Here is a 119,186-nt window from a genome sequence, read left to right as displayed (position 1 = left end):
AGTTCCAGGGTGGGACCCAAGTATTTGGGTTTCTAACAAGTTCCCAGATGAGGCTGCTGCTGCTCCGGGGACCACACTTTGAGAGCCACTGTGCTGAAGCTCTCTGCTCCTTACAACATTTGGTGATTAGCGGGGAACTGCCCCCCCCAGCCAATGAGATTCTCAGCTGGTCCTCAGCCATCAGTGGAACTCTTGCTATCTGGAGAGCAGGGTCAAGCCAGGCGTGAAAGACTCAAGGGTGGGAATGCCTCTCCTGGCCAGGCTGCCCTGACTGCCTGTCAGTCACACACATCCCGGCACCCTGACCAGAGGAGCATGGATTTATCAGGTGTATGGGTAGGTGCATACACCTTAGAGAACATCTTCATTTCTCTGTAGAGATGACATTATTGACCGCCTGTGTCAGGACAAATGGCAGTGGTTCTGCCAGTGACTATCAAACCTTACATTAATTCAGCTTCACAGTTGACACAGTGGGCCAGGAGCAAGTAGACAGGTCAGCACCCAACTCCAGGCTCTGCCAGTCAAGACCTGGGGGCCGTGGGCAAGTTTCCTAACTTCTCAGAACCTTGCTTTGCTGAGGGAGATTCATCTCAGGGGGTAAACCGAGGGAAGTTAATGTTTAGAAGCGTTTCATTGAGATATTTCATTCCTGCATCGTTTTCTCACTGCTCTTCTTCCCTCTAACTTTAAGCCAGAACATTCTTGCCTCAGGGTGAGGACTGAGATGCAAGAACAGTCCTACTCCAAGTACAGTTGGTGGACCGGCAGCCTCAGCACCAACTGGAAGTGATGCAAATTCTGGGGCCACACCAAGACCTACTGGGTCTGAGTCTCTGGGGGAGGCCCAGGATTCTGTGCTTTAACACATAACCTCTTCCGGTTGTCATGCATGGCTAAAGTTTGAGAAGCTCTGGTCCAGAACAAAGAAGTTTCAATGTAGAGGCTCTAAAATCTATAGCTGAGCCCGTAGCCTGAAAGCCAGACTGCACGCGTTTGCAGTATGTTGGGAGAGAAAGGGTTTTTCTTTGGAGGACAAAGCTTGGGAAACTGAGCACAGCGTTTCTGTTCTCAGCCGTGGAGGTGGGTAGAACCTGTGATGATGTAGTAGCCATCTCTACATCCAAAAGGAAAAACAGTTTGAGCAGCGGGAAGGAGAGAGTGATGAGGATTTTAGGCTGGTTAATTTTAAAACTGCAGATGAGAAACAGGCTCTGAGGAGTGGAATTTGCTTGCCCTTTGTTGAGAAACGTTTACATTTGTAAGGGAAACCTCCATCTGTAAAGATGCCTCCCTCTCTGCGCCAGGAAGAAGGCAGGATGGCCTTATCTCTGGAAACTCTTAATGGGGAAGGCAAGAACTTAAGTTGGTTACTGTCTGGCAACCTCAGGTAACTGATTTAGGGTGGTGGCTTCTGGCCTTTACTTAATCCGATTTGATTCTTCTCTAAAAGTTGTGGGACCACCCAATGGCCAGACCCCACCTGCACTGATACCATTTTAACTTTTTTACATGTTCTTTCCGTTGTCTTGTAAAGAGATGGCTCACATACCCATGCCTTAAATTTAGCCTTACTCTCCACCCATGTTGGCAGCAGTAGTGGGGGCAGCAGCACCTCCTCCTGCCCGTGGGTCCTGTCCCCACGCAGCAGCTCTGACTGCCCATGGGTCCTGTCCCCATGCTATTCCACACTATTCTCTAAATAAAAGAGCACTACTGCCACATCTTGAGAGTCCAAGAAATCTTTCTTTCGACTCCTCGGCTCACCGACCCCGCATCAGGAGGATCAGAAGGGGATGAGATTAGAGCGTAGAGGACCTGCAGTGTTGTCAGTCCCCTTCTCAACGACCCCACGAGGCCTCGGCTTGAAAAGGTTTATGAGGTCAGCCTGTCTCTCTCAGGAGCTGCAAGTGAGAGACAGACAAGAGTTAGAGTGAGAGGCACACGCCTGAGGAGAACAGTCAGGGCTGAGAGGCCATCTAGGGGCACTTGCACCCCAAGTTATTGAGAGAGTAGAGATGGAAAGAAGCCAGTCAGGAGAGAGAAAGGAGAACTGAGCAGAAAGCCAGACAGAAGCCGAGGGGAGGAGACAGCACGTGTCCAGAGCCGGGAGGATTATTGTTGTGAACTAAGAGCCCTGGAAACGGATGAGGGTGGCTCAGGGACAAAGCATCAGAAAGGACAGTCATCATCCACCCCCTGGTCGTTGATAGACACTTTGGTCTGTGTGCCTCATCTGGCTGGTCCAAGGGTCCCTCCTCTAGGCCTGCGCTTGACCTCGCCCTGATCTGACCCTGGAGAAGATTCCGTCTGGTGTCGTCTCCTGCAGACCTTGGGCTCCAGAGGAAATGGCAGTGGCGAGGACATCCCCTCGGGGCCCCATGGCCAACAACGAGGCCTAGGAGGTGGCTGGGCTGCAATGCCCTGCGGTGTTGGGCAATCTGGGTGTGTCCCCAGGGCTCCTGAAGAATTGGCTCATCCCCTCCCTCGCTCACCACTTCCTGGAAACAACCTCAGACACTCATGATGAGGTCAGTTTCAGTTTAAGCTGCTTTGCATAAAAAGGCAAAAATTCTCTTTCTTCTTGACTGGACAACCTGCACCTAAAAGCTCGGGTGTGGATTGAGGACTGGGCACTCAGGGGATGCAGGGTTTCCTCTTGCTCTGCAGGACCTCGGGGGAAAACCACTCAAGCAGCCACCATGTGCCAGGCTCCTTGCTGAGCAAACTCTGGCACATGGGCCGTCATGGATGGGTTGGTGGGTGGATTGACCTGCAAAGATTTTCCTCAAAGAAGACTTCCCTGCCCCCAGGCAGGCCCTCTGCCTACACTTCCATAGTCCAGTGGCCCTTTCTCTTAGCAACCTTATCACAGCTGTCATCTTATGTGCATTTGGGAAATTAGTTAATTCCTTCCCCCACTAAACTGGAGCTCCACAAGGAGCTATTTTTTGCTTGCCACTGGAGCACTAGCAGCGGGCATGTGCCTGGCAAATCGCAAGCACTCATCACATATATTTGTGAATCAATGGAATCCTTGAGATTCAGTATGCCAGAGATCAATTATGGCACAAGTCTTTGCAAAAAGATTCGTCACTGGGTTTAATCATTCAGAAAACATTTAAGTACATTAAGTACACGTGCCATGTACTGTGCTAGGTAATATGGGGAGGGGCTTATACAAAGATAACGAAACCAGGGTCTCTGCCCTGAAAAATATGTACAGGCTGGGGGTGAGCCCCACCCTCCACTGTGGCCGCTGTGGGGTCTTACCCATTGTCCTGCCTATGAAGAAAGCTGTTCCCCACATGGTCACTATGGGGTGAAGCCACAGGGCACGTCCTAGTCCCTAAGATTAGAAGAACAGACGTGGCCACCCTAAGTGATGGCCCTGCGTGGTCACACGGTCCGTGAATCATCTAGTCTTAGGACTTGAGAGGCAGGAAGTTTTGTCATTGGGAGATCCAGGGTGAACAAGTCCGTTTACCCTGCACCTGCAGACACGAACCCAGCTCTGCTGACTGAGGGACCGTGTGATCCGGGAGAAGCCCCAAGCTCTCTGCCTCTGGAAACCTGAGAAGGGATGGCACCTGCCTCAAGGGCTGTGGTAAGGATTCAATGAAATGATGCTCATAACACCGCTGTGAGGAACAGGGCGCTTGGGGCACCCAGCTCATGATGGCAGTATTCTGTGTACCCCGCATATGTATGTCATGCTGCCAACCTCTGTGCCACTGGACCATGGGCTCCCTGGGCTCCTGAGAGGGCTCTGGGGCAAGGTCATGCTCCCCAGTTTCAATATTTGTCCCTGAGTCACAGCCTGGGCGAAAGAGGGGGAAACCCAGCCTTGCTGGCTGCATCCACCCAACTGGGCTCCCCAGCTCTGGGGATTCTCGCCGATCCTCGGAGCCTGCAAGTGTGTGGCGTCCAGCGTCTGCCAAGGGCAGCAGTCAGCTGGTGGAGCCAGGACCCTCCTCCCGCTCTGCTGCCTCTGCCCGACAGAGCCTGCCTCCTGGGGTCTGAGGGGTGTGTGGTCTCTTCCCACCCGGCCGTGTCAGCCCACAAGCTGCCCACCCGGAGGCCTCTCATCCACTGTCTTCACTGCGACCCACAGATCTTGGCTCCTTCATACTGAAAGCTGGGTGGCATCCTGGAGAACCCACGCCTCCTTGCGTGGAAACCATGGAATTTCCCCAGGAAGATGTCTTTGGCAACTTTTAGGCCACAGGAAGCTCACAGCTGGTGAGACACTGAGAAAATGCGAGGGAGGAAGTGCCAGCCCTGCCCACACAATCTGAGGCCCCTCCCAAGGGGATAGGAAAGCTCCACATCTCCCCAGACAGGACCTTGAAACAACCAGGGAGTGTCCCGGCTGCAGGTGGGTCACACCTTACACACTTGACACTGGGCTCCCCCATTTAGAGCCGGGGGCCTCAGCCCTGGCTGCACACGAGAGCCCCCAGTGCCTAGGCTGCACCATGTGGATGTCTGGGGTGGGACCAGTGGGCATCAGCGCTTCTGGAAGCTCTCCAGGTGTTTGCAGTGTGCAGACAAGGTTGAGGGCCACTAACTAAGACAATAAAATACTTATGCCAGATCTTTCTGTCTGAGCATGTGGGGTGTGGGGGCAGCCTGGGTTCAAATCCTGCCTCCACTACTTACTAGTTGAGCCATCGCAAAGTCTCTCCACTTCCGAAAGGCTCAGTCTCCTCGTCTGTAAAATGGGAAGAATAATAAAGCGCCCACCTTGTAGGGCCGATTAGATATGATAATCTGCTCCTAACAGCCAGTCAGTGCTAGCCATTTCCTGATAACTCATACTCTCTCCGGCTTGTCTCTACCTCCCCCGCAGACTCCCGTGTCCACTCCAGCTTTGAGCTCCCAGTACTTCGTCTATACGGTGCTTTTCACACAGCGACCCTCCACAAGTATTTGTTGAATAAAGGCATTGGAAGGAATCCATGTGTAACAGTAAACCTTGCTTCCTGATTTAGCTCTGGGATAAATCCGGGGCCCACATATTGACATTGTTTAGCAATTTATTCCTTTATGGAGTGTCTACGACGTGCTGGGCTCTAAGAATGTGAAGATAAAGACACTGTTGCTGTCAGCTGAGGGTCTAGTGGGGACACAGATTCATGACCTTGTATTTTCTTGATTGTGGCACAGAGGCTGCGCACATGCCAGGGAGGAGCCGGGAGGGAAGGAAGCATCTGCACGGAGGATGGGAGATGACCTTTGAGCTGGGTCTTAACCAGAAGGGGCTCGCCGTGAGGAGAAGCAGGGACGGCATTTGAGACAGATCTCTCTAACTACGAAGCCAGAGAGGCACAGGGGTGTGGTGCCGTCTGAGGCCGGGGTGACAGGATGGGAAAGAGCGTGGGCTCTGGAGTGGCGGGAGATGACTCGGGACAGGCCGGTTGTGTGGATGCGAGAGGCTGGGGCTTTAAGCTGTCAGGCAGGGAGCGCCCAGTCCTGTTTGTGAGGCAGGAAGGTAAACAGCACACACCTGTGCATGGTTTCCTTCTCGAAGGCCTGCCTGGCAGCCACTCCTCACCCAGGTGGGTCCTGACGCGGAGGCAGTGTGCTGTCCCTTCGCCTGGTCCCTGCCTGGAAGAGGCCTGTCAGGTTGGGTCAAGCTTTGCCCCCACCTCTGGGTCAGAAGGGCAGATGAATGAGAGTGGGTGTGGAGGAGGGTGTAGGTGGGGGTGGTGTGATTCCTGGAGTTTCCTTTGTTGGGGGCGTGGCTTTGGGGTTCAAATCAGCTGGAAAAGTTGGGGCAGGCAACCCAAAACAGGCTTGGCAGACGGGGCTCCGGGCTGATGGAGACTCAGGAGACTGCCCTTTCTGTTTGTTTGAAAGCGCAGCTCTGCCCGTACCTACCGGCCAGGCTGTGCTACCTTGGGCACTTAATTCCCTCTCAGGACCTCGGTCTCATCAACTGTAAAATGAAGGGAGTGGACCAGGCGATCCTCCAACTCTCTGATTCCAAGGAAGGATGGAGCAGCGTGGGATTTTGTGGATAAGTTGCTGAGGGTGGGGACTCCCAGATAGAACAAAACCTCTTCCAGAGGGGACAGGAGGCTTTGCAGAGTGGGTGGGTGACAAGGCTGCCTCCCCACCCAGCTGCTGCTGCTGCTAGACCTGCTTCAGCCACAAGGCCCGGGCAGGTGCGTGGGCTTGGGGAGTTCGGGGAGCAGCGTCCCTCCCCAGACCCGGCAGAGAGGAGCCCAGATGCTCAGCAAAGCTGCCCTAAGATGCAGCTCGTGTCCGGCTGCTCCAGCCCCCTTGGGGGGTTCCCCTCTTTTCCCAGCTGCCCTCTCCCCAGCAAGGTGTAGCCCACAGGAGCTGAGTCCAGGGACAGGGTGGTGGGTGACAGCGGGAGGTCAGCCAGGGCTCTGGGCCAAGAGCTGGGAGGCAAGATGGCAGCCCCAGCAAAGAGGGCAGCGCAGCTTTGGGCTCCTCACCTCGGCAGCCACACCACACCCGCCCTGGGCCTCCCAGAGACCTCACACTCCTAGTCACAGTCACCAGAAAGGCCTTGGTTCACAAACATCCTGCTCTAGGGCTTTAGGAATATTTCCCTGTACCTTTATTAGCACTCAGCTCCAGACTTTTCTAAATATGTGAAATCGATGTCAATGATTTTATACCTATTTTATTTGAAATGCAAATACTCACACACGGATTAAGAGGACCCAGAAGTCCTTCACACAGTGAACACTTACTGAGGGTTTACGGTGCCAGTCCTGTGCCAGGCCTGGAGGACACAGGGCCTGTGCTCTGCACTCGCTCAGGGTGACAGCAGGATCCATGGGCCCTGGATGGAAGAGGTTCAGGGAGGGCCCCAGAGAAGGGAATCTTGACCGGCAGCGCTACAGAGTTCTGGCCACCTGAAGGAGAGGGCATCTCAGGAAAGGGAGCAGCCCAGACAGAGGAGAAGGCCGGCATGGCGAGGAGTTGATGGTGGTCAAAGCAGGGAGTTGACGAGGAAATGTTCCTTCTCCTGCAGTCTTCACACTTACAATCAATTACTTGTACAAGTGTCTGTTTACTGTCGGTGTCCCCTGCTAGATGACAAGCTCCGGGAGAGGGAAGGGTGTGCGCTATGTTCGCAGCAGGACAGCGGTCCCCAGCACAATACCTACCGCATAGTGAATGTTCAGTTAAATTGGCGCTAAGTGGACAAATACACAAGAAATATTTCTGGTGTGAATGTGGGTTCGACTAGAAAGGGCTGTGAAGCCATGCGAAGGAGTTTGGACGTTATCCTAAGGGCAACAGGGAGCCACTGAAGGGTTTAAAGAGGGGAATGACCTGGTCGGCTTTGTGCTCAAGGAATACCTTTTTGGCTTTGGTCTGGAGAATGAGTGGAGCAGAGTCCAGGTGGCAAAGGGTGGCGACCTAAACTCAAGATGTGGCTGTGGGACGAGGGGACGGCACAGATTGGAGAGTTTAAGGAGGTGCTGCTCCAGGGGTCCGGGGAGTGACTGGATGGAAGGAGTGAGGGAGAGCGAGGTGGCAGCGAGGGCACCCAGCCTTCTGGGTTTGGCAGGTTTACCACCAACGTCCCGTAGGACTGTGTGCACACCCCATCGTTGTCCTGACCTCAGGGCACTGTTACGGTTTATGCTCTCTTTGTGTGACTCTCTCCTAAGCAGGTGTGAGGCCTGGAGGCCCAGGGCCGGGCCCTATTTGCCTTTGCATCCCTCGTGCCCAGCACAGAGCCTGGCGCATAACTACTCAGTGGGCGTTTGGTGGATGAAGTTCTGATTCGAAGCTGTACGTACAACTTTATTTTCAAAAGGGCGGAAAGTATATTACTTTATAAGTGCAGTGTCATAGGCAACTTTCAAAACATGGGGAACATGAAAGAAAAAGTCATTTGAGTTTCAAAAGCAGTGGTCAGAGGCCTGGGAGGTGGCGGGGCGGTGGAGGAAGGATGTGGGGAGATTGGGGGGGGGGGAGGTTTCTTTGAGCTGTGAGGGTCAGTGGACAAAGGCAGCCTCCTAGGTTTGCAGCCGACACTCGATGCTGCCCCTCTGTGAGATGGGAGCCTGCGGGAGCAGCAGGTCTGGAGGATGAGGTGGCGAGTTTAGACATCCAGCTCGAGAAAGAAATTGGAGTGTCTCCAGTGATAGAAGGTTCTGGAAGCCTTAGGTGTGAGTGAGAAGATGTAGGGCAAGTGTGTGGCAGGGTGTGGAGAGGAGGGCTGGGATGCCCGGAGAAAAGAACTTTTAAGGATGAGGCAGCACCAGGAGCTCCTTCCTCAGGACAGGACTTCCTCTCTGTGCCCACCTTCCTCCTCATTACTATAGCCGGGACAGGCACCAGCACTGTAGAGGCTTCACTGAAACCCCAGCTCCACAGGCTCCAACTTCTGTGTGTTCTTGGCCCCCCTCTCTTTTGCGGTCACAACAGTGCAACATTCTGTGACTTCCCCTGTGACTCCACGAGGCCCGCCTCCTGGACTGCTGCACTGTCTGCTCACCTCAGTCACTTATTCCTTTCTGCTTATTACCCTCCACACCCCAGACTTTTCTTCCCTGAATCCCTCCAGACGGTTCTGCCCACCCGCCAGTGAGCCAGGCTCTCTGGCTGTGCCCTGGGGGAGCCAGGGGAGTTTCCAGTTTCCTTCCACTTCCTCCCTGCTTCCCCCTCCCTCTCCTCCCCCTGGGCTGGCTGAGAAGAAGGTCCAGAGCTGGCAGCAGCAGGTGGAAAACCCAGGGCTGGCCGTCCTCCCAGCCGCTGCACAACTAGCTTCTGTGAGCCGTGGGTGAGGTGCCTCGGTGTGCCAGCCAATGTGTGACAATAGGCGCTCAGGGCAAAAAGCCCTGATGGGTGGCATTTATTGATTTTGGTGGTGTGAATATTCCCACCATGACCAATTTCAAGCTACCAACGATGGTGGCACTGAATGCAGGATTGGGAAGAGATGTGCGATAGCTCACTATCGTATAATATTCCCACCACACAGACACGGTGGGCAGGGATAGCCTCAAGAGCATATATAACTATGAGTGTAGAAAAATAATTAGGAAGTAATAAATTTTGAGTATTTGTTGCTTTTTAAAAATATAACATTTTCTTGTAAGGTTTTATAATTTAATTTTGAAAATAATGGCTGTTTCACCACTGGTTTGCAAAATTCCTGAAAATTTAACAATTAGCTTTTGCAAGCAGTATGAGCTGGTTCCAGCAAACCACTGAGTGCCACTGGGGCCAGGAGAAAAGGGGGAGACTCCAAACGCCAAAGTTTAGGGTTTAGGAGGCAACATTTACACTGATGTGCACTCCGGCTGGGATCCTCTTCCTGCCCAGGCCTTGGGCACTGTCAGCTGGGGTGGCGGGTGTTGGGCAGCAGCCTCAGCATCCCCAGTAACAGTCAGACTCTCCTCCTAAGGAGGAGGAGCAGAGCCTGGCGCCGGGCACCCCCTCCCACCCGGCAGACATGAGCTTTCCTGACCTGGACCTGTGGGCCCTGCGCCTGCCCAGCTCCCAGCCTCTGGACACCTACGCTGGCGGCCCCCAGAACCAGGAAGTTTGAGTGGTGCAATGACCTTCGCCTTTGAAGATGTGAAATCCGGTAAGGGTGGGAACTTCCACATTGCTCAGAAAACGAGCTTGTCCAGTCATCCCCAGTGAAGAAAACAAAAGAGAACCAAGCCTCTTTCTGAGCCTTTCTTTATTTCCATGGGCTGCAAGGCAGGCTGTGCTGGGTCTGAACAGACATGGGTCAGAAGAGAATGAAAAGCACCCATGAGTTCATTTAACGCAATCTCAGTGTGCCAGTCTTTGCGCTAGGTCTTGGGGACATCAGAGGTGGTGATCCCCAGTGGGGAAAACCTTGTCTTGGCTACCCCAGGAAATGAGTTGAATCTCTGGCTTGATGTTCCTGTCTTCCTGCTGATGACCATTGTGAAGGCTGGAGGAAAGGGGTCACCTTCTCACCACACCCCAAATATGCTTTGGGCCCAGGTTTATGTCTTTCCCTCAACTAGGCATGCTTTCTCCTCTTGCTCATAATCACAGCTGATTACAAGCCAACCCATCACGCCAAGCCCCACACAGCTCCCTCTTGGAGTCGCTCCCTCTACTTGTAGGGCTTCCACGTTCTCTCCTGGGGTCTTGATTTGGGTGTGGAATTTGTATGCTCTGATTTCTAAGCTCAGAAAGGCTAGGACCTTGTCACTCACTCACTCATTCATTCATATATTCATTCATTGGGTAGGGGGTTGGGAAAGACCAAGGAGGATGGAAGGCCTGTCCAAGGCTGAGTGGGGGGCCAGCTCAGGGGAGCATCCACCCTGAGCAAGGCAGAAGGAGAGGAAGAGGGAGGCAGGCTGCTCCTCAGTTATGAGGTCTCAGGTTCAAACATCTTCACCTGTGAACACCATTTCCATCACAGTGAGTGGGTCTGGTTTCCCACCAGGTTTCTAAGGCCCACCAAGTCAGTTTTCAGCAATCACAAAATATAATTAATGAAAAAACTGTAAAGAGGAATAAGGGAAAGGAGGTGGAAAAATACTTATAACCCCCCAAAAAGACCCCTGCTCTGCTGTCCTCGCAGTCCCTGCCTTTTGTGAACAGTGAAACAGTGTCCCAATGCCATGCCTGGTAGTTATGGCCTTTTCTCATCTGCCTGCAGGTTGCTCTCAGAGGGTATTTCCAAGGAATCCACTTGGTGCTCCGACAGCCCCAGGGCAGCCTCACCCCAGCTTTCCTGCCTTTTGGTAAAGACATTTTTATTCTTTTATTCTGAGCAAAAACGATTAATGTGTTGTTCCTACCAAGAAACCCCATTCTAACTGTATTCTATCTAGTTGTACAATGGTTTAAGTTTGATTTCTCACTCTTTAAAGTTTGCTTACTTGTGAAATATTTTGGGAGATTTAGCTGAAATGCGGGGACAGCCCGTGGAAGGCTCAGGCGCGAGGCTTGGGCGCCACCTACTGGTCATTTCTGAGAATGACAAAATTGAACTTGCATTGAGCCTCCTGTTTGTATGGGTGAAAATGAGTTGATTTAAAACTTGGGCAACAACACTTGTAACTAACAAAGGGTTTGTGTCGGAATCTATAAAGAACTGTTACAAGTTAATATTAAAAAATATAAAATGAGCAAGAAACTTAAAGGGGCCCTTCGTAAAAGAGGATATCCAATGGACAATGAGTTTATGAAAGATGGTCCACTTTTTATTCTTAGAGACACTTTGGGGAAGAAGAGATGTGGAGGAAGGCCCAGGTATTGTAGAAATCTGAATACTCTAAAAAAAAAAAAATCTCCCTGGTAATTCAGATTTTAGCCACTAGGGGGAGGACTTTCACATCACTTTATTTGCATCAGGGAAATGCAAATTAGAACCACAGTGAGGTACCACGCCTACTCTCCAGAATGGTTAAAATTAAAAGACTGACAGTGCTTAAGTTGGCAAAAATGTAGGACAGCAGGGACTCTCATACACTACTGGTGGGAGTGCAAATTGATAAAGCTTCAAAAAATTGTTCAGCATTATCTAAAAATATTTGAACATAGGCATACCCTGTAACATGGGAGCCTGGCTGTTTGGTATGTACCCCACAAAAACGTATACACGTGTACTCTATGAGACATGCAGAATTGTTTACAACAGTGTTGCTGGTAATAACCAAGAAGTGCAAACAGTTTGAATGTCCATGAAAAACAGGCTGGATAAATAAATTGTAGTATGTTAGTACAACGGAATACCTGACATACAAAAACAAGCAAACAAAAGAAATTCAAGGCACAGAGCAACAATGTAGATAAATTTTACAAACCACGTTGAGCAAAAGAAATTAGGCATAGAATAATGCATTCTGTATGATAATAATTATATGAAGATCAAAAAGAGGCAAGACATTTTACAGTGTTAGATGTCAGATTAATAGTGATCTCAGGTGTGGAGGACGCAGGTGGAGATTGGGACCTGGCATGAGAAGACCCTCTGGGGTGGTACATTCCTTGACCTGGGTGGTTGGACCAGTGTGTTCACTTTGTGATAATTTATCTTTTCTTTGAGTACCTAAAAAAATACGTGTAAGACTTCAGTTATGAAGTTAAAAAATAAAAACGTTAAAGGCGGAAGGGTAGAGTGGGATTCCTAACCAAGAGAATATAGGCCAGAGTATGAATAGAAAATACGAGAAATTGGGGAATAGAGAAAAGCAGACACAGGCTGTCGGATATCTCCAGGTCCTTCAGATTCTCCCCTCTGGGGGGTCTGCCCCTCTCTCTTCGCCCTGAGAATTTTTGCCCTGTTGCAAACCTTTGTTTCAACATTTTTCCCCTTGAATTATTTCCGTAGGGAAAATTTCCACCAGTGGGATACTTTGGTCAAAGGGGACAGCTATTTTAATGCCCTGTTTTGTAAACTTTGCCAGATTGCCCTCCAGAAAGACTGCACCAATTTCCCAAGAACACCCCAAAATGCATGTTTCTTCAAAGCCTTCCAACTCTAGACTTTTAAAACAGGGTTTTAAGAGCTTGTTGGTTTAACGTTTGTGGAGAGTCCGCAAGTGGACTAATTTGCATTTCTTTAATTATTAGTGAAACTAAACATTTTCCTTGAAAAGGCTCGACAATAATTTCCTCTTGCACTCACTGCTGGGCGACACGTTCTTTGCCTATGACTGTCCAGCGAGGAGCCTTTGTTCTCTGTATGGGTCTGTGTAGGATCTTTATTCACAATTCACAGTTTCTCTTATTCTATTGGGTACTTTTTTGATCTTAATTTTTATTATTTTCTTTTGAAACGTACTTGAATGTTCCTGTGGTGACACTTTTCCATTTCTTATTCTACATTTTTTCCTATTACCCCAATTGTAAGTAATACATATATTCCTTCCTAAATTGGGATGAATATGTGTTTCTTCTAAGTGGTGTTTCCCACGCTGGTTTCCACTTATTTTCATTGGTTGTTGATACATTTTCTGAAGGGGTTCCATGGTTGAATAAATTTGGAAAACAATGAATTAGACAAAACTAAACAGCTTCCTCTATTACAGTACTTATCAGACCATAAATATGATAATTCATTCATTGGACAAAATATTCATTGAGCACCTGCGTGAGGCACTCTCGGGGCTGGGAAAACAGTGGTGAACCAAGAGACAAATGCATGCTGTGTGTTCCCAGCACAAGGACATAGTAGATAGATATTTTTCCCAATGTATTTGAGCAAAACTCTTTTTCATACATCACCTAGTAATCTTCTACACTGTTCCACAGAAGATCCTGATCTAGAATTTCCTGCAGCATGGTGTGAAAGCTGTGAATCAACTTTCATTTTTCCTAACCAATTCATCCATGTTTCTTAGCAGAATTTATTAATTATGAGTCCTCTTTGGCTTTGTTGTCCTATGTTCATTGAATATAATTTTTTCTATCATTAGGGGATTTCTGGCATAGTTGTTTCGTTTCATTGGTTTATATTTCTGAGCTATGTGTTTATAATGAGAGAACTGAATCCAAAAAGGGACAAGAAACTTCTTCACGTTCCCCACCTGTAATTGTTGCTAAGATGAAGTGGTGCCCTCGAGCCTCAGTTTCCCTAGGCACCTGTCAGCAAGAGGCAGAAACATGAGAGCGGAGGGTGCAAAGTCTCCAGAAATACGCAGCCTCTAGGACCCATCCAGCCCCCAGGAGGGCTGGCTGGAGGAGGAGTATCTGGGGCTTGGGAGGGTGAGGAGTGGAGGGAAACTGGCAGTTACTGAGTACTTACCGTGTGCATATTTACCTTGGGTCACACTCAGCAGCCCGCTGTGCAACCCTGAAAGCCAAGCTAGCTTGCCAAAGCGAGCCATGAGGCTGGTCCCGACTGAGCCCACTCAGGTGACTCCACAGCAGCTGTGCAGCCCGGCACACCCAGTGGGCCCAACACCCTCATTGTGGACTGTCTCTCTTTCCTCCTCTCCTGTGATTCTTTTGCTTATAAGTAGTGGCTTTCACAGCTCAGATTAGCAGGAAAGCAAAGGCTCTGCCTCCCAAACCTTGGGAGCCCCTGGGTATAGAAGCACACCCAGCAAAAACAAGGTGTGAGCTGGGCTCTAGGTTCTGCCTTCTCGGCTTCTCTGTCTGGTGGCTGTGAAGATGCCACAGCAGCAGCCTAGGAGGAGGATGGCTCCACCTCCATTCAACACAGCTCCTACATGATAGAAACCATCCCACTCCTGTTGCTGCTTCCCCAGGAACTTTGCCTGGGGGTAAAGCCAGGAAGGTGTGCGCTCTCCCCAGCTAAGCGTGGGGCATGGGAAGGAAGGACAGTGTTCTGGAGAACTCCTACATTTAAGGAGCAGGAGGAGGTGAAGAAGCTGGAGGAAGTGCAGACACATGAGAGGAGAACCAGGAGAGACTGGGCAAGCTTCTTTTTTTTTTTGAGGAAGATTAGCCCTGAGCTAACATCTGCTGCCAATCCTCCTCTTTTTTTTTTTTCTCCTGAGGAAGACTGGCCCTGAGCTAACATCCATGCCCATCTTCCTCGGCTTTCTATGTGGGACGCCTACCACAGCATGGTGTGCCAAGTGGTGCCATGTCCACATCCGGGATCTGAAGCAGCAAACCCTGGGCTGCTGGAAGTGGAACGTGTGTACTTAACCACTGCACCACCAGACCGACCCTGGGCAAGTTTCTTAACTGCTCTCTGCCTCAGTTTCTTCATCGGTAATACAGGGGTAATAATAACTCCAAGGACTGTTTGGTAGGATTCCCAAATACCTGAAAGCTTTTAGAACAGTTAATACCTGAAAATGAAAAATGAATATGTCTCTACCTGAAATGGATTAAGAAAAAAGAAATACGTGAAAAGTTTTTAGAACAGTGCCCAGCATATACAGTGCTAAGCATTCAATCCATGGTTATTTATTGTTATTGTTGTTATTACTATGCAGCCAGCCAGCAAAGCAGAGTAACTTGTCCAATGAGACGTGCCCAGCAAAGCTGGGACCAGAACCAGTTCTTCTGCCTCTTAATCCAGAGCACTTGTGTCTGCTTGGTTACATGCTTTAAAACAGTGAGATTACTGATTTAAAATCCATCATTACCTGGGAGCCGGCCAGTGGCCGAGTGATCAAAGTTCTGCACTCTCTGCTTCAGCCCCAGGGTTCACAGGTTCGGATCTCAGGCGTGGACCTACTCCACTCGCCAGTCATGCTGTGGAGGCATCCCACATGCAAAAAATAGAGGAAGATTGGTGCAGATGTTAGCTCAGGGCTAGTCTTCCTCAAGCAAAAAAGAAAAAAGAAAAAAACAAGAGGAGGATTGCCAAGGGATGTTAGCTCAGGGCGAATCTTCCTCACCAGAAAATAAGTAAGTAAGTAAAAAAAATCCATCAATACTTTGAAAGCATGAGCTCTTCCCCAATTTCAAGCTGAAAATAGTCACTTTATTAATCCATCTTTTAAAAAGAAAGTGTCTTGTATACAGACAGACAAGCTGTCATCAGCAAGCCTAGAATTGACAGGAACCAACTCAGTGCTACCACTGGGCTCTGGGAAAGATTGTCAGGTTCTGCAAGTGACAATAACTGCTGGCCGTCAACGCCAATTTAGTTGCGATTAATTGCATAATTGTCTCGGGTATTTGAGAAAAGTGTCTAAATTCTGTTGTAATCTTAAAACAAAGAGATAAAGAAAACAACCATAAATACTTGCATAGCTGTAGTATAATTACACAGACCCTAAGTATAAAAAACCAATTCTTTCTAACGGGGGGATGGCCAATCTGGCACGTTTATATAGAAGAGCAGTTTTATGACAGAGCTTCAGTTACTTTATAGGAAAGAGCTTAGAGCTTTGACAGTGGGGATTCCTAGGGCTCCATAAAAAACTTTTTCTGTGCATAAATAGATATTTAATGAGCATATAGTTTCCAGCTGTCGGAACGTTCACACAGTCCTCCTGTGTCTCCAACACTGGAGATTCAAAGAGAAGACCTAGGTCCCGCCCCAGGGGCTTGTGGGTAATCACACAGCGGTGGCTCTCCACAGTGACCGCATGAGGGAGGCGAGCACAGAGGAGGGCACCCGATTCACAGAGGGAGGGCAAGGAAGTCTTCTTGGAGGAGATGATGCCTGAGGAGAGTCTTTAAGGATGAGGTGGTTTTTGTGAGGTAAACAAGTTGGGGAAAAGATCTTCCAGATAAAGATGGGGACAAAGGAGCAGAGGATAAGAAAGTTTGTCTTGTTCTGGGAGCTGCAAGACTGGCAGTGCTCAATTAGTTGAAAAAATAATAATAGGTAGTGCATTTGTGAAGAAATTAACTTGTAATAATGATAGCTGAGATTCCAGTTTTGTATGTTCTCAGCACTTTCATTAGGTAGCTCATTTAATCCTCATAAAAGTCACATTAAGGAGGGACAATTGATGCGGGGTCGGTGAGCCCAGGAGTCGAAAGAAAGATTTCTTTAGACTCTTAAGATCTGGCAATAGTGCTCTTTTATTTAGAGAATAGTATAGAATAGCATGGGGACAGGACCCACGGGCAGTCAGAGCTCCTGCTGCTGCCCCGAGTTGAGGGTTAGGGCTAAATTTAAGGCATAGGTATGTGAGTCATCTCTTTACAAGACAAAGAATATGTAAAAAAGTTAAAATGGTATCAGTGCCCATACGGTCTGGCCATTTGGCGGTCCCACAACTTTTAGATAAGAATCAAACCGGATGGAGTAAATGGCAGAAGTCACCGCTTGAATTTTATCCTCGGCTAAAGACAAAGGAGGATTTGTAGGGGGGGGGGGGTTCAGTTACATGAGGTTGCCAGACAGTAACCAACTTAAGATCTTGCCTCTGGCATTGATTAAGAGCTTCTAGAGATAAGACCATCCCCCCCTTCTTCCTGGCACAGAGAGGGAGGCTTCTTCACAGACAGAGGTTTCCCTTAGAAATGTAAATATTTCCCAACAAAGGGGTAAACAAATTCCACTCCTTGGAGCCTGAATCTCATCTGTAGTTTTAAAACTAACCAGCCTAAAAATCCTCATCACAATCATCATCCACATTTTGCAGATGGAGAAACTGAGGCACAGAGAAAGTCGGTAACTTTCCCCCAGATGTCACTGTGAGTGAGGGAGAGCCGGGCCAGAAACCCGGGCAGCGTGCTCTGAGTGCCGGCCTCTGCGTGAGCTCACACTGAAAGCATCTATTTGGGTTGGAACGACCTAGCAACTAACCCAGATATCAGCTAGATCCTCCCCACTCCCAGCCGCGATGAGATCAGCTCTAACCCATAATTCCATGACTTGTGGGAAGTTCAATGCTTTCCTGGAAATTTCTATGAATTAGTGGAGGCTCGTGTTTTTGTTTTGTTTCCCATGAGTTCACATTCTCTATGCAGCATTTCTGAGCTGTTCTTTGTCTGCACCCTGGCTTGGTGATGGTGCAGTGGTGAGCACAGCCCCTTCTCCTGGCTTTAGCCTTCCCTCTGTTTCCCCAAACCATGCACACCTTGACTTAAGATTTGGGGGACTGCTGTGCCCAGTAGGTGCCGTGGTACATTGACTGTAACATGGAATGGCCCCTTCCCCTCACAAACAAGACTGGGGGTGGACAGGGAAGTGCTCTGTCCTGACTGCAAAGCAGTGGCTCACTACAGAGGGAAGGCCAGGAGGAGTCCAGCCCCTGCGGCTTGGATCTGACCCCTCCTAGGCATGGGTGTGAGGGCTGAGGAATGAAGAGATAAAGGGCGAGTGAGGGGAACATGCAGAGACCTGATTTAGTGCCATTCTGGTGCCTCAAAGAACAAGAACTCAGTTAAGAAACAGAGCAAACTTTTGGCTACATTTTACCAAGCTTGTGCGTAGTTACATAAAGTTGAGCTCCTAAACTATTACACTTACATTACTTTTCTACACCTATTATCTAAAGCTTGGCTGTGATTTTAACTACAGTAGCCTACATTGCATCCCTTTTGTATTATATATTTACTAGTCGTAACTATAGTTAAGAGTTGCCTGTGACCTTCTATTCCTGCAGTACGACTCTACGTCTAAGACTTTGGGCAAGTTGCTTAAACTTCCCTGGTCTCAGTTTCTTCATTTGCAAAATGAAGATTATAATCTTCCAGGTACCATCATGAGGATTAAATATATAAAGTGCACAGCACAGCGTGTGAGATGCAGTAAGGGCTCAATAAATGTTAGCAATTATTATTTCCTCTGTTAACCAAAAGTTGGCTGTAGCTTGGTATGGCTGATGCACGGGAGGTAGGACGGCGGAGGAGGAGAGGATGGAGAGGTGGGTGGAGGAGTAAAGTCACCCGATCAGAGGATTTTGTGTGTCAGCACCAAGAGCACGGACTTTATCCTGCAGTCCAGGTTCTCAAGCCATCCCTAATGGGATGGTGATTTTCTATCTGTGGGGGTGAGGGTGTGGCCCAAGATGCTCTCCAAAAACATAATATTGTTTCGTTTCCTATTTAATTTAAAAAATATATAGGAATTTTGTGTTCTATTCCATAATATGTTCAGTGGCAGGGAGGCGGTGTTCAAGGAGCAATTCTTGGCATCTGGAAGTAGTCTCAATCCACTTCAGAAAAAAACCATTTCCAACCAATTGAACCAACTTTTTGAGATGTCCCAATTTCAATAGCATGGTGTCATGGTATTTCAGTTATCAATATCATTGTTCTAAAACCAAATATATATGAATGGTTAAACCATTGTAAATTCTGTAATACTTTTTGAGGGGTTTTAAAAATATCCTGGACTTTGGAAAATATTCTTACACAAAAAGCAAAGAGAGGATGGAATAGGCTTGTGTTCTAATAATACTGAAACTCAGGCATGCTGTAACTAAGAGCCTGTGGGAACCAGGGTTTTCCCTGGAGCCTCCACGGGTGAATGTGACAGACTAATTAACAGAAGCCCAGGAAACTCATCTTCACCCCAGTTCTTCTTCCTGCCCTGAGGCCAAACATTTGCTGCAACCACTGTTCAGGGGCAAACATTCCTGTAACCATTTACCCTGTTAGCGGGTTTCCTCTGAAAAGAGAGTGAGGGAAAGATGATGGAGGAGGGTGACGTCAGATCTTCAGTACTAGGCAAGTCAGGAGGCGGTCTGTCTTGCTCTGGGGTTGGCCTTTTGCTTTCATGAGGTCTCTAAAAATTTCCTATGTAAGAAAAATCCTATTGTCTTACAAAGAAATTGCTCAATATACTTTGGAGAAAAACCAACCCATGCGCATTTTTTCCATAGTGTCAGCATTTTGTTAAAGCGAACAAAAGTGTTAAAAAAAAAAAATCACCCCACAAACCAATATGCAGACACTGGCAAGTGAAACACAGACAATAGGGATTTGAAAATCAAACCAGAACAAGTTTTTGAAAAATCCAGGACAGGAGACGTGGAAGCTATTTGGTAACTTGCAAAGTATAATCTTTGTGTCTGTTGGGTAATACCCATAGGCCAAACTTTACAGTTCCTGTTCTGTAAAGGTCACATGAGAGCCTTAAAGCAGAATGCTGCTTGACAGCGATGAGATCTTTAGTGATAGTTCACCGAGGCTGGATTTTTAAACCTCCTAATCTTAAACACATGATTCCGTAGAGATAATATTTAGTCATGAGGCTTCATACTTCCTCTCTGTGCTTAGTCTATTTTATAACTTATAATAATTATAATAGGGGCTGGCCCAGTGGTGCAGCGGTTAAGTTTGCAGGTTCCACTTCTCAGTGGCCTGGGGTTTGCTGGTTCAGATCCCGGATGCAGACATGGCACCGCTTGGCACGCCATGCTGTGGTAGGCGTCCCAAGTATAAAGTGGAGGAAGATGGGCATGGATGTTAGCTCAGGGCCAGGCTTCCTCAGCAAAAAAGAGGAGGATTGGCAGCAGTTAGCTCAGGGCTAATCTTCCTCAAAAAAAAAAAAAAATTATAATAGATCATAGTTGGAGTTGAATTATAATCAAAAAATGTTATTCTGCTAATATATTAAATAAAGCTGAAAGTTTAGCATAAGCTGGAGCTTGTAAGCTATTACCCCAAATTAGAATTTATTTTAGCATCTGATATGGACCAAAAAAGTGATATTTCAAAATAGAAATATAGCTAGGTAGACAAATAATATATAACATCTCTTTAATTACTGTATTACTTATCTATTACTGTATTAAAACTATTTTTCAAAAATAGTTGAGTCTTTTCCTAGGTAACTGGAAAACTTTAAAGAACATATTATTTTAAAAGCCTGATAACCAATTATCACCTTATTTAGCAAATAAAATGTGATTTCTTGTTTGTGAGCTGCCAGTTGGCACAAACTACATAAGGTACTCAACATACATACATTTTTATTTCCTTTATTTTTTGTCATAACTTAAGTGAAAAATTCAGAAGTCAAGTGAGTGAGCTTTACGTTGAAAAGCATTCTTGACTGATCCAGGGGACCCTGGTAGAAAACTGCCTCGCTAATGAACGTGAGATCATATGGCACATAGATGATGTTTGAAATCTTGCTCCCCAAGGGGGAGAAAGAAAAGGAAACACGTAGAGGGAGGAAAGGACCTCTGGAAAGGAGGAAAAGACTCAGGTAGCCCTCAGACTGACCCCACAGAAACTTCCAGGCGGCTCTTGAGGGGCTTGCTGCGTCCATATTTTCTGTTACAGCCTAAAGTGGTACAGCAGTGCACACCAGGGGTCGGCAAACTTTTCCTATGAAGGGACAGATAGTAAATATTTTATATTTGTTGCAAACACGCAGCTCTGCCACTGCCACGTGATAGCAGCCATGATGGAATGGGCGTGGCTGGGTTCAGGTAACTATTTATGGACACTGAAATTTAAAGTTCACATAATTTTCACATCATGAAATGTTATCATTATTCTGATTTTTTTTTAAACATTTAAAAATGTAAAAACCCTTCTCAGCTCTTTGGGTCACACAGAACAGGCTGCAGGCCGGATGCGGCCAGTGAGGTGAAGTTTGCTGACCCCTGGTCCACCCTATTGGAGACTGGTCAGGTCATTATTCTGACTTCACCACGGTCCCCACCAATCTTGCTCTCCCGGGGGCTGCTTTCTTTCCTTTCTGCCATTGTTGCTGGGGCTGTAGGGACATTAAAAGTACCTGGTTTAAAAAGATAAAGGTTCTTTTAATATCTCTTTTTATCCTATCTGGACGATTTTTTTCAGGTTTATTTCTTAAACACCTAAGAGGGCATTACAATCTGAGATTTTAAAACTAGATAGGTTATAATCTATTTTCCAATGCTTTTCTCTTTTTCATTTTTTTTTTTTTTTGAGGAAGATTAGCCCTGAGCTAACATTTGCCACCAATCCTCCTCTTTTTGCTGAGGAAGATTGGCCCTGAGCTAACATCTGTGCCCATCTGTCCCTACTTTATGTGTGGGGCACCTGCCACAACATGGCTTGACAAGCAGTGCAATAGGTCCGCACCTGGGATCTGAACTGGTGAACCCCAGGCTGCTGAAGCAGAACATTCAAACTTAACCGCAGTGCCACTGGGCCAGCCCCTCCAATGCTTTTCTTTTTGAGATGATTATGTTCTAAGGCCTACTACTATTACTTAGTCAATTTAAAAAAACCAGAAATTTAATTTAAGGGACTGTACATTTTCATTTAATAAACCACATGGCAAAACAATACTTTATTTAATAAATGTATAGGAAATTACAATTTGAAAATTGCAAATACAGTACATATACATATGCTATAATCTTAAATTACATGGACAAACCATAACTTCAAAATCTTTCTAAAATCAATCATATGCAAAATACCTGGTTTCTCAAGGGGCACATGGAAAAGTATATACAATTTCTTAAACTGTGATATGGCTTACTTATTAACATCTGTTTATTTAGAGAAGCATAAGCTTTCCAAATATACAGTATCTTCTGGGTGCAAAGCTGACATACTGGCACATTCCAATTCTGTGTTACAGTTATTTCAGAACATACTTAATTGCAATATTTAAATTGACACTGTCATAGATTTAACTGAGAAAGCCTTCATAAATGTTTTCCAATCTTACCAAAAATCAGAAAATGTTTGTTGGTCCTCACCACATGATTAGAAGAACAGATTAAACCCTTGGTAAGTGAGAATTCAATGACACGCTGACCTGAATGCACCCACACAATTCAATACAGCGGAACTCCCACAGCGATTTCTTCTCTCCAGTTTGCACGCTCCTACAACATCACAACCAATATCCCTGACTGGCAATCTGTAAAGGACATCTGAAGCCCTGTCTGGTGGGATGCACATAACAGATCTGTAGTTAGGGTTTGCAAATGGTATTTTGGTTAGAGAGATATTAAGCTTCATCAATTATTTGGAGATCAGACTTGCCTCCCCTCAACACAGCATATAGCAAGGTGTCACTATTCATTTGTGACTAATACCCAACTGGCTCATGAACTAAGCTTGGTTCAAAGACAAACTGAACCAAATGAACCAATCTTATATCTAGGAACACATTCTGTAACTTTAAATTTACTCTGTGTAAGGTATAGTCAACAGCAAAATTGCCTAAAACCATATTCCAAAGGGGCTCAAATTCTGTAAGAATGCCTTATTCGTTATGGGGAACCAATTAATATAAATGCATAAAAAGAAAATAAATTTAGCTAATTGTGCTTGTTTTGGAAATGAATGATTCTCTCTCCTGAAGTAGTGACAGTGGTGGTTTGAGGAAACACGACCCAGTCTTCTGAGCGAAGATCTTCTCTTGTGGGTGCGCAGGGCAGTCCATTTCGACCACACTTAAACTCTAAAGTTCAGTGAGTAGAGAACTCTGGAGCGGGAACCACCAGCTGTTAAAAAAAGGCTCTTCCCCACCTAGAAACACATTTATAAGTGGTGCTTTGTCTCTGAAAGATGGTTTTTCCTCACATTAAAATGACAGGGAAGCTCACATATCTGATCCTGCTTGTGTCTATTCTGGGAGAAGTCTACTAAAGGCAAACACTGTCAGTGAGGACACCTGGGTTCCAGAGACAGAGCCAGAACACTGAGACTCCTAACAGCAGGAAACTTGGTTTTAGAAAATGGAAATGAATCATCCAAAGTTGAAGAGGAAACAGTAAAATAAGAAATCCAGTGATTTGGCAAACAATACTGATGGGAGCTGCAGGTTGTGAAGATCTGGGCTCACGTTACACAAGGCACAGCTAATGGAACTGTATGCAGGAATCCAGTCGCTTCTAGTTCTGCATTTCAAAGCCCTCTAAAATATGCCTTATTGAACTACATCCCCCACATTATATTTCTAAGGCAGCATGGTCATTAATGAAACAATAGGTCTTTTCCTAAAATAAATCAGAAGGCTGCACCTGGCCAGAGTTGTGAAATATAGGTTTATGTACACAAGTAGCTCTTGATTATTTGCAAATGTTAATTAAAACACATTGCACTGAAGAACTGCCCAGTTTTTACGTTGTGATCTGTTTTCCCAGTGCAAAATTAACAATGCGAGGTGCCTATCCAAACTCAGCCACAGCTTTCCACAGGACGATGGAGAGCTCTTTCCCGGAGAGCTGGCTGAGGAGTGTAACTCGAGGGTGTAGCTCAGCGGGTGAAGCCGACCAAACGCTCTGTGTCAGAAGCTGTGCGGTCCCTGGTCGTATCTGCTACGTTCACGTCCTTCTCTGTGGGTATTGTCAAGTTCCAAAAAGTTAAATCTATCAGTTCTCAAATCTCACAGACCCAGTAAAATACAAATACAAAATCTGTAGTTCTTCCTACAAAAAAACCAAAGCACAGGAAACTTCATGTGTACCTCTCATTTTAAGCAGAACATGATAATTAAGATTTACAAAAATTTTCAGTGTTTCTGCATTTTACAAAAGGATCCTTTTCAATTCTTGAATGGATTTAATAAGAAAAGTCAGATACACCTGTTTAAGATAAAGGAAGGTTTACAAGAAACAAGCTCAGCAGATACAGGAAACTGCAAATATGGGAAAACCATTAGCATATAATGCACATTCTTTCTTTCGCTAGGTACCCAAAGTCCATAAATGCCCAGATGCCCACTGAAATCCCTCTCGTTTATTCTTACTTGCCTTCTCTATTCAAGAATATTTTGACTTAAACAGTTTATATGCTCCTAAAATTTTTGAAAAATTCAAATCATTATTGTAAGTAGATTCACAATAAGAATCCCATAAAGCAAAATTTTCAATTCAAAAAACACTTACTGGGTTTTATTAGGTACCGTTAACCCTTATCAACCCTTTACTGGATACCATCAACTCTTAACAATCTTTTAGGTAAATCCAGGTTTTATCTTAGGTTTATGTATAGTGAGGAACATGGCAGAAAGATGAAAATCTGTTTCCTATTCTTCATTTATAAGTCACCTGCATGCCTATCTAGGATTTCAATTTCACAACTTGTCTGGTACATTGCGCTGACGTCTGTTACTCTGCTCTAGAACTATATCCATTCTTGGTATAAGAAACTGTCTCTGTTGAAAACGGACTCCTAATGTGCATAAAGGTAATCTAACACCAACAGTTGCAAAATGAAACATGAATATTCACAGCTGCCTCTCTAACACAACTGTACCAACTAGGCTGCCTTTGGTTTGGAAACTTTTGCTTAGCCTCTCACCCACACAGATGTAATGACCATCCCTATTCCAGTGCTTTAAACACACACACACAAGGTCAAAACCCTTGAAAGTTTTGTTTTCTCAGAGGAGTCTCTTCCCTCAATCCCTTTGAGCATTTCTGCTATGGTATTATTGGAAAACCTCAAAATGATATCTTAAGAGTTTCTGGAATCCATGGAGCATCCCAAACCCATATCATCAAACAGAAATTCTCTCTGGAGGAACGTGGTTAATCTACACGTGAGAGGTGGGGATTGCAAACTGAACCTTGGCCCTCCAGAGTTTCACCCTGAAAAAGCCCACACAGATTAAGTGGCATGGAGGTGGGAAGCAACGTCCCTAGCGAACTTTCTGTACAAAATGTAAGGCAGTTCTTAGAAAGACAGAGGACCACTGTTTACATTTGCAGTCTCTTGCTGTTCTTAAGTGAAGATAATTCCATGAACAGTAAAAGCGATTTCAAGAAGACTTAAATTTGAAAGGCCACACCCCATCCTTGCTTCTATATTTTGTTTTAAATTATCATATAGTAATTTGCGTTTAAGATTAATTTCTGCCATTCAGAATAATACTTAAAATATTTCCTAAATAATGACAGTGACCACAATATGTAAAGATCTGGTTTGATAAGATTGCAAATAACCAAAAATGCTAACTTTGAGATTCAAAACCCTGTAACATCTGGAAAAAGTTGTTTATAAAGTATTAACTATAACAATAACATTAAGACTTATTTGTGAAATAAAACATCTCTGAAACACTTAGGAATACATGCTTATTCCACTCTCTGGATAATTACTAGTACTTTCTGAAATCTGTTGAGAAATAATTTCTGTAAAAACAGAGAGCTGGGTGTCAAATTCCAGAAGCTGGGTGGCTGGGTGTCAAGATTAGATAATAATAAAAAAAAAAATTCAGTTTTCCAGCACTGGCTTGATATAAAGTGGTCTTTAAAAAGGATTTTTAAATGCAAATACTGAATTCTTGATGCTTCCTCTAGGATAGGTACTCTGTCATAACTAATGACGTACGGTCTCGGATTGTCTTCTATGAGGTATCTGTAGAGTCACGTCTCATTCTGTAAACAGTGTTTTGGAAACGTCTTCATCTGAAAATCATGGTGAAGTCTCAGTTTACCATTAAAGAGAAACTAGCACTGTCAGGCTGGAGTGACCGTTTCGGCGAGCCTGGTGCTTGATATGGACACAGCTGTCAGGGATCCCATTTTCTCATTAGTTGTGCATTTATTGCTCTCAGGTCTGTGACTGCAGGAGAATAAGGCAGTAGTCCCCAAAACATATCAAATTAGGTGCTGGAACTCTGACAATTTGCACAAGTTCTGTCCCCTTCTTGCCTGTAACTCTGAAGCTGAATAGTACATTTATACATGCCGAACGTGTGCAATAATAAATGCTTTGCTTTGGACTGCACTTCCTCCCATTTAGATGAACTTCCAGGAACTGCAATGTCAAGAAAATATCGTTACTATTCATCGCATAGAGTTACACATTAGTGAGTAAGACACAGGGAAAAAACAACCTTAATATGACGTCAACATAGTTATGTTAGTTTGACTTCTATTCTCTTGAAGCTATTCTGTTAGAGAAGTATGTCAGTCTACAAAGCCAGAATGGCTTCTCATTATTCCAATCTCACTAGTCCACTGTCAGGTAGAGAAAGAATACAAGACATCAGTTACAAGTATTTCATCTTTTGCACTTTTAAAAAAAATCACATGCATGTATTATTTTGATTAAAAAAATAAAAAGCATCAGTCTGTGAAATGATTTAAAGAAATAAAAACGGAGTCTAGCTTTTCTTATGTAGGAAAAACATGGTAAATATATTAATGCCTTTAATCTGAAGGCAAAAATGAATCTGATCAAAAAATCAAAGAGATAAAAAATTACTGCTCTGCTAGCAATATTGACCAGCAATTCACCTTTTTAAGAGCCTCACCCCTCCCTTAAAACAAATCTTTCAGCAGAAAAGTCTTCCTACTTAATTATAAGCACAGATTCCAAAGATAGAAGTACACCAACCCCAGTATTTCCCATCAGCAACATACTTAGCTGTATATGTACTATGGCAGTAGGTTTTCCTGAAGTGAGAGACCAGATATTTAAATCTTCCACTGAATATACATCTTCTATTTTCATCAGGGATTCTTTGATATAGTCTACATTCAAATGGCTTGGTACACCTATTAGTTCAGAATATATCACTTATAAATAAAGTTTACTTTGGGAAAAAAGTTACACATTACTGATAGGACTTTTTTTCAAAGAAACCAAATGGCTTTACCAAATTCAGTTTAAACAAACACTTTAAAATATATTAATACTTTAAGATAAACCATGCACACACATATAGCAGGATATATACAAGAGGTTAATAAACACTTAAAAAAATGTTCATTCTTACTAAAAAGGAATGTCAAGCAAACCAGAATACTTCATTTAACAAATCAGCTAGGATAGACAAAAAAAAGAAAAAGAAGAAAAGAAAGGAACATCTACTGATGATAAACTACTATTGAGAACTTATATTTACACACTTATACATAATATCAGTAAGGCAGGGATGTTGAAAATACAATAAAGTAGCAAGTTAAAAGGAAATTAAGGAATTAATAAACGACTAAACACAACTGCATTAAGAATCAGAGTTGCATTCTTGTCCTAGCTCCACAGTTTATTAGCAGAGTGACCTTAATCAAGGTATGTTACCCCTCTCAACCTCAATTTTCTTCTTGGTAAATGGGGATAACGTCTGCCTTAACCTCCTTTTCTTAGCTATTATAAGGATCCCACAGGTAACAGGGAGAGTGCATTGATTCCTATATGTCAGATGCACGTAAGGTGGTGTTACCACAGCCTGATAAGTATCAGTAAAAAGAAAGGAAAAGACATGGCTCCTACCCTTGAGTGTCTCCCTAACCCCCAGTCTGATTTAGGGAAGTAATAAGCCCACAATGGGGATGTTAGTGAGATCTTACCTTCCAGTATTATAACTACTGTGTCCCATATGATGCGAAATGTTGTAAAAGCCACAAGTAATGAAAATACATATGTACAGATGGGATCGGCAATCTTGTATTCTGGCTGAAAGGTGACAGATCAAAATTGTGTGATTAAACATAGACAGACATAAAACAGACTGTAAAGGAAAGCACAGCATACTCTTTCTCCTGTTCTGTAGCTTTCTTTAGCAGGACTGGATCTTGGATATTGCAAGTGAGAAATGTCTTCACTCTTTGTTAGACTGTTTAAATGCCCTTCCTTGTAGGACCTATTTCTAGAAGTTTAATCATCTGTTCTCTTGTTTTCCTCTGTGCCGTCTCTAAATCTTCCACCCAGAACCACAGGCAATCAGAGCTGGAAGGAGTTTTAGCAGCCATCTATCTGGTCTAAGCCCCTCATATGAAAGAGGAGGAAACTCAAGTTTAGAACTGAGGGACTTGCTCAAGGTCAAGGCATTTTAATGGCAGAACCAAGGCTAGAACCCTATGTCTGGATTTCTAGTCAAGTGTGCATTCCAGTACCAAGCAGTTCAGTGACAAGGCTTAAAACTGAGTTCTCCAGTGAAGGCACCACCAAAGCCAAGTACAGAGAAGTTACCCCATGAGGTGATACTCTTTTCTTCTGTGCCCGTGAAAGAGATAGACTGATGGCTCAATTAAGCCTGCATCAATGCAAATGAATAGGACTGGCTTTGGTGTACAGGATACTGATAAAAGACAATCACCATTAGTTTTAATGTTGAAATTAAATGTATGTTAAAATAGAAAAATGAACAATCATATTACCTTGAATCGTATGATGTACGCAGCTATTAGCACACCAACGCTCTGTACCAAATCCCCCAAGGCATGCACAAAAGCAGCTCTCACCGCCAGGCTATCCTGCCCATTGTTGTGTCCACACCCAGGACCTATGGTAGGAGAATCTGAAGGCAGGGAGTGGGAATGGGCGTGATGGTGACCAGACTGGTTCAACAGAAATCCCATTCTGTTAAAAATAAAATAAAACATTATTATTCTTCCTAATATTATTGACAAAAATATCTGTTACTAATCAGACACTATTGAGGCAACATGGAACTCATTCATTTAATAAATATTTCAGCACCTATTATGTATCTGGTACTGTTCTAGACGCTGGAGTCAAAACAGTGAATAAGACAGACATGTCCCTACCCTCACAGAGCTTATGTTCTAGTAGGGAAGGCAGAGAAATAAACAAATCAATACATAATGTACTGCCAGGCAATGCAAATGCTTTGAAGAAAAGTAAAGCATTGCAAGGGGATGGAGAGTGATGGGGAAAGTGGTGAGAGAAAGTCTCTCTCGGATTCCACCTGAGCAGAGGCTTGAAAGAAGTCAGGAAACAAGTGGTGGTAGAAGAGTGTTCTAGGCAAAAAGGATACCAGGGCAAAGGCCCTGAGATGAAAATGTGCTCTATATGCTTAAAAAAAAAAGCAAGACAGCCATTGTGGCTAGAATAAAATGAGCGAGAGTGCTAGGAGATGAGTTGGAGAGGTCACAGGATCTTATTAAAAAGGCCATGGTAAGGATTTTTGATTTTATTCTAAGCATGAATGGAAGCCACTGGGCAGGGATTGGCAAACCACCATCTGTAGACTGTATTTGGCCCACTGCCTGATTTTGTAAATAAAGTTTTATTGGAACACAGCCATACTCATTTGTTTATACACTGAACATGGCTACTTTTGTTCTATAATAGCAGAATTGAGTAGCTGCAAAAGACACTGTGTGACTCTCAAAGTCTAAAATATTTACTATCTGGCCCTTTACAGAATAAGTTTGCTGACCCCTGATCCAAATGATTAAGTATATAACTTAAAAATTTGGTAGTTTTTAGGAAAAAACATTGGTAGTTAAAAAAAAATTTGGGGGGCCGCCCCATGGCTGAGTGTTTAAGTTTGTGCACTCTGCTTTGGTGCAGAGTTTCGCCCAGGGTTTCACCAGTTTAGATCCTGGGCGCGGACATGGCACCGCTCATCAAACCATGCTGAGGTGGCATCCCACATAGCACAGCCAGAGGCACTCACAGCTAGAATATACAACTATGTACTGGGGGCCTTTGGGGAGAAGAAGAAGGGAAAAAAAGAAGACTGGCAGCAGATGTTAGCTCAGGTGCCAATCTTTAAAAAAAAAAAAATCTTGGGGCCGGCCCAGTGGCAGAGTGCTTAAGTTCACACGCTCTGCTTCGGCAGCCCAGGGTTTTGCCAGTTTGGATCCTGGGTACAGACATGGCACTGCTTGTTAAGCCTTGCTGAGGCAGTGTCCCACATGCCACAACTAGAAGGACCCACAACTAAAAATACACAACTATGTACCGGGGGGCTTTGAGGAGAAAAAGGAAAAATAAAATCTTAAGGAAAAAAAAAATCTAGTTAACATAAAAGTATTATAAAAGTTAAATTAAAAAAAAAAACTGTCCTACTTAAATTCCTGATTGTTAGTCAAACTTCAGTATACCTGAGCAAACTAATGAGGAATTTATAATTCCAACAGTGTTTTATTAACATTTATAAGAAAAATTAATGTACTATATAATTTAAAAATATATAAAAATATCATTGCACATTACTGAATGCATGTATCTAAATTCACAGTAATTGAAAATATTGTGAAAACGATATAGAGTGTATGACACTATATAGGTGGATATATGTCATTATAAATTTGTCCAAACCCACAGAATGTACAATACCAAGGGTGAACCCTAACGTAAACTCTGGACTCTGTGATAATGCTTTATCAATGTGGGTTCATCAGTTGTAACAAATGTACCACTCTGCTGAGAGATGTTGATAACGGGGGAGGCTATGCATGTGTGGGGGAAGAGCGTATACGGAAAATCTCTGTACGGTCTGCTCAATTTTGCTGTGAACCTAAAACTGCTCTAAAAAGTAAAGCCAACTAAATTTTTTTAAAAGGCAGAGCTTACATTATGTTAACTGCAACCCCAATAGCTGCAGTAATGAGCATTATATCTCCATTTATTTCATATTTCATATGGATAGTCCTTTGGACAGCTTCATATAGGAGGAATCCCATAAGTATATACACCAAGAGCACACTAATCATAGCCGACAAAACCTCTGGAGGGAGAAATATAAAAAACAAATATATTAGAGCATGGTTATTAGACTTCATACAAACTAAATATTGTACAATCTTATATCTTCTCTCCTCTAAGGAGCTAAAAGCACTATATCATTTTTGTCATGTTATTTTTCTTATTTAAAAAGTACTTAGCAGTTTGCTTTGGATCCTCCATTAATTCGCTCCCACCACTCCCTCCTCCCCCGCATCTTTTTAGGGTGGAATTATGTATATTTACAGACCATACACATGGGAAAAGTGAAAAACTAAGAAGAAATATTTGTAAGATACATGACCGCAGACTAATTTCCTAATAGAAGAGTACACTTACAAATCAATAACATATAGAACCCATAGGAAAAATGGGTAAAAAACTTAGAAATAGTAATATACAGAAAATAAACAGAAATGGCCAATTTATCAAAATCAATCATAATATAAAAAATTTAAATAAGAATAAGATTCTTTTTTGTCCTTTACTAAATTGGCAAAGATTAAAAAGTTTGATAATAGCCAGAGCAAGGATATACTGGTGGAAGTAGCAAAAGGAACTATCTTTTTAGAGAGCGATTAGTAAAACTAATCAAAATTTAAAATGCATATATTCCTGGACTTTAGCATCTATCTGTTAGAAGAACATCCATATGTACGCAAAGGTATCTACAAGGTTTTTCACCATAGCTTTGTCTGTGGTATCAACAAAAATCCGGAGACATCTTAAACGTCTACCAATGAGGAACTTAATGAGTAAATTATGATATATACCTATAAGAGAATACCACATGGCCATTTATATAAAAAAAGAAAAAAGAAAAACAAAAATCGTGCAAATTGATAATCTCAAGAAACATAGTGCTATATCTGGGAAGTGGGACTAGGAGCTTGGGGAATTTATTTTTCACTTTCATTTTTTCAATAGTATTTGAAATGTTTTACGTTTCTACCACAAACACATATTACCTTTAGGCTAAAGAAAAACAAACACATTTTTTAAGGCATGCAAGTATTTATGAATGCACTTTGACCTAGGAATTCCTCTCCTAGTAATAGACATACTCATGTCAATTGAGTTGCACGTGTGCTAAATGAGGTATGTTATGAAGCTATTCATCAAGCATTGTATATAACAGCAAACAACTGGAAACAATGAAAAAAGTGATTAGTAGGGGCCTTGTAACATGGATACTATGCAGCTGTTTAAAAAAAAGGGAGTCAGGCTCTTTATATTCTGATAGGAATAATTTCCAAGATATGGTGTTAGGTGAAAAAAACAAAGTACACAACAGTGTGTATGGTATGTTACCATTTGTGTGAAAATTAAAAAAAAAATTATGTAAATAATAATCTGTCACGCAACCTTTGAAGGATTTACAAAATACTGATACAAAACTGCTTATGAGGAGAATGGGTGAGGAGAATGTGTGGCTAGGACAGGGAAGACTCTGCACTATTTTGCTTTTATATTATATAAATTTTCTACATGTGATAAAGTAGAAATAATTTTATATCTTTGCAAAATAAAAAATAGGGCAATGTGAAGTATATTTTTAAATAATTAACTAACATTATTATATTAAACAAATGTTGACACTCAAAACAATAAAAGCAAGAAAATACTTTCAAAGAAAATTTTTCTTTTAGAGAAACCAGACATTAATCCTGTTAAGTGTTGAAAGGTAAAACAATCTGGAAAACTGTTATCCAGGTCAACTCATTGCTCAAAGGTTTCAGACAGTTCAAGTATGTTGGACTTTGACACATTTTTATTCCAACTCATAAACTACAACACAGAAAAATTATCTAGCAGTTATAAGCTGTTTCCTGAAGACATCTCATTAATGTAGCCAAAACTCCAACAAAATTCTGTGCATCAAAAGAAGAAATGTTGGAATAAGACAAAAACATACAATTCCTATTCAAAACCACAGTACACCTAACATACTAATCCTCATACCTCCAAAGAGACAGAGGGCTGAAGAAGACAGAGACAAGACCAACTGAAACGTACAAGGCGGTGGAGATACTCAGTGGACTCTAAGCTCCTTGAGGATATGAGCAAGTCTCATTTCATGTCACATTCCTGTAGCACTCAGCAGAGTGACTGACATGTGGCAGTTACTCAAATATTTATGGATGAATTTGTAGGATGAAGTTAGGTTGAGCAAGAGAAGATAAAAGGTATACAATTTAGAAGAATAAGTTCAATGTGAATAATAGGTTATTTAGTAAATCCCAAAAAACAAGAAGTAAATAGGCTAAAAGAGAAGAATTAAGCCAAATACAAGACAGAAAATACATGGAATTTCTTAAGTTATAACTGCTGATGGTAAAATTTACTGTTGTCAGTGCCGTCGAATAGATTCTGACTCTTAGTGACCCTGTATACAGGAGAGGAACCTGGACTGGTCTTTTTGCACCATCTTCTTATCTTGAATTTATCAGACAATTCTCTGCTATTCACAGGATTTTCATGACCAATTTTTTCGGAAGTGGGTGGCCAGGTCCTTCTTCCTAATCTGGAAGCTCCATTGAAACCTGTCCATCATGGGTGACCCTGCTGGTATCTGAAATATCGGGTGGCAAAGCTTTCAGCATCAGAGCAACTCAAAGCCACCACAAAATGACAAGTGACAGACGACAGATGGGTGGTGTGGTTCCCTGACAGGGAAACAAATCCAGGCCGTGGTGATGAGAGCGCAGAATCTTAACCACTAGACCCCCAGGGCTGGCTGAGGGTATAATACACGCATACAAATAATCTAAAGAAAGAAGAAATAATTAAAAATATTTAAACTGTAAAATCTCATGTACTAGTGGTAGCTTCCTCCTTTTACTCACAAAGAGAGAGAACTTTAATGCTCTTTAAAATTGGTATTTAAAAAGTACCAATCCAGGGGTCGGCTGGTGGTGCAGCAGTTAAGTGCGCACGTTCCGGTTCAGTGGCCTGGGGTTTGCTGGTTCAGATCCTGGGTGTGGACATGGCACTGCTTGGCAAGCCATGCTGTGGTAGGCGTCCCACATATAAATAGAGGATGATGGGTATGGATGTTAGCTCAGGGCCAATCTTCCTCAGCAAAAAGAGGAGGATTGGCAGCAGATGTTAGCTCAGGGCTAATCTTCCTCAAAAAAAGAAAAAAAAAGTACCAATCCTTCTCAAACTCTTCCAAAAAAACAAAAAACTTTAATCATGTGTCAAGGTTGAAGCTGGCAATTAGACCACCATAGTTTTAAAGATGCCTTAGTCAAATTTTTAATATGAATTATGAAGCAATACACTTTCCATTTATAAAGATTCATAGCTATACAAGTTAATGACATGTTATTGCTTATAAAAGTCTAAAACCAATAATTAAAAATTCTTTCAAACCCACCTATAATTAGGTTGACCACACTTTCTAGTTTTCCCAGGATCGTCCCAATTTATGCCTGTTGTCCTAGCATAGTTATTAAAAGTGCCCCATTTCACTCTCAAAAGTGTCCTGGTTTGGATGATAAATTATACAGTTACCTTGTAAATCTGCCAGGTAAAATACTGGATGCTCAGTTCAATTTGCATTTCAGATAAACGACAAATAATATATATATATTTTTTGAGGGAGATTAGCCCTGAGCTAACATCCACCGCCAATCTTCCTCTTTTTGCTGAGGAAGATTGGCCCTGAGCTAACATCTGTGCCCATCTTCCTCTACTTTATAATGGGACACCTGCCACAGCATGGCTTGCCAAGCAGTGCACAGGTCCACACCCAGGATCTGAAGTGGCAAGCCCTGGGCCGCCGAAGCAGAGCACGCAAACTTAACTGCTCTGCCACGGGACCGGCCCCACAAATAATTTTTCAGTATATGTCCCATGCAATATTTCAGACATATTGGGCACCATGTAAGAGTGTGTGTGTATGTGTGTGCTAAATGTGGCAACCCCACATCCCATGATAATTTTCCTAAACACTTAAAATTACCTTTTTGTGAACTCTTACATAAGGCAAAATCACATTCAAAATAAAATAAAATGAAAGTCAGTAAAGCATGAACAGAGTTGCTTGGCAGGGAGGATTCCCACCCTTGGAAGGCCGCCAGGCCCCTGAGGACTGCAGCTGGGAACTTGGTTTTCCACGCCACAGTTTTCACCCACGTGAGTAGCACAGAAGGGACCCCAATGCCTGCCCACAGCTAACAGTAATAGAATTCAGCTGATTGCTAGAAATTCCCAAAATGACATATTAGGACACAGCTATCAATGATACCCCTTTTCTAGCAATTAATAAGGAGTATGCCTCATATCTGGTTCCCTTGGTGAAAAGCAAAGACATTCATCTGTTATTTTTTATTTTAATCACTTGTCAAAATTTCTTCTCAACAGAATACTGATAAATGCAAAAGAAAAAAATCCCCAAAATTTTAAGTAGACTTTTAGGGCTGAGATTTATGATTGAAAAGTATAAGGCACAGATAATACTCTACAGCTAAAAATCCTTATAGTAATAACATCATTTAATCTGACAAAAAGAACAAAAAGCTCTTTCATTGTGAATAAATTAAACTTTGGTGAAATATCACGAATAGGACTAATTGGTGTTTCAAATTTTTTCTCATAGCGTTTTTAACATGATGGAATGCAGATAAACATAGGCAAGATGTTTTTTCCCCAGATGTTTAAGAGGGAGGGAAGCTTTCAATCAACACCAAATTATGATTTGCTCCAGTCTTCTCCTTCATACTCTGGGTTGGTCTCCAGTCACATACTAACATACAATAAAGGTTTTCGGGACAAAAGGAGTGTATAACATGGATTTTTCATTTTCTAAAGGAGACCCAGGAACTTTCACAATTGAAACTCTAGATTTCTGTGAGGGTTACTACCCCATTAGCTTTAGATAAACTTGACTAAATGGAAATTTAGCAAAATGAAAAACTCTTGAATGAGACTTTTATGGAAATTCTAGAAAACCTATTATGATAGTAGTTCTAACATATTGCTACTCTACACACAAATAACTAAATCACTCCACCTGGCTGAACTGTAGCATTAGAGGAGGGAGCAAGATGAGTGAATACGTGTTTTTGTTCTAACACCACTTGGGTCTTTTCATTCAGCTAAAATATAAACAAATGTTTATGGTCAATGATCTAATAAAGACCAAAACATACCCTGAATTTCACAAACAGGTAATAAACAGTTTTGGTCTGAATGGCTAATAAATGGTAAGAAAAAAAATTAAAAGGGATAAAACATAGATGTTATCAAGTTTTGATAGCACATAGAGGGCTGGCCCTGCGGTCGAGTGGTTAAGTTTGCATGCTCTGCTTCGGTGGCCCAGGGTTTTGCCAGTTCGAATCCTGGGTGCAGACATGGCACTGCTCATCAAGCCATGCTGAGGTGGCATCCCACATGCCACAACTAGAAGGACCCACAACTGAAAATACATAACTATGTACTGGGGGGCTTTGGGAGAAAAATGAAAAAGATAGCACTATATAATATGAAAAATGTTTACAGCACATTTTAACACATCTATAAATTGCCAAAACTAGAGGTTTTCAGGGTTCATATGAAAAACACTGAGTCTTTCTCTGCCCTTCTTTATCCTCCATCATAGTACCTTATTCTTTCTTTTGTAGCATTTAATACAGTTTATGATTATGTTGTGCCTGTATACATATTTACTGCCTGTCTCCCCACTCTACACTATTATTCATTCATTCAACAGGTAACTATTGAGCACCTATTCAGTGAATGAGTAGCAATTTGCTTCAACTATGTAAACCACACTCAACCCGAGTATACTTGCTTTTCATGAGTGCTGCCTAGACGTACTGGCCTATCATAACTGTTAACTTTGCTAATGCTATGATGCCAATAATGAGTATATTTCCCTTAAATTATATAACACTTGTCTTTCTATTGCCTCAAAGAATTAGATAGCAAACATCTAAAGTCAGGTTTCAGAGGTCTATAAAAATGAACACGGAAGGAGAGTGGAGATACATTCTCTCTTCTACTTCCTTTCATGCTATTCCTCTTTTCCACCTTCTTCCAATAAAAGTTAGGAAAGAAACAGAAAGAAAATCAGTGGGCTGTACTCGATGTTCCTAGGACTTCCAAACTAGTATTTGTATTTCAACTCAGCCACAGACAACCCTACTATACTCAGGCTAAAGACATCATACAAAGGAGAAAATAAACAAATGGGACTATGTCAAACTAAAAAGCTTCTGCACAGCAAAGAAAACCATCAACAAAATGAAAAGACAACGTAACAATTGGAAAAAGATCTTTGCAAACCATATATCTGATAAGGGGTTAATATCCAAAATATACAAAGAACGCATACATCTCAACAAAAAATCTAACCACCCAATTAAAAAATGGGCAAAAGATCTGAACAGACATTTTTTCCAAAGAAGTTATACAGATGGCCAACAGGCACATGAAAATATGTTCAACATCACTAATTATTAGGGAAATGCAAATCAAAACTACAATGAGATATCACTTCATGCTGGTCAGAATGGCTATAATTAAGAAGACAAGAAATAACAAGATTTGGAGAGGATGTGGAGAAAATGAAACTTTCATACAGTGCTGGTGGGAATATAAACGGGTGCAGCCACTTTGGAAAACAGTCTGGAGACTCCTAAAAAAACTAAGAATAGAACTACCATATGGTCCAGGTATTCCACTGCTGGGTGTTTATCCAAAGAACATGAAAACATGAATGTGTAAAGATATATGCACCCCTATGTTCACTGCAGCTTTATTCACAATAGCCAAGACTTGGAAACAATCTAAGTGCCCACCAAAGGAAGAAGGGATAAAGAAGATGTGGTATATATACACAATGGAATAGTACTCAGCTATTAAAAAAAAAAGGTGAGGGCCGGCCCCATGGCCAAGTAGTTAAGTTTGCACACTCTGCTTTGGCGGCCCAGGGTTTCACCGGTTTGTTTCCTGGGCGCAGACCTAGCACTGTTCACCAAACCAGGATGAGTTGGCATCCCACATAGCAGAACTAGAAGGACCTATAACTAGAATATATAACTATGTACTGGAGGGCATTTTGGAGAAGAAGAAAAAAAAAGATGAAACCTTGCCATTTGTGACAACATGGATGGTCGTTGAGGGTATTATGCTAAGTGAAGTCAGTCAGACGGAGAATGCTAAATAGCATATGATCTCACTTATAAGTAGAAGATAAAAACAACAAAAGACATAGATACAGAAATTAGATTGGTGCTTACCAGAGGTAAGGGGGAGGGAGGAGGGTGACAGGGCACATGTGTACAGTGATGGATGTAATTAGTCTTTGGGGGGTGAACATGATGTAGTCTACACAGAAATCAAAATATAATGATGTACACCTGAAATCTGTGTGTTCTAAACCAATGTTACCTCAAAAAAAAAAAGACATCATATAGGATTTTCAGTGGCCCACTGTTGCCACCAGAATGCCAAGCTAAACTGCAAAGTTTGTCTTGGATCCTCTCACCTCCTATTGTATAATCTCCTATTTCCTGCCTTCTTACCATTCCCCTACCCCATACCCAAGGTGCCCAGTACCCTCAAGCTGACTTTTGGCTATCCGTCTTTGACCACCTTCTCATGTCTTCCTTCTGCCTCAGTAAAAACTCCCATTTCTAGGAGCTACCTATTCTTTTCCTATAGATGTTCATGTGATATGAATTAATTCTCACTAAGATGTGAATAATTAATAGGTATAACTCTTGTCAGGGGTGGGAGGAAGTTGTTAAAATGAATCATTAACTAGGGAGAAGAGATTTTTTTGAGCTGCATGTATGGGGGAAGAGACTTTTTTAGCTGAATACTTTGTGCTCCTTTAGCATCAGGGGATAAAATAACAAACTACATAGAATTAGCATTATAACCATATACCTACCTCAGGACAACCATCATCTAGCCAGATCTGCCAAGGTCTTGGCTCAGTAGAACTACACACTGCTACGAAAGACTCCTGCACTGTCGCTTTGCCACTAACCTAGGCTGATGGTTTGCATTACTGAAGTGTATATCTTGCTTTTTATTTCAAACACAGACAACTCTGCTTAGTACAGTCCTTTCACATGATCACTATCTGTATCTAATCCATGCAGCCTCTTCAGTCCAAGAACTGGAAGAAAAGCCATATAAATAAAGTCAGTTATGCTCATAATCCACAGAGAAGGATAAAAGTAGGGAGTAAGCAGGGGGATGGGGTAGCACATCCCTTTTGTCTGGGATTTGTGGGCGTCCTCCAGGATTTGTGGGTGCCCTCCAGGATTTGTGGGTGTCCTCCTACAGTGTGGTTTCATTAAGCTCTAAATTTTATTAACTTCCAGAATAAGATGCCATACCCATAGTCAAATATATCCAGGCATTTAAAAATAACTCACATACGGTTCCTACCCTGCTTTCCCTTTTCCCACAAAAGAGCTGCCATTATAGCTCACTGTAAAGCAATGAAGAAAGAAAGAAAAGGAAAAGAAAAACCTGAATGATTTTACACAATTCGTGAGTTCCCACGGAGGAAAGGAAAGTACTAAGAGAATAGACCTGACCCCTGGGACAGCCATCTCGGCTCACTCCTCAAATCTAAAACCACCCTTCTCTTACCTTGACTGAATGATTTTTGCTAAAACAAATCTTGTTATATTGACAAAAATGTTACCAAAGACCTGAGTTAAAAAGCACATCTTTAGAAACTGTCATTTAATCATCAGGGTGAATCATCTTACCTTCCCCTACTACCTGGCTGAGAGAGTTATGCTGAGAGAGTAAGAATCTGCCTGCGGGAGAAGGGAAGGTAGGCAGTTCTGGAGCATGGACCATTTTGAGAGCTATGAGAAGTCCAGGTAAGATGATATACTGGCAGGTAGAAGAGGGAAGGAAAAGAAGACCTGAACTAACTTTTACTGGGAACTTCCCCTGTGCCAGAGACCGTGTTAGGTACTTGTACCTTACCACCTTACCTCATGTATTTTTTACAATTCTGCAATACAAGTATTAACATCCCTGTTTTACAGAAGAAACTTGTACTTAGAGGGATTAAATCACTCTTCAAAAGGTCATATAGCTAGGAAAACTGCCGATCTCAGATCTGAACCTAAAACTAAAGTAGTAAGTACCAAAACAAACAAATAGGACCAGCCCGACAGAGAGAAGGAAGAAGAAACTCCCTTCTGACTAATTGCTTTCTGCACCCAAAGGACCTATCAGTCAGGCTGTACTGCCTGCTATGTTATGGATCAAATAAATTTTTATAGTCTAGACTGTGAACATGATCACAGTTTCAGAACAGAGATAAATGTTTTCAAGATTCAAATATTTAGTCCCAAAATTTCAAAAATACCCTTACTCCCAATTTGGTAATTGGTTTAATTTACCCCAAACACAAATGACTTGGAGATCATGAGCTATATTAAATTATCACAGATTTCATATCCTTATTTACTCAGCATGAATATGCAACAATTCGATTAACAGTCTCTTATACAGCACTTATTAGTCCAGACACATAGATTTTAATATTACCTGTTCCTGTCCCTACCTAATTCATGGTCTAGAATGAGACAGAGTTTCATGAAAATAGCTATAGAAATGTGATAAATGGTATTAGGTATGTATAAAGTGTTATGAGAACACAAAAAGGAAATAAATTTAGGGAATGATACTAATGTCTGACTATCATTCACAGACACACCCCTCCAGGTTTAGAACCAGGTGTACACTATGCTGCCGTTGGCAGAAGAAAGGATAGCAGGGAGCCAGACATGAACATATAAATGTATTTGCTTATATTTTCAAAAGGAAATGCTGGAAGGATAGTCCAGAACCTAATTAAAATGGTTACTAATAGGGAGTGGGAGGGAGGATGGGTTGGAGGGGAGAGAATGACAGCAAGACTTCTCTGAGTAAATCATTTCTTTTAAAAAAAATATATATATTTTTTACTTCTGCAGCCTATGTTTTACATATTTAAAAAATAAATCAACAAAGAAAAAACCAACCCCCATCCCACTCCATATGCCATCAAAACAAAACAAAATTCAACAACAGTAACAAACCAGAAGTTTCTTAGGGGGATTCCTTCTGCAATGTTCTCTAGGACCTGAATCCCTAAGTCTCAGTATTAGAAGTCACAAGAGCTATACTATTTAAATGTGTCCAATGTAAACATACTTCCCCCCACAGAACTTTGAGAGATTACTCATGAAGCAGTGGTATTTTGTGGAACACAAGGACAGCCACCGCTTTGGTTTATAGCTCTATTCAATTCTACATATCTTTATTGTCTTTACAATCCTCCCCAAGTCACCGTAAGTTTTTCGTCCATTATTTCCACTATTGCTTCAAAGAGCAGAATAAGTGAAATAAGTTCCATATCTAGAGATATCCTAACAAGATTTTTGAATACAAAAGAAGAAAAAGAAGATCGCCAAAGGCCTGTCTAGTATGAAGGCTTGATCCCCTCCTTAGCTCTAGAAAATACTCATCTATCTATATCTTAACAATTCTCTTCCTTTTATTTTTTGGATGACTTTTAAAAACTTTGGTAAAATTCATATAACATAAAATTCACCATTTTAACAATTTTAAAATGTACAATTCAGTGGCTTTAGGTATATGCATGAGGTTGTGCAACAACCACCACTCTCTAATTCCAACATGCTCATCACCCCCAAAAGAAACCCCATCCCCATTAAGCAGTCATTCCCTTTTATTTTTTAAGTTCTCTTTTTCTGAGGGTCTTTTTTTTTTGAGGAAGATTAGCCCTGAGCTAACATTTGCTGGCAATCCTCCTCTTTTTGCTGACGAAGACTGGCCCTGAGCTAACATCCGTGCCCATCTTCCTCTACTTTATATGTGGGACGCCTACCACAGCATGGCTTGCCAAGCGGTGCCATGTCCACACCTGGGATCCAAACCGGTGAATCCCAGGCTGCTGAATCAGAATGCGCGCACTTAACTGCTGTATCACCAGGCTGGCCCCCCTGAGGGTCTTAATAGTACAACTTTGGACCTCCTAGATTATTCTTTTATAGTTTTTAACTTTTTCCTCATGTTTTTATCTTTTTATTCTATGTCCTGGGAGATTTTCTTGATTATATTCTCTAGTCCTTCTATTGAAAAAAAATTTTTTTAACTTCAGGAATATTTCAATTTCAAAGAGCTTTTTCTTGTAATTTTCTTTTAAAAAATATTTTACCATTTCATTATTCTGAATATGTTAATAAGATAATTTAAAGCATTTTCTTTTGTTCCTTAAGTCATCTCTTTTTTCCTCTAGGACTAATTTTTCTGTTAGTTTAGTTTTGGTCATTTTCTTTCATGCTGCTGGTTTTCCTAATTTGCTGAAAGATCCTTGGTTGTCTGTTCACATTTAGGGCAGAAGGACAGGGAAACTGTTCTTGGCAAAAAGGAAATGCCAGAAGGATACGCCATAAACTAGTTAAAATGGCTGGTGTATAAGGGGTGTAGGGCAGGGCAGATGAGGACATGTGCATTATTTAGGGTGAGTAGGTAGAGGACCAAGCCATAAGGCTGCAGAACCCTGAATTCTTGTATAAAGAAGACTTATTTTGGAGCATCAACACCCAGACTGGAAGCCTCAGCTTTCCCTAAACGTTTCGTTCAATTTCTTTCTGGAAGAACTATCTGGTGTTTTACATGGAGGAAAATGCAGGCTGCCTGAGTGGAGGTGGGGTGGGAGGAAGGTAGAGGCATAGTGGACTAGTGGGAGCAGTTTCCCATTTATAGTCACTCAATTAATTTTCCTTGTTTTTAGCGCCAATTCTCACTTCTGCTCATCTCTGTCCCTGAGTCTTCTTTGGAGATCTGTTGGGTGGATCCAGTTCCTAGCTCAGTGTACTCCAGGTTGCAGCATCTTGGCTTGTTTCTTCCTTCAACCCACTCCCATCTACTTTCCAACTTCCAGAAATTTCTAAAAATTTTTTGTTTATTGGTGACCTATTGTTTCCCTTTGCTGATTTGGTACTTTTCATTTCAATGGATTCTCAGGAGAGACAGGCGTCAAATGCTGATATCTAGGCTTAGATATCTTGAACTTAGTACCTTTAAGGAAAGCGAGAGATCTGACTTTCTACAGAAACTTCCAGAGACCCAATAGGACCAGTCAGTTCTATATTCTCTCACCTTTTCACAGCGCTTGATATTTATGAAGAAACAAAGAACCCATCTAGATAAATACTAAGACTTGTTCAATATTTAACAGGATTTTCATGATTATGGGTTCTTAACTTATATGTAGGACTTTATATGTTCTGTTCTTTCACGTTTCTGGAGGGAGAGTTCCACTGTTTTTATTAGAGTTCAAACGGGCCTACAACCTAAAGGAGATTAAGAACCACAGGACTCAATGAAACGCACTCTTTCAAACAGTGTAAGAAGGTAAAATCTCCATTCCATGATGCTACGTTTGAGCTTTAGATCTTAAACTGCAGGTGTTTAAATCACAAAAAATTAAAGTTTGAAAACAATTTGGAAGTGGTTTAAAGAACCCCAAGGCAATCAGTAAACAAATGAATGTATAATAAGTTGTAAAGCAGTGGAGTTTCTTTCAGGAACACATCCAAATGTACTATGCAGTGGCTTAACAAATAATAGAAAAAACCTCACTTCAGGCTTTAGTTTTCTTGTGTAGCAGCCGAGAGTGCTGAGGGGTGGGGAGGCAAGATAGTTTCCCAACCTGATGACCTGGATAGCTACTTGGAATATAGCCAGCCATTCAGGTACAATGTCAAGTTTTACACTAGAAGATCCAGTGACTAAATTTTGGAAGACCTAGATGCTGAGTTAAGATTAGGCTAAAAAGTAACAAAGAAGGGGAGAAACTAATTGATATATTAGCCAAGAATGTCAGTGTCTCTACAAAACAAAACAAGATGTTAATTCTGGTTAAGACAGGTTTTGCTGAAGCTGCCTAAATGTCAACTTTTGGGTTCTAAGCAAATGACAGCTGATCACATGGCACTTCATAAAATAGTTCAAGCCACTGTTTTATAGATATTTTAAAAATACGTAAAAAATTTAAAAACAATAACACACCAAGAAGCAGAGTTCTGTGGATAACGTATGATCTTAACCTCTCAATTAAATATTAATATTTGTTTAAAATAGGAAAATAAAAATATTGTTAAAGAAAAAAAATCAGTGACATGTTAAAACACGGCAAAGAAGACTTTATTCAAGGGGACGAAGCTATCAAGGTAGGTATGGAGACCACTGCAATGGAATTTTCCAGTGGGAGATAGAGATTGGGTTCACCTCTGAATACTGTATAGGCAAGTGGGAATTTATAGACGAGGAGCAGGGTGGGGGTCAGTGATGGAAAACTACTAAGAGGAAACATCAAGGTAAGGGCGATTCTGGCTAAAGTGACCTAACAGAATTCTCGCTGAAGATAGGTCAGGGTGATGAAACATCAGCTGGGGGATAACCCATCAGATACTGAGAGAAGGGGTTCTGTTCAATTGGCTTAGCAGAGTTCTTGTTAAAACTAGATTTTTTTTTTTTTTTTTTTTTTTTTTTTTTTTTTTAAGATGTTATTTTTTTCCTTTTTTTCCCCAAAGCCCCCCAGTACATAGTTGTATTTTCTTCGTTGTGGGTCCTTCTAGTTGTGGCATGTGGGACGCTGCCTCAGCGTGGTTTGATGAGCAGTGCCATGTCCGCACCCAGGATTCGAACCAACGAAACACTGGGCCGCCTGCAGTGGAGCGCGCGAACTTAACCACTCGGCCACGGGGCCAGCCCCTTGTTAAAACTAGATTTTATAAGGAAACGCACACACAGGATTGGGAGAAGGTTCAGGAGACTGACTAAAGTTTGGTCAAGCAAAGAATCTTTGTCAGCATTTACAGAATTATGTTGATACAATGGCCACAATGAAGGTGAGCGACACTGTATATATTATACATATTATAGGAACGCTTAAAATCTGGGCTACTGTAGGTTTGGGTGGAATACCTAAAGAAAGAAGCTAATGCTCATTAGCAAATTAAACCCATGTGATTTTGCTTGGTTCAATAAGCTGAAGGTAAACTTTTTTCTGATAAAGTCTTCAAAAAGACATAGGGAACAACATCTGAAGATTAATGATTACCATAAAATTTTATGTGTGCAAACTGGTTAGCTGACTGGCCTGAATGTACCCTGGAAGATAAGTATCTGAATAAACCTTGTTCATCTATTTTCATTTGCTTTGTTCAAACAGGCTATCACCAGGAAGATTTCAGTTAATCAAAGGTTATAGTTCATTGTAGTTCTACTATAAAATTTTATAAACTGAAAGAAACTCCCAATTACTTACCTAAGCGATGAAATCCAAAGGTGAACCTTTTGGTTGGTGATTTTGAAGACAGCCACAAAGCAAGCAGGGTCAGTATGATGGCACTTAGGTCAGTTAACATATGGAGTGCATCAGTCATAATTGCTAGGCTATTTGCAATGTATCCACCTTAGGGTAGGGGTGAAAGGAAAGAAGAAATAACTTAATGAAAACAAAAATGCAAACAATCAAACCAAAAATATGTAACATCCTACAAAACATGAACTTCTAACTAAATCTTTATTGTATTACAATTAAATCAAGGTATCCTGAAATTTTATGCAAAACCCTAAATATGTGTATATTTTTCTGGTGAGAATGTCCATTTCTATGATAGATTCTCTGAGGAGTCAATGACCTTAAGAAAGTTAAGAACAACTAAATGAGGGACTAACACATAAGGAGAAATTTTAGGTGTTAGTACTGCAGCTTTTACTCAACCTCCTAAATCTACTATTAGACAGTGAAATTAATAACCACACTATCTAAATATTACAATAAAGCTGAAGAAAACGTAGGTATTCACTTGTTTGAGAGGATTTGAATATAAAACTGAAGAAACTCATAAAATGTAAATTAGCTCAAAACAAAAGATAAAAATTAACTTTTTCATTTGGATATAGATAGCAATGTTTCCCAATAGAGGGATAAAAGGTAGTATTTAGAATACAATTTTTTATATTGACTTTCATATATATATATAGATATATTTCACACACATATATATAACATATATAAAACACATTTCATATGTGTGTGTATTGTTCCATTATACAACCAATTTTCCTAGCATCATTCATTGAATAAGCTTTTTATAACACAATTCAGAGTATTCAAGCTTTTTTTGGGGGGAGGGTTTACCAATCTTCCTCCTTTTTTCTTCTTTCCCCCCTCAAAGCCCCAGTATATAGTTGTAAGTTCTTCTGGTTCTTCTATGTGAGCTGCCGATACAGCGCGGCTACTGACAGACGAGGGGTGTGGTTCTGTGCTGGGGGCACCGAACTCAGCCCCCAAAGCTGAGCATGCCAAACTTTAACCGCTAGGCCATCAGGGCTGGCTCCAGAGAATTCAAACTTTTATGTGTATCACAATCACCTGGAAGGTTTATTAAACTACAGATTGCTTGACCCCACTCCCAGAATTTCTTAAGTCAGTAGGTCTGGATGGGGTCTGAGAATTTACATTTTTAACGTGTTCCTGGGTGATGCTGATGTTTCTGGTCTTGGAATCACACTCTGAGAATCACTGTTATAATGTAGAGCAGAACTTCATGATCACGGGATTGTGATACATAAGTGTGCTGAGCTCTTGATCCCCCATTCCTGGGATGGGTGTGCAGAGCCAAGAGCAGCAGCAGAACTGCGTCTGGTGATCTTGCAGTCACATCCATTTATTCCAGTGTGCTCTATAGAAACATCATTTTTATGTATTCCCTGACATAAAAAAGCTGGAAATCACTGAGAGAAAATGCAGCTTGGTGGTTAATAACGTGGGGCTTTGGAATCTTGGGACTCTGAGCAAGTTACCAAACATTTTTGAGCCTCAGTTTACTCATCTATAAATGAGGATAATATCTTAAAGCCACACTGTCTGATAGAACTTTCTGAGATGATGGAAATGTTCTATCCGCACTATCCAATCAAGTAGCCACTAGTCACACTGTGGCTTTGAGCATTTGAAATATGGCTAGTGCAAAGGAGGAATTTTGTTATTTTAATTAACTAAATTTAAAGAGCCACAGGATCAGCGAAAATAGCAGAGTAAGGACCTCTGAAAATCATGTCCTCCATAAAAGCAATGAGAACACAGCCAAAAACTGTCTAAATCAGGTTTTTTGGAACTCTGGAAATTAATCGGAGGCTGATAAAGGTAGCATTTTTTTGAGGAAAACAGTTGAATCTTGGTAAGAACAATGAGCTCTGTGGCACTTTAACTTGGCTTATAACCATCTCCCCCTCTCCAGCTCAGCAGTAGCCTTGAAAACCAACATGCAGCAATCACAATGAGAACCTCAGTCTGGCAGCCCTAGGGACAGACTGGCTGGGGTTGGAACTCTTTAAAAGCTCCATTCCCAGAGAATTGTCATTATTTGACCTGTCTGGTGGTTCCCTGGAAGAAAATACTTGCAAAGCTGTTTTTATTTGACTTGACTTGGAGCTCCACCCTGTGCAACCCCAGGAAGAGTTTGTCAAAAACAATCATAGGTAATTGTTTAACACTGCAGCTACCTGGGGAAATAGATAACAATGTGTTCCCTGTGTTCTGAAATTTTACAATGATGTACCTTGGTGTGGATTTACTTTCACGCAACTTTCTAGGCTTTTGTTGACTCTCTTAACCTGTAAGTGTATAGCTTTCAGTTCTGGGGAAATTTCTTAAACTATGTTGTTGATGATTTCTTTCCTTCTGCTTTCTCTATTCCCTAAACTATTATTTGGAGTTTGAACTGACATACTAATTTTATTGCCTTTTTTCTCCTATTTTACATTTCTATCCTTTTGTCTAGTCTGTGAGAGATTACCTAATTCATCTTCTATCAAGTTTAAAGAAATTTTTTAATGTTTTTCTTGTTCAAAAGCTCTTTTATATACCTTGAATTTATTTTTTAAAGCAGCCTGTTTTTGTTTCATGGATAAATGATCTTCTCTTATCTCTGTGGATACCAATTATATTATTATACTATTATATCTGACTGGCTCTTAAAACCGTCTTAACTAGATTTCCTTATTTTAGCCTTCCTCTTTACTCATACTTCTAAGGATACCTGGTAGGACCAATTCTGGGCCTACTTAGGATTCTCTAGTACAGTAGTTCTCAATTGTAACCCCCAGATCAGCAGTATCTACAACTCCTTGGAACTTGTTAGAAATCCAATTCTCAGGCTGTATCCCAGACCTACTTAATTAGAAACTCTGGCCCAGAAATTTGTGTTTTAGTAAGTTCTCTAGGTGTTTCTGATCCATTCGTGTAACCTGGGTTGGTTCCTGGCATTCCCCACTGCTTGCTTAGGAGTTGGCTTTCTTGGGTCAGTTACCGCTTATATCTGTTTCCTTTCTAGTTTTCCAAGTTTGTTGTGCTATTATCTCCTCTCCAGTTTTCCCATCTGTGTGGAGGAAGACTATAAATATATACATACACACTATAAGTATCTACTTACAGTATAAGTACCTTATAGTAGTAAGTATAGGATAAGTATCTACTTACAGTGTGTATGTATATACATATATATATAGTGTGTATATACACAAGAATACATACATATATGAGAATATATACATATATATATATACCCTTTATTGTAGGTGTGTATATATGTATGTATCCCTTTATTTTAGTTTAAGAGAGGCCTCAGGAGAGAATACAATTAGATGCATGAGTTCATTTACTATCTTTACCTGGAAGTCTGTTTGCATTCACTCTTCAAGCTTTTTCATTTCCAATAAAAATGCAGTTGTCAAAGGAATCAATAACTATGTTACTAAATCCAAAGGATGTTTTTGTTCTCATCTTATTAAACTTCTCTGCAGCCTCAACTTATTTATTTCCACTTTGAAATACTCTCTTTTCTTGGATTCTGGGATACCTGTTTGCCTTCTGCCTGACTTCTAAAGTTGGAGATCCTCAAGACTTGGGCTCTCTGGGTAAATTTTTCCCATTCCTATAGCATTACATACTGTATTTCTCTCTACCTTGACCTCTCTTTTGAACTGCAGATTCATATGTAACAGCTCACTAGACATCTTTACATGGCTATTTCACATATGTATAAGATGTCTAAAACAACCCTTGAGTCCATTCCTAAATCGTGCTATTTTTCATAAATGACGTACATTTCCATACATTCAGCTGCTTAGGTGAGAAATTTCAGAATCACCCCTGACACTGCTCTCCGCTCAACCCCCACATTCCAACCATTAACCAATATTGTCAATGTTATGTCTAGAATGTTTCTCAATCAGTATATTTTTCTCCATCCACTCTAGTCCAAGCCATAATCATTTCTTGTCTGGACCTCTGCAATAGTTTACTTGCTTCCATTCTTTTTTTTTTTTTTTTGGTGAGGAAGATTTGCCCTGAGCTAACATCTGTGACAATCTTCCTCTACTTTGTATGTGGGATGCCTCCACAGCATAGCTGATGAGTGGAGTAGGTCTGTGCCCGGGATCCAAAGTGGTGAACCTGGGTAGCCAAAGCAGAGCGGATGGAACCTTAACCACTCAGCTACGGGGTCAGCCTCTACTTGCTTCCATTCTTGCACCCTCCAATTCATTGTCCACATAAGAGCCAATCTTTTAAAACATAATCTTTGAAAATGGTAAAGCCCATCATGTCACTCTCTGCTTAAAAGCCTTCACTGCTTCCCATCATATTTAGAATAAAAACTACACTCATATAATGTGGTCTGCCTGATCTGCCTCTTTCCCTCTTCCTTACTACATTCCAGCCAAACTGGCCTTCTTTTTGGTTCCTTTTAAAGAACTAAAGGTTTTAGAATCTTTGTACATGCTGTTCTCTTCACTTGGAAAACTCCTCCTCCACTTCCTTTGCTCAATAACTCCTACTATCTTTTTTTGGTTTAACTCTACCTGGTTCATAAATAAACTTAGTCTCACTGGTCACTGTGTCTTATAGTACCTTGTCCTTTTTCTTCACTGCACTTAAGACCATTTGAATTTTAAATTTTCTTATGTTTATTTAACATCTGTTTCCTCCATTAGATTAAATGCTTCTGATATCAGGGGTCATAATAGTTTTGTTCTCCATTGTATATCCAGAACACGTAGCACAGTGCTTGGCATATAGTAAGTACTCAAAAAATACTTGCTGAATAGAAGGAAAAAAAGAATGGACCTTGTATAAGGTCTCAAAGCAAGTTCGTGGCAAAGCCAAAATTCAAAATCAAGTTTCCTCTTTCAGATCTTTAAATTACTTCATTTTTTTATTACTCTATACTTCCTACGTAAGACGCTTTATTTTTAGGTGCTTTTGACACACTTTAATAAATGCTCTACTGTATACAGTTTAATTCTATGGAACATTCTGAATAATACTGTTAATGCCTATCCTAAGTACTAGCATCTCTGTATTGTTTAACAAAAGATTTTCATATTAGAAAGGAAATACTTATTGTGGCTTTCACAAAACAACATTTACCAAGTAAGAGTCTTCAAAAATGGTAAGTCAGGACAATTGTATTTAATAATTTTTACTTAGGTGAAATAAACTCTAAATTAATTTTAAGGGGGAAAATTGTGATTATTGTGAGTTTTACTTCAAATATTAATTATTAACTGCAAGAATCACAAAGTCTGAATGACTATCTATTCTAGCTGTGTGAATTTAGGCAAGTCATTGACTCTTAGTATGCTGAGACCATGTCTTACCTGGCCACAGCTTTACTCCCATCTTTTAATTTGTTTACAGCTTAAGCATTTAAAAGTCTGTAACACAACGAAAATTAACTCCATAAAAATTTATTGAGTGTCCACTCTGTGCCAGTCATCATTCTAGGTGCTGGAAATTCAGCTTATTAAATTTCAGTGGAGGAAAACAGATATTAAACAAGTAAATACACAAACAAGATAATCTCAGTGCTGAGGGCTTTTAAAGTTGGGGCGGGAACAGGGGAGAAGAGGGTTTACTTTAGTCAGTCAGAAAAGGTCTCTCAGAGGTATCTTTTGAGATGAGACATGAACGACAAGAAACCAGTCAAGAGATTTGGAAAAAGGCAGTCCATGTAAAGCAGTGCTTTTCAAACTGCAGGCCCTGATCTATTTGTGGACCATGAAATCAATTAAGTGGGCTGGGACTACAACTGAAAAAATATTAGAACACATCACCTGAAATGAAACTTTCAGTTATATATATATTCATACATATGTGTATATGTGTGTACATACATACATATGTATGCATGCATGCCTTCACGAGTCACAATGCTAAGTGTTTTTCTTGCTATTGTGAGGTCAAAAAAGTTTGAAAGCCATTGAGGTAGAGGGACTAGCCAGTTTGAATACGGGCAGGAAAGAGTTTTGTGGGTTGTAGGGAGAAAGCAGGCCAGCATGGCTGAAGGGAGTTCTGGGGAGGAGTGGTGTAAAATGAGGTAGGAAATGTACATAATCTTCCTACATCTAACCTCCAGCCAGCATCTTAGATCTAGACTGCCACCTCTGTTCCCGTCTGGCTCATCATGGAGACAACATGGGAGACTAGCTCCCTGCTTTAATGTCACTTTGTAAACTAAGAGAAGTTAGCAGTTACGCTAATGTGACTGTGAAACTAATCTCTAAACTAAGAAGGTATTTTATAGTGAGAATGTTCTACTTGAATAATTAAAAAATGAAAAATAAAACCAAGGTCATAAATCCTAGGGGAGCCCTCTGGTTCCTTTCAGATCCTCCCTATAATGAAAACCTTTCAGGTTAGTTGGTAGTATTTACTTTCGCAAATCTCTTGGATATAAATACAGAAACAGTATAAAAAGACCACTTAAATCAGATGTAGAGAAAAAAAATCAAGAGACTGGGAAATGTAGATGTGGCTCTTCCATTAACCACCTAAAGGTCCTCACAACTTACTTAACCTCTTTGGGCCCTCAGATTCCTTAGGCGGGAAAAAGAAGGTGGAGCAGGTGTTCAATAAGGTCCCTTCATACTGCAAAATTTTATGATTCTAAGTAATTTTAGAATCATTGACTATTTTAAACGTTGCAAAAATTAACCTGGTGTTTTATCAGACTTTTTTTAAAAAGAGGAAGTTACGTGATATACAATGATGATAATGTCCTTAACTTTACGGTAGATGACACAGTGTTTGGAGAACTAGAAGAAGAAGTCAAAGTTATCTCTGGAAGTTTATGTTAGACTTAGGTTGATCTGCACTTTGAAACCATGTGGCCTTTTCATATCATGAGATCAGTATCTTGATAAATAGCAAGCTTCCTGAAAAGAAGGTTTAAACCTCAAATCATATGTAACAAAAGCTTGACAAAGACTCTCCAGGCAAGCTAAATGGAAAGTGAGTTGGCAACACAACTCACCTACAAGTTCTCCAATCATGAAAAGCAAGTAAAGAACGGCCGCAATGGTCAATCTGGTTTTCACCTTTCTCTGCTTCAGTAACTCTCTCTGTTTGCTGCAGTTGTCACAGGGGTCCACCTTCAAACTCAGCTGACTGTTGGTCAAAGGCAGGTCCTGGTCCAGCAAGGAGTCGTCGTCGGCCTGGAGGGCTGGGTGCGCCCCGTTAATAGGCCTTTCCGGGGTTTCAGAACCATCGTCGGCCACCACGACTCGAAGTTTGTTAAACCGAGAAAGCCCCTCGTTCCCCACCTCGTCCGAGAAGTCAAAGGCGCTGGTGTCATTTAAGAACAGCGGCGCATCATCCTTCCTCAGCAGAGATTTGAGGCGCTTCCACGCGCCGGATCCGGCCATGGCAGAGGCGGCGCGGAACGGCAGGCTGCAGGCGGGCTGCCGGCGGCTCCTACTTCACCGGGCCGCCAGTTCCCGGAGACACTGCCGCGCGTTCCTCCCCATCCTGGGGAACACGAAACACGTTATAAATTACAGGCGCCCCAACACTGCCCACAAGTTCCGAAGCCCCGGGCGGCGGGGGCGCAGGGCCGGCCCGGAGGCGCCCGGGCTCCGCGAGGGGGCGGCGCGTCTACCTGGGGCGCTGCCGCGGGGCCGCCGCTCATCTCCCCGCTGCCGGCCGGCTCGGCGGCCCGGCTCGCACAGCTCGGCCGGGGCAGACGGGGAGCTGGGCCGTCCTGGCGCCCGCCGCGCCGGCAGCTGCAGCCCGGCTCCCCGGATCTGACAGGTTCGGGGCCGGGCGCCCGTGGCTGCCGCCTCTCCCCGCCCTGCGCGAGGCCGCGCGCGTGCGCCGGAGCGGCCGCGGGCGAGGCGCGCGAGGGAGGGGTCGGCGCGAGGACACGCAGGCCCGCAGCGCGCGGCGGGGCGCCCGCGAGGGGCGGGGCAGGGGCGCGCCGCGACCCCCGCCCCATGACCCGGGCCTGGCGTCGGGCCCTGTGCGCCCGCCGCTGCCCGAGGGATACTCACAGACCGAGCTGCAGTCTCCCGCGCGGCTCTGCCACTTCTCCCGGAGCCGGGTGTGCGGGGTGTGCGGGCCAAGTGTGTAGATTGGAACGATCCCGCCCGGGGCTGGGCCTTGCTGCCGGGAGTTTGCTCCACCGAAGGAGGGCCTCGGCGATCTCGGGGTGAGATCTTGGCTGCGGATGCTCGGCAGAAAACGAATTTAGCGCTTTCTTGCTAAGGGGGAAGCCTAGCAGTTGCTGCCTCTCTGGCAAGTTGGCCAAATTTGCTGCACAGTCAGGTCGACTTGGAGAGGGCAAGGCTTATGCCCAGCAGTTGTGTGTCCTACTTTATAATTACCATTGTTTTCCAGCAAATGTGTTTTCTCTGTGTGCTCACTGCCACGTTCCTTTTGCCTCTAAGGTATTTGCAATATGCTCTAACCCCAAGCACAGAAAATCTACTAGAGGTATCTGTTCTGGCCTTTGGTTCTGTATAACAGCAACAACCACCACAAAAAAATGAAAAAGAATTAAGTTCTCAGGAGTAGCTTCTGATTTGGATCTAAATTTTAATGGAAAAATGGAATGGCAATAAGCTTCCACCCCTTCTCCCTTGGAATCTTACGAGGTTCTTAATCCACATCCCCTGGATGGGTTTTAGGGGATTCGGGAAGCCTTAAATTTATGTGCAAAATTTTGTGGGTATATGTATTTTCTTGAGTAAGTCCCTTAGCTTTCATCATATTCTCAAATGGTTTTAAGACTCAAATAAGATTTAAAACAACAACAACCCTGTCAGAACTCATAGATCAAGCCCCTAGCTCCTACTTGGAGTTGAATTGCCTGCAACTCCTATCTATCCATTTATATAAATGTCCTATTTTGACAACAGTCTATATAGATTACCAAATTTCACGTTAAAAAACACAATAAAAAGTCGTATGAAACATCGTTTTCCTCTGAAGATGAACCTGTCACTTTAGAATCTTGCATGCCTCAGGTGCAAGAGCGCCAGCTGCCTTTGGACTCCAGGGCAGTCCGTCACTTTTGAATGCCCACCGTTTTCCTGCAGAGCTGCAGCCATGGGAGTCAGGTTAGGAAACCTAGATCAGAGATCCCATGGTTCCCAAGACCCAGAATATTCAGTAGCCAGGGCACTCAGGTCATTATGAGCTGAAGGGAGACAGCTTACTGACGGTTGCTTTCCTACCCTCAAATATTTTAATCCACCCAGTTTGGGAGAAGGTTGTTATTTTTAATTTTGGTTTGTTTTATTGCCTGAAATTCTAATGAGAGATACTAATGAATAAAGCAAAGATTTCAGGAGTGTTATTACTCTCTCTTTAGTATAAATTCTTCAAATAAGATTCCATTTAAGGAAAGGGGATAGATGTTTTTCAAGAAAAGTTGAGGCAAGAGCATGGATTGTTTTGGGTCTTCACAGGAGACTTTGTTGAGAAGGGCTGCAGTTCTGAATCCCAATTTATTTTTATTATTTTGTATCACTGGGTGCCCGGAGAGAGGGATGGGGACAATGAAAGCTACATGGTGATTTTAAGATAGGTCTACAAATTCTGTGATATGCTTCCGATCAAGAGATTCCCCCTCCTATTGAGTGTGGGCTGCTCCTAAGGAATAGCATATGGCCTATAATGAATAGAATATGACAAAAGTGATAGTGTGTGACTTACAAGACTAGGTCATAAAAGGCATTGAACTGCCTTCTTGTTGTCACTCTTGGGTCACTTGCACTGGGGAAAGCCAGAGCTACCGTGTCATGAGGAACTGAAGCAGCGCCATGGAAAGGCCCGTGTGATGAGGAGCTGAGGCCTCCTGCCAATGGCCATGTGAGTGAGCCATATTGGAAGGGGATCTCCAGCCCTAGTTAAGCCTTCAAATGACTGCAGCCGAGGTGAGTTGACCTTAACCTCTTGAGACATCCTGAGCAGAACCACCCAGCTAATCCACTCCCAGGTGCCCACATAGACTGTGAGGTAATGATGTTTATTGTCTTACTATGGTAAGTTTTGGCATAATTTGTTACACAGAAATAGATAATGAATATCTCTATATCAACGTTCCTCTGTACCAGGAAAGACACTTTTCTTATTCTTTTATCACATGAGCCTAGGCTTGCCCTTGGGCTAATGGCATGATTTCTATCATTGAGCTTTAAAATGGGCTAAATAGACTTCTGTGAATAGTCTTGGAATGTAACCACCATTTGCAACCTTATTTCTATGTATTCAGAGTTTATAACAATAGACAAATGAACTTGTGAAACAATCCATTTATAATCTGGGTGCTTCCTACAGTTCTGCTAGCTGTTACTCAGTATGCCATTCTTTTATAAGAGACTTCATACTTCTTTCCAGTATGAAGAACTTTTTTTGCATGGGCAACTTACCAACCATTTAGTCCGTCTCTTAACCGGGTAGCCCATAACACACAGATTGTTTAGGTAATAGCAGAGGCCTGTCAGTTCAATTGCAAAACACATACGTTGGGGCAGTTAACTGGAATAGACACAAAATTTCTTATGTCAAAACCTATTTTCTGGCCCAGATATCTCGTGGAACAAATGACAACACTAAAAATAATACTGCAGCTAACATTTATCTAAGGCTTGTTGAAGAACCAGCACTATGCAGGGGACCTGACTTTTATGAGCTCGTTTAATCTTTACAACATCACTGTGAAGAAGGTAGCGATTCAAAGCGTGGGTCTTAGAAGAAGACTGCTTGTTTTGAATTCTGTTTTCGTTTACAGTCATATAATCTCTGGCAAACTATTTAACCTCTTTGTGCTTTAATTTTCTTACCTATAAAATGGGGATGATAATAGTCACCACTTCACAGGGTTGTGCTAAGGATTAAATGAGATAATGCATGTAATGCATGTAAAAGTAGCATAGATAGTTCCTAGCACATAGTATGTGCTCAATCAATGCTAGCTATTATTAATTTTAAAGATTATAATTAATTTTTAAGTAGATGAAGACATGGGGTCTCAGGGAGGGTAACTGACTTGGCCAGGGTCATGCAGCCAGCAAAGAGAGCAGGAACTCTGTTCCAGAGCAATTTGATTTCAGAGCTCCAGCTCTTAACCATTACTCTACACTGTCCCCCTTCCTTTCTTTCTGCACACAAATGGAATGATTTGCACAAAAGCATGTAGACTCCTTGAGGTGGGCGAGGGAAGACCCCTGTTTCATATATCAAAGATTTGTCAGCACCTTAGGACCTCAGCATCAGCCTGTGAAATCTTGCTTGGAAATGGAGGGGAGAAAGTGGGAAAGTTTTTTTAAATCAAAATGTGGGAAAAGGTGCCACTCAGCTGACAGATTCAAGTGCTGCATATTCCTCATCCTGAGAACTCCTTTCTCCATTGGAGTATGTGGTTTAGGAGGTTCCCATAGGATATTTTTGGAATGTTTTCCCTTATTTTTTCACGAGGGGATGAAAGCTGTTGGATGTGGATAGACGAGGGTTAGTCATGTGATACACGACTCTGGTGAATCACTTCTTCCTTCCATGGATTACTCTGCTGGCAGAGAGGCTGGAGATTCAGTTTAACCCTCCTCCAGTGGAGGAGAAGAAGGACCCGAAATGGATAAGAAAATTGCCTAAGGAGCCCATCTGCTCTGTTGGGAAAAACAAACTGTGAACTGAAACCTGCACTCAATTAAGTATGTTGTTTTCACATCTCTGTATTTGTCTTCCCTTCCTTTTTTTTTTTTTGAGGAAGATTAGCCCTGAGCTAACTACTCCCAATCTTCCTCTTTTTTTTTTTTTTTTGGCTGCAGAAGACTGGCCCTGAGCTAACATCCCTGCCCATCTTCCTCTGTTTTACATGTGGGACGCCTACCACAGCATGGCTTTTGCCAAGCGGTGCCATGTCCGCACTCAGGATCTGAACCGGCGAACCCCAGGCTGAGGCAAAGCGGAACATGCAAACTTAACCACTGCGCCACTGGGCTGGCCCCTTCCCTTCCTTTTTAAAATAAACGTTCCTGTAGATTTCTCTAACCATGTCTGGCTGAAATGCAAGGGAGTAGGAGGTCCCAGATGGGACAGGGTTTAAGGAATAAGCGCTCCAGCGCTGGAGTCTGGAGGTGGTGGCTGGGCTGGGGGAGCTTGAGGGTGAGGGTGGAAGGCCAACTTTGGAAGTGCTTTGGGAAGGCTTCATTTAGACGAGAGCACACATGAGAACTTGGGCAACCCGTTTCAGCTTCTAATTTTGCCATCCATTCATTGTAATCCCCAGCAGCTTTACTATTGCGGAGCTCATTTTCTTGTCTGTAATAGGTGGGAAATAATATATGTCCTACCTATTTTGTACCCAATGAGACTTTTGTATGTGAAAATATTCCCTTAACTACTCTACTAGGGAGAACTGTTAAAGACCATGCCATCTGAACCAAATGCAAAGCAAGGGTGGGCAAATGCTGGCGGTCAAGAATCCTCCTCTTGTATCTGTCCCTTCTTAGGGCTGCTGAACTCCAGTCCCTGCTTTAGTAATGAGATGTTCTGACTCACTTAGACCTCGAGATCACCACCACACACATTACTATTACGATTACTTCACTTCTATCCTAAGCTGTCTTTCTGTCCATAGCACCTAATGTTGTACTCATAGCAGGAGCCCTATAAATATGTGTGGATTAATATACGAAAATATTTTAATCATAAACAGTTCACCCATAACTTTGAATTCCCCTCTAATAAACATCTCTATTTCTTTAAGGCGGTGTGTAAAGTCATTTCTAAGAAATTCTTAGTGATGAGATCAATTTGTCTCATAATGAATGGAGATTATTAATACACTAATAGTTTATGTTTATACTAGACTTATTTCAAAGAACATTATAACATTTATGAATTAAGTCAGGACAAGAGAGGCAACTGCAGACAAAGTGACTCTTTTGTGGCCTCTAACAAGATGGCTTTAAACAATGAAGGCCATTGTGTAAGAACTCCCTCCTGGGATTAGTGTGAGGATTAATTAGATTAAAATCTGCAAAGTTCTTTGAGTTTTTCTGAGAATTCCTTTATAAATAAAGATGGGGTTAATTTTTTTTTAAAGTATCTTTATATTCATCCTTCCAGGACCAAATGTAACAAGTTCACCTGCTGTTTAACTCTATGCCCTGCCACAAAAAAAACCCAAGACTAGGCCAACCTGAATTACCTTTAATGGTTTTACACTAAATACCGGAGCACACATGACTGAGCAGAATTTAGTACCCTAATCACAGAGATCTTAGTGTATGATTTACTCGACACAATAATGCCTCATAATCACTATTCCACATGGTAATTAGATATAAATTACTGCAGTTATTACAGCTGTTTTATACAAACCAACAAAGTTTTACTCTGCTCTTTATTATCTATATTTTAATAACTCACATTCTGCTTACTTGAAAATAGGGTTTAAAGTAACCTTCCTTTTAGCAGTTCTTATCTCCAAACATTGTAAATGTTGAAAGTTTTTCCTGCTACCAGGTACTGTTTAATCCTCATTAATAATTCTGAACATAATTCTATATGCTCAGGAACACATACAGGATCTAGATAAAAGAGAAGTCTTTGATCCAACTCTCTAACAACAGCTGAGTTTCTTTAGGAACCCTTTGTCCTCATCACCTGGTCTCCTCTGATCCTAACCCTGTCCCCATGGGCCCACCCATCCCATGCTGTGTTCTCCCCTGACCCAGAAGGAGCCAAGCTGAATATTCTGAGCGGTGGACTTCACGCAGCAGAAACTCTGGAGCAGGCCCCGGTGAGGTCTGGGGAACAGTAGGATAAGAGGCCCATTGTAAATGAGGAACCTGTCTGTCAGGTAACCAACTGTCCTGGTTTGCTTGGAACAGAGGGAGTTCTCAGGACATGGGATTTTCAGTTTACTAGGAGGAGTTTACCTCGCAGCAAAAATAGATTCTGGAAGCCTGATATTGGCTGAGTCTTTGCTGGGCAGGGAGAGAATCTTATCTGGGAAAGACACCTTGTTCCTTTTGAGCCCTGCAACACATTGGGCTGGGTGTTCTCAGGGAATTCTCTGGACTTGACTTCTGTTACATTGAAATAGAAAAGGTCAGAGGTGTCCAAGACGGAGGCCAGCCATACCCAGGTAGGGTCCCCAAAGCACCATGACCCAAGGTGCCAAGGTTTCAGGTCAGTTCTGTCACTTTGCAGGTGTGGAAACTACACCTGAGGATCCGGCTGGGGAAATCAGTGTATGCTAAACAACTGCCCTGAGGGACTGAGCAAATTACTGAGTGGTTGATGCTGTAATTATCCTTGGGAATTCACCTTTCCTGTTGACCTAGATGGCCCCTTGACAGAACCAGCAATATTGAGAAACCAAGTTAGCTTAGCTGGAGCAAAGGTGACTGGGAGTTTGAAATTACATTATTTCTGGGCCTCACAGCATCTTCTGCCCTCTTGTGCTCCTGTTTCTCTACTGGAGTGCTCTTCCTCATCAGCATCTGGCTGACACCTGTTCAGCCTTCAAACCCTGTAGATTCTACCCCATCTGCCTTCTTCCCTCCTTTCTTCTTCCTGTTTCCTCCTCCTTCCCTCTCTCTTTCTTCCTCTCCTTTTCACCCTCCCTCCTTTCCTTCCTTCCTTCTGAAGGAGAGCAGAGTATGCCACCCCAAAATATACCACTTTGGCATATTGATTATTTTAAATTAAAGTTAATTGAGAAACAGCCAGTACAAGATGGATACTCTGACCCTCCTTTGTCTCCCTGAAAGCCAGAAATAAGTCTCCCATGTGAAGATATCTTCCCTATGACAGGAGGGGAGAAGGACCCTTATCACCGGAGACGGGGCATTCAAGGCCAAGAAGTCTGTATAAATAAACCTTGTTACTTCCTCATTAATTTACTACCCCAAGCCCAAACTTCTTTGTCTTATCAATTCTTCACAAATTTATTGTTTCTTTAAGGTATAAAAGCTACCTGCTTTGGTCACTGCTTTGAGTCTCATATCTTTGGGGCTCTTATACATATGAAATTAAATGTTTTTCTCCTGTTAATCTGTCTTATGTCAATTTAATTATTAGACTTGCCAAGGAACCCAGAAGGGAAGAAGGGAAAAGTTTCACTCCCCTCCCCTCTCCTTTCTTCCTTCTTTCTTTTCTTCAACGAATATTATTTGAATGCTTATAATATGCCAGTCAACTAGGCACGGGAGCTATAGTGTTGAATAAGACAAAGTCTGGATGATATCCCATCTCGCAATAGTCCTGTATACACATCACAAATTCTAAATCTTTATCACTAATTTTCCCCTAGATTACATGAGGGCTGTTGATATCTGTATCGATACATAATTTTTAAGTGAAAGTGCAAAATAATATAGCCTTTCTTCTCAGCTGACTTTTAGTCTAGTCTTCCTGAAATCATTCCCCAGGCCCCTATCAGGTGAAGTCTGCAGAGAACCAACTCCATCCAGTGTGTACTGATTTTTATAGTCTAGGGCAGGAAATTCACTTAATATTACTCTCACTGCCTTTAGTCCTCCCAGTTGTGCTTAGGACTGAGTTGTGACCTCACAGCTCAGAGCCCTATCTTCATTTTATAAACAGTTTGGGTATTTTCATCCCAAAGTGTATTACTTTGCACTTTCTCCCACTAAAACTCATTTGTCAGTTGTCTGACCACATGGTGAGCTATCTAGGCTCTTCTGACTAGCCCCAGGATTGGCAAGCTTTTTCTATAAAGGGCCAGGTAATAAATAATTTCAGCTTTGCAGTCAGACCTCAGTGTCAGTCACTTACTTAACCCTGCCATTGTGTTGTGATGGCAGCCATAGACAATAGTAAATGAACAAGTACTGCTGTGTTCCCATAGCACATGACTTATGGACACTGAAATGTGAATTCCATATAATTTTCATGTGTCACAAAATATTAGTCTCCTTTGGACTTTTTTTTCCAACCATTTAAAAATGTAAAAACTACTCTTAGCTCACTGGCTGCATAACATAGTCACAGGCTGAATTTGGCTTGTGGGCTGTAGTTTGCTGACCCTGATCTAGACCCATCACTGGTTGAAAGTGTTGTTAGAGATTTTACTGTCTACTCCCTCCTCCAGGTCATTTACACACGTCCCAGTAAGCCCCTTCCTAGCACAGATGCTTGAGGCTCTTTACTTGGTTCCATTAATCCCCACTTCCCAACGTACTATTAAGGCAGCAACATTTAAACAGCCTAACTGTCGTCATATAGCTGGAGTGTAGCTGGGGTCCCAGAACCCATCAGAATGCTCTTCTTGTGGCTGCCCAAGCCTCCCAGTGGCTCCTGTTAAAATACCTTGGACTTTTCAGAATGGAAATCTGACCATGTCTCCACCCTCTTCCGCATCCTCAGCTCAGCTACTCTGAGCTGTAGCCGCTCTGAACTTGCATTGTTTGGGGCTCTGACCACAGCCATTGTCCGAGAATGGAATCACTCTGCTCCTGTGATCTGAGCCAATTAATCACAACGAGTTAGCGATGGAGAAAGGAACTTTAATTAGATTAGCTGGCCAATCGGAAGACGGGTGACTAATGTCTCAAAATCCTGTCTTCAAGGATTACAGAATCTTAAGGAAGTTATATAGGGAAAATGGGCGGTAAGGAGGGGGTTTCCTTCAGGCATGACGGACTCCAGAGTCTTTTATTGTTCCATTCTTCTGTCAGCTGTGATGGATACCTTATAGGTGTGTTTCCCGCCTGTAGTCAGCCTGTTCCTGGAGAGAAAGTTATAGAACAATGTTTTAATTTATCAAGCTGTCGGGGATTAGTACACACATCATAAGTTAGGAGAGCATGTGAATTTTTTAGAGTACGTGCAGAGCAGCGAGTAGTCACACAGAGGAGGGGCTGGGGCCATTTAGCAAAACAAGATGGCCTCACTTTTGTTCACTTAAAATTGTAGGGCTGTTGCCTTATTTGAAATGCTTTTCTTCACTCCTTTTCCTTCACACATGGCTTGCCCTAGTCACCTAGATTAATGGTAGTCCCCTTCCCCACTTCCTATCATTGATGTCAATTCCATGGTTGCCTGACGCCTAAGTACCACTTGGCCGGATTCCCCAAGTGCACAGGACTCCACCTTCCTGTTTCCTCTCTGAGAAATCCAAAATTAGATACGTGATGACCACGCCCTTCATGGATCTGCTGCCTTCCCAGGAGCTGTCACTTGGGCCCTCGAGTGCCCTCCCCTGACTGGAATCAACAGGCTCGACCCATTGTTTTTGCTTCTGAGCTAGTTCCTTATTGCCTCACAAAACATCCCAATCTCCTGCAACTTTTATGTCAGCCTCTCCTTTGGAAATTTGTCCAAAGTTTTCTTAATGTCTCAAGGCAGATAAGATTAAGTAGCTCCCTTTTATCTACATGCTATTTACTTCCTCTAAAATTAAATAAATTAATTTGTCAAGTTTTCTCCTTAAAGATTCCATCTTGCTATCCTTCTCTGAAGTAAATCTTAAGTGTTTAGCCTATTTCACAAATAAACCATAACTTCCCAGGTTCCCTCCAGGGATTTCTTAATGATTATAAATAACATTATGTAATAAAAATTATGATATTTTGTGCCCAGTATGTGTCAAGCACTGTGCTAGGAACTTTACATACGTTATTTAATTTAATTCTTATAACAACCCCGCATAGTAGACACTATTATCCCCATTTGTACGTGGGACAAATGAAATTTTTAAAATAATTTGTTCAAAGTCATACAATTAGAAAACGGTAGAGTCAAGATTTGCATTCAGGTTTCTCTCAGGTAAGTGCTCATCATCTTTCCGCTCTGACATTTTCCTCCCTTCTTATGCTTGGTGGTTGGTGATGGTGGTGGGGGGCAGGTATCTGTGTCCCATTCTCACTTTTCTAATCTCCTGGGTGAGCAGCTAGTTGTTAGGACTGGCTACCCATTTTGGCGAATGGCCCCTCAAGGTCATAATAGAGTTGCATCAGAACTCAGGTAGGTCTTAAAGTATTATCCTTTCATTTAAACCACTTATCATCCATCCATCCATCCAACCAATATTTCTTGATAGGATGTCTTAGCCCGTTTGGACTGCTATAACAAAATGCCATAGACTGGGTGGCATGTAAACAGCAGAAATTTATTTCTCGCAGTTATGATTGTGTTCTGGTGGAGATTCTCCTCCTGGTGCATAGCTGTCACCTTTTCACTGTGTCCTCACATGGTGGAATGAGTCTCCTTTATAAGAGCACTAATTCCACTCATGAGGGCTCCACCCTCATGATCTAATTACCTCCCAAAGGCCCCACCTCCTAACACTATCACATTGGGCATTAGGATTCCAACATGTGGATTTTCGAGGGACACAAACATTCAGACTATAGCAGAGGTTGTATACCAGACACTGTGCTACATGCTGAACATGACTTAGGCCAAAGAAATGTGTCCCTAGTTTTAAAAATTAGGACATTGGGGAGTTAGGTTTGGGGAGAGGGTGTGGAGGTAGAGAAGATGGAAAGAAAGGAAGAGAAAGAGGACTTCCTGTGAAGTCAGTGCCTTGGCCCCGTGGGTTGGGAGGAGACAACTGAGTATGATGGGGAAGATTAATGAGATTCTTACACACCAAGATGGAAGTGGAACCAGCAAAATTTTGTCCTGGCATGAAATACTACCTCTGTCGGTGGTGCCTTATGGTTTTCAGTTCCCTTCCCAACAAGCCGGTACTTTCCTAGCTCTCTGCTGTTCTCATTTACTCTTTTCCAAGCAAACATAGATGTTACTTTTGCGTTTTGTGTTCTCTCTATAGATAGCATCCCTACCTATCTGGATAGCCTACCAGAATTGCTACAGTGACCGACTATTTTACTGTGCAGAAGGGGTTTACTTCATTTTGCCCTTAGTTTTGTGTGTGTGTATTTGTGTGAGCACAATGATGCGTTCATGTGTACACAAGTGTGTGTAGATTTGTGCATGTGAGAAGTGAGGGGACCTGGATTGTTGTAGTTCAATCATTAAAGTCATGTTCAGACAGAGGGATCTTAGTGACCAGAAGAGTCCTCCCAGTGGCATTTACCTTAGTGAGTTCGCTGTGCATCAGAGTCAGAAAGTTGATTTTGTGGGCTCCCTGAGAATGCATTCACCTCCCATTAACCTGGCTCACAGAGACTAATAAATGCAAAGCAGAATATTGTGGGTGTGTAAGAAAGTGTACATATGTTTTAGAGATCCATACTGATGTAAGTGGGGATGAAGTGACTTGGGTCTAGAATTTGCTTTAAAATATTTTAACTTTTAAAAGTGCAAGAAAGTGAAGCAAGTGTGGGAAAATCTTGATAATGACTGATCTGGTCAATGGGTATTTTATACTATTCATCATATATTATGTATGTTATATATAATCATTATACTATTTTCTCTACTTCTGTGTGTTTGAAGTTTTTCTTAATATAAAATTTAAAAATATAAAGAAAATGACAATAATTTACAGAGAGAAGTAAAATAGGTTACCTGGATGTTCACGTTACCTGAACAAGAAATACAACATGGAAAGCTAATTTTTGCTTGGTACACCTGGAATCCAAGCAAGGGGAGTTATAGGGAGTTATAGCAATAGGGAGTTACAGCAATAGGATCCAAGCTAATAATGGCTCCATGCTCTGAGGTCATTTTCACCAAGGAGATCCACCCCTGTTGGGTCCTGGCAGGGCTCCCATCCCTTAGACTTGCTTGAAAAGACATTGCTTTCTCTGCGCTGCCCTAAGCTGGATAGAAGCTCCATCTTCTACCTTCTTGTCCAGTGCTCTTGTAGGACTCTGTCTACATCAAGAGCATCACCTCACCACTATATTGCTATAATTACTATCATTTTTGTAACATGCCAATGTGTACCACAAAAGATTACTGCCCTATTAACCATACAAAGTGACTGAACCATCTGTTTCTGTTTCCACAACTTTCTGCAAAAACAATTGATTTGATCTTTGCTTACAAAATTACAACTACAATACAATTCGCTCTCCCTAAGAATACTCCCAGAGCATCTTTGAGTGCCCCTGAATTCTTTTTTTTTTTTAAAGATTTTATTTTTCCTTTTTCTCCCCAGAGTGCCCTGGTACATAGTTGTATATTTTTACTTGTGGGTCCTTCTAGCTGTGGCATGTGGGATGCCGCTTCAGCATGGTTTGATGAGTGGTGCGATGTCCACTCCCAGGATCCAAACTGGTGAAACCCTGGGCCATCAAAGCAGAGTGCACAAACTTAACCACTTGGCCACGGGGCCGGCCCCCGCCCCTAAATTCTTTATTTACTCATTTATGGCTTCCTACTTTACTCCAATAGATAATGATTCCCTCCTTTGCATTTAACTTTTTCTAGAATAACCTTAGGGATGGCTTATTCTCTCATTTCAAATCTTGAGGGGCAGTCACAGTTGTTCCCTCCCCATCCCAACCATGTCTCAGATAGAGCTGTCCATTATCCAGCACAAAGCACAGTTAAAGCCTATCCAGCCCCAAAACACCAGGAACAAACCTCTAGTCTGACGAAACCAGACTTACTGGCTCACAGCGAGGGGGTGCGCTCCAGAACTGTGAGGTGCCACCCTTGACAAGAAAGTTCTAGCTGCTGTATTCTTATGGAAATGTTTAGATTAATTACAGAACAAACTTTCCTCATGAGTCTATGAATGAGCTAGCGCAAGAAAGATCATTTTTAGAGAATGAAAGCTGAATTCAAGAGAGTAGAGTGAGGGCTCCAGAGGCTTCTGGGTCTGAGCTCTCCCATGTGACTCTTGTACCCTGGGACTGTGGTAGTAACCCATGGCAATGATATATTCCTGTCTGCAGCCAGGATCCGTTCTCTCCCCTTCTGCCCTTTTGTCTCAGAATCTGCTTCCACGGACTGTCTCAAAGACTTAGATATCTGATGCCTACACCCATGGGCTTCTCCCATCGCACTCCGCATCCCCATGTCAGGCACTTCAATCCTATTCTGAGGGCGTTGGTGCCTCCATTGCTACCACCAATGGCAACAGGCATCTATTTCTCCTGCTTCCACCTTTTGGTTTTGCTTTAGGACCTCTTATCCTTGATAGACCCTGCTAATTTAACTGCTGGTTCAGCTTCCGCTCTGGCTGGCACCACCATTCCATCAGATCTCTTAGGGGCTGAAACCTGAGAAACACCAGGGCGCGGTGAGGACTCCTGACCTGGCGGCCTGACCTGTCTGCCCTGTTTGCCTGGCACTGGCTCAGGAATGACAGAGATGGCCAAAGGGAAAGGTGCTAATGATACCTCTGTGGTTTACAAAGCTCTTTCAAAGGTGTGATTTAATTTGATCCTCTTTCAGATCTGTGAGATAGTTGTTACTCCTATTTGAAGAGATAAGAAACTAGGGCACCGAGAGGTTAAGTACTGTGTTTACAGTCACAAAGTTAATTCGCAGCAGGACCATGATGTGAACTGAGACATTCCGTATCCTGGAGGAGTTTATCTATAGCTAAATCCAAGTTATTACTAAATTACTATATTTCTATAATTAAAATATTACTTGTAGCAACCAAGTTGTGTTGCCACAAAAGATGACTCATTATTAGCAGCAGGCTGAGACTGTTCCCTAACCAAATGCCATATTTTGTTTTCCTCTATGTCTGAATTTACTAATTTAAACCAGACGTTCCTAATTTTTCATCATGAAGAGTCAATAGATAATACTTATAGTTGATAAATCAAGAAGAAGAAGTAGAAATGTATTACATACAGTTTCAGTAGTAACCAGCAGTAGAACTTAAATCAGAAACTGGTAATAAAACCTGTGAATAAAGGGTGTGGGAGTGGTGGCGTTTGTGGGGACGGGAGGTGGGAGATTTTTGTTTCTCATTTCAGACTCTTCTTCCAGTCTGAATTTTTAAAACTGTGGAAGTATTACTTCTATAAATAACAATGTTTAAAAATAGAAAAAAGAAATGAAATAAAATGAAAAGTATCCCATCAATGAGTGATTGTTTAAATAGTCATATGTAATACTGTGCAGCCAATAGAAAAAATCAGGTACATGTGTACAATTTTAAGTGAGGAAAAAAATTGCAGAATGATATGGTTAGGATAATACCATTTATTTCAAATATTATATGTGTGCACGTGTGCATACACGTGTGTGTGTGTGTGTGTGTGTGTGTAGGTATACGTGCGCACCAAACTGGGAGGGTGCATATCAAAATGATATCAAAGTATAGGGATACACATCAAAGTGGGGAGGAGAGAACAACTTTCATTATTTACATTCTAGACTTCTATGTACTGTTTGATTTTTTTTTCGAGGAGCATGCACTGAATATGGAGGTATATGGAATATCCTGCAGCTTCAAAGCTACAGTGATTCTGACCGTTGCCCTTTTCTTTTTTGCCTTGGAAGAGGCAGGTGTGATTGGACTGTGTTGTGTACACTGACTTGTAGTGAGGAAATTCATGGGCTCTCTGCTCCTTAGTATTGTTACAAAAGGGAAGTTTGTGAACTGAGTTGTTCCACTCTCATGCTTTAGCGTCACCACAGAGCTGACCAAAAGTCCTGATTCATGTTTCTTTTTATATTGTTAGATTTCCTTCCTCTGCTTAGTTTTGAGCAAATGTCACCAAGTGTGTGGGATTTAAGTCCCCAAATCCAGTATCTGATGATTGTAACAAGCTATCCGTCCCACACTTTGGAGTCCTGGACTTGGGGTCTTGACTAACCCTGATACTTGTTAGAATCCTCTTGGCAATTCAGTTATTTTTGTGTTTTTTTTTTATTGTGGAAAGAACACAACGTAAAATTATCCTCTTAAATTTTTAAGCGTTCAATATATTATTATTGACTATAGGTACAATGTTGTACAGCAGATCTCTAGAAATTATTCACCTTTTTTTTAAATAAAAGAAGTTAAATTTATAAACACCTTAAGAGAACTTGGGAAATATGTAGTAAAAAAATTAATCCCACAAATTACAAAGCTTTTGTTAATTGCAAACTGCCAGCCCATCTAAATTTGGCCTGTGCAATCTAACCACTTAAATGATTTAAGTGGTAATTTTTCTAAGAAAATTTGGTTGGAGGATGAGTGAGATATTTATACCCTTGACAAAGATGACAAGTGTGGTATTGTTGTGACTAAGAAAGGAGAATATAATTCCTGGCTATCTTACTGTTTTGGCCCATCAAAGCTCACAGAATGTATGAGATTCTGCCATGTCCAATGAGGTTAGGCAAATGTAATAGTAGGTGCGCTGGGCTGACACATCATATAAATCTTCTGGTTTTTCCTCTTTATCTCCCTCAGGAAAATGTATAGAGAATGGTAGATTTTTACAGAAAACCTCATATGCACGCAGTTTAGAATCTCTGATTGTTAGTGAGCAATTTTTATGTCCAGGTATGATTTCAGTCTAATTAAACTTGTTAAGACTTGTTTTGTGACCTAACGTATGATTTATCCTGGAGAAAGATCCATGCGCCCTTGAGAAGAATATGTATTCTGCTGCTGTTGGGTGGAATGTTCTGTATGTGTCTGTTAGGTCCATTTGGTCTATAGTGTTATTCAAGTTGTCTGTTTCCTTATTGATCTTCTATCTGCATGTTTTGTTCATTATTGAAAGTGAGGTATCGAAGCCTTCTAATGTTATTGTATTGCTGTCTATTTCTCCCTTCAGTTTTGTCAGTTTGCTTTGATATATTTAGGTGCTCTGATGTTGGGTGCATATATATTTATAATTGTTATATCTTTTTGGTGTATTGACTCCTTTCTCATTATATAATGTCCTTCTTTGTCTCTTGTGACAGTTTTTTATTTAAAGTCTATTTTATCTGATATAAGTATAGCTACCCTCACTCCTCAGGAATCCTGCTGTTATGTAAGAAGTCCAACTACCCTGAGGTCACTGTTTTAGAGAAGCCATGTGTAGATGCTCAAGTCAACAGTCCCCACTGAGCCTGTCTTCTAGCAAGATGCTAGAAATATGAGTGAACCCATCTTGGACCCTCTAGACCACTCCACCTCCCAGATTAATGCCAAGTGTCTTCCATCAATGCTTAGTGAAACAGATTTCTCCAGCTGAGTCTTGCTTAAATTCATGACCTATAAAATTGTTTTGGGGTAGTTTGTTACACAGCGATCAGTGGCCAGAACAGGGACCATTGACCCCTGTTATCTCCATTTAGCCCAACTTCTGGGCAGATTAAGCACAATTATGGAGTCAGTTTACCTTCCTTTACTCCTTTTTTTTTTTCTTTCTTTGCACTAAACTTTAGATATAAAAGAATTCTGATTCTTTTGATTATTAACAATAAATATACATATATTTTTACCTGGTTGTGATCCATTTATACCTATTTTCTTCTTCTTTATAATTTAATTTTATTTGATATTTTCATTATATAAATAGTTATCTGTTTTAAACAGCCATATCATATTCTAGATGTCATAGTAGGCTTAACATCCCTTTTTGTTGCGTTTCAAAAGTTTTCTCCCCCCAGTTTGGGGTGTTTCTCCACAGACTGCTCATTCTTGTCAGCATCCATGTCAATATCCTTGTCCTCTTCTTCCTTGGGGCATATAGCTTGCAGTTAGTTGGGGCCTTCTGTCTGAGTTCTGGCTAATAAAACATAATAAAAGTGATATGTGCCAGTTCCATGCCCACCCCATAAAAAGTTCAAGTAATCCTCACTTTCCCAGTCTCTAGGGTAAATAGAGAGAACTCTGAGTATCTAGAGGAAGGCACAGACTACGATGAAAGAGTCTGGGTCCGTGAATGACTATGTGGAGCAGAGCCCCCACTACCTACTGACCTCCACAGAACTATATGGTGAAGGAGAAATAAACTTTTATTTGGTTAAGACTGGGAGATTCCAGGGTGCATCTGTTACAGCAGCTAGTATTATTTATTTTAACTAATATGGGTATTGTAAGTGCCTCTGCTACCAACATGTGCATTTACCCACCTGATAGAGTAGGACAGTAATTACTACTGACTTCTTTAAGTAATTACTACATAATTTTTTGTTTTATTTCCAGTAAGTTAATTTTAGGGACCCTGCTAGCCTTTCAGAATTTTGAAAAAAAAATTTCACTGGCTGGTCAAAGCTAAAGCTTTATAGCATCTATATGTAAAACAAAACAAAACCTTGAATTATAAAATTGTGTCTTAGAAATAGAGCTGTTAGTTGGAGTTAGTGTAGAATAGAGATTCTCATGTGTTCTCTGAGGTCAGACAGTCAAGTGTTTCCATCATTTGTTAGTTTGTTCATTCATTCATTTATACAATCAATACGTGCTAGACACTGGAAACCCAAAGATAAACAGATTTACTTCTTTTAACCATGGCATGTACAAGCACGTATTTACATAGGTGACCAAGGGCAAGCTGCTAACTTCTCTGAACTTTAGTTACTTTATTTGGAAAATGAAGGCAATATTATCGTTATATTCACTTCTAGGGTTCTGGTGAGGCCTAAATGAGATTAACCACGTAACACAGTGCCTGTCATATCCTAGTACTCAGTAAATATCACTTTGTCTTTTTGTAGAGGTTTATTAATGATTCTTGGTAGCTGGATAGTTAAAGATTTCCAAAGAGGGACCCTTAGCTTTAACTCTGCCCCCAAATAGGCAGCACCAGAACTTCCTTGCTGTCATCTTGCTGAGGAACGTCCTTGCACTGGGGCTACTGAGTCAACAACATTCTCCACAAAAAGAATTTCATGAGAATCTTCATAGTTATCCATCATTTCTCTTAGGTAATACCTAGGAGTGGAATTGCTGGGATAGATATATCTTTAACTTGGTAAGAAACTGCCAGTTATACAAAGTGCTTATGCCATTTTATACCTCCATTAGGAAAGTATGAAGCATCACTTGTTATTCTCACCAACACTTGGTATTGTCCGTCTTTTTCATTTAATTTTGTTGAATTCCAATTTATCTATTTTTCTTTATTTGCTTGTGGTTTTGGTGTCGTATCTAAGAAATCACTGCCTAATCCAAAGTCATAGAATATTTATACCTGTATTTCCTTCTAAGAGTTTTATTGCTTTAGCTCTTACGTATAGGTCTATAACCTGCTTTGATTTAATTTTTGTATATGGTGTGAGGTAAGGGTCCAAACAGATTCTTTTGCATGTGGATATCCACATGTCCCAGGATCACTTGTTAAAAAGGCTATTATTTTCCTATTGAATTGTGTTGGTCCTTTTGTGGAAAAGTAATTGACCACAAATGTATGGTTTTATTTCTGTACTTTCAGTTCTATTCCATTGATTTATATGCCTATTCTTGGGCATACTTTTTTTTTTTTTTAAAGATTGACATGTGAGCTAACAACTGTTGCCAATCTTCTTCTTCCTTTTTTTTTTTCTTCTTCTTCCCCACAAGTCCCCCCCCCCCCCCCCCCCAGCACATAGTTGTATTATCTAGGTGTGAGTGCCTCTGGTTGTGCTATGTGGGATGCTGCCTGAGCATGGCCTGATGAGCGATGCCATGTCCGTGCCCAGGATCCAAACCAGTGAAATCCTGGGCCACCAAAGCGGAGCGCATGAACTTAACCACTCAGCCATGGGCTGGTCCCTTGGGCATAGTTTTCGTTGGAGTGATTCATCATAGTTCTAACTTGCATTTAATTTCTTTTTTCCTGATGACTAATAATTGCCCTAGGAAGTTTCTTTTTGCTCATTCTAGTCAGTCAATCCCTTTCCTTACCCCCTAGAACTAACCACTGTTTTGATTAGTTTCCACCATAGATCAGTCTTTCCTGTTTCAGAACTCTGTGTAAAAGGAATCACACAGGATACACTCTTCAGCGTAGGCTTCTTTCACTCAGCGTAATCTTTTTAAGATTCATCTGTATTGTTGTGTGTATCAGCAGTTTGTTTCCTTCAGAAGAAACTTTTACTACAACGATTTTCTAATTTATTTCAACTTACTTCTTTTTCATGTAATTTCTATGTGAAAAATTCTAGCCTACTAGCTTATTTTTTTATATTTCTCATCCAATTGCTGACTCCTTTAATTTTTGGTACAGTTTTAAGCCTGTCCAGTTTTGGTCTCTAACTTTTCACTTATTCCTGGTTTTTTATCACGCCCATGTAGTTGCCTTCTTAGAGTTCCTTGAAGGCTGTACCATAGTCAAGGGTCATTTTCTTATTTCTTTCAAAGTTCATATACATTGCCATCTTTTTTACTAACTTGCTTATGTAAGTGTGTATTTATCCACACATCCTGTTTTTCCTACTTTAAATTATATTCTTGATGTTGAGTTATTCAAATACATACTTAGTTTAGAATACCTACTAGTTTCTGGAAAATTTGCCAGAGTTATTCATGGTATTTGGGGAAAATACTTTGGATATAGAAAGAACCCAATTCCCTCTCTGTTCTTTTTTTCCCAGATGCCTTTAACTTTGTAGATGAGTCTGGAAGTATTAACCACAAAGGTATGCATTTGGCTCTCTGGTTACACAAAAAAAGAGAAATGCACAAAGAAGCCAAAGTGAGCTTGTGCTGTTCTAAGGAATAACTTTCACAAAATCTGCAGATACCAGGTTCCATTAGAAAGTCCATACGCCCTCTCCTTCCCACTGCAGCCAGTAACTAAAGCTGCTGAAGAAGAGTGAGAATGCGGTGCAATCTCCCCATCTTTTCAACCTTTCTTTACTCTGAACTCTCAGTGTGCTCTGGCTCCTGTCTTTTCTGGCCTTACTTTTTATTTTCCCAAATAGAGCCTGCCTTGGGCAGAACTGTCAAATCATCTCCTCTGTCAGCACCCCGTTTGCTGCCTGCTCCTCTTCCTTTACTCCTCAGTGCACAAGCCTCTCCCAGGCCAACCCTCAGTCAGGGTTCAACCAGAGAAACAGATCCAAGAAGAGATATATAATAAGAGATTTATTGCAGGGAATTGGCTTACACTATTGTGGTGGCTGGCAAGGCACACTGATAGAGTAGGCCATCAGGAAGGGCAGACTGGGACTCTTGGGCACCAGCCAAAGCTGTTATCCACACAGAAATTTCTTTTTCTTCAGAGGGTCTTTAGTTCTGCTCTTAAAACCTTTTAACTGATTGAATGAGGCCCACCCAGATTATCTAGGATAATCTCTCTTACTTCGGGTCAATGATTATGGATTTAATTCACATCTACAAAATACCTTCACTGTAACACCTAAATTAGTGTTTGATTTGACAAATAGAAATGGCAAGCAACAGGATATATTGGAGTACATGAGGAAGCCATTTGGTGTGAACCTAATTTGGCATGACTTTGTTTTTCCAAAAGGGCCTGACAAGGCTATCGAGCATGCATTGTGTATCAGCTTTAAGCATTTCCCATGGCAAGAACAAACGCCCTTAAGATAAAGGTACAATTTCCCCCTACATTGGCATTTCCTTAAGGATAGGCATCTTTCCCTAGGCTAGGAACTGATTGCTGCGCTCACCTGTGACCACCCAGCTTGAGAAAACAGACCTGCCACCCTGCTGTGTCCATCAATTGCTGTGCTGACAGAGCAGTCTCGTGACTATCATAAAAGGGACTTTTCAATCATATGTGAAACATCCTCTTTGAGGGTATATAACCACTCTGTACACCCCACTTCTTTGATGCCCTTCCTTCCTTCAGGACAGATTGAATAACTGGGAACTATAGTCTAGCCAAGCTGATATATAAAACTGACCACCACACCCTATTTTCTTTAAGATTTGGCTTTTACATACTGGCTTAATTGGTAACTAAATTGTTAATTGATGGGAGCTGAATGCTTCCCAGGGGTATTTTCATTTTATGAAGAAATCTTCAAGAAGCAAAGGAATGAAACAATAATGAGATAAAAATAGCTAAAGTATGTGTTAGTTAAGGTGGAGTAGGGATGGGAATGAAAACCCCTGCTTATTCAAAAGGCCAGGACTGCCCACAGGTATAGTCATTCTTTCTCATTGTCCCACATCTCCCCCTCAATCTCCTCATATATAAACCATTCCTAATCTTTTCTTTTATTTGCGTATGTTCCTCCACCACCCCCACCAACATAACTGCTCAACATATCTCCACGAGCATCTCTAGGTTTCCTTCCAAGAACATACCTTGAGATCTACACCTAATATATCTACATTTGGGCTTCACACACCCCCATGGCCCCATACATATATTTATGGACCACACCTTTCTCTCATGTTTAATCTGTTTTCTATAAAGCTATAAGAGCTTTATGAAGTTATAAGAGTCCTATAAAATTCTAGGAGTATCCTATAATTTGAAGACCAAATTATTCATTCATTCATCTGTCAAATTTATCTAGGGCACTGGCAGGTGATACATGTAAAATAAACAAACTCAATTCCTAGGCCAAAGGACTTTGGCATCTAGTACAGGGGATAGAATGAAACAAGCACAGAACAGAGGAAGGAGCAGTTATTCTGACTGGGAGATTTGGGAAAGCTTAACGGAGCCCTTCAGCTGGGACTTGAAAGTTAAGAAGGATTTTGATGGATGGAGAAGTGTATTTCAGGTTGAGCGAGCTGCATGAGCAAATGTGAGGCCTGAAGATGCAGGAATAATTCAGAGCCTGCTCGTAGGTTTGGATGTAGGATGTAGATGGTTGGATAGTCACATTTGGGGTACTATGTCATTACTTTCATTTGAGTGAGGCTGAAGCCTACCGACAATTAGGAGAAGACAATAAGGCTTAGGACAGGCTTAGAAGAGGTAGTTGAAAAGACAGAAGAAGGTCAGAGAATACAATATCCAAAAAATCAAGGGAGGATGTAAATTATGTTGGTTCTGTAGGAAGAGGCCTAAAGGCCTGTGGCCCAAGGTTACTGTTCAGTTTTCTGTCTTGTTAGGCTGCTCCTTTCTGGGTGCTTTGTCTAGAGAGAAAAGGCTTTTCTTGGGGCTTTTGTTTTTCTTTTTTTTCGCTTGTGTCCATTGGCACAGATTTCTCCAGCACCCAGTCTATGGGTATCTTTTAAAAGTTTTTAATCAATTTATTGAGGTGTAATTTACATGCAATAAAACATATTCATTTTAAGTATACAGCACTATGAATTTTGAAACAAGGTATATACTCGTGAGTATCATCACAATCAAGATATAGAACTTTTCCATCATCAGAAAATTTCCTTGTTTAAGATGTTAACACTACATAAAGTGATCTATGGATTCAATATGATCCCTATCAAAATCTCAACATCTTTTGCAGAAATAGAAAGATCCATCCTAAAATTCATGTGGAATCCCAAGAGACCTTGAATAGGCAAAACAATCTTGAAAAAGAAGAACAAAGTTGGAGGTCTCACAATTCCCAATTTCGAAACTTGCTACAAACCTAGGGTAATCAAAACAGTGTGGTTCTGGCATGAAGACAGACATTCAGACCAAAGGAATAGAATAGAGAGCCCAGAAATAAACCCTCACTTATATGGTCAAATGATTTTCAACAAGGGTATCAAGACCATTCAATGGAGAAAGGGCAGTCTTGTTAATAAGTGGTGTTAGGAAAACTGGATCAAAAAAATGCAAAAAAATGAAGTTGGACCCTTACCTTACACCATATACAAAAAACAAGTCAATACGGATCAAAGACCTAAATGTAAGAGCTAAAATTATGAAACTCATAGATAAAAACATAGGGGAAAAGTTTCATTGTACTGGATTTGGCAGACTTTTTGGATATGGTACAAAAAGCACAGGCAACAGAAGAAAAAATAGCTAAGTTCTACTTCATCAAAATTTAAAACTTGTGTGCATCAAATGACACTGTCAACAAAGTGAAAAAGCAACCCATGGTAAGGCAGAAAATATTTGCAAATCATACATCTGATAAGGGATTGATATCCAGAATATATAAAGAACTCCTACAACTCAACAATAAAAAAACAAACAACCCAATTGAAAAATGCACAAAAGACTTGAATAAGCATTTCTCCGAAGGAGATACACAAATATCCAATAAGCAAATGAAAATATGCTGAACATCATTAATCATTAGGAAAATGCAAGTCAAAAACACAATGAGATAACACTTCACATCCGTTAGGATGTCTATTATTAAAAAAAAAACCAATGACAAACAAACACATAGAAACAGAGATTATATTAGTGGCTACCAAGGGGAAGGGGGAGGCAGGAGGGTGAAAGGGGTGATTAGGCACATAAGTGTGGCGATGGATTGTAATTAGTCTTTGGGTGGTGAACATGATGTAATCTACACAGAAATTGAAATATATTACTATGTACACCTGAAATTTATGTAATGTTATAAGCCAACGTTACCGCAATGAACACACACACACACACACACACACAAACACAAAAACCCCAGAAAATAACAAGTGTTGGCAAGGATGTGGAGAAATTGGAGCCCTTGTGCATTGCTGGTGAGAATGTAAAATGGTGCAGCTGCAGGGGCTGGCCCCGTGGCCGAGTGGTTAAGTTTGCGCCCTCCGCTGCAGGCGGCCCAGTGTTTCGTTAGTTCGAATCCTGGGCGCGGACATGGCACTGCTCATCAGACCACGCTGAGGCAGCGTCCCACATGCCACAACTAGAAGAACCCACAATGAAGAATACACAACTACGTACTGGGGGGCTTTGGGGAGAAAAAGGAAAAAATAAAATCTTTAAAAAAAAAAATGGTGCAGCTGTTGTGGAAAATGCTGTGACAATTCCTCAAAAATTAAACATAGAATTACCATACGATCCAGCTATTCCACTTCTAAATACACACCAAAAAGAAGTGAAAGCAGGGACTTGAACGAATATTTGTACACCCATGTTCATAGTAGCATTATTCACAATAGCCAAAAGGTGGAAGCAACACATGTCTATTGATGGATGAATGGATAAACAAAATGTGGGATATACATGCAATGGCATGTTATTCAGCCTTAAAAAGGAAGGAAATTCTGACACATGTTACAGCATGAATGGACTTTGAAGACATTATGCTAAGTGAAATAAGCCAGTCACAAATGAACAAATTTTGTGTGATTCCTTTACATGAGGTACCTGGAGTAGCCAAATTCATGGAGATAGAAAGGAGAATGGTAGTTATTGGGTTAAGGAGAGGGGGGATGTTAGTGTTTAATAGGTACAGAGTTTCAGTTGGGGAAGATGAAAACATTCTGAAGATGGAAGGTAGAGATGGTTGCACAACAATGTGAATGTACTTAATGCCACAAATCTGTACATTAAAAACGATTTAAATGGTAAATTTTATGTTATGTGTATTTTACCACAATGAAAAATAAAAATAAAATAAAGCCAAAAAATTTCCTTATGCCTCTAATTAGTCAACCCCCTTCCCTTCAGGCCCAGGGAACCACATTTTTGCTTTCCATCACTATAGATTAGTTTTGCCAGTTCTATTATTTATTTATTTATTATTAGTTTTTATATTTGTTAGTTTTATATATTTATTTATATATTTATATATTTATTATATATATTATTAGTTTTATATATTTATTTATTATTAGTTTTTCCAGTGTAAATGGAATCATACAAAATGTACTCTTTTGTGTCTGTCTTCTTTGTTTAGCATAATGAATTTGAGATTTTCCCACGTTGTGTGCACCAGTAATTTGATCCTTGTTATGTTGCATACTATGCCATTGTGTGAACTCCAGTTTGTTTATCTGTTCTCTTCTTGGTGGATATTTGAGTTGTTTTGAGTTTTGGGATATGCCTCCTTTTAAGAAATATGTATGACTTTTATAACAATTAGGGCTACTGAGTTATTTATAGCACAATAGAGGTGGAGGGAGGGAGAAAGAGAGAGAGAGAGAGAGAATAAATAAATTATGGAAAGGACATTGGACAAACCCTAGTCCCACTAATAAATCAAGCCCTTAAAATTTGGTTAATACAGAGAATACGGTATAAGCAGAGGACTGGAAATTTCTCCTCAAGTCTTTCCTGTGGGTCTATCTTCCCATTCCCTGTCCTCTTCCTCCCTTAAATAGAAGGGAAAACACAGCTATTCTAGAAAGTTTGGGGTAAACAGTATTTGAAGGAGAAAGAGCTCTTAATAGGTGAGGTACCTAATTACTTGGAATCATCATTGGCTGTGACCATCCTGAGTTGTTTCTTATTTCTGACACAAATCAGAAATGCGAATCCCATTGTGAGGCCCAAGTGACTTTGAAGAAGTCCTTGCTGAGAGAGGAAAGGCCATCTTATTGAGAGAGAACTGGACCCCAGCCAGCCAGGGGCATCTAGTGGTAAGGCCGACTGAGGAGGAGGGCACACGGATGCCCTCTCATTCTCTCTTCTCTTTCCCACTCAGCAAGTATCTTGTTGCAGTCGTCCCTCCTCTTTTCTTTTCTGCCTTTCCTCTTTCCCAATCTGCTACATGCTTCTGTGAGTGAAGTGAATGTGTTTGTTATTTTTAAAAGCAGGCATCCATTGATTCTGTGGCAAAACTGCTAGTTGCTTTCCAACATCCATTCTCTCCATCTTCCCAATGTTTCACCTGTGTACGTGGCTGTTCGGTGAAAGGCTCCATCTCCCAGCCTCTCCCACATCTAAGTGTGCCACATGGCTGAATTCTGTCCAATGGGATGTGAGTGGAAGTGTCTACACGATTCCAGATCATGGCATGGAGAGGGTGTGTCCCTTCTCTCCAACCCTTCTTCTCCATTCTGCTGCCTGATATGTGGACATGGTGGGGCTCTCTGGGACATATAGATGAGGCCAACATTCAAGTGATGACAGAGCTACAAGCTACAAGGAGCCTGTGTCCCTGTGTGAGAGAGATAGACTTCTATCTTGTTTGAGCCACTATTACCTTATTCCTTGTTACAGCTGCAAAAGATGTACCCTAACTAATATAAATCCTACCATGAGTAGCAGACTGAGCTAGGTAATGAATGTCTAAAGATGAGTGAAACAACTTGACCTGCAAGTCCTGAGAGAGTTCACAACCTAGTGAGAGAGACAGATACAAATTTAGTAACTAGAATACAGGGTCGACTATGGTAACTGCTTTATTGGAGGTATAAACAAAGTGAAGAGATTAATTCTGATGGTGGTATTAAGAAAGACTTCTTAAATAAGGTAATATGAAACTTGGGATTTGGACAATGCATTGAATTCTGATAAATGGAAAAGGATAAATAGGGCATCCCAGGCAGAAGGAACAGTATGTGTAAAGATACAAAGACACAAAAAAGCACACGTATCTAGAAAATAACCAGCAGAAAAGGCAGAATGTCAGTGAATGTAGAGGAGGAATATCTCAATTAGATAGGGGCCAGATTGTGATGGCCTTTGAATGTTATATTAAGGAATTTGGTTTTGAACGTGCTGCATTTGAGGTGGGATGGAAGGGATGGCCAGCAGGTAGCAGGAAATTAGATTCTGGAGCTCAGAAGTGAGGTGAGAACTGGCAGTGTAGATCTGGGTATCATTCACATCTAAGGGATAAAATGAAATAGGCAAGGAATAAAGTACAGAGTGAAAAGAGGGCTGAAGAGGAAACACAGGCCACACCTTTAGGGGTGTGGGGAGGCAGAAGACGGCAGAAAAGGAGTCAGTGAAGGGAACTGGGAGTGATCAGATAGGTAGGAAGAGTCTCAGAGAAAGGCGTGATCATGGATGTCAAGGAAGTTATAAATGGTCTCAGTTTTCTTCTTTATAAATGTCAAAAGTATTCTTTCATCATTAACCCATCATTTCCCCAGGATTCCTGTCTTAGAAGCAAACCCCTTCAAGAATGTGATAGTTGTCTCATCTCTTTTGGATGGCTTCAATACATCTCTTTTTCTCTTGGCTTGTAAATCTGTCTGGTGTTAGCAGAAACTAATTATAGTAGATGTTGTGGTTTGCTGCCCAGATTCCTCCTTCAGGACAGAGGTGCTAATTCTCCCACAAGCTGGATATGCTGCCGCTGATGGCTCACACAGCTGAGCTCCTTGCTGAAGGGCATTGACTTGCGTAAGTTTACACCTCTTCCCAGGGGATGCCTGTATCCAATGATTAATTGCTGAAGGTGTACAAAGACTTGGCCCCTTGCCTCTATTTAAGACAACTTGAAGGGTCATTTGTACCTCCAGAGCTCCCCACAGATCAACTAACACCACTGATGCAACTTCTAAGCAGTTCAACTCATCTCCTTCTTCCCAATCCTACCTCCTTCACTTCCTTACAGTTATCGTTCCTGAAAGAACCTTCCCATAAGCCTCTTACATGCAAATCTCTGCCTCAGAATCTGTTTCCTGAGGAATCCCTTCTAGGAAAGTTGGTGCCCATGCTGTCCTAGCACTGACAGCTCACTGGCTGGCTAGCAATGGATCCCATCACCCATAGTAGGTGGAGTATTGATAGTGCCTGGCATGCTGCAGCTGTGCAATGGTTACAATTTTCACTGATGGTGAACTGGGATAGGGCTCTAGCGGAAAAAGTGCACTGCAGGGTGTAATAACTCAGGTCTTTGAGATGTTTAGGGGAAGTAGTAATTATAAGGACTCTGGAATTAAATGGCTCTTGCTGTATACTATTGAAGCATTGGAGAAAAAATAATGCAATATGGAGGGCAATTAACCTCCAATTCAAGATGAATGTGAAAGCCGAGGGCCTTCTTGGCAGCATATAAGTAGACTTTCAAATCCTGTAGCCGATGGCTGCAAAAGTTGAAGATCAGGCTCAGGAGTTTACAATAGTAGCAAAACTCCATAGAAGAGTGACTTCTCAGCCACACCAAGTCTGTTACATCAAGGTTAGGGTCTTGAATAGGAAGGAGTGGGACCCTGAAACTGGAGATGGGGGTATCTCATCTGGGTTGATGAACTTGAAAATCTTCATCCTTGGATTCCCCTGGATCTTCTGGGCTTGAAGAAGTAGCCCTTTCCTTCCCGTTAAATGCCAGTGATCCTCCTCCCCTTGAAGATGATAGAGGTCCTTACCTTGTAAGACAATCGGTACCCACTCCCCATAATCAACCCCCATCTCCCCTGCTGGTACCAGACTAATTACTATGGTCAAAACAATATAACCTAGCACTTTGTTTAGCTGCTAGGGGAGGAAATGGACCATATGCTAGTGGAGCCCCAGGATTTAGCCATAGCTCCTGTACTGGCAGGAGCTCAGAGGGTATATATGGGACTTGACCCTAAGGATGCTGGATTAATGGGGGTGAGATGTAACATTGGATAAAGAAGAATTTACAGATATAGACGCATTCTTCTCTAACCTAGGGTTTAACACCCTGGGAAATAGTGTTAACTTGCTGCATGGATGGTTTTGAGGAAGCTTTGAAAAAGTGAAGTAGAAAATTCAGACTGCTTTGGAAAACAGTAAAGGATTAAAAGGCACAGAGATACGTGCATTGTGGAGTAGATATGTAAGTCCGAAAAACCCACCTGAAGTCCGAAAAACCCACCTGAAGTCCGAAAAACCTGAAGAATTGAGACGATACTCCACTTACTAAAGTGATGAGGAATGTGCTGATACAGGGGCACCAGAATCACTGAGAAACTCAGTGGTGACTATCTTCTGTAGGCCAGGGCTACAGAAGTAAGCTATGCTGTTTGTTACAAGACTGAGCTCCCTGATAGCTATGGGGATGATAGGGTCCTAAAGATACAGAGGCCAGGTGGTAGCACCTAAGCAACAGAAGCAAAGCAGACGCAGTTATCATAATAAGCAGAAAGGGTAGAGCGGTCCTCAGGGAGTCTGACACAGAGAGAGCTATGGAGATGGCTAAGAGATTGTGTGTCTAGGGGCAAGGTGAATGGATGACCAATAAAGAGTTTTGAGTATTGCTCAATCTGTAGAAGAAAAAATCAAGGATGATTAGGAGGCTGAGAGCAGCCAGCCAAATAGAAAGTCATGATTCCTTGCCCAGTTTCTGTATCTGAGTCAGTTTTCAGATCCAGGGCCCATGGGTTGAAGTCTGTTACGTCAGATGTATCCCTGCTAGAGAAGATTAATATGATCTCAGATACAGACTGTTGATATGATGAATGCATTTTTTTCCCACCCTGGTAAGAAAGGAGAATAAGAAGCAGTTTGCGCACAGCTGGACACAGCAGTATACATTTATGTTCTTGTCCTAGGGCTATGTTAACTTTCCATCCTCTGACACAATATAGTACAAATGGACCTGGACCCCCTGGAGATGCAGACTATCACATTGGTCTATTATATTTATGGCTTCATTAGGCTGGGTAAGCAAGAAGTCACAAGTATGCGGTTGGCCTTGGAAAGATACCTGTTCTCCAGTGGGTGGGAGATGAACCTGATGAAGATTCAGTGGCCCGCGACATCAGTGAAGATTTAGAGGTCCAGTGGTCTGAGTGTGCCAGGATATCCCCTCTAAAGTAAAGGACAAACTAGTGTGACTGTACCTTCCACCACGAAGAAGGAAGCCCAACACCTGGTAGACTTCTTTGGGTTCTGGAGGCAGCATATTCCACATTCTAACCTGCTTACTGAGTAACATGGAAGACTTCCTAGAGCCCAAGGTGCAAGCAGCACTGTTGGTTGGAACTTAAGATCTGGAAGACCCTATGATGTTGGAGGGATTAGCGGTGCAGTTTATGGCAAGCCCCACATAGACTAGGTTCTGGAACAAGGCCCATCATTTACATAAAACCTATAGACCTTTTGAAAATCAGCTCCTAGTGTGCTACTGGGCCTTGACAGAAACAGAGCATGTGATTATGCAACCATGTATCCTTGTGGACAGAACCGACCACTATGAGCTGGATTCTGTAAGAGCCGCCAAGTCATAAGGTCAGATGGGCCTAACAGCAACCCACTGTAATACAGAAGTGCTGTATCTGGACTGCGTATGAGCAGGGTGAGAGGACACAAGGAAATTGCACACGCAGATAGTCCAGACCTCAGTTACTTGTATAAACTTTGCCACTTTTATGGTTTTACCCAAAGTTGCCTGGGTGAAAAGATACCAGAAAAACTTTGTCTTAATAAGGGTATAACTAGAAAAAGAGAAATTATTCTGAGTATTTCAAACAAAGAATTTGGTACAGGGTATTGTAAAATATAGGTGATAGAAGAACCGAAAAATAACAGGGGACGGCGAGGCAATCCAGAGATTAGCAAGGGTAGGCAGCCACTTTCCCCTCGGATGGAGAGGAGGTGGTGTTTCTGGAACCCAGGGGTTGGGGTTACCTGGTGTTCCAGTTGTCAATTTATTGCCTCTCTACTCCAAATCCACTCTTCATTGCCTGTAGGCAAAATTTTGGGATGGCCCTCAAGATTCCCACCTCCCTGGTGTACATGTCCTATGTAATTGCTTCCTCTTAATGTGGGTGGGACTGTGAATATGATGGATTTTTCTCCCATGATTAGATTGCATCAGATGATAAAGGTGAAGGACTTTTGCAAATGTAATTGAAGTTCCACAGCAAGTGACTCTGAGTTAATCAAAAGGGTGATTTTTCCTGGTGGGCCTGGCCCAATCAGGTGATCCCTTAAAAGGGACTGGACTCTTCCTGAGAGAAGAGATTCAAAGTTTAAGAAGGCCTATGCAGGGGGGCCGGCCTGGTGGTGCAGCGGTTAAGTTCACACATTCTGCTTCGGTGGCCCGGGGTACGCCGGTCTGGATCCCAGGTGCGGACCTACACACCGCTTGTTAAGCCATGCTGTGGCAGGCGTGTCACATATAGAGTAGAGGAAGATGGACACAGATGTTAGCTCAGGGCCAATCTTCCTCAGAAAAAAAGAGGATTGGCAGCAGATGTTAGCTCAGGGCTAATCTTCCTAAAAAAAATAATTTCTTAAAAAAAAAAAGAAGGCCTATGGAGGAAGCCAGATGTCAAGAGCAGCCTCTAGTTGTTGAGAGTGGTCCCCAGTTGACAGCCAACAAGAAAACTGGGCCGTCACTCCTACATCTGCAAGGAATTGAATTCTGCCAGCCACCTGAAAGAGCTTGGAAGTGGATCATTTCCTCCTTGAGCCTCCAGATGAGCATGCAACCAGCTGATATCTTGAGTTCAGCCTTGTGAGGCTCTGGGCAGAGGACCCAGACAAAATGTGCCAGACTCCTAACTCACAGAAGCTATGAGATAATAAATCTGTGTTGTTTAAGTTACTGGGTTGGTGGTACTATATTACGCATCAATAGCAAACTAATATAGGCCCTGTAAATATTTCTCCAAGTATTTCTCCTTCATCAGTTGGCATGATCAACTTTGTCAGTAGAAGGTGCTGGTGAGACACTGCAGGAAGAAAGTTTTGTTTTGTTTGTTCCTCTCCCTGACTCTCTGTTTTTCTTTCACCAGTGTGGCTAAGGATGTGCTGCTTCTGCAATGCCCAGCTCCTGCAGCATGCACGGTCTCTGCAGCGTCCAGCTCCGGCAGTGCATGCAGCTTCTGCAGTATCCCCTAGCCAGTAGCACACAGTATCTCCTGTAGGCACTTTCCCCAGCATCCCCTAGAGTGGCTTTGCAGTGAGTTACAAGGTGAGGCTTCTCCCTGTAGCTGGCTTCTTCAGTACCTCAGCAAGTTCTGCTGGGGTGGCACTGCAGCAAATGTCTCTACCATCTGGTGAGCCAAGGCTATTCTGTCTCCAACAAGATCTCGACCTTCATCTTGCTGGGGCTGGGGAGGATCGTACTCAGACGCTGTATCTGAGCCTTGGGGTTGTGACTGCTCTTTATATTTGCTGAGCTTGTATTCTTTAGTTTTCTCTTTATTTCTTACTGACTAAATCCTGTATTATCCCAATGTCTGTTATAGTGAATAATTCTTTATTTTAAACTTTCCCTATTCACATTATTGTGTGGGTTCTCTTTCCTGACTGGACCCTGACTGTTGACTGACATACCAGCAAAGCTGGAATCATGGTGGGACTCTCCAGTGGGGAGCTAGCGCCAGACACAGAGCCAGTCACTGCTCTAGTTGCCTCCTGAGGCAGAGAGGAAGGAGGGACAAAGACCCTGATTTCTCCTTTACTCTCTCCTTTCAGTCTCCCAATTGCCCAGCCTGCAGTCTCCACAAGTGCCCTGAATTGGCCAAACCCAACTGGGAGCCAGCTGACACAGGGACGGGGGAACACAGGCCCTTGTAATACAGAGCAGAAAGGGGAAAGGTGAGGAATGGGTCTGAGGGCAACAAAGACTGGCAGAATCCTGCCTAGTCACTAAGGAATTAGTTCTACTAGGTTTATGTTGAAATATAGACAGATTATATTTATCTCATTAAGTAAATTAGAGTCTATTTTTTCCTCTGGGAAGACATAATAGAGACTTCCTGAAAACTTAAAAGGAAAAATGACACATTGAAATCTTTACCTGTTAATAAAAAAAGCTTTTAAATGTGCTCTTTCATTTAGTAAATTAAATGAGCAGTTTAGAAAAAATACTTTAAGATGAAGGTAAGTGAATAATTAACTTTAAAGATAGCACTTTCATAAAATAATTCAAAAGGTTTTGACAAGAAATTTACAGGAAAGTCAAAGACTAGGACAACAATTTTTTTTTTTGAGGAAGATTAGCCCTGAGCTAACTACTGCCAATCCTCCTCTTTTTGCTGAGGAAGACTGGCCCTGAGCTAACATCCCTGCCCATCTTCCTCTATTTTATACTGGGACGCCTACCACAGCATGGCTTTTGCCAAGCCGTGCCATATCTGCAACCGGGATGTGAACCGGCGAACCACGGGCCGCCAAGAATCGGAACGTGTGAACATAACCGCTGCGCCACTGGGCTGGCCCCTAGGACAACAATTTAAAAATAACTTGATCCACTGGAATTTTTAAATTAAAAAAGGAACTGGAGACTGTATTATTGGCCTCACCACATTACCAAAAAATTGAATTATTATATATCTTCTCACCAGCTGGTCTGGAGAATCTCTGGAAATTAGTTATAGTTAGCAACAGAAACACTTTGAAGAGCACACTTTAAATAAGAAATAGGGCTATTTTGGAAAGCTAATGCATGTATTACTTTTAGCAATTTTGAATGAAGCATGATTAATATGTCCTAGCTAATTTAAATAAATCTATCTTAAAAGAAAAGCTGAGTCCTGGAACAATATATGCTGGCTATAGTCATTAAAATCCCACTTTCTGCATCACACAGGAGGAAAATAAAGCAATAATGGTTGGTGGTCACTTTGATATCTATACACTAAGATTAACAGGTGGATTTTGTGAAAACCCAAAGTGGAAGAACCGTTGTCTTTTGAACCAATATAAGCACATGAAAAGAGAATTTTAAGACAAAGTTTTCCAATGAATAAAATTTTTGCCACTAGTTTTACTAATCGTCCAAAAATGCTGACAATATTTCAAATTGTTACCGCTCAATACTATGAATATTCATTTACTCATGAATAATATCATGTCAGACATCATAAGGCTAAAAAGAAGAAATAGAAAACAAGACACCTCACCCCCCAATAAAAGCAAAACATTGAAAGTGGTGTTGATGGTAAAGAAAGCCCTGGTGTTGCTGGTGGTCCCTATACTTCAAGACTTGATCTTCTAACTCCGCAAGTCTGGAACTTTAGTTGCCAGCTTAGCCATGGAGATTTACCCCTAAAAAACTACCCTATCGTATGACAATGATTTATACAAAAGAAGTGAGTTTGTAACAAAACATATAATTGCCAAATTCCCAGGTATTCATTTAAATCATTTAGTCTCTCTCATCTCACCAGGGAAGTCTACTTAAGACACCAAATTAAGCTTGAAAGGTTACTTAAGAAACCTAAAGCCTATCTTAGAAACCAAATTAAGGTGGGTGAATACATATAACGGATAAAGTTAATTTGTATATCGGAACCCACAAAATGGACACCACCCCAGTGGCCCAGCCCACATCATACATCTAAACCTAAGTCAGCCTGCACTTACAGGAAACACCTGTCAAAGAACCCTAACATCCGCCAATCACTATACTGCAACTCCGCTGTAGCTAGTGTACCTCACCCTAGAAAACAGGACCCGCAGCCTTCTAAGGAAATCCCCGAACTCCTAGCCAGTCATACCCTGTCCCTGCTATGTCTCTTCTACCGCCCTATAAAACTCGCTCTTGCCCACAATGCTTGTGAGGCACTGGACTCCCCCATTCCAGAGACTATTTTCCCCTTGAATAAAGGACATCAAACTCATTACTAAATTGTTTTAGTTTTGTCATTTGACATAACCAAGGCACGGATAACAGAAATGATAATATTTCTTCTGGCACATAGTAAGTACTTAGCAGCTGCTGTTATTTGTGACAGTGCTTTACAGCTCACAGGTCCTTTTCGTATGTCTTATCAAGCGTTTGATTCTCACAAGAAATGTCAAGTAATGGGTCTGGTATTATCATCTCCCTACGTCTTCTACTGATGAAAAAAACAGAGGCTCAAAGAGATTAAGTGACTTGACTAAAATCTTGTAACTGATATAGTTGACATCTGTCGCTTTGGTTGGGCCAATTTCCTTCCTCCTTTTGGTAACAGGACTCTGATTTTCTTTTAAGGAACTACCCTTGCACCTTTCTATGACTCTTAGAAGGACTATCAATCATAGGGCTCTGCCTCTTTCTGTTACATGTGACCCACACTGGCAATCAGGAGCCTCTATTTCCCCCTGGATATAGAGGCTGGTGTACAGACAGGCATGTGATCCAAATAATTTGAGTTTTTTTTTTAAAAGATTTTACTTTTTTCCTTTTTCTCCCCAAAGCCCCCAGGTACATAGTTGTATATTCTTCGTTGTGGGTCCTTCTAGTTGTGGCATGTGGGATGCTGCCTCAGTGTGGTTTGATGAGCAGTGCCATGTCCGTGCCCAGGATTCGAACCAATGAAACACTGGGCCGCCTGCAGCAGAGCACGCGAAGTTAACCACTAGGCCATGGGGCCGGCCCCTGAGTTTATTTTTTTAAAATAAATTGAAATACATGAATTCTAGGAGAGAGCTGGCTTCACTTGGGAGCTGTAGGGACCATGAAACCTGGAGCTGTTTTCCTACCACACTGAGAGCTGCTGGAGTGAAGCCAACAGAGAGGAGAGCTGTGTGGATAATCAAAGAGAAAGAAGGAAAGACTCCTGATTTCATTTGAGGAAATGGATACAGCTGTCCCTGAAGCCAGATCAACTCCTGGATTTTCAAGTGCAGTGAGTCAATAAATTCCTTGTTTTACTTAGGCAGGTTTGGACTTCTTCACTTGCAACCAAAAAATCCTGACTAATACAGCTAATAAATGTCTTAGCTATGACTGAAACATCCTTTGACATCAAATCCTTTGCTATTTCTACTGCTGCATCCTTCAGTAATAAATGTCAAAACTGATCAAGTGCCTTTGTGGGAGATTTGAGAACTTGCCCTCTTTTCATGGAGACACACTGTCCTAGGTTCCCTTCAAGTTTCCATTTTTAAAATTCTCTCGAGAATGAGAAGACAAGCCAGAGACTGGAAAAAAATATTTGCAAAAGATATTTCTAATAAAGGGCTGTTATCCAAAACATACAAAGAAGTTTAAAAGTCAAAAATAAGAAAATAAACAACTTGATTTAAAAACGGGCAAAAGATCTGAACAGACATCTCACCAAAGAAGATATACAGATGACACATAAGCTATGAAGAGATGCTCCACATAATATGTCATCAGGAAATACAAAATACAAAAAAGCAAATGTGAGATAGGACTACACACCTATTAGAATGGCCAAAATCCAGAACACTGACTACACCAAATGCTTTTGAGGATGTGGAGCAACAGGAAGTCTCATTCATTGCTGGTAGCGATGCAAAATAGTACAGTCACTTTGGAAGAGAGTTTGGTGGTTTCTTATGAAACTAAACATACTCTTACCATATGATCTAGAAATCATGCTCCTTGGTATTTACCCAAAGGAGCTGAAAACTTATGTCTGACCAAAAATCTGTACATTGACGTGTATAGCACTCTTATTCAAAATTGCCAAGACTTGGAAGCAACCAAGATGTCCTTCAGTAGTGACAGGATAAATAAACTGGTATATCCAGACAGTGGAATATGACTTGGCACCAAAAAGAAAGAAGCCATCAAGCCATGAAAAGACATGGAGGACCCTTAAGTGCATATTACTAGGTGAAAGAAGCCAATCTAAAAATGCTATGTATTGTATGGTTCCAAATATATGACATTCTGGAAAAAGTAAAACTATGGAGTAAAAAGATCAGTGGTTGCCATGGATTAGGGGTGAGAGAGGGATGAATAGGTAGAGCACAGAGGATTTTTAGGGCAGCGACACTAGCTGTAGGATTCTATACTGGTGGATACACGTTATTATACATTTGTCCAGTCCCATAGAATGTACAATATGAAGATGAACTCCAATCTGTGGCCTCTAGGTCATAATGATGTGTCACTGTAGGTTCATCAATTGTAACAAATGTTCCACTCCAGTGCAGATGTTGATAATGGGGGAGGCTATGCATGTGTGGGGACAGAAGGTATATAGGAAATCTCTGTACCTTCTTTTCAATTCTGCTGTGAACCTAAAACTGTTCTAAAAAAGTCTATTTAAAAAACCCTCAAAAGCCATGGCTTTTGACCTCTGCACATATTTTACAAACTTTTTGGTGGCAAAGTTAGGAGAATGTGTTGGTGAAATAATCTGTATAAAATATGGTTTTTACGTAATCCAAGGAAGTTACGATGGAGAGTGTAGCAGAGCTGCATTGGGTGGAAGTGGTTTAGCACTTTGCTAATGTGAAAGAACATTTCTCATGTAAATATATGAAGAGGAAAGTGGTTAAAATTGCTTGATAAAATATTATTTTCTCAGATTGGTTACCCATAGGCAAAATGGTAAACTGCTTTTTTTTTTTAGTATCCCAACTTCTCTGATTTTGTACCTTTAGTTCCCTTATTTCCTTTTTATTTTGCAAACACATCACCCTATATGAGTTTTTTTCAAATTTTCAACACTTTAATCCGCTGGAATCATAAGGTCATAGGCGGTAACATCTTTCTCCTGTGTATGTTCCCTTTTTCCATCCCTTTTCTCTGTGGCTCCTGGTCCCTATATCTTTGTCACTCAAATCCTTTTGCCCCCCGCCCCCCACCATTCTTTCTTCTATTTTTGGAAAAGGATGGAGAGAGATAAAGGTGAGAGGGGAAGCAAATCCTGTGAGAGAAGTAGGTCAAACTGGGAGTAGATTTTATCAAATCCTAGTACATTCTAAATATAAGTCATCCTGATCAATAAAACAAATAGAAAATATTCACGTATTAATGTTTGTTTTTATTTACTTGAAATTCCTACCAACCTAATCCCTTTTGGTTAGGAAAAAAAGGATATAGGAAAATTTAAGGAAAACAGCAAAACTGAAAGGTGGATAAACAGTTTTGACGTATTTATTGCATTATATTTGCTCTCCTTCTTTTGGATTTCAAGGTCCTTGAAATCCAATGGACTTATTTTCCTTTTGCATGAATATATACAGTGTTTAACTCTATCTGGATATCGTTTCTTTGGGCTAACCTCTTCAGAGCTATATGACTACATTTTGTGTTATCTTTTGTTTTCTTAAAAGTTCTTTTAGTCTAAAAGACTATACAATACCTTTCTCCATTAGGTTCTTTTACTAACCATTTAATCTGCACTACTCTTGTCTCCTCCAAAAGACAGTTAGCACCTTGAGGTCAAAATCGAGAACGAATGAGTTAAAAGAGAGAAAAAATTTGAGATAAGTTCTGCTGACTGCAGCTGTGTATACTCAACATAATTAACTGTTGTTTAAACCTAACCAGGTCTTTCTGTCCCTCCTTAGCATATGAGGGGGCTGTTTTTCCCAGGAAGTCAAGGTCCAGACATCAAGAGGAAAGAAAAATATTCAGTCTCATAAGGCAAAATGAAGGCTGAGCATGAAAACCAACCAGAAAAGTCCAGACTGTCAAGGAAAAAAGAGATTCAATCTTCAAGACAAAACACAGGCTGAAGATACCAGCCAAAGTCACATGCTTCCCCTCCCCTACCCAAAAACCCAGCACATGCTCTCTCTCCCCTACCTAAAACCCCAGATAAAAACTCTTACCTTTTTCCCTTCTGGGAATTAGATTTGAGTTTTAACTCCCATCTCCTCGTCTGGTTGCCTTTCCGTGATAAACCTCTTTCCTTATCACAGGCCTGATGTTTCAGTGATTTGGCCTTCCTCACCTTGGGTAACGAACCTGTGTTTGTGGTCAGTAGTAAGGTCCTTGACTCTGAAGTATACTTTTGCTAACTATGGTGTTTTTTTCCTGTTGGTAGGTTTTATTAGCTTTTCTCTGCATATTACACCTGACCTGTCCTTCAAGGTATGGCTTACATTCATTTCCTTTAAGTTTTTAAAATTTCTCTAGTTACTTCCCAATTGTACACTCCACAACTGCACATCTGTGGTAGGCTGAGTAATGGCCTCCCCAAAGATGTCCACTTTTGATTCCCCAGAATCTGTGAATGTTACCTTACATGGCAAAAGGAACTATGCAGATGTGGTTAAATTAAGGACATTGAGATGGGGAGATTATCCTGGGTTATGCAGGTGGACTCAATGTCCTTACATGAGGTAGATGGAGGATCAGAGTAGGAGAGAAGGTGATGTGACAATGGTAGTAGAGGGAGAAAAGGTAATGTGATGTGGGCCATGAGCCAAGCAAATGTGGGCAGCCTCTGGAAGCTGCAAAAGGCAAGGAAGTGGATTATCCTCAGAGCTTCCAGAAATAACTAGCCCTGCTGACACCTTGACATTAGCCCACTGAGAGTGATTTTGGACTTCTGACTCCAGAACTGTGAGATAATAAAGCTGTGCTGTTTTAAGCTACCAAGTTTGTGGTAATTTGTTACAGCAGCCATAGGAAACTAGTACAATATCATTACATCCTTTACAATCCTCTAGGTCTGTTCCACATAAGTTAGCACTTTACTGTCATGCTCACTAATGCTATGTATAAATGGTAGAACATAAATTCCTGATGGATGGGAACCAAAATCTTACCTCTTTTTTTACACCCTAAAGTGCCTGGTCCAATTTTTGGTACTCAGCCATTTGGACTAGATTATAACTTTGGTTCATAAAAGAGAATGGCCACTACCAGTGGAGAAATAACAGGAATTTTGAAAGACATATGTAACTCAATGAACTGTATTTACTTCCTTGGCATCAATTTCCAACCTTTGGATTTTGAACTCTGTGTTACATGTAGTATAGGGGCCCAGTACCTGCTTAATGGAGACAGGAACACAGAGCGTCCTCAACAACCACTTGATCCCTTAGCTGAAATCTGTAGGGGTAAAGAAGGAAAAGGAGAAAGAGAAAAGCAAGATGGGTCTGGTAGAAAGTCCTTATTGTCTGTCTGATTCATTTTTGTCACATTAAGTGAAGTTACAATGCTGAAAAGGAACACTCATCAAAATTTCTAATGTGAATTTTCCCTTAAAGACAAATAGAAGGAAAAGATGATAAAAATAGGCAGAGTGTTAGTTTAATTTCATCCATTAAATTAAAAAAACCAACATTTAAAAATCCACGTATTATGCTTAATTCTGTGCTAAGAGATAAAGAGGTTACAGACAACCCATAGAACATGGGTCTTTTCTGAAGGGCCTCAGTAACTAGTTGGGAGATAATACTAAGAATCAGCTAAGGTTACCAGGCAGTTTACCAAGTGCCATCTTGTGTGATGCAGAGTTTGGAGATTATAGATATTTGGGATTTGGGTCTGGAATTAATACTTCATTCATTCACCAAATATTTATTAAGAACCTATTATGGTTCCCTGTGAATAAGAGTTTCTGTTTGGAGTTTGCAATCTAATATAGGAAGTCAAGGGAAATAACTGACTAATACAAGAATAGATTAAGTGCTAAATAGCAGGAGGATGCTTTGTAGATGAGAAAAGGTTATTACTGTAACTTCTGAATGAAAGGGGAGGTAACATCGTGAATGATTTTAAAGTAAAGGTATTATTTAGGACGAGCCTTGAAAGATGAGTAGGACTTTGAAAAGAATAGAATATTCCAGGCTGAAGCATGAGCAAGAGCATGACAGATGTGAAAGGGCTTAGTTTTAGGAGTATGCTCAGATGGGACAAAGGATGTTTGAAGGTAGTGTATTACTTTCTGTTGCCAAGGTTAACAAATTACCATAAACTTAAAGCCATACAAATTTAGTTTCCTACAGCTCTGTAGGTCAAAAGTCCAACAAAGGTGTCACTGGGATGAAATTTAGGAGCTGGAGGGCTGAGTTCCATTCCAGGGGCTCCAGGGGTGAATCTGTTTCCTTGGCTTTTCCAGTTTCTAGAGGTCACCACAATCCTGGTTGGTGGCCCCCTTCCTCTCTTTTCAAAGCCAGCAGTGTTACATCTCTCTAATCATTCTTCATAGTCCCATCTCCCTCCTCACTCAACTCTCTTGCCTCCCCTTTTCCAGTTTTGAAGGCCCTGGTGACTACATTGGGCCCACTCAATAATCCAGGATAATCTATTTTAAGATCAGGTGACTAGAAACCTTAATTCCTCTTTGTCATGAAATTTATATTCATAAATTATGGGGATTAAGACTGGATATCTTTGGGCAGCCATTATTCTGCCTACCACAAGTAGTAAGGAGGAGCTAAACTTGAGAAGAAAGGAGGCCAAAAGAGGAAGGAGTGTGAATGCACTGGTAAGGTGCAAATTTCTGAGGCTTGACATAAATTCTCATTTTTTTGAAGACAGCTTTGACTGCAGCATAGAAAATTGGACAGGCAATTTTGAGGAGCAACATTAGAAGGTCACAACTACAGGCAAGGTAAAGAGTTTAAGGTAGGAGGGCAGAGCTGATTGTTTTGTTGGTGTGAGGTTGCCTCTGCCAATTTGTTTTCCATCAAAATTCATGATATCATCCTACAGGATCTGAGCAAGTACAATTTCCAGTAATTTGGCTGAATTCATTCAGTAGATGCTGCCACTCGGGCCTCAAATCATCCACTTAACAATCAACAAGAGGAAACCAGAATGGTGGAAAATCTCCCAATCATTAGCAAGGCCGAAGCTCACACAGAGCTAAACACGGAATTTTTTTAATAGTCCAACTCGCAGGCAAAGCACGCAGTCCTCGTTCTAAGGTGTTGCTTTAACACGGACACAGAATTGAAAAGCTGAGCATGGCCTCAGTGAACAAATTGAAAGCTCATCCACCATCAACACAAAGCTCTGGCCGTCTTCCAGACCCACCCGGAGCAGGCCCTTCCGCCCACCGCCCTCTTGTCCCCCGCCCCCTACAACAGGGCAGCAGGGACTGGAAGCCAGCATCGCTGAGTCTACTGACACCACCTCCTCCATCCAACTACGACGTCAGCGCCCAGTCACGGGAGCGCCCAGCGTGGGATGGTGTTGGGGGATTAAGGGGGGGGTGGTGGTGGTGGTGGTGGTGGAGGAGGCGGTCACGTGCCCCGAGGCTGCCAGCTTCCGGCTTCGTCACTTCCGGTGCGACCGTCGCTTCTGTCCGGCCGGGCGCTGGATGTGTTCGGTTCCTCCTTCCTGCATCTGACAGTCTACACAGCTGCCCCTTGCCTGTTACCAGCGGAAGGGACATGAGCGTCCCTGGGCCGTCCCCCCCGGACGGGGTCCTGACAGCGCCGCCGGACTGTCTGGGGGCCGCGGAGCCTACGCTGGGTACGTGCTGCGGGGCGGGGCGGGCGGCCGGGACCGAGTGGCTGGGTCTCCCGGGCCGCCCCGCGGGAGTAAGCAGTTTTTGGCAGCTGCGGCCCCGAGGCTCTGGCCCGCGTGCAGAAGTGGGGAAGCGCGCCGAGCCCCCTGCCCGGCGGAGTGGGCGGGGCGGGAGGCCTGGAGGGGAAGCGGTGTATGGGGTGCAGTGGGAGGCGATTGGTGGTGAAGTCGTTCTGAGTTTGTGCGCTGACTCCAGCACATCGGTTCTTTGTTAGGCGTAAGTGATTGAGGATGAATTTGTCAGAAGGATGATCGGTTTGAAATTCAGAGAATTGATGTATCCAGTATTATTGACCGTTCAATCATGGAATGCCCTGTCTTGCTGGTTGACATTACTGTGTCCCTGTTCCTCCAGCAGTCTTTCTCATCTGGAGTTCCAGGAGAGGTTTAAGTCCTAATGCTCTAAGGCATGCATTGAATGTAATGAGTTGACTTGCTTTGCATCCAGAATGGTACTATTTATGTACCATCTTTGGGAGAATTGAGAAAATAGTTGCTCAAAGCAGTTTCTGTGTTACGGATAGGGAACCCTAGATGAGAAAGGCCGCAGGACTTTGGATGTGCCTTTTGTTTTACCTCCTGTTTCAGAAATATAGGGATTATCCCAAAATAGTGCTCTCATCCCTTTCTTGGTCTTGCTTGTCCTCAGTGATCTCCCCCTCTCTTCACTCCTTAATAAGTTGCTTTTATAAATATGACTTCCCTATATGTATGTGAAGCTGGGGTCCCTTTCCTAACTCTTGCCTGCTTCTCCATCTGCTTGCATACTTTGACGTGGTTGTTTTGCACTAACCTTACATACAGCATGTACATAAATAAAAGCAGATGTCTGATCCTATTAATGGTGCCAAGTCACTCTCACTTGATACTTTGACATTACTGTTGACTTTTTCCTCTCACTTGCCTCCAGCCTCTCTTAGGTCTAGGGGGTTCTACTATCCAGCTGCCACCTCCTCTTTGTATTTTCACCCTTAGCACAACAATTGTAATACTAGTCCACCTCCAGTCTGTCTGTCCCTCTCCTGCCCATCGGTGCCCCAAGATAAAGCTCCAGTTGTGTCATTTCCTTGCTTGGAAGCCTTAAGTGGCTCCTTACTACTCACTAAACATACGTCCAGCCCATTAGCTTGGCGCTCAAGTGTTCTTATAGGCTGGCCACGTGATCTTATAGCTCACTACGCTATATGCCACATACTCCAGACATCCCAAACTACCTTTTCTTTCCAGAGCAATCCCATATTCCCTCCTTCCCTTGTACTGCTTTCTTCACCCATATTGACTCCCTTTTCCTCTTTAGAATTCGTACCCATGTGGAAATAGTAGTCCTCTTCTTAGATTGTTGGTAGGAGTATAAATTGGTGCCGTTTCTTAGGAAGGCAGTTCTGCAATGTGTACTTTAACAATTCATAAACCCTTTGTCCTGTCAATCTAAGAATTTCTTGTACAGAAAGACTGACACATTGTTTGAAATAGCAAAAAGTGAAAATAACCTCAGTACCCATTCATAGGTGTCTGAGTCTTCTTGGGCTGCTATGACAACATGCCGTAGTAGGCTGGGTGGCTTAACCAGCAGCCATTTATTCTTGGAAATTCCGAAGGCTGGGACATCCACAATATAGGTGTTGGCAGATTAGTTTTCTGGTGAGGACCCTCTTGCTATCTTGCGCACGGCTGCCTTCTCACTGTGTCCTCACGTGGTGGGGGGAGAGAGCTCTGGTCTCTCTTCCTCTTCTTTTAAGGACACCAGTCCCGTCATGGGGGCCTCACTCTCATGACCTCATCTAAACCTAATTACTTCCCAAAGGCCCCACCTCCTATTACCATTACGTTGGAGGTTAGGGCTTAAATGTAAATTTTGGGGGAACACAAACATTTAGTCCCAAACAATAGGGAACTGATTAAACAAATATGGTAGAATTCTATTTTGTTAAAAAGAATGTAGTAGATCTGTATATATTGATATGGAAAAAATACCTAAGATATATATTTAAAAGTTTAGAACAATATGAGTAATAGTTCTTTTGTGATAAAAATACTCTATGTGTGCATATGCAAAGACAGTTTCTTGAAGGCTATCTAAGAAACTCCAGAGTGACTCTGTCTGGAGTAAGGAGTGAAAAGGAATATTTTTACTTTTCAGTTTATGCCCCCTTTTCTTGTGTTTTAAATTTTTACTATGAGTAACACTTGAAATGAAAATTCCATCCAGTTTTCAAACTTCTTCAGCCTCAAATGCCCACACTTCCTTTAGGAATTGTTCCCAGACTTCCCTGATGAGAGTGATCTTTCTCTCCTCTGAATTCCCCTGACAGTCTCTGTCTCTCTAATGGCCCTTCTCACGTTCTAAGATTCCTTTGGATTGAGCTCTTTCAGGGAAGGGGATTTGCCTAGTTTATTGTTGTAACCTCAGAACCTAGTACATAATATAGATTTGCCGTATGAATATGGTCAAGACCCTTTTTTCTTTGATCTCTCATAATGAAGTACCTTGAACTTAGTAACTAAATGTATACAGAAACTTGAGTAACTTAGACTCTTCCAATAATTCACCAGAAGATTGGGGCAGGGGCAAGTTAGGGGGAGGGATGTCCTAAGAGTTAAATGTATATATATTGTAAAGGAAGTATATTAGTTATTATATCTTAAAGTTGAAATATCCTTATTTGGGTGTTTCTCTTTATCTGTAATACTTATGTTTTCTGTATTTTCTTAAAGTTGCTGCTGTTTGCACTGTTATTGTAATCAAGCCTTAAGCCATGGTGTTAATTCTCGTGTATAATTTATTCACATCCCATCTGATGGTACAGCAATGGCAGTATTCATTAATGAGCCACTTTTCCCATTATATTTTTATTTCACTTATGGAGTGCTTCAGTTTCTAGTTAGCTCTTACTTGTTTGAATATTGCCTTGCAACTTTGAGAATTCCTAAGTTTGTTCATGTTTCTCAGGATCAAAATAAAAATCACACTATTTTATTCTGATCTCTGAAAGCTTATTTTGAACATGGCAGCATATTGTTTTTCTCAATCTTGCCAAAATTTAAATCTGTGGTAAAAACTATGCTTGGAAATGGTCTAAAAGCAATGTGTCATGATAAATGTATTCTATATAATTTTCTAATTTGATGTCACCAGTTATTAACACATTATGATTGAAGAGAGATGTTCAGAGTTTAATAGTTTAAAAATGCTTTTAGAGTTCAATTTTGGTAATGCGACCATCTCACTTTTTTTTTTTCTCTCACTCTAAACTAGTGATTCTAAAATCTCACAAACCCTTAATAGAACCTGGTTTAGAAATTGTTTTGTACTTTTCTTGGAAGGAGTAGTGATTGATGGGTATTCCTTTTAGACATTTTTGAATGCCTGGCACAGGGCTTACACTGTTATTATTCAAAGGAAGAGTATGAGGCATAGTACCTGGCATCACGTCTAGATCGATGACACTAGACAGTCATACACTATTTTCTATGAGAAGTTAAGGTGCTGAATCTCAAGAGAAGAGAAATTCTTAGAAAATCTCTCCTCTTCTCTCTAACAAATGATAAAACAACCCCCCCCCCGTTACATGTAAATAATATATCAAGCAATAGGCAAAATAAATATTGACCCATGTTTTTACTTGCATAGAATTGAAAAAAAGTATTTTTAGGCATTGCATTTTTTAAAATATAATTTCTGTAAGCTTCTGAAAGTGAGAATTTCTTACTTTAATTTAGTGACTGTTTCCCATTTTTAGAACTCAGACTCCTTTAATAATCCATTGAAAACTAAATCCTTTACTTGAAAAATAGCAAATATACAGAATTTTGCTTGTGTTAGTATTCTTTTAACTTGAACTTTACCTTATACTAGTAGCTTAAAAACAATTTTTGAGTGCTTATAACCCACTTTTTAGAGGCAGCTCAGAAGGTAAATGTTAAAAAAACAGAAAAGCAGGACGCTGTAGTATCGTGTGTGTGTGCTCTGAACCCACTGCCAGCCTCCTCTCCCTCCCTCCCTCCCACTCTCTGTGTCAGTGTAAAAGTTTCCTAAATTCGATTTTTGCTTGGGAACAGGTTTAAGTGACACTTCTCCAGACGAAGGGTTAGTAGAGGACCTGATGGTAGACGACAAAGCTGTGGAGCAACTGGCTGAAGGATTGCTTTCTCACTACCTGCCCGATCTGCAGAGATCCAAACAGGCCCTCCAGGAACTCACGTGAGCTAACAGAAACCACAGAAGCGCTCCTTTCCCCTCGGGCGTAGTCGTAATTTACTGTATGAGTGTATTCTGTGTTAAGGTATATTTTGTAACCTTTAATACAATCAAGTATTTCTGTATCTTTAGTGATAGCAAATGGAAGTGGACGGGTACAAATGTAAAAAAATACGAAATGAATATTCCTAGAGTGTATGATCTCTTCTGAGAAGTACCCCTAAATCTTATCTAGACTCTGATTAGTTTGGTGTTTTACCATTATTTTATGAAAGTATTGTGTGTCGGAGTGTTGCAGGATGGGTATAAAACTGTTTCTGAGTACAATTGAAAGATTGCCTCTGTAAAAGTCACACTTTTTTCAGTTGTCCGTTCACATGAGTTTCCAGAAATCCTTAAGTATCTTTTTTTGAGATGACCCATTTCATTCCTGGTAGCTAACTCTACTAGCTAAATAAAGAGTTGGAGGATATGCTAAGAGAGGAATAGGATAAGGAAGAACAGAACCCACAGAGTGGGACCAGTATGCAAAAATATACACTCTGACTTTATCAGCTCCCACCCAGAAATAGCAGACTTAACTTCTGCTTCCTCCTGCGTCAGGACCTCTCTGGATTGCCCAGGCTGGCGTGTCATTTCTTTTTGTGGTGGTCAGCTTTCAACTGGCTGTGAAGTGTTGCTGCCCTAAGACCTACCCTTTGAAAATTTATCTCACAAGCCTTTATGAGGGCAAAAGGAGAGGAATAATCAACTGTGTCCATTTAATAAATATTAGTAAGTAATGTTGTAATCCTTGGATTTGAAAGTGATGAATGAGTATCAAAGTGGTACTATGTTCTAGCACATGTGGGACATTACTTTAGTTAGAAAGTTGGCAACATTCTCAGTTTTCTTCTAGTTCCAAGTGAGATTTTTTTATCCCTAGAGTGTGGTATGCCTTGTATTTTGATGCTAGTCAATGCTTAGGGCAAAAAAGTCATAAAGATTTTGTGGGGGAGTTTGGATAAGGTAAGATAGACTGAAGGAAGGTGAGAAACTCTGCAAGCAAAACATATCTGGATCACACTTTACTTAGAAGAAGCTGGGAATCGATGTTTACTTGCAGAGTTTAGTTGATGAAGACATTGGCTAAAATTTAGTGTTTTGAATAACCTCATTTATCTTCCTAGGCAGCCAGCCAATCATGATGATGATGATAATGATGATGATGATAAAATCAGCTACTGTCTCTATGTACTACGTGCCCAGCACTTTATATACCATATCTCAATTAATCCTGACACCCCCTTTATGAAGTATCTAACATTATTCCCATTGACAGTTGAGGAAACTGAAGTCAGTGAGGTTAAGTAACTTGAAAAAGATTACACAGGTAGTGGCAGAATTAACAATTGAATATGATGGATAAGCACTTACTATACCTCTTGAGTATTAAGGAAATATAAGCAAATTTCAGAGAAAGGAAATAGAGACGTGTTTTCTAGTAGCTGCTTCTTTCATCCATCTCTCCAGCAATTTCACTGCAGATGAAGATGTAGGGGAAAGACTGCTGGGCTGAGAGAGGCACCTGGGTTCTAGTCCTGGCTCTGTCATCAAACAGTTTAATCTTCATTAAGCCACTTTACCATTATAGAAAGAGGCCTACAGAGGTGAAGGAGCAGATAGTAGTAGATACAAATTAAGTTTACTTTATAGCTAACAATGGATAAGGGAGGCCAAGAAAGAAATTTAGTTTTATATATAAGAAAGGCTATGAACATTCTTTTGTATGTATTTGTCATTTTAAGAGCATTGGAAAGAAAGAAAAAAGAGGTTCTAGGATCTAGGTCCCTGAAAGTAGCTGGGGAGGTGCAGTTGTAAGTTGCCTCCTTTGAGATAATTCAGGCTTGGACCTTCCAAGGAAATAACTTTTCCTCAGAAGATCACTCCTCAGATACTGCATCAAGGCCTCATAATCACTCCCAGCATATTTACCTTAGATTGTACAAAACTTCAAGGCAAAGGAAGTTCAATCATTTCTGCCCCACTACATTATAGCTAAATATTCTCTGGAACCTTCTTCTATAGTGTCTAGACTTATGGATCATGAAAGCACTGTACTTACAATTGTAGTTTTATTATGAAGGATACAGGTCAGGACCATCTAAATGAAGAGACAGAGCGAGGTCTGGGAGCATCCCAAACACAGAGCTTCTGTGGCCTCTCCTGGTGAAATTAGGGCACGTCACCCTCCCAGCACATCAGTGTGTTCACCAACCAGGAAGCTCCACTGAGCATGGGTGTCCAGAGTTTTTATTGGGGCTGCATTGCATAGGTGTAATTGATCGAATCATTGGCCAAATAATTGAACTCAGTCTCCAGTCACCCTCCCTTCCTTGGAGAATGGGCTGATACCACATGGCTCAAAGCCCCAACCCTCTAACCACACAATTAATCTTTCTGACTTGTCCAGTCCTCATCCTGAAGCTCTGGGGGGCCCACCATAAGTCACCTCAGTAACATAAACTTAGGTTCATGAATAATAAATTCCTATCATTTGGAAAATTCAAAGGGTTTTAGAATTGCCATGCCAGAAACCTGGGACAAAGATCAGACAAATTCATGATTATATAACAGGTGTCTTTTCAGATCTTTTGCCCATTTTTAAATTGGATTGTTTATCATGTTATTGTTGAGTTTTAAGAGTTCTTTGTATGGGCTGGCCCGGTGGCCTAGTAGTTAGGTTCACCATGCTCTGCTTTGGCGGCCAGGGTTTGATTCCTGGATGTGGACCTATATCACTCGTCAGTGGCCATGTTGTGCTGGTGACCCACATACAAAATAAAGGAAGATTGGCATAGATGTAAGCTTAGAGTGAATCTGCCTGAAGCAAAAAGAGGAAGAGTGGCAACAGATGTTAGCTCAGGACAAATCTTCCTCGGCAGAAAAAAAAAAAAAAAAAGAGAAAAGAGTTCTTTGTATGTTTTTGATACGAGTCCTTTATGTGTTTTACAAATATTTTCTCCAAGTGTGTGGCTTGTCTTTTCATTCTCTTAACAGTGTCTTTTGCGGAGCAGAAGTTTTTCACTTTCCAACTCTGACTTACCAATTTTTTTTTCATGAATCATGCTTTTGGTCTTGCATCTAAAAATTCATCACCAAGTGAAAGTCACCTAGATTTTCTCTTGTGTTTTCTTCTAGAAGTTTTAGAGTTTTACATTTTACATTTAGATCTGTGACCCATTTTAAGTCAATTCTTATGAAAGGTATAAGGTCTGCATCTCGATTAATTTCTTTGCATATGAGTGTCCAACTGCTCCCTCACCCATTTGTTGAAAAGACTATCCTTTCTCTATTGCCTTGCCTTTGCTTCTGTCAAAGAGCTGTTGACTATATTTGTGTGGGTTTAGTTAAGAGCTTTCTATACTGTTCCATTGATCAATGTGTCTGTTCTTTTGCCAATACCAGCCTGTCTTGATTTCTGTAGTTTTATTGAAATTGGGCAGTGTGAGTGTTCTAACTTTGTTCTTCTTCAGTATGTGTTCCGTGTTCTAGGTCCTTGCCTTTCCATGTGAGTTTTAGAATCAGTTTGTTGATATCTATGAAATAACTTGCTGGGGTTTCGCTTGGGATTGCATTGAATCTATAGATCAAGTTGGAAAGAATTGATATCTTAACAATATTGAGTCTTTTATTCCATATGCTTGGACTATCTCTCCATTGTTTAGATCTTCTTTGAGTTCTTTCATTCGAGTTTTATAGTTTTTGCATATAGACCCTGTAGATATTTTGTGAGATTTATACCAAAGTGTTTCATTTGAGGGGAGCTATTGTAAATGGTATTGATTTTTAATTTCAAATTGTAATTGTTCACTGCTAGTATATAGGAAAGCAACGGACTTTTGTATATTAACCTTGTATCCTGAAACCTTGCTATACTCACATATTAGTTCCTGGAGGTTTTTTGTTGATTCTTTGGGATTTTCCACATAGGCAATCATGTCATCTGTGAACAAAGACAGTTTTATTTCTTCCTTCCCAATCTGTATACCTTTTATTTCCTTTTCTTGGCTTATTGCATTAGCTATGACTTCTAGTATGCTGGTGAATAGGAGTAGTGAGAGTGGACATCCTTTCCTTGCTCCTGATCTTAGGGAGAAAGCATCTAGTATCTCACCACAAGTGTAATGTTAGCCGTAGGGTTTTTTGGATGTTCTTTATCAAGTTGAGGAAGTTCCTCTCTCTTCTTGGTTTATTGAAAGTGTTTTTAATCACGAATGGGTGTTAGACTTTGTCAAATGCTTTTTTTGCATCAACTGATATGATGGTGCAGATTTTCTTTAGCCAGTTGATGTGGTGGATTATGTTGATTGGTTTTTGAATGTTGAAGCAGCTTTGCATAGTTGGAGTAAATCCCACTTAGTCATGGTGTATAATTCTTTTTATACATTGTTGGATTTGATTTGTTGATATTTTGGTGAGGATTTTTGTGTCTTTGTTCATGAAAAATATTGGTGTATAGTTTTCCCTTCTTGTACTGTCTTTATCTAGTTTGGTTTTATGGTAATGCTGGCCTCATAGAATGAGTTAGGAAGTGCTCCCTTTGCTCTGTTTTCTGGACGAGATCATGGAGAATTGGTATAATTGCTTCCTTAAGTGTCTAGTAGAAATCACCAGTGAAGCCATCTTGTCCTAGTACTTTCTGGAAGGCTATTACTTATTGATTCAATTTTTCTAATAAATATAGGCCTATTTAGAGTATCTGTTTCTCCTTGTGTGAGTTTTGGTTTTTGGTGTCTTTCAAGGAATTAGTAATTTCCATCTAAGTTGTCAAATTTGTGGACATAGAGTTGTTGAAAGTATTCCTTTATTATCCTTTTAATGTTCGTGGGATCAGTAGTGATCACTTCTCTTCCATTAATTATATTAGTAATTTGTGTCTTCTCTCTTTTTTTCTTTGTTAGTCTGCCTAGACATTTATCAATTTTATTGATCTTCTGAAGAACAGCTTTTGGTTTTGTTGACTTTTGTCTATTGTTTTCCGGTTGTAACAGCCTGTTTTTGCTGTCCTGCTTATCTCACATCGTTGTCTGCCTGGGTTCTCCTCTCATCCATTCTGTATTTCACCTTCTGTGATCTCTAGTCAGAGCTGAATGTGACGTGTGGGATATGACAAACTCCTTACGGGGTGGTGATGTTGTAACTGCCCTTCAGGCTCTTCATTGCTGTTTCTTTTTTTCAGCTCTGTTCTGTTTAACATAGTTTTGCAAGGAAATCACATCATATTTTTGTTTGTCTGTAGTTTTCTTTAAAATCTTCAATTAGGTGACCCCTCAGGGTCACTTTTTCCTGTGATCCATTGGTTGATCTGAGAGGAATATTAGGGAAGTTGGCTTCTCTTCCTCAACAGGTTTTGAGTCAGAATTTTAATGTGGAACCTTAAAAGTTATCTAGTCTGACCTTCTCACTTTTATAAATGAAGAAATTTAGGCCCAGAGAAAGAAACTAAATTTCCAAGATCACACAACTAGTTATTGGCAGGGGATCTTGTGATTCCTAGTCCTATGCTTTTTCCATCTTGTTTCTTTCTTTCTTTTTTTTTTTTGAGGAAGATTAGCCCTGAGCTAACATCTGCTGCCAGTCCTCCTCTTTTTGCTGAGGAAGACTGGCCCTGAGCTAACATCCGTGCCCATCTTCGTCTACTTCATATGTGGGACGCCTACCACAGCATGGCTTGCCAAGCGGTGCCATGTCTGCACCCGGGATCCGAACCAGTGAACCCCAGGCCGCCGAAGCGGAACGTGTGCACTTAACCGCTGCGCCATGGGGGCCAGCCCCTCATCTTGTTTCTTCTTTATCGCTTGATACTGCATTTTTTCCAGCTCTAATCTGAAAAGTCATTGCTCCTCATTTCCTTTATGGTAATGTTGCAATTTTGATATATATAAAACATCAAGTTTCTTGGGCAAGATAGTATAAAAAACTTTTTTGGGATAATGCAGAGAGTTGCTAGAAATAACATTATAAAAATAAGTTAAAATGATTTGATGATTTTAGTTATTAGAGTCTGAAATTGAGGCAAAACTAAAAGGCACATTTAGTTATCAGAATGTGGCTTGGAATATTATTTTGAAAAAAGTTATGCTAAACCAAATAAGCCTTGAAGAGTCAATAAATTTCCAACCTTATTTCCACCTTTAATATTAACCAAGATGAATGTAACTCCTTTTAATGGACCAGAACTTACAGTATGTAAAGTTTATTTTGGCTGTGTGCTTTTGTTTCAGACAGAACCAAGTTGTCTTATTAGACACACTGGAACAAGAAATTTCAAAATTTAAAGAATGTCATTCCATGTTGGATATTAATGCTTTGGTAAGTATGATTTAGTTGACCTAGCTTAATGACATCTTATGTGAGAAATAAGATTTATTCTCCCAACTATGTATTTATGTATGTTTAGGATCTTCTAATTTTTAAAGTTTAGAATTTATCTTTTAACAAGAAACCTGGATTTATTTTACTAGAACTTCCATTGTCTTCAATTGTTATCTTTCAAATGTTGAACTTTTGATAGGAAATTAAACTTATGTATGGAAGTCTGAAATAGATCTCATAATTAAAGACTTAGAGAAGTAAAAGTAAGGAAAGTGCATCTCTAGCAATTACATGGTTTTTAAAATTAGCATTTTATTTAATTGTATGGCATTTTCATAATGCCATAACAAATCAGTGCTGAAACAGACCCTTTGAGGGTCCTTTTCGGACCCTTTATATCTATTCCAAAGCCACATTCTGACAGTAAATGACAATTGTTGAATTTCCTCAGAAGCTCTAGCTTTTTGATAAGAGGAACTGATACTCTTTATTTTAAGAGACGGAATTAACAAGAATAAGAAACTTGTGACTGCCTTACTTTTTACCTCAAATATTAGAAATAGCTTGGTTTGCATGATTTTGCGGACTTTCATACACACCTCAAAAAATGGACTTTTCTTTGGACAAATGTGGCTTATTAATGTTTTCTGTTTATAACAATCAAAAACAAAGTCCGTCTTCTCTAGCATTAGGCAGGGGCCTGTGGTAGTAAATACAAAGTCTTCTACTCAGTAGTCCTGACTTCTTGTGAAGGAAGTGGGCTGGGCTCAACTGACCTACTTTTGTCTTCCCCACTGAGTTCATGGTGCAGCAGAACCAGTAATTGTTGAATGAATGAATGATAAATGAATGAACGAAGCAGATGTAATACTGTTGCTTCAGTCTGAAGGGGCAGAAACTAAGTCTAACTCGTTTTTCTTCTCTCAGCCCAAGAGTGGGTTTGATTCTCATTTAGGAACTGAAAACTGGAAGGCCCAGAGAGAGAAAGAGGGTCTGTAAGCTCTAGAGCTCATCAGACTGTGACGTGACTTGTGGCTACGTGAAGGTGGCTAATCTCCACTGACACTTCTCTCATTTTTGTTAGCTGGTCTTCTCTTTCTGTTACCTTGCCTCAGAGTGAGGTGCTTTTTTCCTTCTGTACCCTCTCTGGCTGAGATGGAAAGTCTATACTTATCACTCCTTGGGAAGAAAAATGTCCTCACAGAGGTTCTTCTGCTTGGTCTGACTTCAGAAGCCCAAGGACATGATGCAACTTGTCCACAGCCCTCTCAGGGCTACCTGGGCACGGCTTGATTTTCCCTGATGGGCAGACGCTTCACTCGAACTGGCCCACGTTCCGCGGCTCGCTCTCTCCCCGTGAAGCCAGTGGAGAGTGCTTGACTTTTCTAAAGTGAAACCGGTAGCGTTATTGGATAGTCTTCCTGGAATTTCATATATTGCCTGTTTTTAAAGCAAAATTTCATGTGTACACAGTATAAATACCTATTTCATGTTTAGTACCTCTTTTTTATCTGTCTGAACTGAATCAGGTGTTTTCAAAATCTGACTAATGGTTTAAATGAAATTTGAATTTTGGAATTAAAATGTGGAAAGGACTAAGGCTTTAAAAAATTTGACCAACTTAAAAGAACGAACTGTAATTTAGGCATTGACTTATTTATGCATTTTGATATTTCAGTCTGTTTTAACTTGACTTTTCATTTCCTTTTCCATGTTAAGTTCACTGAAGCGAAACACTATCATGCCAAGTTGGTGAATATAAGAAAAGAGATGCTGATGCTTCATGAAAAGACATCAAAGTTAAAAGTGAGTTGAAAATTCTTTCACATTTGTTATAAAAGTAGAGATTCACTGTCTTTCTTCAGTATTCATTTTCTGACTTATATATCCATATACAGTAACATACTTAATTCATGGTACATTGTTTTCTTTTAAAACATAGAGCCTTGAACCCCACTCTGGGCTTGTCTCCTAGTAGCTGGGCTAGTAGGCTCATATTCTCTGAATATGTCACTGCAATTCTCATTTAATAGGAGTTTGGAGTAACATTTTTTTTTTTGTATCAAAGTAGACCTTAAATTACCCAGAACAAATTTAAACGTTAAACATGAAATTTAATATGTATTGTTTACCTCAATTCAAAGCAATATTACTTTTAAATTAGGCTATAACCTATAACCCTTGAGTGTTCTCTTGGCTTTTAAATTTTTTAGAAAAGAGCACTTAAGCTGCAGCAGAAGAGGCAAAAAGAAGAGTTGGAAAGGGAACAGCAACGAGAGAAGGAATTTGAAAGAGAAAAGCAGTTAACTGCCAAACCAGCTAAACGGACGTGAGGAGTCGGACGTGTGTGTGTGTTCCTTCCCCTATCCTGTGTTCTTTGGATGTAAGATGACTTAAGTGGTGACTGAAGTTAAAGTGGTGCCTTATACCAGTGTGTCACATTTTGAAATCCTTTTCCCAGAAGCCCTGTGTCTGCATATCTTCATTTCAGCCTTTAAAGAAGCTTGTTTTCTAAGTAGAAGACATAATGTGTGTTGGTTTGGATATTTATATGTAACTTTTTCAACTTCTCTTTTGCTTAATTTTAAGATTCCTTATTTTGGCTTTGAATCATTTATAAACTGGAGAATGGTTTGATTGTTTTAATAGTCTAGACTCTAAGTGGTTAAAAATTAGTGTGAATTTTTTAGGTTTTTAATAAGTGTGGATTTAAAAGTTACAGTTTCTTATTTTATGAAACGACTTGCCTTTCTGGTGGTACATTGCTGGATTTTGGCAATTGCCTTTTCATTACTTGGTTAAGAAGAAATGCCAACTGGTTAATCACGTAGGCCACTGGAAAAGAGGTGGTGTAAGCCCTTGTGCAGAACATGCTAGAAAGTGTGCACACAGGAAATAATAGCGTCTTAGACATGGGATAGGTGGGCAAGATGCCAGATTCGGCTAACTGTGTGCTCTGTCTGCTTCTTAGCATTGTTGTTGCTGTTTAGTTCTTACGAAACTTCTGGGTTCAAAGGAGATTATATCTGTTCCTAAAGTGTGGCAGTGGTGGTGGAACTGTCACACACAAATGCTTAAATATTTGTAATACTTAGTAACTGAGTTGTCACACACTGAGATACAGTTGTCAGGTTTATCAGAGGAGCAGCCCATCTTTCCAAATGGGAGGTCTCATCGCTGGTTCTGTCTATCCTCTGATTGGCTGTGTGGCCTTAATGTGGTTACTTTTTTGTGCTTTTAAAAAATTCTTGAAGTAGAATGGTATATATCAACTGCCCATTCTGTAGATAATGACAGGAATGGTGAAAAATTAGTAAATAATTTCTACACAAAAGAGGCAGCATGATACCTTTAGTGTTTTCTAGATTTTTCCATCCAGTATTATATGTAGAAACTTATTATGTGAGGGAAATATTATGAAGTTTCATTGTTTAATATTGAGTGTATATTATTCACTGTTTTAGTATTATTTAACACCCAACTGGTCTTCAATCTCTGTTCCATAGAGACTGTACAGAACCTGTAAGGCTGTATGATTAGAATGTGTATCTGTTATGATCTGCATTACATTTTTGGTAAGCTGGAATCACTACCTCTGATCACCTCTCAGGCTAGTTAATGATGGAGAGGGCCTTGGATTTAAGTTGAGTGCTAAGAACTGGTCTGTTTAAAGGTTTAGTTTGTTTGAAAGCCTTCGCCTTCTTTATGAATGAATTATGATCTCACACTTCACTTGACTTTGACCTTATATTTAAGAATATAGATATATTTTACTTAAAAAGGCTATGTGTTCTCCTCAAACACTAGCTGAAACTCCTAGGGCAGGATTCATTAGAACTTGCAGGACAATGTCACCTAAATTGCTGAATGTACTCATTTAAAATCTAACAAAGGCTGTGCGTTGTTTCTCAGAGTGGTTTGTGGACCAACTGCAATGATTATTTAAAATGCTGCCTCCTGGACACCACTCTCAATCCACCGAAGCAAATGTTTGTTTGTTTTGCCTTTTTTTTTTTTTTAAAGTTTCCCCAAGTGATTCTGATGTACCTTAAAAGTTGAGAACCACTGCACTGGTCTGGCTTTTCTAGGTCAGAGGTTCCCACACTAAACTGCATATCATTATCACCTGGGAACTTTAAAAAAAATACCGACATTCTGGAAGATTCTTACTCATTAGTTTGGTAGGGGAGACTCATGTAAATTTTAAAGAGCTCCATGGATAATTCTGATGCAAAGAACCACCAGTCTAGACTATCTAGTGTTATATTTGTAAGTAGTGAAATAGTTTCAAAGCTACCCAGTAACTCTTGGGATTAATCTTATGAAATAAATTCTGAATTGCTGCTTTTGATATAAAGTCGGATTTAAGACTGAAATAGATAGCAGGCAGGATAGATATAGAATTCTGGTTAATTAATTGAACTTTGGTGACCTGTATTAAAATCACGTTTATCAGATGAATGGGAAGGCACATAGATACTTTTAGAATTGTATTATTTGGGTTTTGAAGATGTTTTAAAGTGTCAAGAATGTATGTTAGCATCTACTTTTTTAGGTCAATTGTAAGTGAGAAGTACTGTTACTCTAGTAATTAAAACCTAAAACTGTAGCTGTATTTTAGGAGCATAGAAACATATCTTACTGACTAAACCTGAGTGGAACCCTTATAATTAGTCCTGCTGTATTTTTGCACAAAATAATGAATTGGTACTTGGGAGGATTCTGTTTTTTGGCTGAAAAAATTACCTTTATTTTGAAACTATATCATATCTGTACTGAACTAAAATGATAGGCGTTAATTTTGTATTTCCATTGCACTGGGTGTCATGTAAATATGCAGATGCTGAATGTAATACGGATTGTGTCCGCAGTGAGCGTTTGGGTGGATACAGTTTGTAAATATGCCAATTATACACCTCATACATTTGTCTGATATTGAGCTTGTGAAATGAGGATTACTTTTTACACATTTAATAAAAAAAAGTCTCTGAATTATCCAGTGTCATTTATCCAGCACTGTTGTGTGCCCAGCACTGTGTAGTTCCCTTTAGGTACATTATTTCAAACATTCCACTGCTTTGCTTTCCTCTCCTGTCATTTTCCTCTTAATGTTCTCTGTAAATTGTGTGAGGAACTGGCTGGTCCACTCACGAAATCCTTTTCAGATCCTAGCACTGTTGCTGCTGCATATGTATATAATTTCCTCCAAAGCCATGATTCTTAATCATAAAACCTCCAAACCTCACTGTGCATGTATTTACTTAGGTACTTACTTTATAGCTTTTCCTTTTGGATGAAGATAGTTCCTGTATTACGAGTTTGTTCATGTTAACCAGATATTTAAGGTTTGTTGTGTGGCTAGCTTGTTCATACTGTTTTAACTTTGTTTGCATGTGTGAGGCCAGATGCCATGTAGTCTTCAGGTTAGCATTTTGGTGCTAGCATTTGAGACTAGGTTTATTTTCAAAGCCGTTAAGAGAGTAAAGGGAGTAGTTAAGGGAGACAGTTCCAATGACTAGTTTGAAAAGCTCTTAAAGCACACAAAGAAACACAACGTGAAGGAAGGGAGGCAAAGAGAAGGCAGGTGAAATTTTGGGTGGGATGGGTGTGGTAATGGAGAAAGAGGAAAGGAAAGGCCAGCACAGATGTAGATGGGAAAGGCAATGTATCCTTCGTGTACCCTGAATAAGGGAGGCTTATAGGATGATAAATTATTAAAATATCCACGTATTTTAGGATAAAAGTAGTGAAAGGTCGCCCCCTACTGTCAGTTCATTGTAAACGGAAGAGAAGGTTGTAGCTGCTCCTTCTGGTTTAGATCATAAATACACTCCTCATGTGCTTCAGGAGGCCTGCAGTGCTCAGATGTGCACGAGGACGGGGCTGAAGGCCACTCTGAGCATGTATGGGTGCTGCTTACTCCTATTCTAGGCTGGACTTTTATTAGAACTTTGGAAAAGACAGTCAAAAAGTATATTGAACACTTGGTGCAAGGGAGTACTAAGAAACAAAAATGTGTATATAGACCTGAAGGTTCCTGGCCTCTGCTTTGATCATGAAGTTCTACATTTTAAAGTATGTAACGTCTTAGTAATATAGTGGTTAGGATTGTGGACTCTGAAGTCACACTGCTGTGGTTTATATGCCTGCTTGATTTGGGGCCTTGGACTTGCTGAAACCCTGTGTACCTCAGATTCCTAAATTGGGAAGTTGGGATAATAAGTGTTTCTAGCTTCATAAGGTTATAAGGTTTCATGATTTACGCATAAAAACCCTTAACAGAATAGTAGGAGCTGAAGAAACGTTGAGTGTTATACATAGTATCTGGAAGTCATATATCCACGTGGGGTGGGAGGAACTTAGTTTGCCCCTTTTTGCACGTCTGTTTTTGCTTACAGGGTTTCCTCTGCCTGGGATCCTTTATCCTATAATGTCTGCCTTTTGGACACTTATTCATTCTTTGCAACTCAAATGTCACTTTATGGTTTTTCAGACCACTTTCCAAAGAATTTCTTTTTCTCTGTTCCCATACTACCTCATAATACATTTGCCTTCATATGTACAGCATTAGTTATGTGTTCATGTGGCTCTCAAGATGGAATTTCTAATCACCTTTTTATTCCATGCAGTAGAGCCTGGCCTGTAGTTGGTGTGTTAATCAGGGTTCTCCAGAGAAACAGTACTAATAGGATGTGTGTGTGTGTGTATAGATACTGGGTTTAAGGAATTGGCTTACATGATTGTAGGGGCTGGCAGTTCCAAAATGTGCAGGGCAGGCTGGCAGGCTGGAGACATAGGGAAGAGCTGATGTTGAAGCTTGAGTCCAAAGGCAGTCTAGAGGCAGGATGCCTTCTTCCTCAGGTGACGTCAGTCTTCAACTGATTGATCGGGGTCCACCACATTATGGGTGGTAATCTGCATTACTTAAGGTCCACTGATTTAAATGTTAGTCTCATCTAAAAAATACCTTCACAGCAACATCTAGACTGGTATTTGACCAATTATCTAGATACTGTGGTCTAGCCAAGTTGCCACATAGAAATAATCATCAGAGTTGAGATTGAATTGAATCTAGTGTGAGATTATGCAGACATTAAAAATAGCTATAATAAAAAACTGCATTACATAAATGCCAAATAAGGAATGTTACAATAAAAAGATTAAATTCCTGCAAATCAAACATGGACAAGGAGCCTGTAATCTTTGGATACCTAAGGTGCTGCTTCTATGACTAATTCCATATTCAATTAGACTGAAAAATAATGATAGCCAGACCCAAGATCTTGGGAATCAAAGGAGTTCAGAGATGGTGGGTGTACTGGACTGTAGGGGAACAACGCCACATCTGCTGTTTAGATTTCCACCTGCCCTATCAGCTAGGGCCTGCCCAGAACTCTTAAGAATGGCTTCAGGGCAGAGCTGGGCAGTTTTAGAGCAGGCTCAGCAGACGAGCACGTCTTAGACTTGCCGCTTGGTAAAGCACAGATGGGATAATGCTGCCATCTTGTGGTAGGTCCTCGTAGCTCACCTCGTTCTACAAAGTCTATTGTCTCAAATGGTTCCATGAAGCAGTTTGGCCTAAGCATTTTTAATTATAGTTTTTTAAGTAAATCAAGATTTTCTGTATGCTTTGAACTTTAAACAGTGATGTGTTTGAAATTGATCTGTGTGAAACATTTGATAGGATTTAACACTGTATTTTCCTAACTTTTTGAGTCTCCTAGTTTGATGTTGGGCATGAGTTTTTTGGTTTTTTCTCTTTTTCTTTTTTTCCCTTCTCCAATGATAATCAATTAATATATCATCGTCAACCATGCTCAGAATCCTCTTGTAGGAAAAGCATTCCAGGCCAAAGACCTTGTTGTGGGCGAAGGCCCCAGGAGCTCCCTGTTTGTGTTTCCCTGACGCTCCACATTGGTCCTCAGCTGGTAGGATCTGGGGTGGGGACCTGGCCCAAGGGCAGCCAACCCGTGGGCTAATTGGTGAAAAATTAGCCTGGCAGGAAAAACTCTGCCTGGATGGGGACTTCAGAGACTCTCCTTGGCTTAGCCAATTACCGTCTGGGAATATGTGTTAGAGTCCTCCCTCAGAGAGCATCAGCCGTTTAGGAGAAGAAGGAGCAATGAGAAGACACACAGAAGCTGACAGAGAGCAGCTGAGTGTTAACTGGGGAGGCGTAGGGATCCATGAACTACTTCTGAAAGGGGACAAGATCATCAAACCGCTCAAAATGCCTTGGATCCTGAGCAGTTTTCCTGTACAAGGTTCTGTGTGACCTGAGTGCTGAGCTTTTCTTGGGTTCCTATGGGATTTGATTACTGGTAAAATTCCTGTTTTCCATGGATATTTTACAATACCATCTTCTGGTCCCCTGCTTTCTCCATTTATGAGAGAACATTAACAAATCTCTATTTATTGCAACTATAAGCATCTGACATCATTGTCTTTTAGGTTGCTCTAGCATATTAGATTTTTTAAAGTGTTTTAGTATACATTAATTTAATAAGGATGCTGCTTAGGAGTGTATGCATTTCGATGCCTACTGATCCAGGAATTCAAGGAAGAAGATATCGGTGACCAGCACTCAGGTGCAGTCCTGCTGTCAGACACATGCCTGCTCTCATTGCTTGCTGGGTTTTTTTCCCTTGTTTTGTCCAATTTCTTTCTTATTCTCATCTTGGTTGAATTTCTAATCCAAGATCTACTTCCAGCTTACTCCCAAGCCTAAATTCAGAGCCCCAGCTCTCTTGAGTGTCTGATATATGCCAAGGGCTTGACACATGTTAATTCGGAACAACAGCCTTTGGAGGTTATCACCATACCACAGTATTGTTATCACCGTTTTGCAGATGAGGAGATTTTGCAGATGAGGACAGCTGAGATTCATTGAGTCTGAGTAACTGCGCAGGATCACACAGCTGTAAGTGGTGGAGCTGGGATTTGATTCTGGAAAAACCCCAAAGCTACTGCATTGCAGGGGAATTGTCTCCTACTGGAGATCCTAGAAACAGAGATAGAAATAGATTTCTGGAGTTTACTTTAAATCTTTTGATAAAACTATAGTGATGATGGGGAATTATATGGATACACAATTTCATCTGCTAATTCTCTTAGTCCGGTCTGATAATATTGGAAGAACAGATGTGGAGGAGGCATGAATTTCCACCTTAGGGAGAGCCTAGTGGTAAGAATGCACAGAACTCTTCTTTGATTCTCCTGCAAGGCTGTTTTAATTCTAGACTGACCCTGAAGCTCCACACCTCTGCGATAGGAAGAAGCAACAGTGAGATGAACTGGGTCAGATGTGGCTCAGGAGCTATCCCTTGAGATGATACTGATGCTGTAGTAGACAGAAGAAGGGCGAAGCTGCCAGGAGAAATGGGCAACTCCAGAACGGCCAAGACATGCCCATCATGGCTATTTTGAGACATTTCACCGCCAATGCCACCACCTTGAGAAAGCTATCTTTGATGTGGCCCTACTGGGCCAACATTTCTGAATCTCCAGCCTACCACTCAGCTCCATCTCTTTTGCACCCTTATGGTTTTGAGGGAAGAGCATGGCTAGGGTTAGAAGCCAGGTTTTCTCACTGGAGGGCCCTGAGCAATTCAGTTTCCCTCAGGGGTAAATATGCACACAGGAGGTGACCCCTAAGACTCTCCCAGCACTAACATTCTGAGACACCTTGTGTCCCCTGGCTCCCAAGAAGAGTTGACTTATGGGCTATTATTTTCACTTAACGATAGCACCAATCCATCTGCTTGGTGCAGTGGCAGGATCCAGTCAAATGCACTCACCTCAGTTGAGATGCTTCTGGCCTTTCCCTCACAGCCTGGCCTCAGACAAATCCTGAGGTCTGTGAATTTACCCTCTCAAAATGGAGGAGCAGGGAAGAGGTTGCTTCTGAATGAGGGCAGGTGTTCTTTCCTGTCTGGATTGGAAGAATAATGGCAAGGAGAGAGGCGGTGAGGCACATGTGAGTCACCTTGCCCCTTGGCGGTCTGCCCTGGAGCCGCCTTCTCCTGACTCAGCCTCCTCTCCCCCAGAGAAGCGTCATCCTGAGCAGCAGCTTGTGCTACCTTACAAGTCAGACCTGTTAAAGATGCAGACTGGCATTTAAAGCAGGCTGTGTCACACCCACCCAAATCTTCGTTCTGGGCTCCTATCTGGTCATGGGAACATGCCTCACACACCTCTAACTGCAGGGACCACAGCTGACCAAGGGCCGCAGCTGCTGTGCTCTGAGACCTACCTGCATCTGCACCAAGGCACGCTTTCTACAGGCTGCTCCTAGCCAATGTTTGCTCCTGGGAGACATGGGACTTCTCTGATGGTCAGCTGTGGCTCAAAGACTCTCCATTGGCTTTACTGAAGCTCTGCTTGGCAGTTTAGGATGCTTCCTCCCAACCTTCCTTTCTCCTCTTCTTCAGTCTGGCAGACAGTTCAGGAAGGAACAAAGAGGCCGAGGGAAGTGGGCATGCTGGAAGGGCTCCATTATGTAAGGCCAAAAGACCCACCAGAGGATATGTCTCATGAGAAGGCACACAGGACACACCATTCACCAAGCCATCAAAACATGCTGGTGAGAGGGGCACCAACATGAGTGAGAAGTCCTGCAGGCCAGGGGTGATGGAAGCAGAGGAGGTTACAAACCGAGCTTGTTTGCATCTGAGGGATGATAGAAGCCGGAGGTGGCACTTAACTGCCCACACCCGGGAGGCCATAATCACCTTATTCAGTGAAAGGCCAAGTTGGAGGGCAGTCAGTGGGCTTTACCAGCAGGGGTTGTGGGGATGGTTAATGGTGCATGGCATCAATTTTGCACCTAGGGACAAAATAAGCAGACAGTCGACAAGGGTGCAGCTTAGCCTCTCTAACAGGGGTCAGCACGCTTTCAGGTAAAGGGCTTGGTAGTAAGTATTTTAGCCTTTGCAGGTCACATGTTCTCTGTCACAGCTGCTTGACTCAGCCGTTGTAGCACAAAAGCAGCCAGAGATGATACGTAAACAAATGAGTGTAGCTGTGTTTCAATAAAACTTCATTCATGAAAACAGGCGGTTGGTTGGATTTGGTTCACGGGCCATTGTTTGCTGATCCCTTATCTATTAACAAAAAAGAAAACTTGGAGGAGCAAGAGGCTGAGGGCGGTCACTCCAATAAAAAGTCATGTCTCTTGCTTGGTTCCCAGAATTGAGTCAATTTTCAGATCTAGAGCCCACGGACTGAAGAGGTGCCTGGAGGAAGGACCCTGCAACCTTATGGCAAGTACATACCATGACGATTCCCTCAGTCCTTCCTCAAAGGAAGCTATGGCCATTTACTTGGGTGACTGTACATGGGGAAGGGGAAGTAATCAGACATTTCTAGGACTGTTGGACAAAGGGTCTGTGTGGACACTGATGCCTAAAGACCCAGAGAAGCATCATAGCCCTCTTGTGGGAATGGGAGCCTATGAGGACCATGTGAAAAATGAGGTCCTGGAGAAAGTCCAGCTTACACTGGGCCCACTGGATCCACAGATGCATCTACTCATACTGCATCTTTTCTCACCACTGACACCTCCAACACGATGGGGGTCAGCTGGCGGGGCTGCCTGCACTGTGGCTTGCTGTTGCAACACCCTTTCCTGCTCCAGCCTCACTCAAAGTTGGCAGCCTCCGCGTCACACAGTATATGGGCCAGAGAAATATCCCTGGGGTAGAATGTGTTGCCTCCAGAACACAAAGGTCTACAAAGCACTGTGCTTCCTTCTTTGTGACAGAATTGTAAGATACAGAAATTTGTCTTTTATTTTAGAAGGGGATATCCAGAATACCCCTGACTACTGGGTTTCTAAAAACATCATTGAAACGTCCTGTTTCTGACGCTTCATAGGGTTTATTTCCCATCCCCTGAAGTACAAGCATCTCATCGAGGCCTGTAGCATACTAGCCCCCTCTTGCTCATCCTGTCCAATCAGCTGGACATCATCTGTGTGAAATGATTAGTGTGATTTTTCTCTTGGAAGCTAAGAGTTCAGATATCTCAGACTATACTATCATAGGAGATGGAAGAGTTAACATAACCCCGAGGCAAACTGTAAATGAATATTGTCTGTTTTCTTGCCCTCAGAGCTTCAGGCAGCACTTCTGTCTGGAGGCATAAGGAATGTCTGACCCACAGGTATGGAATTGCATCTAGCAGTGCATCCAATCAGCGGATCTACTTCAAGCGGAGGTGTGGGAGTGGGTCACGACCATGGGATCCTCTGGTTGTGTCATCCATTGCCCTACCCAGAAGCGACTGGCCTTACAGAGTGTTAGAATGGCCTTCTAAAGTTTCAGCTTAAGTGCCAGCTCTGAGAAAGCACTCTGAAAGGATGGAGTGCCATCCTTCAGGACACGGCGTATTTGTTAAATCAGAGACCTCTGTGGTGCTGTGTTTTCATTAGGAAGGATGTAAGAGTCTGGAAACCAAGGGGTGAAAGCAGGAATGGCTTCATTTACCATCATTCCTAATGACCCACTGAGGGATTTTGGGCTTCCTTTCCTTGCAGTTCTGGGCTCTGCGTGGTTGGAGGCCCTGGTCTCCAAAGGGAACACACTCTTGCCAGGGGCACAGTGAAGGTTCCATTGAATTATCAGTTATGTCTGCTGACAGGGACCAGCAGGCAAGAGAGAAGTTGCCATACTGGCAGGAGTAACTGATCCTGGTCATCAGGAGGAGGAAGGCTGCTTTTACATAGTGGGGACAAGGAGGAATTTGTGTGGGACTCAGGTGATTCACGTGGCACCCCCGTATAGCTGAATAGACACGCGCAGCATCCCAGCTGAGGAGGGTATGATTATCAACTGTTCAAAGCCGCAGGAATAAAGGTTTGGGTCACACCACCAGGTAAGCCACCAAGACCTGCCAAGGTGAGAGCTGAGGGTGAAGGGGATTTAGAATGGATGGTAGAGAAGGGAGAGGGTGAGTACTAATTGTGGTCCTGGGCTCCACTGTGGTGACCTCAGGAAACTAATTCATCCAATAAGCTCCCTCTTCTGAGTTGCCCCTTAAGGGGAAGGCCAAAACGCCATGGAAGGGCTGCTCCCTGCACTTGTGTGGAGAAGTAGACCTACGCGGCACAAGGGGTGGACCATGGCAGCCAGGAGACCGTGGCTCCCGGCCTTCCACTGCAGTGAACCCAATTGACCAAAGGCCCCAGCTACTTCATTCTGAAATCCACCGTCACATTTGTGCTGAGGCACACTTCTCCCAGGCTGCTCCTAGCCAGTGACTGAACTCAGCAGGGTTATTAAGGCAGGCCCCTTCCTGGGAGCTGGGCTACCTACGTAATTTTCAGGACCCAGTGCAAAATGAAAATGCAGGGCCTCTTGTTCAAATTTTATTAAGAACTTCAAGATGGCAGCAGCAGAGCATTAAACCAAGAGTGGGCCCTGTGTGACTATAGGTCACTTTCCCGTTAAGCAGGCTCTGCCTGGGGACAATGGGACTCCTCTAATGACTGACTTTGGCTCGAGAACTCCCCAACAGCTTTGCTGAACCTTCCTTAAACCACACAGCTGGCTAGGAAGCTTCCGCTCAACCTTTCATCACTCTCTTCTTTTAGGATCAGACTTGCATCGTAGTCTGATGGCTATCCCAGCCATTTCCATCCCCCCCCCCCCGCCCCATTTTCTCTCTCAAGAGTTTCCAAATAAAATCCTTTAATTCTATGTTGGTGTCTGCTTCTCAGAATGCCTAGGCTAAAGCAGCCCCTTAATCCTGTGATCCTATCACACATGTATGTAACAAACACTTCAACATGACTTTGAGGTTTTTCTTCCCAACAATAAAAACAATTTAGACTCCCTGTCTCCTGGATCCTAGCTGGATACTTCTTATGCATAAAATGACCTGATTTCAAATGTGCATGCTGGTTCTACAGAGGTTAAA

At 41.5% G+C, this 119,186-nt stretch overlaps 2 protein-coding genes and 2 long non-coding RNA genes across 7 annotated transcripts; 3 read left to right on the top strand and 1 right to left on the bottom strand.

The window, feature by feature from the left end:
- The first annotated feature begins 2,586 nt into the window (after positions 1–2,586).
- On the top strand, positions 2,587–4,958 carry LOC139073320 (uncharacterized). Its single transcript, XR_545599.2, has 3 exons — positions 2,587–3,607; positions 4,115–4,378; positions 4,853–4,958. It is a non-coding gene; the product is annotated as an uncharacterized lncRNA (long non-coding RNA).
- Positions 4,959–21,584: 16,626 nt separating this feature from the next.
- Positions 21,585–53,521, bottom strand: SLC30A4 (solute carrier family 30 member 4). 4 transcript variants are annotated; one of them, XR_011528705.1, is made up of 9 exons: positions 53,113–53,220; positions 52,098–52,591; positions 45,041–45,187; positions 38,615–38,845; positions 30,562–30,715; positions 28,395–28,596; positions 27,585–27,690; positions 26,655–26,789; positions 21,585–26,046 (listed from the first exon to the last, which is right to left on the bottom strand). XR_011528705.1 is itself a non-coding variant. In XM_070581205.1 (8 exons), the coding sequence occupies exons 2-8, from the start codon at positions 52,486–52,488 to the stop codon at positions 25,892–25,894; spliced, it is 1,290 nt and encodes a 429-aa protein (XP_070437306.1). In that variant the 5' UTR covers positions 52,489–52,591; positions 53,113–53,521; the 3' UTR covers positions 21,585–25,891. The 4 variants fall into 4 exon arrangements, 2 of the variants coding, with proteins under 2 accessions (XP_070437306.1, XP_070437302.1); XR_011528703.1 differs by lacking the exon at positions 53,113–53,220 and adding an exon at positions 52,722–52,971; XM_070581205.1 differs by lacking the exon at positions 38,615–38,845 and having other exon boundaries at positions 53,113–53,521.
- Positions 53,522–54,820: 1,299 nt separating this feature from the next.
- LOC139076777 (uncharacterized) lies at positions 54,821–85,131 on the top strand. The gene is made up of 3 exons (XR_011528714.1): positions 54,821–54,999; positions 84,324–84,502; positions 85,009–85,131. It is a non-coding gene; the product is annotated as an uncharacterized lncRNA (long non-coding RNA).
- A 9,238-nt stretch (positions 85,132–94,369) lies between these two features.
- On the top strand, positions 94,370–110,261 carry BLOC1S6 (biogenesis of lysosomal organelles complex 1 subunit 6). The gene is made up of 5 exons (XM_008524837.2): positions 94,370–94,660; positions 98,774–98,915; positions 105,179–105,266; positions 106,989–107,075; positions 107,483–110,261. Exons 1-5 carry the CDS (start codon positions 94,579–94,581, stop codon positions 107,600–107,602), a joined length of 519 nt encoding a protein of 172 aa, XP_008523059.1. The 5' UTR covers positions 94,370–94,578; the 3' UTR covers positions 107,603–110,261.
- Positions 110,262–119,186: the final 8,925 nt, after the last annotated feature.

This window comes from Equus przewalskii, chromosome 1 (genome assembly GCF_037783145.1).
Source record: "Equus przewalskii isolate Varuska chromosome 1, EquPr2, whole genome shotgun sequence".
Taxonomy (NCBI): domain Eukaryota; kingdom Metazoa; phylum Chordata; class Mammalia; order Perissodactyla; family Equidae; genus Equus; species Equus przewalskii.
The sequence above is the reverse complement of the archived record's forward strand: the minus strand, read 5'-3'. Positions and strand labels throughout refer to the sequence as shown.

What these genes read in the sequence shown, in the direction of transcription:
- SLC30A4 (XM_070581205.1), bottom strand. Translation starts at nt 52,488, where the DNA reads ATGGCCGGATCCGGCGCGTGGAAGCGCCTCAAATCTCTGCTGAGGAAG. An exon ending in CATGATTGGAGAACTTGTAG is followed by an intron (nt 45,188 to 52,097) that starts GTGAGTTGTGTT and finishes CCCTACCCTAAG; the next exon opens with GTGGATACATTGCAAATAGC. An exon ending in CATAGTACATATACAGCTAA is followed by an intron (nt 26,047 to 26,654) that starts GTATGTTGCTGA and finishes TTGACATTGCAG; the next exon opens with TTCCTGGAAGTTCATCTAAA.
- BLOC1S6 (XM_008524837.2), top strand. Translation starts at nt 94,579, where the DNA reads ATGAGCGTCCCTGGGCCGTCCCCCCCGGACGGGGTCCTGACAGCGCCG. An exon ending in GGCCGCGGAGCCTACGCTGG is followed by an intron (nt 94,661 to 98,773) that starts GTACGTGCTGCG and finishes GCTTGGGAACAG; the next exon opens with GTTTAAGTGACACTTCTCCA. An exon ending in AAAAGACATCAAAGTTAAAA is followed by an intron (nt 107,076 to 107,482) that starts GTGAGTTGAAAA and finishes TAAATTTTTTAG; the next exon opens with AAAAGAGCACTTAAGCTGCA.